The 131,493-nt window shown below is 36.1% G+C and overlaps 1 protein-coding gene across 1 annotated transcript; it reads left to right on the top strand.

Annotated features, from left to right (window-relative positions):
• The first annotated feature begins 35,648 nt into the window (after window positions 1-35,648).
• On the top strand, window positions 35,649-121,490 carry fam20ca (FAM20C golgi associated secretory pathway kinase a). Its single transcript, XM_059347515.1, has 10 exons — window positions 35,649-37,112; window positions 39,139-39,323; window positions 56,087-56,165; window positions 108,961-109,053; window positions 115,109-115,224; window positions 117,390-117,570; window positions 118,032-118,141; window positions 118,876-118,957; window positions 119,402-119,461; window positions 120,369-121,490. Exons 1-10 carry the CDS (start codon window positions 36,523-36,525, stop codon window positions 120,625-120,627), a joined length of 1,755 nt encoding a protein of 584 aa, XP_059203498.1. The 5' UTR covers window positions 35,649-36,522; the 3' UTR covers window positions 120,628-121,490.
• The last annotated feature ends 10,003 nt before the right edge of the window (window positions 121,491-131,493 follow it).

Here is a 131,493-nt window from a genome sequence, read left to right on the forward strand (position 1 = left end):
TGGTGCCGCGACGACCTGAGACTGAGGCCGTGAAATTGGAGTGCCAGGCAGGCATTAACCTGGCCGGGTATGTACATATTAATATGCTCATTATGTGCAGCGTGCAGGGACATGTGGTCTGTGACACACCAGTGACATTCAAGAGGACACTAAGCAAAGGCGCCTGTGTTTGCACTGGGAGATATGTGTATGCACAAGGGATGTGTGCCATTAGTAGACAAGTCAATTAAATGTTGCTTTTTTTGCTGGTCGGCAACAGAAATACTAGAGATTAACCCTTTGATGCACAACATATTAAAGCCGGGAAAGCAGAGACGTCGTTTTGTAGTATTTGTAGTTTTTTCCACCTATTTTCGGTCTCTTGGCCAATGAAATGCATCAGAATACATGTGGGAGTGTCGCAGTGCAACATGGGACTTTTCCAGAACTTTGAAATCATCACCAAAAAGACACAAACTGACCAAAAAAAGACACAAAAAGACACAAAATAACTAAAAAAAGACACAAAATGACCAAAAAAGACACAAAAAGACAAAACATGACTAAAAAAAGACACAAAAAGACAAAACATGACTAAAAAAAGACACAAAATGACCAAAAAAAAAACACAAATTGACTAAAAAAGACACAAAATGACCAAAAAAGACACAAAGTAACTAAAAAAAGATGCAAAATGACTAAAAAAAACACAAAATGACTAAAAACAAACATAAACACCTTTTTTTTTATTACAACAGATCATTATATCCATTTTCCTTTCATACTTTATGAAGAAAGATAGTTTTTGTTTTCTTTCTTTCTTCCTTCCTTCCTTCCTTCTTTCCTTCCTTCCCTCCTTCCTCCTTTCCTTCTTTCCTTCCTTCCTTCCTTCTTTCTTTCCTTCCTTCCTTCCTTCTTTCCTTCCTTCCCTCCTTCCTTCTTTCCTTCCTTCCTTCCCTCCTTCCTTCCTTCCTTTCTTTCACACCAGTCGACTAAAGTACAAACTTACGTATAAACATCAGGAAAACAAGTTGTCAGCAGCATCCCTAACACACACACACACACACACACACACAACCAACCCAGTCCACTCTCATACACTCATACGCTCATTTTCACCATTTCTCCGTTAATTCCCTTGACAGAAGGTGTAGGACGACATTATTAATCATGTGCAGCTTCCGACAGAAAGCAGCCAGCCGAACAACCTCAGGAAACAAACTGTAACTTGTTTACGCAGAAAATTAATTCTCTGTCGTGCACATCTTGTTTAAGAATTAAGGAAGTGGCCCGGGGTAAAGACATATCCGTGGTGCGTGTTCGACCTTGTTCCCCGGCTGGCTGTACAGCCTCCATATTAGCTCTATATTAGCTTTCTACACAATGAATGTGCAGCTTCACCAACAGTGGAGCTTTAATGGGCTCCGGCAGAATCAAACAATCCACTAAAGCCTTTTTATTTATCATCTTAAGTTTCTTAACAGTGTTTTTGTGTTGTTTGCCTTGAGGGGTATCAATAAAGATTTGTTTTTTAGAGTAGCATATCTTACATATAATTGCCTTTCTTTCTTTCTTTCTTTCTTTCTTTCTTTCTTTCTTTCTTTCTCTGTTTCTTTCTTTCTCTGTTTCTTTCTTTCTTCCTATCTTTCTTTCTTTCTCTGTTTCTTTCTTTCTTTCTTTCTTTCTTTCTCTGTTTCTTTCTTTCTTCCTATCTTTCTTTCTTTCTTTCTTCCTTCCTTCCATCCTCCCTCCCTCTCATTCTTTCTTTCTTTCTTTCTTTCTTTCATCCTCCCTCCCTCTCATCCTTTCTTTCTTGCTTCCTTTCTTCCTTTCTTTCTTCCTTCCTTCCTTCCTTTCTTCTTTCCTTCCTTTTTTTCTTCCTTCTTTCTTTCTTTCTTTCTTTCTTGCTTCCTTTCTTTCCTTTCTTTTTCTCCGTTTCTGTCTTTCTTTCTTTCTTTCTTTCTTCCTTCCTTCCTCCCTCCCTCCCTCCCTCCTCCCTTCCTTCCTCCCTTCCTTCCTTCCTTCCTTCCATCCTCCCTCCCTCCCTCCCTCCCTCCCTCCCATCTCACATCTCTTAGACTGTTTTTGTGCTGCTTGTGTTGTTGTGTGCCTTGAGGGATATCAATAAAGATTTGTTTTTTACAGTAGCATATCATACATATAATTGCAGCCTGTGGTAATGTATTAATCAATTAATCTTTTGGGGTTTTTGTTCTTTAACTTGTGTTATCAGCTGCTGCTTCATCTCAGTTAATGATTAGCTCCTGACTTCAGGCTGTGACCGTTGCTGCACTCTGTTGTTTTTCAGTCCCACCGGAAATATTTTTTTGTAGAGTTTTCTGGTTAAAGAGCTCTTAGTTCACTGGTGCTTTATTCCCCTATCATGGAACACCACTCATTGTGTGGCAGGGTTATATAAGTACACACTGAAGGCTCTCGGATTAGCATAATGACCAGCTGCAGACTTTAAAAGCTGTAATCAAGTTCCTCAATGAATCTATAAATGCTGATTAGACTCATCGAAGACTCTGTGTTCAAAAAAGAAAAACACATTTTAATGCTCCTAGCAGCACATTGTGAAGCGTCGAGTGGAGAGAATGAGTGTGAGACGCTGTGTTCCCTTCTTTATCAAGGAAGCATGAGCTGCAAAATGATATGGAACACTCCCCTGATTATTACAGTCCATTTAAATATCTTTCTTTCTCTTCTCTTCCTTCCTCCCTTCCTTCCTTCCTTTCTTTCTTGCTTCCTTCCTTCTTTTCTTGCTCCCTTTCTTTCTTTCTTTCTTTCTTTCTTTTTTCTTCCTTCCTTCCTTCCATCCTTCATTCATTCATTCATTCCTTCCTTTCTTTCTTTCTCGCTTCCTTTTTTCTATTCTTTCTTCCTTCATTCATTCCTTTCTTTTTTCCCTTCTTTCTTTCTTTCTTTCTTTCTTTCTTTCTTTCTTCTTCTTTCTTTCTTTCTTTCTTTCTTTCTTTCTTCCTTCCTTCCTTCTTTCCTTCCTTCCTTCTTTCCTTCCTTCCTTCCTTCCTTCATTCATTCCTTCCTTCCTTCCTTCCTTCCTTCCTTTCTTTCTTCCTTCATTCATTCCTTTCTTTCTTTCTTTCTTTCTTTCTTTCTTTCTTTCTTGCTTCCTTCCTTTTTTCCCTTCCTTCCTTCCTTCCTTTCTTTCTTCCTTCTTTCCTTCCATCCTTCCTCCGTCCCCCTCTTTCTTCCTTTCTTCTTCTTCCTTCCTCCCTTCCTTCCTTCTTTCCTTCCTTCCTTCCTTCCTCCCTCCCTCCTCCCTCCCTCCCTCCCTCCCTCCCTCTCTTCCTCCCTTCCTTCCTGTCTTAATTTAAACATCTCTGTTTCTATTCTCATAGTGAACATAAACACATGTTCCTATAGGCTGACTCATTGTCCGGTCCATCACATTTAGTCCCAGCAGAGCAGAGAAACATTAGTAGAGCTCCCTCAGCGTTGTGCCGGAGGGGACGGAGGGACGGAGGGATGGAGGGATGGAGGGATGGAGGGATGGAGGGATGGAGGGATGGCACTCGGAGCATAAGGACGGCCTCCAGTGCTGGTGGATGGAGGCAGTTGGGGCCACGTCCATGCAGGACAAACCCAGCGTGTCTGTGGGCGGAGGGCATTTCCCTTTTTGTCAGCAAGTTGCATGAAGCTAATTTGAGATGCATTACACTGCATTAGTGAACGCTGTACATGAAATATGTATGACACGCAGCAATGTATGAAATATTAAATATACACATTATGAATAGCCTATACATCATGTCAAAATAATACGGTTCAGCGGGTGATAACATAGTTTGCAGCACTGCTGGCATCATGTTTTGACCTTTACAGTTACACAAACAAACGGCTGTTATACATTCAGTCTGTTTATGGGACAAGAGATTTAGACGTATGAAGCAGGGACGCACAGCTGTCACCACATGATTTCAACTCATAAGTTATTTTTCCACTCCATGCCTTAACCACAATATGTTTTATTTAAACAATTTTATATGAACTGTAGTGTAAAGAACAACCAACATATTTACATAAATAAAAATTACATTACATGTCATTTAGCAGACGCTTTTGTCCAAAGCGACTTACAATAAGTGCATTCAACCTGATGGTACTAGACACAGACCATAGGAATCAAGTAAGTACATAACTTTAAGAGCTAACTGTCATTGCTACAGGAGTGCTATATGTTAAAGAAGAAAAGAATAGAAAAGAAGAAGAAGAAGAAGAGCAAATTTTTTTTTTTTTTTTTAAATAAGTTTGTACATGAAATTCCCAGTGCAGCCAAACAAATTTACTGACTTGAAGCTGACTCAATGAAGGACCCAAAAACATCTCTCCTCCCAGTGTTTCCCACAGGATTTTTTTTTTTTTCCAGAAATGTTTAAGGCATCGTATTTTGACAGTTTTCTTGTTAATTCTGTGGTGGATTCTGCTAACACTTCCATGTGCTCTTATTTTGAAAGCTACATGTGTTTGCTTTTATTTTGGAGGCGAGTCTAACACGTTCCTACCGTAATGCCTTATGATGTGTTATATTAACACTAAAAGTCGGAACTTGGAGCTCGGAACAACGTTGAAAATTCTGACATTCGTGTAGACCTTGAATGCACCATTAGCCGCCGGACTCTTTATGTGCTGCAATGAAAATAGTCTAACTAATGGAATATTCCATCTTATTTATTGCATATTTTTTATGAATTATTGTAAAGGACAATAAGGGTTCTGTTTTATTTATGGTGTCGTATTTTGACAGTTTTCTTGTAAATTCTGTGGTGGACTCTGCTAACACATCCATGTGCTCTTATTTTGAAAGCTACACGTGTTTACCATAACACCTTATGGTGTGTTTAATTTACACTGAAAGTCGAACTTGAATGAATCTGGACGGGACAAACCCGCTAGATAAATGATGGAACACTTCTAAATCTAAAGGTTTTTTTTAATCTTGGTAAGAAACAAGAAATGGGCCAGTTCATCGCTGCTTGCAGCTTTAATTCATCTTGTTTTAAGAGTTAATTTCTTATTTTAAGCGTACAACATGCTTATTTCTAGATTTAATAATCTGAATTTAAGAAATCTTTAATTATCTGTCCATGCAGCAAGATAATTTCCCTCAGATTTAGTGTTTTTATCTTGTTTTAGACACACCTTTTTTGCAGTGCAGCAAGTATTTATCTTCATTTTATTTCTCTGCAGTTTCTATTTTTCTTCCAAAATCCAAACAAAAGAAGCTTGACCAAAGAAGTTTTATATATTTTATATTTTATAACAGCAGAAACAAAAATGCTGTAAATGTAATTTTTTTTTATTTTTATTTTTATTGCAATATGAGTTTCAGAAAGCCCAATAACCTCTCAGTCAACAGTAGAAACCACACAGATCACTTAATATGTGTTGCGTAACAGCAGAAAATAAGCCGTTTGTTAGAAACTGAAAGCTTCGGATCATCACTTCCTGTCATATTGATGATACGTTATATTAGAAGTGTATCTTGGGGTGAAATTTCCCTTTAAAAGCGAGACACGTGTCATGATTTTCATCATGTTTTAACAAACAGATTGACATAATCTGAAGTGATTACATTTGTTTGAGGACACCCATTATGCAAATGAGCTGTCATACAGTAATTCCTTAAGTTGGCAGTGTCATACTTAAGCTGATTATATCAAAATCATTCTGTCTGGTTGAGTTGCATGTTAATTCGGTGATACCGAGCTCATTTTGCCCGTTGTCATTGTGATATACAAGCATGAATATGCATGAAGGACAGTTTAATACAGTAATTTCTTCTGACGGTACACTAATGCCTGTCAGTGGCAATGCTGGGGAATGATATTGATGAGATGTGTTTAAACAGCCTCCCACCCCCAGCACATGCAGGCCGCAAGAGCTCCAATAATGAATATTTCATCCCAACATTATTCGTCCCCAGCTGAGACATGAAGCAGTCAACATTTAGCAAGAATAATAATTTTGTGTCTTTTTTTTTTTTTTTTTTTAAGTAATTTTGTTTTTTTTTAATGTCATTTTGTGTCTTTTTTGGTCATTTTGTGTCTCTTTTAGTAATTTTGTATCTTTTTTAAATAATTTTGTGTCTTTTTTGGTAATTCTGTGTCTTTTTTTGCTCATTTTGTGTGTTTTTTGGGTCGTTTTGTGTGTCTTTTAGTAATTTTGTATCTTTTTTTGCTCATTTTGTGTCTTTTTTTGCTCATTTTGTTTCTTTTTTGCTCATTTTGTGTCTTTTTTGGGTCGTTTTGTGTCTTTTTTAAATAATTTAGTGTCTTTTTTTGGTCATTTTGTGTCTTTTTAAAATAATTTTGTGTCTTTTTTCGGTCGTTTTGTGTCTTTTTAAATAATTTTGTGTCTTTTTTTGGTTATTTTGTTTATTTTTTTTAAGTAATTTCATTTTTTTATGTCATTTTGTGTCTCTTTTAGTAATTTTGTATCTTTTTTTGCTCATTTTGTGTCTTTTTTAAATAATTTTGTGTCTTTTTTGGTAATTCTGTGTCTTTTTTTGCTCATTTTGTGTCTTTTTTGGGTCGTTTTGTGTGTCTTTTAGTAATTTTGTGTCTTTTTTTGCTCATTTTGTGTCTTTTTTGCTCATTTTGTGTCTTTTTTTGGGTCGTTTTGTGTCTTTTTTAAATAATTTTGTGTCTTTTTTGGGTCATTTTGTGTCTTTTTAAAATAATTTTGTGTCTTTTTTTGGTTATTTTGTTTATTTTTTTTAAGTAATTTAGTTTTTTTATGTAATTTTGTGTCTTTTATGGTCATTTTGTGTCTCTTTTAGTAATTTTGTATCTTTTTTTGGTCATTTTGTGTCTTTCTTGTGTCGTTTTGTGTCTTTTTAAAATAATTTTGTGTCTTTTTTTGGTCATTTTGTTTATTTTTTTAAGTAATTTATTTTTTTTCTGTCATTTTGTGTCTGTCTTGGTCCACATTCTGTAATATCCTCCAATATTCTCTAGGGTTGAAATTTGGAATATGCAAGTATTTCAATACTGAGTGCCCCAGTAAGGGTTAACACACACATTCGTCCCCAGCTGAGACATGAAGCAGTCAACATTTAGTAAGAAAAAAAAAAGAAGAAAAAAGCTCCAGGAGACAGCACGCAGTGAGCCTATCCAAACTTTTAAGACTACTTGGCACATGCACACACACACAAACATGCCAAACACGCCCTTGTTTCGGCTGCCCTGAGCTGCCCCGGACTGAAACCGCTTGTTTACTCAGTGATCCCATGTCGGCGTCCAGACCACACTGACCTTGGAGCAGGGTGACTTTCCACGGCCTTGCCTGCCCCGAAGCCACCGTCTCTGGCTGGAGATCAAGGATGTCTGGGTGCACAACCAGCGAGAAACGACAAACACACTACACTGAAAAAAAGAGATTTTTCTCTTTATAAAATACAGTAAATTATCTGGTTTTGAGCTGCTACTGATAAGAATACATGTTGTGATAAGACTGTTATTGTGGAGTAAATGAAATTTAGCCGTAAAAAGTAATAAATACTCCAATCACTATATCACTTTTCCATTTATTTTATTTTCACACAACTGTAAATGACCTTTATCAAGGTTCCTATTGGTGTTTTTCTATTATATAGCTTGTTTTTCATGTTTGTATATTTTCTAGGTGTTTTACAATGTTGTGATGCTTTTATTTTGAAAAGTTGCCGTCCAGCGTGAAACGGGTGCTTTAATTTTGAAAGGCAGTGACAAGAAATAACAGGTGGAACGGTAAAATGAAAAACAAACGTTAAATAATCACGAGTGCGTCATAATTCATATAAAGTTGATATAAAGTATGAAAAGGCTTCTATAGTGGCTGGCTGACAGGACACAAGGTTTGTTAAAGTTTATTTTCTTCTGTCATATATATTAGTGGCTATATTTGTTGTCTTAACTATAGTAAAAGTGCTTGTTAGCTCAAGTGCTAATGCTAATGTTTGTTAGCTCTTACGGTGGATTCACAAGGTGACCAAGGAATGTCTGATTTTTATTTTCATGGAGCTACGATTTTAAATAAATATTCAAGGTCAAATATATTTAGTATAAAATGATAGAACTCGATGTAACCCTCTTATATGTTATATGTGACACCTTTGTTCACATTTGCATCATTTACATTTTTTTATTGAGCATGATAGTGTTTTGAAAGTTAAAAAAGATTCAAAAATCACATTTTATGTTGGACTAAAGGACTAAAAAAGACACAAAATTACCAAAAAAGACACAAAATGACTAAAAAATTCACAAAATGACAAAAAAAAAACACAAAATGACCAGAAAAGACACAAAATGAGAAGACAGAATGATCAAAAAACCCCACAGAAGACACAAATTGACAAAAAAGACACAAAATGACCAAAACAAGACACAAAATAACTAAAAAAGACACAACAACAGACACAGCATTACCTAAAAAAGACACAAAATGACCAAAAAAAGACACAAAATAACCAAAATAGACATAAAATGACAAGACAGAATGACCAAAAAACCCCACAGAAGACACAAAATGACCAAAACAAGCACAAAATAACTAAAAAAGACACAACAACAGACACAAAATGACCAAAAAAAGACACAAATGACCAAAACAGACACAAAAAGACATGAAAATGATTCAAAAATGGACGAAATAGCCCAATAAGACTCCATGGAGTTAAGTAAACGTCACTCCAGTTTTTTCCAGTGTAGGAGGGAGAGGCTGAAACCGGCCGGGACACTAGATGTCGGTGACAACACAAATCATATACGAATAAAAAACCACATATGTAACTGCGGTCACCCCAAAAGGAGCCCGCTCTATTATTTCTAGTGAATTATACACAAATGTTATTTACTGTTGCAGTATAAAAATCATCTCTCAAGAGATGTTTTCTTGTTTCTCTGCTACTGTTTTTCTCTTTATTAAGCATGAGGTGAAGTGTGAGACTGATTAGGTGTGGGATGATAAATATTGGGAGTAAAAGCAGAGTCAGCAGAGTCACAGATATTGTAGGAGTAAGCATAAGGTTGTGTTGATATTTCTTGATAGGAAGGTGGAGGATCGATGGAGCGGTGGTGCAAGGTGAACTGCAGAGCAGCCTGACGTGGTAACCTCAAGAGGTCACCAGCAAATATATTCAATATGCTCAAACTTTGGCCTAATTGGATCGTATTGGAGAACTTGAAAGGATTTTAATGAGGATTGTGTTATAGACAGCTGTAAAATAAGCAGATGTTTATTTTTTTAATGATGTTTTTAATTTTTTTTTTAATTTTTATTATTCCACATTTATTTGAAGGGGCCTTTATTTTATTGTTTTTTATTATTCTAAGGGCATATATATTTATTTAATATGGCGTTCGATACACATGTTCCCATTTTCTTATGCAACTATTCATTTTTATTTAATTATTCCACATTTATTTAAAGGGACCTTTTTTATTGCTGTTTTTTATTCTAAGGGCATATGTTTTTATTTCATAGGCTTATTTATTTATTTATTTAATATGGCATTCAATAAACATGTTCCCATTTTCTTATGCAATTATTCATTTTTATTCAAATATTCCACATTTATTTGAAGGGGCCTTTTTTTATTGCTGTTTTTTATTCTAAGGGCATATGTATTTATTCCATAGGCATATTTAATTATTAATTTATTAATAAGGACCAAAACCAAAGGAGTTTTATATATTTTATATAACAGCAGAAAACAAAAATGCTGTAATTGTAATTATGTTTTGTTTTTTTGTTTTTTGCAATATGAGTTTCAAAACTTACTTTTCATATTATGTAAACATAGTGACATATCATTTAATCAAAAAAATCAATCAATCTGTAGATGCGTATCAGGAGACATCAGAAAATATTATGAAACCTTTTTATGTCCCCAGAACCTCCCAGAGGAATACTTTCTGTCATTTCTCACAAGTATGACAGCTTTTCATGACTTTGTCAATCAATTTGTTCCTAATAAGTTAATTTTACGGTTTTATGTTTCTGTTTTAATGAGTGTTTTTTTTTTTTAAAACTCCAATGTAATGGATTCCCAGAGGACCCCAGTCAAAAGCACCATTCTGTGTGTGTAGTTTTAACAGATGGGACTATTAATGGAGTTCATGTTTACTTGAAATTACTGTCAAAAGTCAAAAGACTGCAGAAGCTTTTAAGTACTAATGAGGATAGTGCAATTTGTCTTTAACCCTCTATGGTACGCATTATGATGCCAGATAGGAAAGGTTTTTTGTCTTAAAATAGATTAAATAAACATAATCTGAAGAAATTGTAAAAATTCTTTTTTCTTTGTTTTTGTTTTTGGGGTTTGTTGCTGTAGGTGCACAAGTGAAAAATAAAGTTTTTAAAATTATTTTTAACATCATTTATTTAATAAACATGTGTAAAAGATTCAGTAGCTTCAACAGGGAACAATACATAACATTTTAAATTTAAAAACATTATAAAAGGAACTTTTTTAACCGGTTTCTTGTCTGAATGTTGCCTGTAGGAAACACTGAACCATTGAACCAACGACCCATTGAAATGAATGTCTTCAACAGTCTAAGTGGATGAAACTATCAGAAATGAAGATTTACTCACCTATCAGTAGGAATGTATTTTTTCCAGATGGAAAAGGGCCAGGAAATTATGTTTTGAGTGATTTTTTGTGGCACAAAATGGCAAAACTGTTTCCTTTGGAAAAGTCTGTTCCCTATACTCTTCCCTCTTTTTTAAAATCAAATCGTATCAATCAAAAAACATGCATTGTAGAAATTTGACAGGCCGAAAATGGGAATGTTACCAGAGGTCAACAACATACCATAGAGGGTTAAAAAAAAAGTATTTTCTTTTGTTTTTACACTGTATGCAAATTCACTATCACTTTCTTAAAATTATAATCATCTGATGTTCTCAGATATCCCTGACACAAACAAAAAAATGATTAAGATATGATTAATCGTTTAACCCTCTGGGCTCTGAGCCTATTTTGGCCGTTTTTGAATACTTTTGATTTTGCCCTTCATGCAACACATAAAATATGTTTACTATACCCATATTTGGTATCCATTTTTTTCTTCACTATATGATCTGACAATTATTTTCTCACTTTAACCTATACTTTATCAACATATTGAGCCCAAAAATCATAAAAAATTATATTATTTACTACAATAAAAACCACAAATATGCTCAATGAACTGTTTTGGAACTTGAAAATGTAAACATAGGATACAAATATGAAGATATAAAAAGGTAAAATTTAAATATAATAAAACTATATACAAAAAAGTCCCATAAAAACATGATATATATAATTATATATATACAACACAAAAACAGTATATTTATAGGTGTTTTTTGTCCTTGTTAGCTGCAACTCTTCAAAACAAACTGTGTGAAATTACACACAGAGCTACACCAACGCTCAAATATTTATGTACTATCAAATTAAAACTATCATATCTTTGGTTTTACATGAGCTAGGAATGTCAAACAAAAACTAGGAGAAAGTTTCAAGTCTGTACTTTGGAGTGATGTTGATAGTAGCGCTCCATGTGACCTCGTTTTTTTGTTAAACGTCACATGAACGATCATAGACCCCAGAGGGTTAACCCCACAGAAATGTATTGGAGGTCTATTGCTTGATTTTGATCATATTTTTGCCCTGAAATCTGTTGTATACTTCAAAGCAATATGGTAAATGTGTATTTATAATAATAAAAAACTAGTCTGGAGGCTTTTAAATATAAAGCTTTCATAGGCAGAATGTTCACACAGACACCTTTCAAATAGAAAATGACTTGTACTAAAGGTAATGATGGTATTTTGGCACAGTTCAGGTTCAGAAACTTGAAGTTGAGAAACTTTGCATAAAAACGGTTAAAGTGGTTCAAGGAAGGAAACTGTGCAAGGTGAGGGATATAATGCATGTTTTCATGTAGCAAAGAAGAAGAAAAAATTAATTGCCTTTATACTTTTTGGAGATATTTCAAAAATAACATTTTAACACCATTAAACCATGTGAAGGTCAAGATTGCATAATGTGTTTCCTCTGACTTTGTTTACACCAGACACTACAAGCTCCACTATAAAAGTTTGTTACAGACTCTTGAAATAGCTTTTAGTTTTTAAGTTATTATTTCCATGTTAACTCTTCATTTATCCTCTGTGTGGTATGAAGGTAATGATATACCACAGCACATTACTGCTTCACTCTATAGTCTTTTAATTATTATGTTAGTTGTCGGACTGTAAAAAGTGGAGGGTCCCAAACTGTCCTCTGAGAAAGAGCACCCCCCAAATTACAGCCTTAGTCATATAATTTTACTCTATATTTTAGAGGGAATTTAAATATGTGGGTCTTCAAACAGGGGCGCAGATGGGATTTTTGAACTGGGGGGGACGAAGCTCACCAAATGACTATGATGGGGGGACCCAAACAAAGTCTGGGTGTCCGGGGTCGTGGTCCTGGAGAACATTTTTGCCCTAAAAGCCTAAATTTGGTGCCTCTCGCACTTTCTAATGCTGCTATTCCACCTTAATCATTGCATATTTTAATGAATTATTGTAAAGGATAATAAGGGTTCTTATTTGTTTTATTGAAGGCGTCTTATTTTAACAGTCTTTTGGCAAATTCTGTGGTGGACTCTGCTAACACATCCATGTGCTCTTATTTTGTCTTATGTGTTTTTTTTTTGTGTTTTTTTTTTATTCATTTAAACGCAAATCGCATAAAGTTACCTGTGTGTGTGTTTGAAGCATGTGTATGCATGTGTGAGGAGTGTGCGCGATTACGCACATGTGTGTGTGTGTATCTGTAACTGTAGTCACATCAAAGATCAAAGGCAATCAGATCAAAGCAATCAACAGAATTAACTGGCACCTGTCCTGGAACAGTGACAGCAGAGGTGGACAGACTGAAATTTCTGTCCTCGAACAGAAAGCATTTTTGGCAAAACCATAATACCTATCATTGATCCGACTTCACCTTGAGCGTCCTGAGTTCTTCCTGGACGTCTACATATGTTTGTTTTTTTAAGAAAAATGAAAAAATAGCTTTGTTAGAGCGATCTAAAAAAACTGTTACATCTCCCTTTCTCCGGAGAAGTAGACGTTTGAAAATCTCCAATTATTGTTCTTTTTCGCTCATTTTCTTTTGGCCGTCCCATTCATTTCAATGCAAAATTTTGGGCAGGTAATGCTTCTAGCATTGAACAGCTTAACCCTCTGGAGTCCATCTATTTATTGAAAATACACATGTTTTATTAACAGTCATAACTTTATTTATATATGATATGTAGACAAGCTGAGAAAGCCAGTTGAAAGTGCATCATAGGAGCATGTATGTTTATAGACCATTTTTAAAATGTGAATTTTCTTTCTACAATGAAAACTATTCCTATTTTTAATTAACATGCAAATAGACTGTTTTGTAGTTTTATTATTTATTATATTTTCTGCTGTTTTTGTGTGTATAAATGGTTAAAAAAAAAGGCACATTTCCAGAGAAACATGTGTCTTTTATTTGTATTTTCGGTTCCTGGCAGATTTATACTTTGTTAATTAAAATAAAATGAGAAATCTGACTGACAGCCAAGTTTGTGAGGAGAAAAAGGAGCCATGCATGTGATGTAAGGACAGACTGAAAGATGCTGAACAGAGACAGAAACGAATGCAGAACAAGTTGACACATTTGAACCAAAATCTCCTTCAGAGACTTCAGAGGTTTAAAGAGCACTGTGGCGTAAACAGCTTTCACACCTGACACACTGCGGCCTCATCGTCATCGAGGACAGGCCTCACCTCGGCCATCAATACTCAATTATTCTAATGCAATTAAACATGACTCTACTCCGCCCCTCGCAATCGATACCGATCATTTCCTCTAATCACAGGAAACGTGTCATCAGGGTCCAGCCGGGGGTGTCACTCCTGTAATTAAGCCTCAAACTCTCCTCATTGTGTTTGTGAAAACAGGCCGCCCGCTTCCACTCGTTAACCTCAGCCTTCCTCGGCAACATCCACTGCTGTCTAATTATGGGCTTCCAGGATGAAAAGTCATGGCCAAACAACATATCCCACAAGCAGGAGCCACACACACACACACATGCACTGTAATGAGAAGAGAAATGTCTGCCGGTTGCTCACTTGACAAGCTCAGCTCTGTGCGAGAGTGTTTTTTTTTTATATATTTGTGTGTCTGCCATGTCTTTTTATGTCTGAATGTTTGGAAGCAGAGCCAACGCCCTGCAATGACCTATGTGTCAACAAGCGAGTGGGAGCAGAGCGGTAACAGGATGTGGCCCATGAGGGACACATCAGCAGGACTAAAGCCATGCCAGACTCTTGTGTAACAAACAGCCTGTTAAATCAGCCGCAGCCAAGAGGAGGAAGTGAGGGCCAGTGACTGCCCTGTTGCAGACATCTGCACCTACGATGAAATCAGTGGGGAGGATTGCCACATCATCACACGGCCGGCTCTTAGTGTTCTGGTGACCCACAATATGTCATGCTAACCGGGCACAGAATAAACTATCTCTGGGTTATCTTAGACCAGGGATGGGCGACTTCAATGCTGCAGGGGGCCACAATTTTTCATGTTCACTACCACAGGGCCACATATAGGAGCGTGCACTTAGCCAGATATGATGAAACTGCAATTTTAAATATGTTTACAGTGCAGTAACTTAACATATTTCATGCTCAAATGCATGTTTAACAGTAGAAATAGGCATACAAAAAGTTTGAAGTAAATAAAAAACTGCAATTTCTTTTTTCAGTGCAAGAACAGCAGACCAACATTAATTGCAAGAAGTAATTTTGTGCATTTTTACACTGCACTTTAAGATTTCATGATTTTGTACGTTTTGTGTCTTTTTTTTGTCATTTTGTGTCTTTTTTTGTTCATCTTGTGTCTTTTTTGTTCATTTTGTGTCTTTTTGTTTTTGGTAATTTTGGTTCTTTTTTGGTCAGTCTGGGTCTATTTGTTCATTTTGTGTTTTTTTGTTCATTTTGAGTCTTTTTTGGTCATTTTGTGTCTATTTGTTTATTTTGTGTCTATTTGTTTACAGTGCAGTAACTTAACATATTTCATGCTCAAATGCATGTAGAACAGTATAAATAGGAATACAAAAGGTTTGAAGCAAATAAAAAATAACCACTTACTGTGATTTCTTCTTTTTGTAGTGCAAGAACAGCAGACCAACATTAATTGCAAGAAGTAATTTTGTGCATTTTTACACTGCACTTTTAAGATTTCATGCTCAAATGCATGTAGTTGTACTGAGGGCCACTTCAAGTGAGGGTGCGGGTTGTATTTGGCCCCCGGGCCTCCAGTTGCCCATCCCTATCTTAGCCCAACAGAGTTTAGAGTACATGTTTATTAGACGGTGTGTTACATACATTACAATATAAAGGTATGCATCTATTGTTTTTTACAATAGATGATGGTGTTTGTTGGTCTGTTGGTCACTCAGTTGAGTGATTCATGCACCTTTAACGCTCCAGGATAAGATATTTCCAAAACTATTACTGGTTGGATTGGGGTGCAGTTCAGCCAGGCGGCAACCTCCGGGTCTGAGCAGGAAGGCAAACCAGGAAGTGCAGGGTGTGATAAGTTTGGCTGCAAAAACATTTCTGTCCATTCAGACAGTTCTGTCCTCAGAAAAAGAGTCGAGTTAGCACGCTCACTATGATGGTTTACCACATGAGAGAAAATAAGTCATTTTTTAGGGGCCGGAAAAAAAGGAATATTCCCTTATAAAATGAAACTAGAGACTGGGGATGGAAAGATGTACATTTTTTTATTTCTGTGTCCAACAAAAAACATGACGAGTGCTATTTTCAACACGTGACAGGCGGCAACCTCCGGGTCTGAGCAGGGAGGCAAACCAGGAAGTGCCTAAAGCTGCATTCTGCCGAAAATTCCAGCAGGGGGCCGTAAGTTTGGCTGTAAAAACATTTCGGTTCATAAATTTCAATGCAAAATTAGAAAAATTCTCACTTGATTTATTACGTCAGAATTTTTTTAGGCCAACACTATGGTCTCAATCACTAGTAAAAAATCATCTTAAAGACAATTTCATGTTAATAGTTCTAATAATGGCCCCATTTTGAAGAAAATAAAAGATAAAGAATCTTATGATTTGGGGCGGGGCTACCTTTGATTGACAGGTCGCTAACACGGTGAGCCGTCATCAGGAGAGAAGCAGAACAATGCGTAACATGGTTTGAGTTAACATTACAGTCAGGTTAGTCTATGGTTCGGGGACCTTCATCGTTACAATAACAACCTATTGGTTAAGTTAGTGATCATGGTTGCAAAAAAACAGCGTTTACTGTTGGCTGGAAACAGTAAACAAACAGCAACAGCCATGTTAAAGCGTTTTGTTGTGTTTTGTTGGCTCTACCAGCCACCCTGACGTCCCTAGACAGACTTTGTTGCTCATTATTTGTGTCACCTGACTCCCTGTTTTACTCCCCATGGACTAGAGTCAAAACCACCAACTTATAAACATCATTTCGGTTGTTTTTCTTGGGAGGGCAGGCACCTGAGGCCAGATTCAAAGAAGTGTTTGATGTTTTTTTTTTTACAAATAAGACAAAAGACAAGGATAAAGAGGCAACAACAAAAGGAAGGTGCAAGGTAGCGGCAAGAAACCCAAAAGGGCTTCTACATAAGATAAAACTTAAGAGAAGAAACTTGTTCTTATTTTTTAAGAGCCAAGTTTAAAAAAAAGTGGCATTGTTTTCTTAAGAATGTTTTGTGAATCCGGCCCCTGGATTTTGAACTTCCTGCTTATGATGTGTAACACCTGGTAGAATACGCTGCAGTATTTTAATCCCTCAGGTTGTGTGCTTTGAAATTAACAAAGCTAGCATATGTATCTGACCCCATTGACTTTTGATCAGAACAGGCCCACAACCTCTAGAACTGCACACAGTATTGTATAGTGCACGGATCCATTAATTACCCGTATCCCAAATAGACATTGATTTGGCATCGATTTGCTTATTGGCCATAGGGAGCCATTCATCATTTTATTCCATGTGTTGGATTTTATTCCCTCAGCATTCAAAGCCCAGGCAAAACAAAAAAAAAACACTGTGACTCTAAGACTTCTGTATGGCGAGCTAAAGGCAATATCCAAAGCATGTATTATTGAAAGTGACACCTCGCTAACAATATCATCATTATTCACTCATGCGCATTACTTTTGTTTGGTTGAGCAGTATTCCAGCTCCAGCCCTGCTGGAGGAGATACAGCCCCTGATCTCCCTCTGAGGCATCACATTCTGACATCCAGATAGCTAATATGACAGCATATTACCACTGCAGCCAGCTTACCAATAACCTTGCTGCTATATAAGACTGTGTTGTGCTCCAGTGAGTGGTCACAGGCCTGTCCTCTCTGCCTGCTCAGCCTGTGTTGTCATAGCTTTGGACAAGGTGTTTATTTAACCTTCCGAGCCACTGAATGTGATCTTCAGCGGTTGTTATTTTCACGCTAACAATATGCATTGTGAATGAGGAGCTGGAGGTGCAGCAATAATAAATCATTTTCTCCCATGTCCTCAAGAGCAAAGCCATTAAAACGGGTCCCTTTGATAAGCGTAATGACCAGCAAGTCGAAGGGAAATTGAAAACATATTCTTTTCACCTCGTGTTTGTTGTTCATTTGCAAGCTGCTTAATTGAGGGCGCAGGTTGTTTGCTCCGGCTAAACTCACCGACCCATTGTTGGACAAGACCACTACCACACATGCATGGACCCACAAACACACACACACACACTTAAGCCCTTTAGAGCAGGGGGCTCAAACTCAAATTACCTGCGGGCCGCTGGAGGCAGTATCAAAATGACCAAAAAAAGGACACAAAATTACTAAAAAAAGACACAAAATGATCGAAAAAAGACACAAAATGACCAAAAAAATACACAAAATTACTAAAAAAAGACACAATATTGCTAAAAAAAGACACAATATTGCTAAAAAAAGACACAAAATGACTAAAAGAAAGACACAAAATGACAAAAAACACACACAATTACTTTAAAAAGGCACAAAATGACCACAGAAATACACAAAATTAGACACAAAATGACTGACAAACACTAAATTACTTTAAAAAAGACACAAAATGACAAAAAAGACACAACATTTCTAAAAAAAAAAGACACAAAATGACCAAAAAAGACAAAAAATGAGCAAAAAAGACACAAAATTACTTAAAAAAGACATAAAATGACCAAAAAAGACACAAAATTACTTAAAAAGACACAAAATAACTGAAAAAACACTAAATTACTTTTAAAAAGACACAAAATTACCAAAAAAGACACAAAATGACCCAAAAAAGACACTAAATTACTGAAAAAACACTAAATTACTTTAAAAAAGACACAAAATTACCAAAAAAGACACAAAATGACACAAAAAAAGACACAAAATTACCAAAAAAGACACAAAATGACCAAAAAAAGACACAAAATTACTTAAAAGAGACATAAAATGACCAAAGAAATACACAAAATTACAAAAAAAAAAAGACAAAAAAAATTGAAAAAACGTTACACTTGGTCATTGTGGTTTTCACTTTTGCTGAAAAAGAGTTGATGTGCTAAATGCTGCTTTGTTTTTAAGTCGTGACGTCATGAAGAAGTTGTGCTGTGGTGCGTTCGTGGACTCCAGAGGGTTAAACATGTTAATGTGAGGATTCATAGCAGATAAATCAGACCCCTGACACATCGCTGTAGACTGACGCAGGCGGAGATTCACTCCGTCATTATTCTGCTGCTCTTCAGCATCTGTCAATACAGGAGAGATGATGCTTTAGTTGGTAATTAGTGCAGGTATTAGGTGCAACAATTATGGTTCAAGATGTTCAGTCAAGTGACTCCACCATCGACAGATGGCATCAATAAGCTCTTGGGAGGCTGCTGGATGTTTGATTTCTAACAATTAGTAGATTCAGTTTGACAGAAAGCAGCGTAACTCAATCGTTTTATAGTTTTCTCCTACACAACTTCTCTTTGGTCGATATCTAATCCACATATGAAGGAACATGGAGACACAGATTCAACAGCTTTCAGTCTTGCAGACAATTTTCCTTTAGGGCAAGATCATTAACACCTCATACAATATGTTTCAGATTTCAAATCATTTACATCAGTGTAGACACATTTGCTCCAATGAGTACATTTCATTTTTTATTTATTTAATGTATTGTCATGAACAGGTTCTCACAAGAACTGCACTGCAAAAAAGGTGTGTCTAAAAACAAGATAAAACAGTAAATCTGAGGGAAATGATCTTGCTGCATGAACAGATAATTTACCTTGACAAGATTTCTTAAATTAAGATTATTAAATCTAGAAATAAGCATGTTGAACGCTTAAAATAAGAAATTAACTCTTAAAACAAGATACATTATCTAACACTTCTAAATCTAATCTTGTTAAAAACAAAGTTGCAGGTCACTCTGCTCAGGCCAGTTCATCGCTGCTTGCAGCTTTAATTTATCTTGTTGTAAGAGTTAATTTCTTATTTTAAGATTTATTTAAGATTTAGTGGTTTTTTTGCAGTGTGGGGAGGTCATTTTATGCCTATTTTTGGTCATTTTGTGTATTTTTCTGTAATTTTATACCTGTTTTTTGGTCATTTTTGGTCTGTTTTGCTAATCTTATGCCAGATTTTTGTCATTTTGTGTATTTTTCTTGCATTCTATGCCATTTTTTTGTCATTTTGTGTCTGTTTTGGTCATTTTATGCCAGATTTTTGTCATTTTGGGTTTAGATTTAGATGTGTTAGATAATTGATCTTGTTGTAAGAGTTGATTTCTTATTTTAAGCGTTCAACATGCTTATTTCTAGATTTAATAATCTTAATTTAAGAAATCTTGTCAAGTGAAATTATCTGTCCATGCAGCAAGATCATTTCTCTCAGATTTACTGTTTTTATCTGGTTTTTAGACCTTTTTTGCAGTCTACCTGGGTTGTGAAATCGCCCTGAGGCATGATGCCTGTTTAACAATGGTGAAGAGTCTATTCTTTAGATTTATCTTGTGTTTGCAAATAACATCATATTGTTGAGTGTGCTTTACGTGTAGCAGGAAATGTTGAATCAAGAGCAAAGTAAAAAAAGATGTCTGAGTGAGGAAGCACTCCGGAGAGTGAAAGGCGGACTCTAGATGTTTTCCCTTTGTTGCACTCCTGGTATCTCTTTGCTCTTAAGCAATCTCAGCAGGGTTAGTAAACATGAGTGCAGCTCACTTATGTCAAGTTACATCATTTCTACTTCACCACTATTTGGGGAGATATTGGAGCATATCCCAACATGCCCTTAGTGCAGGAAACACAGCACAAAGTCACAAGTCTGTAAAATGGCTGGCACACAGACATTAACAGGCTGGGGAATACTGGCACTGCCATGTGTTTGCATTGAGGTTGTTACGATAGCAGAATTTTAAACTTTGATACAATATTTGTATGAAGGAATGAATACAACCTCTTTTAATACCATGAAAAATAGGGGGAAGAGTTCTAGTGTACTATCTGTCTGATGCTCTAACAGCCACAGGTAGTAACTAGGGCTCGGCGATATATCGATATAAAAATATATTGATATATTTTTAAATGTGATATGAAATTAGACTAGCCTGGCTAACACCAGACTATATCACAAATGAGATCTAGTCTGGACACCAGCCATTCATTTCTCCGTAGAGGAGGTGTGGTTAACGATCCTCCAGAGCCGTTTATTGGGCGCTACGAATGTCTATCATAAGCGTCTGTAGGTATCTCTTAGCCAATTGTATCAGTTATACCAGATGACGTATGAAGAGCGACAGAAATTGATGTTTACATAGCCAGACTAGCCCATCTCTACTTTGAGACTAAAATGCTCAATTCTGCTTCTGCAACGTTTTTCTGCAGCATGTTCTGACTCTGGCTGCTCCGTAGTTTCAGCTCACAGTCTACTGGCAGTGTGTGTGTGTGTGTGTGTGTGTGTGTGTGAGTGTCTGTGAGAGAGTGTTGCTTGCTGCTTTGCTTCTCCAGTTCTCGCTTTCTGCAAGATTATTTATTTTTAAGCCTTATTCCGCCTCATGTCATTCAGCCACACACATCCACTGATTTTATGGCCAATAGACGAGCTGCTGGGGGTCTCTGGGCGGCTCCGCTGTCCCCCGGCTCGTAGAGAGATCACCGTGGTTACAGCAGTGAGTGGTAGCGGGGCTAGTTGGTAGATTAGGCTTTGGCCAAATCCTGTCGGAAGCAAGGCTAAAACATCCTTTTTGGTGGTGAAACAGGAGTGTAAAGTCAAACGTTGTTCTTCTTTTAAAATCAACTTTCGCTCTAAACTATTGAAAACGCCGTCAGCTAGATCGAAAAAGAGTTTCTCATCTGCTGCAGCCATGTTGGATCTGTAAGAAAACTACAAAACTACAAGCTTCCATTTGTCGAGTAGTATGCGTCATCGTCTTGCCGTCCCTCCCCGCTCTGTGATTGGATCCCTAAAACAGGGCTAAGAAACGGCCGTGGTTGCCAGACCCTTTCACAGTTCGAAATGAAATAGAGTGCGCAAGGCAGTATGGGTATACCCAGGCTAAATGCTCACTGCAATATTAGAAAAATCTCTGCAAAAAAAAGTGAAATCATGTTACTACACTTGGTCGACATGTTTTTTACCTTTGCTGAAAAAGGTTTGATGCATTAAATTGGACATGGAAACTTGTGGAAAAACCAAAACTTTAGAGAAAAGCTGACAGCAGAGCTCCATGCTGCTTCGTTTTTACGTCATGAAGAAGTTGTGCTCCGGTGCTTTTGTGGACTCCAGAGGGTTAAATAAACGGTTTGAATAAAACTACTTGTGACATGTCATATTTGACTTTGACTTTGACTGAACATTTTCTCTCACTTTGCAATAAAAATATCAAGATATTTAAATCGCATATAGATATTTAGCCTAAATATATCGGGATATGAACTTTGGTCCATATCGCCCAGCCCTAGTTGTAGCCCAGTTGTGCCCAAATGAGATTGTAAATCAGTTTGTTTTTTTTACTTTTTTATAAAGCTTTGGTCCTTTGGATACTATAAAATGACATTTTCACCATCCATCATCCCGGAAACTGAGCTCATTTGATATCAATAGTCACCTCAGTGTAAAAAGGAAAAGGCGGACATCTATCATGAGCCCTCTGATGGCGGTGGGCAGTGGGACCTTGGGTGACAACAAGGTGTCAACTACTCTGTCACACATGATGGACAGACGACGGTTCACCACCCGACCACTCTGATGATCGATGAGCCGCCAGCCGCTGTAGGACTGTCATGTCTCTTTTAGGAATAGTACATTTCATTCACAGCAAATCACACAGAACACATGCAACCATCCCCTCAGAGCCTTAACTTCCAAGGTCACACCCTGCCACCTCCTCGTTTAAACTCCCCGAGCTCATTTCTCCTCTTTGAGTCTGAGAGATAAAGAGATCATCACAGCGGGACGGCTGCACCGCGGCGCATGATGCAGCCAGTCTCATTATTCTAATTCTGTGTCGTGCTGTGATTGGCACAGGGTCCAAATGAAATACTAATACAGTTCATGTGTCACAATGATGCTTTATATTCAAATTCATATGGCACATTAAAAGAGTGTGGCCCGTAACATCAGTGTTCAGTGAAAGTATGTTATAGGCTTCTCCTGGAAATTGAAAACGTCAACTCTGAAGTGTTATTTGAGGATATTACAAGATTTTTTGCAAAATGTTTCATTTTTATATTGCAAATCGAGGTCAATTGAGTCATTATTATTAGTTCAGTCATTCAGTCATTTATTACTTTTGTTTTCGCAATCATTTTGGCTGTGATACTGCAAATGACATGATTTTTGGAAGAAGGATTTTTTTCTTGATATATTTTGAAATTGCATGAAAATCAATTTTGTTCTTAATCTTTGACATATCCAAGGCTGTGATAAAAACCAATGCCCCAGCTAAAAAATATTTATTATATGGACAGTAAAAAAAAACACAAAAATGTGTTTTTTCTTTGAAAAACAGTGACATCGTGCAATCAAACTGGCAATTAAAGGGTTAAAATCCTCAAAGTCTTTGAATGTTTGGTAGTCTTGAGCAGGGCAGAAGTTGTTTAAGAGGTTCATGCAGAAAAAAACTGAAAAAAAGTATTAATATGTAACGCTTTTATAGCATTTTTTCGAGCTGGACATTTTGAAAGGGTAGTAAGTTTTAAATCTGATACTACACAAAAACTAAAAATGCATCAAAATCAATTTTGTTCTTAATCTTTGACATATCCAAGGCTATGATAAAAACCAATGCCCTAGCTAAAAATAATTTATTATATGGAAAGTAAATAAAAAAATTGTGTTTTTTCTTTGAAAAACAGTGACATTGTGCAATCAAACTGACTTAAAGACTGACCTTAAAGGGTTGAAATCCTCAAAGTCTTTGAATGTTTGGTAGTTTTGAGCAGGGCAGAAGTTGTTTGAGGTGTATGCAGGAAAAAAAATAGAAAAAAGTATTAATCTGTAAAGTTTTTATAGCATTTTTTTGGAGGTGAACATTTTTATCCCGAAGGGTCTGAAAGGGTAATAAGTTTTAAATCTGACATTACACAAAAACTGAAAATGCATCAAAATCAATTTTGTAGTTAATCTTTGACATATCCAAGGCTATGATAAAAACCAATGCCCTAGCTAAAATTGATTTATTATATGGAAAATAACTTAAACATTTTTTGATTTTTCTTTGAAAAACAGTGAAATCGTGCAATCAAACTGGCATTTAAAGGGTTCAAATCCTCAAAGTCTTTGAATGTTGATAGTTTTGAGCAGGGCAGAAGTTGTTTAAGAGGTTTATGCAGAAAAAGTAAAAAAAAAATATTAATCTGTAACGTTGTCCTCGCATCAAAGGGTAGTAAGTTATAAATCTGACACTACACAAAAACTAAAAATGCATCAAAATCAATTTTGTAGTTAATCTTTGACATATCCAAGGCTGTGGTAAAAACCAATGCCCCAGACAAAAATGATATATTATATGAAAAATGTTGTGTTTTTTCTTTGAAAAACAGTGACATTGTGCAATCAAACTGGCATTTAAAGGGTTAAGTCTTCAAAATCTTTGAATGTTTGGTAGGTTTGAGCAGGGCAGAAGTTGTTTAAGAGGTTTATGCAGAAAAAAATAGAAAAAAATATTAATATGTAACGCTTCTACAGCATTTTTTGGAGGTGGACATTTTGAAAGGGTAGTAAGTTATAAATCTGATACTACACAAAGACTAAAAATGCATCAAAACGACGAGTGTAACTCTGAACTTGATGCTTCAAACGGGCCACAAACCAATGAGACGTCACAGTGACTACTTCTATTATTTATATCCAGTCTATGCACCCAATCAAACAGACCCACAAGGTAAAACCAAGGTGAAATGGAAAAAAAAGAAAAGAAAAATGGTACCAACCACATGCTGCGGCTGCTAATGACGCTAAGTTAGCAGCACTGTAGCACTGTAGGTGGAATAATTTTATCCTGAAGTAGATAGCTGGAGTCAGTGATGGAGCCTTTTCACACAGTGTCACTCACATGTCCCTAAAGAAGAGCATTTTCAGCCAGTCAAGTGAATAAATGTGCCATTACTCAACACCTTCCCACTGGTTTCTCCTCTCTCCTTCACTGTCACCAGTTCTGACTCGCTGGGCCACGCCCTCCTTTATTTTACCGTAGCGGCCCGGCTCCATGACAAGCCATTTGTCAAAACAACATTTTTATTGCTATTACTCGCTCACATTATTCTCCAATTATAACTTCTATACTTGTGACATTTGCGCAGCCATTTATGCCTCAGCTTGAAATTAGCTGTTAACAAATCATCAGGCTCATAAAACTGCCTAACAGGGCTTGATGTGACTGAGCTTATGGCCTTTTATGGGACACAGCTATAAAAATGGATATATATTTTTTTATTATTGCTCCCCGGAGAGATATTGTGAATGTTTGATTCAATGGATTCAGAAACATGTTTTCACCTTAACCCTTTGATGCACAACATGGTCTAAAGTGACCCGACTGAGTTTTTATTTTCTGTATCTTTGCAATAAATTTATTTCATCATTCAGTATTGCAGGTTTTCCTCAATCAACTTGTTTTTGATCATCATACATCCTAATTTTTTGTTTTTATTTCTTACTTTTTGAATAAAAACCCTTTTTGTATCACTACGCTTCTAATGCACAACATGGGTCAAACATTTCATTATGGGGTATTGTGTGTATAATTTTAAGGGAAAATGAATTCAATCAATTTTGGAATAAGGCTGTAACTTAGCAACATGTGGAAAAAGTGAAGCGCTGTGAAAACCTTCCAGATCCACTGTATTGTGTATGTATTTGTGTATGTATCTGTATGTATTGTGACAAAATGATACATAAACATGTTAAATATATTAAATATATGAGTGTTTGGCCCCTCTTTCTGCTAAAGTAACTATTTGAAACAAATTACTATTATTATAGTATTAGGTCATTTAATTTTAAATCAAATTTGGATGAATGAGTCATTTTTGACCCATGTGTGTAAAATTGATGTAATAATACAAAAACATTTTCTTCATAAAGTATGAAAGGAAAAATGTATATAATGATCGGTTGTTATAAAAAAAGATATTCAAAGAATACTTGGAATATATACTTATTTATTAATCGGAAACATACAATTATCAATTGGAAACAAAAGGCAGCCCCAACTTATTTAAATCTTATGAAAGATGTTATGAGACATTTAGAGCTGGAGAAAATCAGATTCTTACTGAAAAATCAAGAAACAAAGTTCAATAGAATTTGGCAACCATTTATTGATTATTCTTACCAGAACACACAGCCTGAGGGCGAGTTATAGAAGTGCTCTTAATAGAAGGAAATAACTTTTATTTTTTTTATTTTATTTTTTGCCTGTCTCTGTTTATTTTTTATTTTTTTACTTTTGAAGAATGTACACAGGTTTGGTTTTATATATATACAAGTATATATATATATATATATATATCTATATATATATATATATAGATATATATATTCAAATACATCTATCTACCTTTTTTATTTTGAGATATATAAGTTAAGACAACTTAAATCACCTTTTTAAGTAAATGTGTACATGTAAATGTGTATGGTGTCTGTACTGTTTGATATGTTTTATGTTCAAAATGAGGAAAATCAATAAAAAGAGTTGAAGAAATAAATAAAATTGATTTAAAAAGATAAAATAACATGGGAAATGAATGCTGGTCATATTTTGACCCATGTTGTGCATTAGAAGGGGGGTCCATATATAATCTTGATTCTTGCTGACTAGTTTGAGGTCTGGAAGCTCCAGCTGAACTTTGCAAAGTCTGCTTCCAACCCGAGTTACAGACGAGCCCCGGGGTCAAACATTCAGACACAAAAATATTCCTCGACGGATTCCAATGGGCCAGGCAATACCTGAATCCAGAGTAAGCATTGATTTTTTTTTCATCCTTAGTTTTAGTTTCTCCCTCTCCTCTCCTCTCCTCCTCTCCTCCTCCCATCCCATCTTATTTTAAAACACAAGGTGAATCACTCTCTAATACCCAAGACTAATCAAAATGGTATGAGACCGGCCTCAGCTCTGAAATGCAGAAAGACTTTTGGTCCCCTGTGGAGCTGAACTGCTCTGTCTTTAGTCGCCTTTCCTTCCTTGGGTCAAAGGTTACAAAAGGAAATAAATTTGATGCAAAGAAATCACCCTGGGAACAAAACTCTGGAAAATTCTGTATCTGTAACTTTAAAGCACTATTGTCATATAATGTACTTGAGTTGAGATTATAGATATGATATCACAAGATTAAAAATAGATTATATATTGTATTTCATTATTTTTTTTTTACCATAGAACAGATCATAATAAAAACTTAAAATGGGACATATTATGCTCAATGTTCCTGCATTTACTATAGTTGTGACATCACAGCGGCTCGCTTAAAGCCACAGTTTCTAAAAACGGACTGTGTGCATTTCTCCTTTGATTGATACTTTCACAGTATCTATATAACACCTAGAGATGCTTTATAATCAAAAGAGACATGGAAATCCTACATTTTTTACACTATTAGACCTTAAAACAATTTGTTGCTAGCTTTTATCAAAATATGTCACACTTTCAAACAATAGTTTTTCAGCATTATCACCATGGCAGCAGTGGCGTCCCCCAGGGCTCTGTGCTCGATCCTCTTCTGTTCATCCTCAGTGTAGTTCAACTGTGTCAGGGTTACAAAAGGAAATACATTTGATGCAAATAAATCACCCTGGGAACAAAACTCTGGAAAATATCGTATACAGTATGTAACTTTAAAGCACTATTGTCATATAATGTACTTGAGTTGAGATTATAGATATGATATCACAAGATTAAAAATAGATTATATATTGTATTTCATTATTTATTTTTTACCATAGAACAGATCATAATAAAAACTTAAAATGGGACATATTATGCTCAATGTTCCTGCATTTACTATAGTTGTGACATCACAGCGGCTCGCTTAAAGCCACAGTTTCTAAAAACGGACTGTGTGCATTTCTCCTTTGATTGATACTTTCACAGTATCTATATAACACCTAGAGATGCTTTATAATCAAAAGAGACATGGAAATCCTACATTTTTTACACTATTAGACCTTAAAACAATTTGTTGCTAGCTTTTATCAAAATATGTCACACTTTCAAACAATAGTTTTTCAGCATTATCACCATGGCAGCAGTGGCGTCCCCCAGGGCTCTGTGCTCGATCCTCTTCTGTTCATCCTCAGTGTAGTTCAACTGTGTCAGGGTTACAAAAGGAAATACATTTGATGCAAATAAATCACCCTGGGAACAAAACTCTGGAAAATATCGTATACAGTATGTAACTTTAAAGCACTATTGTCATATAATGTACTTGAGTTGAGATTATAGATATGATATCACAAGATTAAAAATAGATTATATATTGTATTTCATTATTTATTTTTTACCATAGAACAGATCATAATAAAAACTTAAAATGGGACATATTATGCTCAATGTTCCTGCATTTACTATAGTTGTGACATCACAGCGGCTCGCTTAAAGCCACAGTTTCTAAAAACGGACTGTGTGCATTTCTCCTTTGATTGATACTTTCACAGTATCTATATAACACCTAGAGATGCTTTATAATCAAAAGAGACATGGAAATCTTACATTTTTTACACTATTAGACCTTTAAACAATTTGTTGCGAGCCTTTTATCAAAATATGTCACACTTTCAAACAATAGATTTTCAGCATTATTACCATGGCAGCTGTGTCCCAAGGCGTCCTCCAGGGCTCTGTGCTCGATCCTTTTCTGTTCATCCTCAGTGTAGTTCAACTGTGTCAAGGTTACAAAATGCACACAGTCCGTTTTTAGAAACTGTGCCTTTAAGTGCTTATATATATATATATATATATATATATATATATATATATATTAAAAAATATACTCATAAGTTAGTGCATCTGGTGGTTCCCACCCCTAATGCTATATGTGAATATTGATCATTTTCGTACATTTATAAAATACACAAGACACATAAAAGATAAAAGCAGCGTGTGTTTATTCTTTTGCTGCAGTTTGTGACTTTATATGAGCCCAGACAGTGTCGTCTCACAGCCTGCTATTTTCATTTCTTCTCCTCAATTTTTTATAAAATGTCAAGATAGTTATAATTCATTCTGGAGCACCTTCTAAATGAATTTGGCTTCATGGCGCATATCCCAAATAAAAGAGATGTCATTGCTGTCTTCAGGCCCTGTGGAGAAATTGGATACATTTTTGTTACCCTCTTGACATTATAATTCCACATTAATTTAGATGAAAATGACGTGCTGTTTAAATCCCGTAATTTGCCTTCCCACAAATGCTCTTAATTGCTTTGTTGCCAAGAGCATGAATGATACAGCTTCTTCATAATCAACACAATTGGGTATTTTATCCCTTTTTTTTAAAATCACTGTGTGAAAGATAATTGGTGAGAGCAAAGCCTCTTTTCAGTTAAAGTATTTCTTAGACATTAAGTTCTGGGCAGTGGGGAATTTGAGTGGTTTGGAGAGGAGACAACTGCTGTTGCTTCTAGCAAACAATTGCACTGCAAAAAAAGAAAAGTTGGGTGAACTCAAAATTTCAAGGCAACAAACTCCGATAACATTTTAAGTTGGACAATTAAACTACATATTTTAAGTTTTGTTTTTGAGTTTGCTCAACTCTGAATTCAGATTTTTGTCAACTCAACTGTAAGTTGTACTAACTTATAATTTTACATTGTAATATCTTTTAATCCTTATTTCTGCTAACTTCTGCAATGTGCTGAATTGGCACGATTGTAACGCTGCTTTGAAACGTAAGCTAATGTTGCGAACACAATTTTGAGTTAGCATTGATACGCTAATGGCTACTCTTGTAGCTGTAACAAGCAGCGCCGCTAGCATCAATTAGCCGCTTGCGTCAGTTAGCCGCTAGCTTCAGTTAGCCGCTAGCTTTCGCTAATGACCAAATTTCATCGCTTTCCCGCATTTCACAACAAAGAAATAAGAGTTAGCAACTCACAAACTTGTTTTTGAGCAGACAACCGGCTTCATTTGTTGTGCTATCTTACATTATTGCTATAATGTATAACATTATTACTATATTTCCAAGTTTTACCAATCACTGTTTTAGGCCAAAAAACACAAGTTGGCTGTTTTGCAGTATGCAAATCTGCTTTATCAGCTGATATATGTTCAGTCTGTGCTTGCTGGCAATGCACGTTGATGTTGTGGAGTCCATGAAAGCGCCGGAGCACGACTTCTTCATGAGGTCACAACGTAAAAACGAAGCAGCATGGAGCCCTGCTGTCAGTTTTTCTCTAAAGTTTTGGCTTTTCCAGTTTTCATGTCCAATTTAATGCATCAACCCTTTTTTAGCAAAGGTTAAAAAAAAACATCTCAAAGTGTATTAGCATGATTTTACATTTTTTGCAGAGATTTTTCTAATTAAGCTTTGTGCATTTAGCATTTGTAATGCAATCTTTTTGTGTTTACTGATTTTTTGTTGTTGTTTTTGTAAATTCTGTGTTTTTTATGTGTGTTTTTTTTATTTTTGTATTTGTATTTGTATTTTTATTGTGTTTTTGGTGTGTTTTGAGTGTGTTTGTATGTGTTTTTTGTCATTTTGTGTGTTTTTGGTTTGTTTTTCATGTTTTATGTGTTTTACGTGTGTTTTTTGTCATTTTTTTGTGTGTTTTTTTGTGTTCAAAATGTTGATCCAGTGAGTCAAAATGAAAAAATAATCAGGTCATATAGGTGAAAACAATGATACCAACAAGTCATGGTAAATATTTTTAAGTGGTTTATACAGGCAGAATGAAAAGGAGTCAAAAACTGACAAAATAGCCCCAAACTCCAAAGGGGTTAAATAATGTGAATGCTTAGACTTCTAAGGATTAACCTTTTATATTTACTCTTTGAGCCGAGGCAAATTATATAATTCATAAAATACCTTTTTTAAGTATCAGTAGATTCCGACATGTCTGCGCGTGCCAATTTGCTTTGTTTGGAGCAGAAGTTGAATTGGGACAGCAGGCTTGCCTTCGGGAGAACAATTTGTTTGCTTGTTAGCTTTAAGATCCTGTTTTATTTAGATGCACAAATCTGGCAGTGGCATGAACTCCAACTCAGTGCCTCTGGGAGGAGGAGCAGAAGCCAAGTCAAGCTTTTCCAATCGGGCCCACTTGGTGAGCTTTGCAGAGCACACACACACAAGCCAAGAAAAAAAAGTATAATTTGTTCATTTTATTACTTTGTGATTCAACTGAGCTAAAATATCTCAAGCTTTCCTGTCTGCTTTGTGACAAAATGGCTCCGTAGATTATCTAAATGTGTTTGTATATTATTGTCTGGCAGTTAAAAGACCACTTGTGTGAACTTCGCACCACTTAAATTGTTATTTCATTTAATCCTGCAAAGTCTAGTCAAGCCCCGGCTATAAGTGCCGGCTGCAGTAATTGCCGTGAGTGTTTTGTTCCCCTGCAGTTTAAATGAAAGGTGTGTTTCACTCTTTCAGCAAACAGAAAAAAAATAGCCTCTGAGAAGGCTGGTAGGGGGGTTTTGACTGCAAAACATCCATAGAAGAGGATTAATTTGTGGATGATAAATAACCTGATTAGAGAGCCTTTGATTCAAATTTAATTGTTAAAAATCTAAAGTTTAAGTGGAGACAGCATGAGCCAAGATCCCACCACAAACACATTCAGATGTGTATCATGGAGTATATATAGTATAATTAGTGCCACATTATAGGACAAGCACAGACATGCCAGCTGTACTATATGTACCTGGTGAAGAAAGAAAAAGCATCTAAATCATGGGTGTCAAACTCGCGGCCCACGGGGCCAATTGCGGCCCTCGTGACGATATTTTGTGGCCCCCACCTTGATATGAAAGTTTTATATGAATGGCACGTTACCGTTTTGTGTGTGGAAGGTCCTTTTATTGCGCAAGCTGGAGCTTTGTTTCACTTGTTTCTATCATATGTAAACTTTATTTATATATGATATGTAGACAAGCTGAGAAAGCCAGTTGAAAGTGCATCATAGGAGCTTTCACAGTGTGCAATTTATGTTTCTAGACCTTTTTTAAATTGTGAATTTTCTTTCTACAATGAAAACTATTACTATTTTTAATTAACATCCAAATAGACATCCATAGACACCTGTGTCTTTTGTTTGTATTTTGGGTTCCTGGCAGCTTTATACTTTGTTAATTAAAATAAAATGAAAAATCTGACAAGTTTGTGTGGAGAAAAGGGAGCCATGCATGTGATGCAAGGACAGACTGAAAGATGCTAAACAGACAGAAATAAATGCATAGGAAGTTGACAAATTTGAACCAAAATCTCCTGGACTTCAGAGGTTTAATTCACGATCACTATGTTTATGATCAGCGGAGACGCTGTGCATAATTAGCCATGCTGGTTTGTTTATGATCAGCTGCTGACTGAGTCGGAGTCTCGTAAATCCCTCTGGGGGCTAACTTGTGTGGCCTGAAACTTTCCCCGTCGCTAATGGAAACACGGCTAATAAGAAGCTACACACCCAAATATTTTTCCAGGGAGCTGGTGGAGCCCAAACCCAAGCTAACGGCTTATATTTGACTTATGTTCAGGCAGCCAGAAAGCTCCAACTCCACGTTGCTGTGTCTCCTGAATACACAAGCAGAAATAAGGATGAAAAGTAGCTATTTCTGTGAGTTCTAAATACCAGCTAGCAGTTCAAATTTCAGAGTTGGTTTTGCTTTCATATTCCCAGCAGCCATGAAGCAGACACTTCTGAATGTTTCATTTATTTATGTATGTATCTAAGTGCTGTGTTAGGGAGACATGCGGTTGGTACAGATGGAAATAAGTGGCCTATTAATCTGTTCTCAAGATCCGTGGAAAATAAGTCGACATTGTATTGATTCATAATCTCTTGTTTTGTTATCAAGCAAAGCCTCATGGCTCTTCCTCACAGTGTTATCTTCTGACTAAAACCTTGCTTGTGTTGTTTCAGCTCTCAGATGAAATTGTAACATACAAAAATGTCAAATATTATCTGATTTCAGAACATTTCACACTTTTTTTGATACAGAAATTATTAGAAGTGCAGGACATATATTAGGCAGATAAATTATCAGCCAATAATCTGAAATGTATATTATTATGTATTATTCTGATGCTGAAATTATAGCCGATAAATAGAGCCGAAGCCATGCTGCTGTCATTGATTTGAAAAAGCACAGTATCTGTAGCCTGGGTATAGCCATACTGCCTTGCACGCTCGATATCATTTAGAACCTGCAGACAGTCTGGTTTCTACAGCCGTTTCTTAGTCCTTTTTTAGGGATCCAATCACAGAACGGGGAGGGACGGCAAGACGATGACGCGAACTACTCGACGGATGGAAGCTTGTAGTTTTGTAGTTTTCTTACAGATCCAACATGGCTGCAGTGGACGCCAAGCTCTCTTTGGATCTAGCTGTAGACAGTGTTCTAGATAGTTTAGAGCCAAGTTGATTTTAAAAGAAGAACGTTTGACTTTACACTCCTGTTTCACCACCAAAAAGGATGTTTTAGCCTTGCTTCCGACAGGATTTGGCCAAAGCCTAATCTACCAACTAGCCCCGCTACCGCTCGCTGCTGTAACCACGGTGATCTCGCTACGAGCCGAGGGACAGTGGAGCCCCCAGAGACCCCCAGCAGCTCGTCTATTGGCCATAAAATCAGTGGATGTGTGTGGCTGAATGACATGAGGGGGAATAAGGAGTTAAAATAAAGAATCTTGCAGAAACTCTCACAGACACAGACACACACACACACACTGTGAGCTGTAGACTGTGAGCTGAAACTACAGAGCAGCCAGAGTCAGAACATGCTGCAGAAAAACGTTGCAGAAACAGAATTGAGCATTTTAGTCTCAAAGTAGAGATGGGCTAGTCCGGCTATGTAAACATCAATTTCTGTTGCTCTACATACGTCATCTGGTATAACTGATACGACTGGCTAAGAGCTACGTACAGACGCTTATGATAGACATTCGTAGCGCCGAATAAACGGCTCTGGAGGATTGATTTGATAGTTTTGAGCAGGGGCGGAAGTTATTTAAGAAGTTAATGCAGAATAAAGTAGAAAAAATATCAATCTGTAAAGTTTTTATCATGTTTTTTTGGACATTTTCAGCCCGAAGGGTCTGAAAGGGGAGTAAATTAGAGTGATCCTAGAGGGTTAAAAGATGAAAGTGTGAAATGATCAGTTATCTTATCAGTATCGGTCAAGAGGAGAAGGTAACTATCTGTATCGGCTGAAAAAATCCAAATAGTGCAACTCTAGAAATAATGATCAAGCCTCTCGAACACTGAAGCAAACTTGTCTTAGTGTAAAATAAATCAGAATATGTAGGAGTGTGTGTGAGAAGGAGGTCAAAGTCACATCTGGTCCTTCCTTTGTACTTCTGCTTATGTGTGCGAGTTTATAAATCAGCTGCCTTTTCTCTTGGGAGCTTTATATAGATTCTATGTTTATCAAATGATGTGGGTGTGTCGATGTGGGAGTGTGTGTGGGGGGGTTTGGCCAGGATGTTTGATTTTGTTTCAGGAAACAGACTTTAGTGTCTGGCTCCAAAACAATAGTCTGCATGTGTCATTTGCACTTGTGTCAGAATCTTGTAAAAGTAATAGTGAATTTTTAATGATTTCTGGTTTTGCTTGGCTCATCCTCAAGGATCCATCAGGAAAAAACACACACAGTGGTTTATTATTGAATTTGCAAAAACACTGTCAAAATATGGCGTCTTAAATAAAACATTTAAGAACCCTTATTATCCTTTACAATAATTCATTAAAATATGCAATGATTAGGATTGAATGGATTGAGTGGCATTAGAATGTGCGAGAGGCACCAAATTTAGGCTTTTAGGGCAAAAATGTTCTCCGGGGGAGCATTGTCCGTCATAGTCTCAGAAAATCCTGACAGACAACAAATGTCCCAGCAGTATGTTCAGGGTAATAAAGGAGGAGAGATGTTTTTGGGTCCTTCATTGAGTCAGCTTCAAGTCAGTAAATTTGTTTGGCTACACTGAGAATTTCATGTACAAACTTCTTTTATGTGTTGTTGTTGTTTACAGCAGCTATTCTCAACCTTCCCGACCCTCATCCGGGTCGCAAGATGATTTCTGGGGGTCGCCAAATCATTTTGGAAGTCATCTCTGTCTCCACTGTGTTCGAGTGTTCATGTGTTATTATGTTTTAGTCTTTTTGGTCAGTTAATGTCTTTTTTTGCTCATTTTGTGTGTGTTTTTTTTAGTCATTTTGTGTCTTTTTTGGTCATTTTGTGTCTTTTTTGGGTCATTTTGTGTCTTTTTTAGTCATTGTGTGTCTTTTTGTGTTCATTTATTTTGGTCATTTTGTGGTCAATTTGAGTCCTTTTTTGCTTAATTTATGTAATCTTTTGGTCACTTTGTTAAAAGTAAAAATAAAATATAAAGAAATATATAAATGCACAGACAGAGAGATGTTTTAGTTGTTGTCTGCTTCATTATGTGTCCAAAATGCATCCTATCAACTGAGTTTGTCTGATCTGAACTGTGAGATTCTGTTCAGTGTCGCGGACAACATGCATGTTAAGTTGGGGGTCACGAACGACTGGTTTACACTACAGTTAATTTAAAAATGCTTCAATAAAACATATTTTGGTTAAGGCATGGAGTGGAAAAATAATTTATTGAGTTGAAATAATTTAATGAGCTTCGTCCTCCCAGTTCAAAAATCCCATCTGCGCCCCTGCTTTTCTTATCCTCAAGCATCCATGAGGAAAGAAACCCAGAGTGGTTTATGATTGAGCACTTTGAAGAACAGCTCCTGTAGGTATAAGTTCACATTGCCCTTCAGATCACACATTAAATAGCCAGCAGAGTGTTTCAGCTTGTGCCAACGCCCTCTGGCTGCACACTGGGGTGTTGCACCTCAAAAGGTTTCACTCCACAGCTTTTTTTTTTTTTTTTTTTTTTCCTCCCTGAAGCTCGCCTTTCATGTCACTACAGTACTTGTATGTGCAGACGCAGCCAACCTCTTCCTCATGACGCCACCGAGGCTGGGCTCAGAGGGCTCCGATCATAATATTTAACACACCCACCCTGGATGAACACTTGGAAGGAAGACAAGGCGGTGTAAAGAGAAAGAGGAGGGGGGACAAATGACAAGCAGGATCTCTGCACCTGCCAGCCAGTCTCTGATTTGACTTCAACGAGGCTTGCAGACAGCAGGAGCGGGACAGCATCCAAGCATCTCCGCGGATCACCTGTTATTTTATGGATTTTTCCCACTTTTTTAAAACAATCACTTCATCCTGAATAAAAAGGAAAGGCTGCGTTTTTCTTGGACTATATAAACCTGCTACTTTTTTTTTTTTTTTTTTACCCTAGTTATGACACATTTGACATCTCACTTCGTGCTGGCAGCATTTCAAGGAAGCAGATTTGAGGAAGAATATCGGTGCTTTTAACAGGACCCCCCTTCCTCCTTCCTCCTCCTCCTCCTCCTCCTCCTTCTTCTCTTCCTGTTACCTCTTCTTAACGATTTATTTAGTGCTCCGTCCTCCTGACACTGTATCCTGTTCAACAAGGCAATGAATGAAGAGCACTTGTGTTTGAGCCGCTGCCAGTGAAGTGTCCAGAGATCACAATGTGTCCACCTGTCCGCCCGGGAATGAAGAATTTTGGACTATTGTAAGACAAAAAAATAAAGCCAGAGCACATCATGGAGTTGTTAACATAGGCTGACACGCATTATGCATGCAATGATCACAGTAAATCTTCAAGCTGCTTTGTCATCGCATAACAGTGTTGGACATCAATGTCGGTGCCGTGAGGTGCGCTGCGCTTAAAGCTTTCTCTGCGTAAAGAAAAAGAGGAGAGAAAAAACAAAAGATTTAAAGATGATTTTGTTTCGCAAATTCAGAGTGTTGATACTCATGGTGTTTTTGGTAGCGTGCACCATGCACATTATGATTGACTTGTTACCGAAGCTGGAGAAGCGTGCAGCGGGAGCGGACAGCGGGGACGGCGGCTGTCAGTGCGCGCACCACCCGGGCGGGGAGGCGCAGGGCTGGGGGAAGCAGCGCGCCAGGTCGGCGGCTGAAGCGGGCTGGCCTAACAAGCACACGCTGAGAATCCTGCAGGATTTCAGCAACGAGCCGAGCTCTAACCTCACATCGCACTCTCTGGAGAAGATCACAGCAGCAGCAGCAGGAGCAGCAGGAGCAGGAGGAGCAGGAGGAGCAGGGGAGAGAGCGGAGTCCGGGAGGAGGATGAGACCGTCCGCGGGGAAGGCGGAGGACCATAAGTCGCTGATCGGGGACGCGAGCGGGGGTCGGATCGCCCCTGCACACACTGTGTCCCGGCTGTCTGCTCTCTTTGAGCATCCTTTATACAAGGTTGACCTTCCTCCTCTCACGGACGATGACACTTTGTTTAACGTCAACACTGACATCAGGTTTTATCCCAGAGCAACAGGGAACCAAGGATGGTAAGCTGCGTTCAACTTAAAGGGTTACAAGTGGGACAGAGTGCTTTAAAGCAGGAGTTCTCAACCTTTTTGAGTCGAGACCCGCAATTTAACATGCATGTTGTCCGCGACCCCCCCTCACTGAACACAAGCTCACATGCACAGTTCAGATCACCCAAAAAAAGACACAAAATGACTAAAAAAAGACACAAAATGACAAAAAAAAAGACACAAATGACAAAAAAACACACAAAATGACCAAAAAAGGCACAAATTGACCACAAAATGACACAAAAAAGACACAAAATGACCAAAAAAAGACACAAAATGACCAAAAAAGGCACAAAATGACCCAAAAAACACACAAAATTACCAAAAAAAAGGCACAAAATTACCCAAAAAACACACAAAATTACCAAAAAAGGCACAAAATGACCCAAAAAACACACAAAATTACCAAAAAGACTAAAACACATTAACACATGAACACTTTAACACAGTGGAGACAGAGCTGACTTCCAAAATGATTTGACGACCCCCAGAAATCATCTCTCGACCCCAATTGGGGTCGGGACCCCAAGGTTGAGAACAGCTGCTTTAAAGTAAAGATTTGACTGTTGATGAGCTGCAAGTAAGGGACCGAAAGTAGATTCTGCAAGTAATCTGATATCTGCAGTGAAGTAGTTGACTTCTCTTGTGCTTTCTGCTTGAATTTGCACCCAATTTGCATATTGTCCATGCAGGCCATGAGGCATCTTCCTGTGCACAAACTGTATCTGTGTTAGAGAAATGCATTGAGGAAACCTTTAAAATGAAATGATCGGACTCCAACAGTAAATCCTCTTACCAATTCTCTGCGCAGGTCGTTTGATGGGGAATGATGAGCAGCAGAAGTTCTTAGTTTTTACATTTTATTACAATACGTCAAGAAATGTGCAGTTACAGAGTTACTCTGGGTTTAATAGTGACCCCCATTCACAGAGACAGAATAACAGATTATTTCTAACATCTGTCCATCTGTCTGTCTGTTTAAATATCATCAAACCAACCAGCAGACAGGTTCTTCCATCCTTCCAGTCAGTTTTCTCTGCCTCTACTGTAATGTCCACTCATGCAGCTGCTGCACCCATCCACCCCTCCTATTGTCATGCCATTTTCAACTTATGAGTTACCATGCTTGTTTTTATATATATGAACATGTTATACCAGTCAGTGAAAGTGCATTTTAGCCCTGTAATAGTGACAAATATGTGTTATAGACTGAAATTCCTTGTGCCACTTCCTCATTCTCCTTACTGTATGCTTAATACTGTACCCATCAATTACACTGACTAAAAATATTCTGCATGCACCACACCTTCTTGTTAACCCTTAATAGGACACTCATTGAAATACTTGCAAATTCCAAATTTCAACCCTAGAGAATATTGGAGGATATTACATACTGCCAGAATGTGTAAAAACAAACATACAGACCCAGGGAGGGGGGTAATATTTTGAGAAAAATTTTAGTTAATTAGTTGACAAATCAGTCATTGGGCCTTACCCTTCTAAGATTTCTTTAGTTGATTAGTCATTTTTAATGCTTATTTTCATGCCAAATGATTTCAGAGGAACTTATAAGCACTTTTATGGCAAACACGTGATTTAAAGTGGTGCTTTTGCATGATTCTTTGTGGAGAGTAGGGTTGTCAAAAGTATCGATACTCAAAAATGTATCAATACTAAAACGTTGTAATCCAGATACGATATTCATTTTCAAAAGTATTGATACCACGAGAAAAAATGTGCAGATTTATGAGATTTAAAGTGGTGAATCTGGGAGAAAAAAGTTGCTTTTTCCCACTTTTTTTCTCGTAAATCTGCAACTTTTTTTGCCCAGATTTGCCACTTTAAATCTCTTAAATCTGCAACTTTTTTTCTTGTAGATTTGCCACTTTAAGCGAGTAAATTTGCAACTTTTTTCCCAAAATATTACCTGAAGTTACCAAATATAGTTCTTCGCCCGATAAATGGTTAAAGCTCCTCTCCTCTCCTTTTTTTTCAGGCACAACGAGGAGGGGAACGAAGAGGAGGAGGAGTTCTCTCCAACGGGAGAGGTGACGGCAGAGTCGTACCCCAACTGGTTACGTTTCCACATCGGCATCAACCGCTACGAGCTCTACTCCAGACACAGTCTGGTGCTGGACGCTCTGCTGAAGGACCTGGTCACTCAGAGGATCACCAGCGTGGGTGAGTCAGTCAGGAAGAGCTGAGGCTGTGATGGGCTGCCCTAAACACTGTTTGATTAATTGACAGATCTGTAAAAATGAGTCTCTCCACTAGGGTTGTCACGATACTAAAATTTAAAAAATTTCGATACCGATACTCAGGAAAATATTTGATACTCGATACCATTTTCGATACCACAAGGATAAAAACAAAGACCCCAAAGTTTAACAGAAATATTTTTATTAACAAGAAAAATGCAACATGTAAACATTAACAGAACCACAGGTTAAATATTTATTATAAAAAACAGTTGTGCAAAAAGAAACTGCAACTATGATAACAAGCTTCAGGTCTGAGGTAGTGCAAAAAATAAATGAATACAATAAACAATAACAATTAGAACAATATTTTCAGGTTGTACGCTGTGAATCTGCAACTTTTTTCTCCTAGATTTGCCACTTTTAATCTCTTAAATCTGCGACTTTTTCTCGTAAATTTGCCACTTTAATCTCATAAATCTGCAACTTTTTTCTCGTGAATTTGCCACTTTAATCTCGTAATTTTGCTACTTTTTTCTCCCAAATTTGCCACTTTAATCTCATTAATCTGCAACTGTTTTCTCCTAGATTTGCCACTTTTAATCTCGTTAGCAAAATTAGCAGAAGCACAGGTTAATATTTATAATAAAAAACAGTTGTGCAAAAAGAAACTGCAACTATGATAACAAGCTTCAGGTCTGAGGCAGTGCAAAAAATAAATAAATAAACAAACAATAACAATTAGAACAAGCTTGGCTAGGTATCGATACTTTTGAAAATGAGTATCGTATCCGGATACGTTTTAGTATTGATACATTTTTGAGTATCGATAGTTTTGACAACCCTACTCTCCACAAAGAATCATGCAAAAGCACCACTTTTATGCATGTGTTTGCCATAAATGTGCTTATAAGTTCCTCTGAAATCATTTAGCATGAACATAAGCAATAAAAAAGGACTAATCAGCTCAAGAAATCTTAGAAGAGTAAGGCCCACAGACAGATTTGTCAAGTAATCAACTAAGAGTGGGCAGCCCTACCAAGGTGTGTGTGTTGTATGTGTGTATTTGACAATAACTTTATAGGTTATAGACTGAAGTATTGGGCCAATATTGATCATTATGATCTATAGGCCTCATGGTGTCCAGATGGAGGTTTGGTCTAAATTTGAGAAGCATCTACCATTGAAATGTTATTTTTTTTACTGGTAATTTGTTAGTTTAATAACTGGTAGCCTACCCTAAAATATTTACATGACAGAATGTGTTTCAGTGGAGGCTTTTCTGTGATATATTGCAAGTTTGGAAGCTTTTCTACCCTGGCTAGAGTCACATTCTGTTGTGAAAATGGGATAAAAAGCACCTAAATAAAAAATAAACCTAGTCTTGGGGGCTGTATCAGTCATCAGAAACCCTAAATTCTGCCTGAACCCTAGTGTGTGGTGTTTGCACCTGACTTCCTGTGTGAACAGTGAATCACAATATGCTGGTTCCTGTGTGAACAGGAAAGAGAAGTGGAGAAAGAAACCGCAATCACACACATCTGGCCCTTTATCTGCATTCCTGCCTATGTTTGCAAGTTTATAAATCCGCTGCCTTTTCTCTTGGGAGCTTAATATAGATTCCCATCTATGTTTATCATATAATGTGGGAGTACCTGTGAGTGTGAGAGCATTTGTGCTTCGGCCAGCATGTTGGTTGAGATATGTGTTAAATCCCCTGAAGGTCCCACCTGCTCTTCATTTCACCTGACCAGCCGTTGAATGAGAACATGCTGGTGTTACCAAATAGAAAGTAAGGAAGGATCACACATGCTGAACAAAAGTCACAAAGCTAATAAACATAGATTTGCCACTTTTAATCTCGTAAATCTGCGACTTTTTTCTCGTAGATTTGCCACTTTAATCTCGTTATTTTGCAACTTTTTTATCCCAAATTTGCCACTTCAAATCTCATAAATCTGCAACTTTTTTCTCCTAGATTTGCCACTTTTAATCTCGTAAATCTGCAATTTTTTTCTCCTAGATTTGCCACTTTTAATCTCGTAAATCTGCAACTTTTTTCTCCTAGATTTGCCCCATTAATCTCGTAATGTTGCAAGTTTTTTTCTCTTAGATTTGCCACTTTAAATCTCATAAATCTGGGACTTTTTTCTTATAGATTTGCCAATTTAATCTCGTAATTTTGCTACTTTTTTTGTCCCAAATTTGCCACTTTAATCTCACAAATCTGCAATTTTTTTCTCCTAGACTTGCCACTTTTAACCTCGTAAATCTGCGACTTTTTTCTGCTAGATTTGCCCATTTAATCTTTAATTTTGCTAAATTTTTTCTCCCAATGTTGCCACTTTAAATCTCGTAAATCTGCTAAATTTTTCTCTCCCAAATTTGCCACTTTAAATCTCGTAAATGTGTGACTTTTTTTCTCAAATTTGCCACTTTTAATCTCATAACTCTGCAACTTTTTTCTCCTACATTTGCCACTTTAAATCTCATAAATCTGCGACTATTTTCTCGTAGATTTGCCACTTTAATCTCATAATTTTGCTACTTTTTTTCTCCCAATGTTGCCACTTTAAATCTCGTAAATCTGCTAAATTTTTCTCTCCCAAATTTGCCACTTTAAATCTCGTAAATCTGCAACTTTTTTCTTGCAGATTTGCTACTTTAAATCATGTAAATTTGTGACTTTTTTCTCTCAAATTTGCCACTTTTAATCTCGTAAATGTGCAACTTTTTTCTGAAAATTCTACCCCCCTCCCCAAGGTTTTTTTTTTCATACTTGGCCCTAATACGCCGTGGTAGTTCATTGAGTCGTAGAGTGTTGGAGATATCAGCCTGCTGCCGTTCACTTCTGCTGCTCAAACTGCGAAAGCATCTAAAAAACACAACAGAAACGTCTCTTTTCTTTTCAGAAATCATGACGCCGTTCGTCAAGATAATCCACAGAAATTACTGTGAGAAGTTTGATGTGCAAACTAGCAAACTTTAATGGAAGGAAATCTTCAATAAGAATTTCCCCCTACCAAGTCTGAATGTCTAAACATTGCTTTCATTCCTACATACCCATTACTGTCATTCACTTGGAGACACTTTGCTTCTTAAACTGGATGATTAATAAGTGCAAATTCAATGCAGGTCAACTTGAGTACCAAGACAAGCTTTGAGAAATACTGCCTCGAAAATAAAAAAATGAGAAAGTTAAAGCATGTCCAGGCGCAAAAGTGCCATTAAAAGTAAGTCTTTTTTGACAGGTCTGCTAAGACAGATTTTGCATTTCTTCGCTCTGTTTTTACTATAAACGACACACTTTGAATGAATTATTGTAGTTTTTAACTCCATATTATACTGAAGCCAGGAGAAGTAGGTCCTACACTGTAAAAACTGTTTAAAAATTACAGTAAAAGACTGTCAAATTGCATCAGATAAAAGGTGTAAAATCAAAAATTCAAAAGACACTTTAAATACTGTAAATCAAAGAATAGCACAAAACTTTTAAACTGCAGAAAACGTTTTTTTCATGTAAGGAAAATACCAAAATGTCACAAAATCACAATTACCCTAAAAAATAAAGGGACTACTCAGTCTAAATGACAGTTTTTGCTGATATTTACATTTAAATTTACAGTAGAAAACCCACTGACTGTGTTTTTTACAGTGAAGTTCTGGTGTGTTGTCAAGCACTGTACTTTTTTGGACAATTTTTTGTCTTTTTTTTCATGTCAATTTCTACTTCTGCTCCACTACATTTCAGATAAATATTCTTTTTACTGCACGTCAATTCTCTGACAGTTTTAGTTATTTTACAAATTAAGTTTTTTGCACAGAAAACCAACAAGATCTCCAGCCTAAATGACAAAATAGATCGTTTGTCAACACCACCCGAAACAACATCTCCATCTATAACAGTCCAACATACATCTCCTTTCTCTGTTAAAATACATTTTGCTGATCCTACTTACATAATATTACTTAAATTTTTAATGCAGGACTTTTGCTTGTAAAAGAGTATTTTCACAGTGTGGTATTAGTATATTTACTCTAGTAAAGTATCTGAGTACTTGTTTACATGATGACGGTCTGAACAGAAGACGCAAAAGTGGAGTTGCGTCTTTTTATCTTTGCCGTTATTCTGTGTTTAGATGAGCGTGACACAAAAGTGTGTGGAAAATGGACCTGCACTGATATAGTGCTTTTCGACCACTCAAAGCTTTTTACACTACAGACTGCGCTGATTGACCCATTCACACACACATTCATACTGGTGGCAGAGGCTTCCCTAAACAGTCCCACCTGCCACCAGTGGGAATTCATTCACAGCATCGGGAGCAATTTGGGGTTCAGTATCTTGCTCAAGGATACTTCGACATGTAGGCTGCTATGGTCAGGGATCGAACCACCAACCCTTCGGTTGGGGGGCAACCCGCTCTACCAACTGAGCCTCAGCCGCCCCATTAATCTACCTTCTACCGTGTGCAATCTACCTTCTTCAAGACTCCGACAGGTGCCCTCATGTTGGTGGTTTCACCCTCGATATAAGGTTGAAGTTCTTCACTTAAAGCGATAAGAGCATCTTTGGGCATGTGGAAGTTTTATTTTAACGTATTTTCATCAGCTACTCCTTCCACAAAGTTCTCCACCATCCACTAGATCTCCCAGGTCTCGTCCAAAGCCGTTTTTGGTCAGTTTGTGTCTTTGTGGCCATTTTGTGTCTTTTTTGGTTATTTTGCATCTTTTTGTGGTCAATTTGTGTCTTCTTTTGGACATTTTGTGGTCACTTTTTTGTCATTTTATGTCTTTCGGTTATTTTGTGTCTTTTTTTGGTTATTTTGCACTTTTTTTGGTCAATTTGTGTCTTTTTTTTTGTCAGTTTGTGTCTTTTTTCGTCATTTTGTGTCTTTTTTTTGGCCATTACTACTCCTTCCACAAAGTTCTCCACCATGCACTAGATCTCCCAGGTCTCGTCCAAAGCCGTCTGGCTCGCCTCCGATAAATTGCTGCATCCAAAATGTGATAGAGGTAATTCCAGATCCTTCTCTGTTCACTAATACTATCTCTACATATCCTGTACATTTGGTGGAAAGACTCCTGTAAGTTTATTAGAGCTGCCAGAGAAGCTTGAAGGTCCCACGCATGGAAATAATCCCACGTTTCTTTATTTTCCTGTACTGGAGCATGTATGTGACGTAAATGCGTATGTGACGTGAGCAGATCTGAGCAGAGTTTTGCTTCTTGGCAGTGTAGACGGACACGCTACAGCCCCAAAAATGCAGTCACCGTCTAAATGAAAGGCACTTCTGATCAAATATTGTGTTGTTTTTACCCGCAAGCATCCTCGTGTAAACGGGGCCTCAGTGTAAAAACACTTTATGTTTTTGCTGTAGTAGCTTCATACATACTGGACAGTGAATAGAGAAATATCCTCCTCTGGTGCATGTTGTTATCTCTTTGTGCATCAGTGTGTGTTTAAAAAAAGTCACTGTATTTCATATTGACGTCCCTCACAGGCAGCTACCACACATCATTCATCATTCATGCTACACATCTCAGCCTTCACTTGTGTGTTTTTGGTCCGTCTGTTCACAATATATAAACCATCAATCTGCGTCCAGACACACCTATAAAAACACCGTCTGTCTCCTGAAAAAGAAACCCAGTGCAGGGTGTGTGTGTGTGTGTGTGTGTGTGTGTGTTCTTGTACTTCCTACATAGTGGGGACCAGAATAAGTTTTTAACCAACAGAGTGAGGACATTTTTGCAAAGTGAGGACATTTCGGCCGGTCCTCACTTCTTTAAAGGCTTTTTTTAGATTTCAGACTTTGTTTTAAGGGTTAAAGGTTACATGATAATGATAATTAACTGAAACTGTATTGTGTGGTTACAAAACTAACTAAAATCATAGTGAAAATGTCCTTCGTTTTCGTCTTTGTCAACTTTTTTCATATGTAATGAAGATGGATAAGACAAAGGAAATAAAGGCAAAATTTACTGTGACATCTTTTAATCTCACACCCAACAAATACCCCATTACAAAAAACTACAACTAATAAAAAATGAACTAAAACTAAAGCATTCCACTCTAAAAACGAATTAAAACTAACAAAATTTAAAAACAAAAATTCTCAACAAAATTGAAACTAAAACTAATGAAAAATCCAAAACTATTATAACCTTGCAAGGGAATTCACTGTTCCAATGAGGGTCCTTATAAAGATAGAAGCACAAGAATGTGTGTGTGTGTGTGTGTTCTTGTACTTCATACATAGTGGGGACCAGAATGTTTTTAACCAACAGAGTGAGGACATTTTGTGTGTGTGTGTGTGTGTGTGTGTGTGTGTGTGTGTGTCAGGAAGCATGCATTAAAGCTTTTGTGCCCCATAATTGGTGCACACACTTACCACCTATGTGTCTCACTACAATTACAGAAGAGAGACAGCATTAGAAAGTTCCCGTGCTCAGCGTTTTTCTGTAGCGCCTCCCTCCTCCTGCGTCTGTCTCTCTGTGGCCTTTTGTTCCGTCTTCAGCTGGACTCATAAATCATAGGCACGGGGCACAGGTGAGAGCAGGCTGGATTTATCATCCCGGCATGGGATTAAGGGGAATCTGATTGTGGTGGGCGAGGCCTGGAGCTCAGCTGAAAGACCAGAGAACACGAAAAGGTTTAGAAAAGACATCGATTCATTTGTGGACGCTCGGAGAAACAGAAGGAGAGATGGACGGCTAGATCAACAGAGACACATACATTCATGCACAGATACTAAGACAGATGGCCTTTAGGAGAATCAGAGGAATTTCTTCTTTTTTTTTTTTTAAACTTTATTTATTGAGTTTTTTTTCCAAAAAGAAATACACAATGAACACAACAACGGACATGCAGTCATAAAACCCCATCCCTCCCTCTCATAACCAACAGTCATCTCGGAGGAAAACAAATACCTGAGTTGATAAAAAATAAATAAAATAAATGTATTAATCAATAAATAAATAATAATAATAATAATAATAAATATAATAATATTAATAAATAAATAAATAAATAAAATAAATATAATTGTTATTATTGTATCACAATAATAATGAAAGTATACATGATTAAATAATAATAATAATAATAATAATAATAGTAAATAAATAAATAATATGAATAAATAAATACATTTTCAAAAATAAAAAAGTGGGGGGGGATAAATAAATTATAATAAAAGAATAATACACAATAATCACAATAATAATGAAAGTATACATAATTAAATCAATAAATAATAATAATAATAATAATAAATAATAATAATAGTAAATAAATTAAAATTTTAAAAGTGGGGGGGAAATAAATAAATAATAATAAAACAATAATACACAATAATAATGAAAGTATACATAATTAAAATGTATTAAATAATTAATTAAATAACAATAATAACAACAACAACAACAATAATAATAATAAGGAAATTAAATTAAATGGACACTTTAAGGCAGAGTAATAAAACTTGGTCACCATCTTATTTCTCTCCCCCGATTCATTCATAACCATCTAGCTGTGGTGCAAGATTCAAGCCATTCTGCAGGCGTATTGGTAACAATGCCAGTGCTTAATTGTTCCCAGGCATTTGTATATTAATGTCATTCATAAAAATAAGGAAAGGCTTCCATATCTATCAGAAGAATGTCTTGTTGAAGTTCTGTTTGATTGCATGTCAGCACAGATACAATCCAGAGAAACAATCAGCTGGGCTTTGCTTGGGTTTTCCACAGGGGATTACCTTTCCTCGTTTCCAATTAGAAACAAAATTTTCTAAACGTCCGGCACCGAGCAGAGAAATGAGGTCAGCTCCTCAAGGATTGTGGCTTACGGGTTCAAGGTCACAGCATTAAACATAGTCTAGTTGTAGGCAATCTCTCAAAGGTTTTAGGCTCGTTGTATAGCTGCACCAAGTTTAAAGATTACACAGGGCCACTACCCACTTGACCTGGCTGCAGCAAAGCTGGCACATGCAGGACTAATGCTCTCAGTGCATTCTTTGGCTTTTAATTTCACTCAATATCCCTCTTCTGTCATGGAGAAGAGGCTCTGACCTGTAGCTTGTACTTTGTGCAACACTGGATGTGAAATAGAAAAGCTTTTTGGGAATGAATCAACTTGTTTTTGATCATCATACATCCTCATTTTTTACTTTTATTTCTTACTTTTTTTTAAACCCTTAATAGGGCACTCATTGAAATCCTTGCAAATTTCAACCATAGAGAATATTGGAGGATATTACATACAGAATGTGTAAAAAACAACAACATAACATACAGGTGTTTCCATAAATGATACATTTTTTATGTATTTGTTTATTTGATCTATTTTTTTATTTCTTTAATTTTTTTTGTAAATATATATTATGTAAATATTAGAGCCGGGACTCGATTAAAAATTGTTGCAAATTTACTAGATTTAAGTGGCAAATCTACACGAAAAAAAGTTGCAGATTTAAGAGATTTAAAGTTGCAAATCTACAAGAAAAAAAGTCACAGATTTACGAGAAAAAAGTGGGGGAAAAAGCGACTTTTTCCCCGCAGATTCACCACTTTAAATCTCATAAATCTGCACATTTTTTCTCGTGAATTTATTTCTCAAATATTTATATGCGATTAAAATGCGATTAATTTCGATTAATTAATTACAAAGCCTCTAATTAATTAGATTAATTTTGTTTAATCAAGTCCCGGCCCTAATATTTAAATAATATATATTTACAAAAAAAATTAAAATAGATTAAATAAACAAATACATGAATAATATATCATTTATGAAAACACCCAATTGTTAAAAAAAATGGATATAATGATCAATTGTTATAAAATAAAATAAAAGATATTCAAAGAATACTATTTCTATTGTACAAAAGCTTTTTGGAAATGAGTCATGGTAAATAAATAAATAAATAGAGTAATTAAACAAATACATAAATAATTTATAAATTATGAAAACACCCGATTGTTTAAAATATGGATATAATGATCGATTGTAATAAAAAAAAAAAAGATATTAAAAGAATACTATTTCTATTGTAGAAAAGCTTTTTTGAAATGAGTCATGGTAAATGTGGAGGCTTGCCAGCGGTGAGTAAAGCAAAAGTCAGACAGCACAACAGAGAAGATAGAAATAATACAAAAAAAGATGATATTCAAACAAGAAAGGAAGGAAAAAACCAAGAGAGGCAATAAACACAAAAGACAGTTGTGTGTGGAGGGCATCCAGCTACTCAGCAGCGAGGGTCCACTACAGGGGGCTTATGTTGATATTGGGGTTAGGCAGAAGCTGTGTTGTGTAATATGCTCAGTGAGTTAATGCGCTGTAATAAATGGACAAATCCCCCGAAAGCCTGTCCATTATGACAGAAACACAAGGCATTTAGACAGGCCCGGCGGTCCCTTTGTTCCAGTCGGAGACAGACAGGAAGCTCACAGCGAGTCTCTGGGAGACGCCGTGGACACGACGGATAGTCGGAGACATGTGAACTCGCTCCTCCTCCGGGACGCAGGAGGTCAGAGGAGGGGGGGGCGAGAGGAGGAGACCAAATTATTTCAACTCAATGAGTTATTTTTAGGGCCGGGACTCGATTAAAAAAATTAATCGAATTAATTAGAGGCTTTGTAATTAATGAATCGAAATTAATCGCATTTTAATCGCATAAAAATATTTGACCTGAGTGATTTTCCAATGTAATCTGGTGGTTCTAACAACTCTTTTAAAGTTAAACCTTCAAAATAAGACAAACATAGTTACACATATACTCAAATTGTCAATTTAGTGAATCACTTTTTGTATCACTACGCTTCTAATGCACAAGGTCATTTTTGACCCATGTGTGTAAACATGATGTAATAATTAGGGCCGGGACTTTAATGCGTTAATTAAGATTAATTAATTACACAAAAATTAACACGTAAAGAAAAAATTACGCATTTTAATTGCACTTATTTTTGCACCGTGGAACGTTTCTCACTGGATGAGTTTCAGGAGGACCGATTATACTGGAGCACCAACTAGCGTTGATGAGTTCAGACAACAACAAACCACAGTGAACATGAAGGAAGAAGCTGATGAGACGCTTTGGTTGGCCCCGTGGATGATGGGACATTTAGTTACTAAAAACCAACGGATGGAAGCGTCGATAAGAGCATGGTTGTGTTGTTATGCATTATTTTGAAGGCGGGTCTAACTGTAATGAATTATTGTAAAGGAGAATAAGGGTTCTTATATGTTTTATTTAAGTCTTAAGTCTTTTTGCAAATTCTGTGGTGGACTCTGCTAACACATCCATGTGCTCTTATTTTGAAAGCTACTTTTGTTGTGCTTTTATTTTGAAGGCGGGTCTAACACGTTCTTACCGTAACGCCTTATGGTGTGTTATATTAACACTGAAAGATGGAACTTGGAGCTCAGAACAACGTCTAAAATTCTGACATTCGTGTAGACCTTGAAAGCACCATTAGCCTCTGGACTCTCTATGTGCTGCAATGTAAATAGTCTAACTCAGTGGTTCTCAACCTTGGGGTCCCGACCCCAATTGGGGTCGCGAGATTAATTCTGGGGGTCGCCAAATCATTTTGGAAGTCAGCTCTGTCTCCACTGTGTTAAAGTGTTCATGTGTTTTAGTCTTTTTGGTCATTTTGTGTCTTTTTTTAGTCATTTTGTGTCTTTTTTTTGGTCATTTTGTTTCTTTTTTGGGTCATTTTGTGTCTTTTTGGTCATTTTGTGTCTTTTCTTGTCATTTTGTGTCTTTTTTTAGTCATTTTGTGTCTTTTTTTTAGTCATTTTGTGTCTTTGTGGTCATTTTGTGTCTTTTTTTGGCAATTTGTGTCTTTTTGGTCATTTTGTGTCTTTTTTTAGTCATTTTGTGTCTTTGTGGTCATTTGTTTCTTTTTTGGGTCATTTTGTGTCTTTTTGGTAATTTTGTGTCTTTTCTGGTCATTTTGTGTCTTTTTTTGGCAATTTGTGTCTTTTTTTGGTAATTTGTGTCTTTTTGGTCATTTTGTGTATTTTTTGATCATTTTGTGTCTTTTTTTAGTCATTTTGTGTCTTTTTGTGGTCATTTTGTTTCTTTTTTGGGTCATTTTGTTTCTTTTTGGTCATTTTGTGTCTTTTCTGGTCATTTTGTGTCTTTTTTTTGTCATTTTGTGTCTTTTTTTTGTCATTTTGTGTCTTTTTTTTGTCCTTTTGTGTCTTTTTGTGGTCATTTTGTTTCTTTTTTGGGTGATCTGAACTGTGCGTGTGAGATTGTGTTCAGTGAGTGGGGGTCGCGGACAACATGCATGTTAAATTGGGGGTGTCGACTCAAAAAGGTTGAGAACTACTGGTCTAACTAACGAACATTAATCCTCTGTTTTACCGCTGATGTTTGTGGCTGAAAGTGTCCCCAGTGCCATGTGCGCACATGGGAGAGTCTGACGTGCAGAAACAAAGTCCTGACGGTGTGTTCAGGAACATCTGGTCAGAATCAGGCCTGTTATGTGCACATATACACACATGGATGGAGACATGCAGTTCATTTTTTATTTGATTCAGAAAAAGTAGGATTCCTACAAGCTTTGATACAAGAAGATTTTCAGAATAGAGGTGGGCCAAAAATCTTCAATCCCTATATAAGTAATTTCATATTTCCATCACAATATACAGTCATGAAAAAAATATTAGACCACCCTTTTTCTTCAATTTCTTGTTCATTTTTAATGCCTGGTACCACTAAATGTTCATTTGTTTGGACAAATATAATGATAACAACACAAATAGCTGATAAAAGTTTAATTTTAGAGCTGACATTTAACATGATTCATATTTATAGTGAATCATTATCAAGAAAACCATGGAAAATACTAGATATATTCTCTTATATTAAACTCTTATCAGCTGTTTGTGTTGTTATCATTATATTTGTCCAAACAAATGTACCTTTAGTTGTACCATTAAAATGAACAAGAAATTGAAGAAAACAATGGTCTAATATTTTTTTTTTGTTCATTTTATAGCTTTTTTCATCTTTTTGGTAATTTCACTTCTTTTTTGGGCAATTTTGTGTATTTTTTCTGGTCATTTTACATCTTATTTTGGTTGTCTTGTGTCTTATTTTGGTCCTTTCTGGTCATTTTATATCTTTTCTTGATCATTTGGCTTTTAATTTAAGAGATGATATTGAGACATTATCCATGGATTTCTTGATAATAACCAAAATCATTATTTAAAAAAAAAACATGTTAAATGTCTAGATATCAGCTCTTAAATTAAACTCATATCAGCTAGTTTTGTTATCATTATATTTATCCAAACAAATGTACTTTTAGTTGTACGAGGCATTAAAATGGACAAGAAATAGAAGAAAACGAGGGTGGTCTAAAAAAATTTCCATGACTGTATATCATGATATAGCAGGTTTTCTGATAATACAGTAAACAAATAGCCTATATGATATAATAACAGCATAAAGCCTATTTTTGTATGCTTTATGTTAGGAGAACAGGCCCCCTAAGGTCTGCTGCAGCTTGCCTCCTACATGCATGGATCAGAACATAAAGTGCTGTCCAAAAGACATAAATATCCACCTAATGCAGTTCAGAAGCTGTTTTTTTTTACATTGCAATAGAAATAATATACGATGGATATAAAACGTCTATATATCAGTGTCAGTATACATCATTTTGAGGCTGTAAATCATCATATAAGCCCTATTTCAAATAGTAATTGCACTATAATTATATGCTGCTGAATTGTAGTTCTGGTGGACTAAAAGGCAGCAGAATTCTCTCACTGTGTTTTTCTTTTTTTTTTGTCTTTTCCTCAAAGCGTCACATGTTGTTCTGCAACTGATAGACAAAGATAGAACCGAGGTTTTAATTATCGGAGCAAAGGTCCAGAAAGAGATACTGTGCAATGGTTTAAAATCCTTGGCAGAAACACACCGAGCCCCCAGCAAGAAAGTCTTGGCATGCTTCTGGAGGCTGATTTGAATATTGAATATCTCACTAAAGCTGCCTTTTATCACCTTGGAGATATTGTGAAAGTGCAGCTGTTTCTCTTCCAGGCAGACACAGGGAGACTTTGGCATGTTTTTCCACTAGCAGGTTTGATTATTGCAATGCTCTTCTTTCTGGTCTACCTGAAGAAAAAACTATAAATAAGCTGCAGATCATTCAGAATGCAGCATCAAGACACATCTCACCTGCCGTAAAGTCCTTTGATTGGTCCGTTTTTGAATAGATTTTAACCCTATAAAGCCTGAACCGTGAAATAATTGCCAGAATATTCAAATTTTGAAAACTGGAGTGTTTGTTGAACTGGCTTACATTTTTTTTAATTCAATATCAATTTTCATATATGAATTTAATTTGGATCAGTCTTTTTGTGCAATTTGTTGCTCACAATTTGCTTTTCTTGAACTCACATAATCACATAAAACCTAATATTTTTAACCAAATAAAACTTTGACTTTCCTTTTAACATTTTCCTCAAACATACAAAATATTTTTTTCCATATAAAACAACATCATACATCTGCTGATATGAAGTTTTCACGCAGCAATGACTGATCCACCAGTGGAACCAGCAAATCATTTTTGTTACATCTGGTATTTTTGTGAAATTTGTTGCTCAGTTTTTTTAATCATCAATTCATGTATTCATCAGGTTTTTCAGGAAAAAAATATCACACTGATGATGTAGAGGTCTCAAAAACGTATGTATCAAACATGATACACTTGGCTTTATAGGGTTAAGATGCTTTTTTAACCCTTTGATGCACAACATGGTCTAAAGTGACCCGACTGAGATTTTATTTTCTATATCTTTTTTAATAAATGAATTGCATCATTCAGTATTCCAGGTTTTCCTCAATCAACTTGTTTTTGATCATCAAGGCTAATTTTTTGTTTTTATGTCTTACTTTTTGAATAAAAACTCTTTTTTTATCACTACGCTTCAAAATTTATGGGGTATTGTGTGTATAATTTTAAGTAAGGCTGTAACATAAACAAATGTGGAAAAAGTGAAGCGCTGTGTAAACCTTCCAGATACACTGTAAAGTGTAAAGAAAAAAATGATACAGAAACATAAATAAACATAAATATATTAAATAATTGAGTGTTTGGCCCCTCTTACTGCTAAAGTAACTATTTGAAACAAATTAGTATTATAATAGTATTAGGTTGTTTAATTTTAAATCAAATTTGGATGAATGATGAACAATTTTTCTTCTTAAAGTATGAAAGGAAAAATGGATATAATGATCGGTTGTAATAAAAAAAAAAAGATATTCAAAGAATATTTGGATTATTCAATCATAAAATAAACGGAAAAGCCTGCCAGAAGAGCTGAGGGCATCATAATCGACAAAAAAGAAACCTTAGTTAAGACTTAGTTTTTTTTTAGCTTAGTATTCTCTTTATCCATTTTATTTGAATTATTTTGAAATATATCCTAATCTTTCCTATGTTATCATTTCCTATATCACGTTTATTTTTATAGTTTTGCTGTATTTTCATGTAATGCTAAGAAACTTAGATTGCAATTTTGCACGAAAGACGCAATAGAAATAAAGTTAAAGTTTGTGCTTTTTTTGATAATGACATTTTTTATATTTTTCTCATATTAATTGTAACATGATCAATTTGTCACTAGCTCGGTCTTGATAAAATAACAAACAAATAAGTATTTCTAAATTATAATAATATTTTTAAAAAGAAAGAAAAAACCCCACATGAATATAAGAGAGGAATAAATAAATTAAATTAAAAATGAAGAGGCCTGCAGTGATGTAGAACAGAATTGCAGAGATTCCTCAGGAGATTTCCTGTCCATTGTGCCTCTACCTCCTAGAATAAAATCAGTTAAATCCTTCTGCGAGTGATTTCTGGCTGCACATATTTCTTTTTATTTTGGCATTGAGTCTATTCATGGGCAGTACTCTGAAGATTCTTCATACCATTTCATTACAGATAGGGTCTTTTTTTAATGGATCCAATGAAATAGTTTAAGATTAGATAAGATAAATCGATATTGTCCATTCATACGGACATTTTTCTTGCAGCATATGCTCTAAGCAACCAGCAGAACAACACAACCAGCATCATTTTCTTTCTAGGAAAATATGTTTATTTCATAACTTATGTTAACTTGCATTTTATGTCCGTTTCAATAAAAGTTATTACAATTAATGTTATAAAATTATTATTTTTAAGAGCAAACTTAAGACTTCTAAAATCTTTTTAATTTGGCCATTTTTAGAGATTTTTCTGCTCATGCATCTTAGTGTTATACCATCTTGTCTTTTATTTATTTATTTGCTACTATATATTAGTCTATATATATCATGCTCTATTTCTTAATTATTAATTTATTGTTTTATCTTTTTTTTTTTTAACTTTCTATTGTTATTATTGACTTTTACTTTTTAATTTATTTATTTTATATATATATATATATATATATATTCTTTATTTTATTTTATCTTATCTTATCTTACTTTATTTTTTATCTAATTAATTTCTAACCTGCCTCCAGTGTTGAGATGAAGCTTCCTCAGTTTGTGCTTTGTTTTTAATAGGATGGGTGGGATGAAGGTGGGTGGGGTGGAGGGTGTTTGCCTGTTTCGTTATTTTTTTTTAATTATTATTATTATTATTATCTCCTTTTTTTTATGTACAGCGCTTTGTGTTGCATCTCCCTTGTATGAAAAGTTCTCTACAAATAAAGTCTGATTGACTGATTGAAAAGCTGCCCAGAGTATTTACAGATATTACATCTCATAATTCTCAATGCTGAACTTTTTTTCTGCTAAACATGAACAGAACTTAACTACACTGTAAAACTTTTTACTGTAAAATTACAGTAAATTACTGGCAGTAGTTTCGCCAGTAATTTACTGTAAAATTTACAGTCTCTACTGTATTATAGAAATACAGGTCTGTTTACTGACAAACTGTCTCGTAACGAAGAAAAAAAAATAGCGTGACGTTTAAATGTTTAAATCTAAATTATAACTAATCCATTTAAACTCTATATTAGGATTACTGGGAAAAAAAAAACACATTGTGATTATTTCAGCCCAGACAAAAAAGAAATAAAATAAATCTTTTCTTCTTTTCGAAAATAACGGCTTTATTTTCCCGACATGCTCAGCTGAAAAAAGTTAATTCCTGAAAAAAAATATATAATTTTGATCGTTGAATGCCTGAGCAATCATGATAACACCCACAATGCATTGTTTTTACAGCAATATACTGTACAATCATAATACAGCAAGTTACTGTTAGAATTTGACTGTAAATTTACAGCAAAGTCTTAGAGTGTATTTTAGTCCCGACACTTCACCCAGCACACAGCGGGGATGTGCTGAGGTATTTCAGTTTGTTCCTCAGACACATGCATGCTGCAACAACACCCACACAAACGGTCCGTTTCCAGCTCCATCCCTCCATCAAACCCAGAACTAGTCGGAGTTGTCAGCAGATGCTTTTGGCACCACTTCCATCTCTCAGTCACTCCAGCTCCTAAGTGCCACAATTGCACTTTGATTGTACAGAGTCTGGCAAATCGGTCAGCAGATGTGATAGCTCTGTTATGCAGTCATGCAAAATTGCGTCCTCCAAATTGGCAAATAATGAAACAGCTGTGCATATGCGCGGGTATATTTCTGTGTGTTTGTGTTTACACGCGTGTGTGTTTGTGCTTCAAATACTCATCTAACGTCTCGATTGTTTCTCTCTCAGCCATGAAATCCGGAGGCACCCAGCTGAAGTTGATCATGACTTTCCAGAACTATGGACAAGCTCTGTTCAAGCCAATGAAGTAAGTAGCAAAAGATACACCACATCGTCCGGGCAACATGGTCTCACAGGAATCCGTGAAATAGCCACGGAATCACTCAAATTTCTGTGAAACTGACATGGATTTCGCTACAATGCAAGTTAATGACAGTCATATCCCGTGGCTATTCCATGGATATTTTTTCCTATTGGTTTGTTCCAAGTCACGTGACTTTCAAGGTTCTGACGGTCAGAACAAAAAACATGGCGGACAGTTCTCTCATTTTTAGGGGAAAATATCAATATTTTGACTTAGTTTCTGCATAAAAATGGATTTTGATCACATTTCTAGCGAGAAATATATGTTTTATTTTCTAAATATTCACTCAGTGAATGTACATAATCACTTTGTGGCGAAGATCTCGCCAGAAAAAGACGATCCGCTGTGTTTTATTTTGAAATCTCCCTGATCCTCTGTGTATTTAACGGATCAAACCTCCGCCGCCCATTACATGCCTTGTGTCTGAGGTTGATTTGCTGATCAACACATTATTCTGTTGCAGCGGGAGACACTAATGTTGATAAAGTGACGACTTACGATCAGATTTGTCAGCTGTTTTATTTTGTAATCTACCGGATGTGTGGTGCGATCTCATTGAATCACGCTTCACTGTAAATGCCTCGGGCTCCATTCCATTTCGTGAGCCGAGCAGTCTGCGCTGCTCTCCTGTTTTAGTTAAAATATCTTCATTAAACAAACATTGTTGGTTTTTTTTAGCATAGATAATATACATGCAGTAGAATTATTTATTAGACAGTGTGTGATATTCGATATATTGGGTAGAAATAGGTTTTCACAACCCTAATACGGAAGAACTACAACTACGGTGCTGATGTCGACATAAGTACTGAAGAGAGGTCTAGGGAGTTGTAGTTTTTTTAATAAAACAGGGTTTCCCCTAAGATTGGAAGTTGGAAATACTTAATTAGTGGCTTTCCAGGGGTTTGAGGGGATATCAATCACATTTTTGGCATCAGACTTTAAATTTTGTCTTGTTTAATGGGGGATTTTTTATTTTTTTCAGCATATCCTAAAGCCCCCCCAACCCCACCCCTTATTATTAGCCTTCAAATATGCCCCAAGGTTAAGGTTCAAGGGTCAATATCTCAAAGCAAGAATATTATAGAACCTTCAAATTGATATATTTTACTCTCCAGGCCAAGACCTTTCTGGTGGTGTATTGGGTTTAGCTCTATGACAAAGTTTTATTGTTTTCAAATTTTGGACATGTGCTAAGGTTCAGACAGGACTTTGAGCTCTGAGTGCAAGATGTGAAAACAATTAAACTTTGTCATTGAGCTAAATCAAATACATCACCGGAAAGGTTTGAGTTTGAGACCTCTGGTCTGGGCCAAGGTTATAATAGTTTGGGATTTTTCATTAGTTTTAGTTTTAATTTCGTTGTCAATTTTTGTTTTCAAATTCAGTCAGTTTGAATTAGTTTTTAGAGTGGGTTTGCTAGTTTTGATTACATTGTAATTTTAGTGTTAGTTTTAGTTTTTTTGTAATGGGGTATTTGTTGGGTGCCAGATTCAATAAGTCACAATAAATGTTTCCTTTATTTCCTTTGTCTGATCCATCTCAGCCCCAGTAAGTTTATTAAGTCATAAAACCAGATAGATGAAATAGATTTCATATCAACCAAAAAGGTTTACGTATGAAAAAAGTTGTCAAAGACGAAAACGAAGGACATTTTCACTATAATTTTAGTTAGTTTTAGTTAGTTTTGTAACCACACAATACAGTTTCAGTTAGTTATCGTTTTTTAAAAAACTCCCGTTTTTATTTTTATTTCAGTTAACGAAAATGTTTTTTCAATTCTAGTTTTCGTTATTTCGTTACACTGTAAAAAACCTTTGTAGAAATTACAGTAAAACACTGTCAAATTGCATCAGAAATAGGTTGTCAAATTAAACATTGTACATCACCGTAGTGAATACTTTTAATTACTGTAAATCAAAGAATATCATAAAACTTTAAATTCAACTGCCATAAACTGCAGAAAACACACAGTTTTAGTGTAAAAATGTAAAATTTTGATGCAAAATGAATGGAGAAATACCATGATGGCACAATGATCCTAAAAGTAATGGGATTATTCAGTATAAATTACAGTTTTTGCTGATATTTACATTTACATACGCTCACTGTATTTTTTACAGTGAAGTTCTGGCAACCAAAGCTGCCGGTATTTTACCGTAAATTAAACAGATTTTTTTTTAACAGTGTAGTTTCCGTTAACTATAATAACCTCGGTCTGGGCAGATGTTATCATTGTTAGAGAGCCCGTCTTATAGCACTTTCTCTGATTTAAACATATTCCTCAGATTCCAGCAAAGCACATCCTCCCCTAAAATAACTAACATCAGAAATCTGTTTGATTCCCTGGGTTTGATGCGCCCACTTGTAATGCATATGTTTCGAGAGGACTACAGGAAATCTCATCTGAATATGAGCCAAGCGCTCCCGCTGCATCTCTCGGTGCGTTTGGATACACAGCTCTCCCCTCCGTGTGATCTTTTTCTGTCTGCTTTTTAATTAACATCAACAGGCTTATGTGTTAATTAAAATGAGCACTGAGCCATCGTCAAGACGTCTTTGGGGAGGCATACATGCTAGCAAAGGCGCGTGGCACATGAAAAAAAAAAAGAAATAACCTCCTTCTCAGCTGTCTGAGTTTTGCCCGATGAATTCCCATGCTGACGCAGATAAACAGTGTCCAGGCCAACTGGGCTGCGATCAGAAGTAATTGCTCAGGAGCCTGGTTTGATTGCTATGAAATGCAGAATGGGTTTCTACATGAGTGCCTCGGTGGAAAGTATTAGATTCAGGAGGAGAGAGACACGCAGAGAGGGTGTTTGTGTGTGTTTCTTCTTGCTGAAATGCTGATTGATACTTGTGAAAGCTCGCTTGTGAAACCCACACAGGTATAGTTTGTGATTATTGTTTATTTCAAGCCCATTACAGTCCCAGCCGAAGACACATTACACTGCAAAAACTAGAATCTAAGTCAGATGAAATATCTTTGATGAAGGGGATATATGCTTATTTTTTGTCTGATAAGTCAAGAAGAGAATATCAAAAGTTACAAAGCTGTTTCATCAACACTTACAAGACTTACAAGATACAAAATGATTAAAAAAAAGACACAAAAGACCAAAAAAAGACACAAAATAACTAAAAAAGGCACAAAATGACCAAAAAAGACACAAAATGTTCGACCGTTTCACTTGTTTTGGTCCATAATTATGCAAATTAGATACAGATACAGTTGCAAAGCTGTTTCATCAACACTACAAGTATAAAACTGCTATTTCAAAGTAATAATTTCTTATTTCAAGCATAACTAAAAAATAATAACTTTGATATAATTTTACCTCTTTACATACTTAAAACAGGCAGCCAGATGGAAATATTTGTAGCTGTATGTAGCTGTGTAAAAGTACACTAGTTTTTGATCTGACTTTGCTGGTTCCAAGAAATAATATGTCAAGATGATGGCTCTAGCATTTACTTATTATTAATTCAAGAATATTTTTCAATATATTGAGAAAATAGGTCACATGTATTTCATTAGAATCAAGAAAAATGCACTTGATATTAGTTAGAATACATTAATTCTAAGGTATTTGTGGGTTCATTGAGATTAGATATTTTTACTTGTTTTGGAAAGTCGTGACAAGACAAATTTTCTTGTTTCATTGGCAGATAATTTTGCTATTTTTAAGCAAAATAAACCTAAAGTTTTTTTCTTGTTTTTTAAGAGCTGGCTTTTCCTGGCCTGTGGGTTCAACATCAGATTGAAAATGATGAAATGTTGCTTCTGAATAGCTTTTCACTGTCAAAGGCTAGTGGGAAGGCAGTGAAAGTGTTTTGATACCCCGACCAGAGATAGTACAATCTGTTTCATATTCTCTTAGGTCTCCAACATATCAAACAGATTCTTGTATAACAATATTTCAGAGCAAAAGTGGTGGGATTCCTCTACATGTGTGAACAAACAAAGTGAATATAGTGATGCATTGAGGAAATGGAGAACAAACACATAACTACAATAAGTGAGAGATCAGAAATGGGAAATTTTGCTCCACTGTAAAAAATAATCTGCTTAATTTACGGTTAAATACTGGCAGTGAGAGAGTTTTCTTTTCTAAATTTGAATGTAAATATCAGCAAAAACTGTAATTTAGACTGAATAATCCCGTTATTTTTAGGGTAATTGTGTCATTCGTTCACACATCAAGGTATTTCTCCATTAACTTTACATCAAAATGTTTCCTACAGTTTATGACAGAAAAAAGTAAAAGTTTTGTGCTATTCTTTGATTTACGGTAATTTGAAAAGTGTCTACGACTGTGATATACGATTTTTAATTCTATGCCCTATTTCTGATGTAATTTGACAGTGCTTTACTGTAAATCATTATTTTAGTTTGGATACTTTTTATTTTGATGCACATACTTTTGTAGCAAAGTTTAAAAAAACAATAATAATGCAGGACTAACGCAAAGTATTTCAATGTGGCATCACAAAATCCCTAATTTTATTTAGTAAAAAATTGGAGTAGTTACGCCACTGCTGCTGGCTGATTCATAGTGCCAAACATAGAGTTGTGCTACCAGCGTGGTGAAAAACACAGATTCTTTAACATAGGAACTTTTTTCACACGTAAACCTTTTTGGTTGATATGAAATCCATTTCATCTATCTGGTTTTATGACTTAATAAACTTATTGGGGCTGAGATGGATCAGACAAAGGAAATAAAGGAAACATTTATTGGGACTTTTTTTAATCTGGCACCCAACAAATACCCCATTACAAAAAAAAAACTAAAACTAATAAAAACTAAACTAAAACCAAGCATTTTCCCAAAACTAAAAACCAATTAAAACTAGCAAACTCACTCTAAAAACTCATTAAAACTAACTGGATTTGAAAGAAAAAAAAAATCACAACGTAATTAAAACTAAAACTAATGAAAAATCCCAAACTATTATAACCTTGATAGACACAAACACGGCAGCAGTGAAAGTTTGGAGTTGCGTTTGAGTCATTTTTAGCGTCCTAACTTGGCATTTCATTTCAAGGTCAATCAGCTGTTGAATGATAAAGAACATGAGGCATTGTTTACAGAATTACCCGCAGAGAATACGGTCCAAACAATGACAATCTGCACATCTATTGTAGCTTTCATACACGCAAACCTTTGAAGTCAACAACAGCAGCCAGCAGGCATCAATAGCAGAGTCATATCTGACAAGAACCGAGTTACCCCGTGTGTGTGTGTGTGTGTGTGTGTGTGTGTGTGTGTGTGTGTGTGTCTGTGTGTGTGTGTGTGTGTGTGTGTGTGTGTGTGTGTGTCTGTGTTTGTGTGTGTGTGTGTGTGTGTGTGTGTGTGTCTGTGTGTGTGTGTTTGTGTGTGTGTGTGTGTGTGTGTGTGTGTGTGTGTGTGTGTGTGTGTGTCTGTGTGTGTGTGTGTGTTTGTGTGTGTGTCTGTGTGTGTGTGTGTGTGTGTGTGTGTGTGTGTGTCTGTGTGTGTGTGTCTGTGTCTGTGTCTGTGTGTGTGTGTGTGTTTGTGTGTATGTCTGTGTGTGTGTGTGTGTGTGTGTGTGTGTGTGTCTGTGTTTGTGTGTGTGTGTGTGTGTGTGTGTGTCTGTGTTGTGTGTGTGTGTGTGTGTGTGTGTGTGTGTGTGTGTGTGTGTGTGTGTGTGTGTGTGTGTGTGTGTGTGTGTGTGTGTGTGTGTGTGTGTTGAATAGATATTTGACTGGACGATGCATTCAGGGGCTGCTTCTAGGCAACGTGGACAATATGGGCTCATCATGCACGAGTCCTGTGTGATAGATAGAAGGATGGGTCAAAGAGGGAGGAGATGTTATGTCATGTGTCATATGTCATATGTCATATGAAACATACATGAATGAAAGATTGAAGCCTCAGGTTCAGAGTTATGAGAATCTTAAAGTAAACGATTGAGATGTACGTGCTCTCAGTTTCATTTTAAAACTTCTATGGTAACTTAGAAGCAGGGTTGGATATATAACAGTCTCTCTGATAAAAATTGTGTGTTTTGTTTTTTTATTACAGTCCCAAAAAGACCATAAAAAGGCACAAAATTACTAAAAAAAAGACACAAATGACTGAAAAAACACTAAATTACTTAAAAAAGACACAAAATGACAAAAAAAAGACACAAAATGACCAAAAAAAGACACAAAATGACTGAAAAAAACACTAAATTACTTAAAAAAGACACAAAATGACAAAAAAAGACACAAAATGACCAAAAAAAGACACAGAATTACCAAAAAAGAGAGAAAATTATTTAAAAAAGGCACAAAATTACCCCAAAAAAAGACACAAAATTAGTAAAAAGACACAAAATTACCAAAAAAGACACCAATTTTTTTTAAAAAGACTCAAAATTATTTAAAAAAGTAATTAAAGGCACCTTCCACACACAACACAGTAAAGTACCATTCATATAAAACTCACATTAAACTTTCATATCAAGGTGGGGGCCACAAAATATCGTCACGATGGCCACAATTGGCCCGCACACAAGTTTGAGACCCATGCTTTAGGGCATAGCTACCATGGTGGGCTTTTATTTTGGAATATTGACCGTTTTACAGTGTGTTTTGACTTCATGAAAGTAACATTTTGGCCACATAAAATTGTCTTGTTCAGCATTTAGTTGTACTAAAGGACACTCCAAGGAGTGGGCTGTTTATTTGGAAGCACAGATGCATCTTATGAGTAATATGCATGAGAATATCTATTGTTTGACTGTGAATTTAACTTTTATATCTGAGTACTAGAATAGTACGCTGTTGCCACATTTTTCAATTTCCGCTAGATTAATGAAAGATTGAAGCCTCAGGTTCAGAGTTATGAGAATCTAAAAGTAAACGATTGAATTGTTTCATTTTAAAACTTCTATGATAACGTAGAAGCAGGGTTGGATATATAACACTCTCTCTAATAAAAAAGAAAAAAAAGAAAATGCTCATTTCCTACAGTAGATATAAGTAAAACAGACCTTCTCAGTTGCTGTCAGGAAGTCTTTTGACAGTAATTACATGTCAAGTTCTGAATTATACGCTACAGATTCCCGCAGCTCTTTATTTAGCCTGTCATATTTTATTCAAGCTCCTCGCTTTGACTGTCACAATCATCCGTCTCCAGTGTTTACAGATATTATACAAAAGTCCTCAGAGCGGAAATACAAAAATATCAGAGTTGTATGAGAACGTAGAAAGATAACCTTTGTTCTACTTTCGTTAACACACATCATAAAGTTTTGTTGTTTCTATCATGGCATTGATGTGTCCCACTTTTATTTTAAGGCTCTGTGGTGCATTCTGGGTACAGTAGTTCAGAGCATTGCTGTGTTGCATTGTTTTTTCCTTCACCTGTCCTATTGTGCAGCATCAAGTGGTGCTTCAAAGAGGCTTTGATGTTTTCAGGCCTCCTTTGAGCCGAATGCAAATCTGTACACTGGCATGGGCCAGGAGACTGCACAAGCTGACAGCTTGCCAGACACCTCCACACGATGTTTTCTCCGCACAGCTCTGGGAAAAAAGTTTGCAGCGCCGTTTTATCTGTCTGACAAACTCTATGATTGTGTTTGGTGATTTAAAGCGGGTGCCCACAACGGGGTAGAAAGATGCTCGTTTAGTTTTTCAAACTGCAATTTGGTTAAGTGTTTTAGGTCACGACGGCTTGTTTTCCCTCCACAAGAAAGGATCTCCTCAGATTTTTTTGTGCCAGCCAAATGCTTGTGATCCTCCCAAGAATTTAAATTTGACAAACAAATGTACAAACATAGCTCTTCAGATGTGCATATTGCAAGTATGGTAAATTGATGCAAAACTGCAAGCGGCAACCTCAGCAAGCGGCAACCTCGGGGCCTGAAAAGCAAGCGGCAACCTCAGGGCCTGAAAAATTAATCTCTTAAACCTGCATTCTTTCTATTGGCCAACATAAGTCAAAATTAGTCTATGAAAAAATGATCCTACTTCCCACTTGATTTATTACCTCGGTAAACATTTTTCTAATTAGTTTATGGTCTCAATCAGTAGTTTAAAGTCTTCTTAATTACAGTGTTGTATTCATTTTGTAAATAACAGTCCCATTTAGAGTAAAATAGACAATAAATCAGGGAAGGCTTTAGGGCATAGCTACCATGGTGGGCTTTTATTTTGGAATGTTGACCGTTTTACAGTGTGTTTTAACTTCATTAAAGTAACATTTTGGCCACATAAAATTGTCTTGTTCAGCATTTAGTTGTACTAAAAGACCCTCCAAGGAGTGGGCTGTTTATTTGGAAGCACAGATGCATCTTGTTTACCTAGCTAGCTAGTTAGTGCTAGTGATAGCTAATAACCTCTTGTCCAAATATGGTCACTTCTGGCTCCAAAAAAAACAAGATGGCGACGGCCAAAAAGTCAAACTCAAGGCATCAAAACCAGTCTGCAAACCATTGGGTGATATATACTTCTTTTTTACAGTCTATGATCTACACTGCAAAAAAGGTGTGTCTAAAAACAAGATAAAAACACTAAATCTGAGGGAAATTATCTTGTTGCATGGACAGATAATTTCACTTAAAGCTGCAAGCAGCGATGAACTGGCCTGAACAGAGTGCACTGTAAACAATTTGTGTCTTTTTTCTGTGTTTTTATGTCTTTTTGTGTCTTTTTTTTGTGGTAATTTTACGTCTTTTGTGTCTTTTTTTTGTGGTAATTTTACGTCTTTTGTGTCTTTTTTTGTGTTTTTTTCATCTATTTATGTCTTTTTTGTGATATTACATCTTTTGTTTCTTTTTTGGTTATTTTATGTCTTTTTCTGTCTTTTTTGTGTCTTTTTAGATTTAGAAGTGTTACATAATTTATCTTGTTTTAAGAGTTAATTTACATTTAACAATCTTAATTTAAGAAATCTTGTCAAGTGAAATTATCTTTCCATGCAGCGAGATAATTTCCCTCAGATTTAGTGTTTTTATCTTGTTTTTAGACACCCCTTTTTTGCAGTGCACACTCATGAGAAAGTCTTGACTTAGAAGTAAAAAGTAGATGAATCACAGCAGTTAAACCATGAAAAAGTCTTTTCTTTAGCCAACAAACATGAATACAAATAGATAGAAGATGGGGAGTAAAAGGGTTGAAGGCTGCCGAGGATGGAGAGGAATGAAGTGGCATGTGAAAAGAGAGAAGGTTGGTGTTGGAAGACAGATGAGAGGCAGGGATAGAGAACCAGAGGGTAGGGGAGCAGCTCGTACTGCCAACCTGTCAAGAAACTGGGTCTTCCAACTGGAGCCAGGTTACAGGCTGAGCAGAGACCCTCCATCGCCAGGCCTCCCTGTCTGTCTGGCTCCAGTCCCCAGTGCCCCAGTCCAACCAATCCCCTGCCAAGATCCTGGTTGTGGTGCATACACAGAACCACAATGTCCATGTCATGCTAATTGGATTTGTCAGATGGAGGGTGGAGGGATTGAAGGAGGAGGTGTAAGCCTCAGATATGTTAGTGTTAGTTGGTACGTTTAGCTAACAAATATAACAGTTTATCCGTTACTTTTAGCCTATTATTTGAAGTGGAAATGAGAACCCTTAGCTAACTATTTTAAACGTTTATCAGTTACTTTTAGCTAATTATTTGAAGTGTTAGCCAGTACTTTTAGCTAACAAATATAACAGTTTATCCGTTACTTTTAGCCTATTATTTGAAGTATTAATGAGAACCCTTAGCTAACTATTTTAACCGTCTATCAGTTACTTTTAGCTAATTATTTGAAGTGTTAGCCTTTAGCTAACTATTTTAACCGTTTATCAGTTACTTTTAGCTTATTATTTGAAGTGTTAGCCTTTAGCTAACTATTTTAACCGTTTATCAGTTACTTTTAGCCTATTATTTGAAGTGTTAGCCAGTACTTTTAGCTAACTATTTTAACCGGTTATCCGTTACTTTTAGCTTATTATTTGAAGTGTTAGCCAGTACTTTTAGCTAACTATTTTAACCGTTTATCCGTTACTTTTAGCTTATTTGAAGTGTTAATCTGTTCTTTTAGCTAACTTTTTCCACCTACTTTTAGCTTGTTTCAACAGTTTATTCATTAATTTTAATCATGTATTTGAAGTCTTCGTCAGTACTTTTAGCTAATAATTCAAAGTGTTACTTTTAGTTAACTAATTCAAACTTTTATCCATTACTTTAAGCTCATCATTTAAACTGTTCAGTCAGTACATTCAGCTAACCTTTGCAGCAGCCAAATGCAATAGCTTACTTTAGTTTCTTACTAATAGTTACAACAGTTTATCCACTTTAGCTAACTGATTAAACTGTTTATCCATTACTTTTAATCATTTGATCTCCTGCCAAGATCCTGGTTGTGGTGCATATACAGAACCACAATGTCCATGTCATGCTAATTGGATTTGTCAGATGGAGGGTGGAGGGGTTGAAGGAGGAGGTGTAAGCCTCAGATATGCAAAGAAAGAATTAATTTCTCCATCACACACTGCTTGACAAGCCTGTTTCCACCCCCTTCACTTTGATTTTCTTGATAATCTCATGGTTCAGAATGGTTTATGCATCATAAGAATAGCAGAGATGACTTTGATCGCCCCTGTTTGTTGTGTACTGCGAGCTGTTATATCAATGCAAACGGTTCATTGCATGTAAACACATGTGCTGGAACATATATAGGGCACACATGCCCGTCCTTTAGCACCGTGGGGAATCGGGAGACATTCTCATCTGCATGAACCAGATCAGTTTTGACAAGCTTGGGCTCTTAGCGCCAGTAAAGCCAGTAGGGTTGGCTGTGAAGCCTCTTTGCTGCAACACCCAAGAGGCTGCTTCGTTTTTATCATCTGCAGGCTGTTTCTTAACCACAAGTCCATTCGAGGGCCTCATCATATCTGCTGTGCCCCAGTTGGTTTATGACTGACATTCCTTCATGGATCCTCGCTCTGTAGATGAGGCTGAAGCCATGTAATGTCCTCTGGAGAGAGCCTCTCTGTGCTCTTCATTATTGATCTGATGATGAAAGATTGATGCTTTTATTATTGATTTACGTACATTTATGTAAAGTGCATGAGGAAACGGAGCTGTGTTTTTGATGGCTTGTGGTTTTTACAGCAAGCTTGATGCTTAAAAGTTCACCTGCTGCTAACAATTATTTCCCTATACAATAAGTTCCAGGGAATCTGCAAAAAAGGCGCGTTTAAAACAAGAAAAAACACTAAATCTGTGGGAATGAGATGAGATGAGATTCAGATTCGATGAACTGGCCCGAGCAGAGTGTACTGCAAATTATTTGTTTCTTACCAAGATTAAAAAAAACCTTTAGATTTAGAAGTGTTACTTAATTTATCTTGTTTTAAGAGTTAATTTCTTATTTGAAGCGTTCAACATGCTTATTTCAAGATTTAACAATTTTTAATTTAAGAAATCTTTCCAAGTTAAATTATCTGTCCATGTAGCAAGATCATTTCCCTCAGATTTAGTGTTTTTATCTTGTTTTTAGATATCCTTTTTTTGCAGTGTGGGGAGGTCATTTTATGCCTATTTTTGGTAGTTTTGTGTATTTTTCTGTCATTTTATACCTGTTTTTTTTGGTGGTTTTTTTGTAATTTTGTGTCTGTTTTGGTCATTTTATACCAGATTTTTGTCATTTTGTGTATTTTCTGTGATTTTATGCCTGTTGTTTTGCATTTTGTGTCTGTATTGGTCATTTTATGCCAGATTTTGACATTATCTGTCCATGCAGCAAGATCATTTCCCTCAGATTTAGTGTTTTTATCTGGTTTTTACACACCTTTTTTGCAGTGAACTCTCTATGATTTTTGACCCATATGCAAAGAACCCGTGACTAGATAACAAGCATATGTGGACCACATGATGGTTAAAGCTGGTACACAGATTGAGACGTCCTTGTCTTTCACACCAGCAGTCACAATCATGAATAGAACCCCAATGAGAGGATTACATGATGGGAAAAAAGGCTTTGCATTGAGCTCCATAAGATCCATCCTGATCCAAAGAAGTCCCATTGTTAGTAAACCTGAACATCTCCTTTCATCAATGAATACAGCATAATTACATACACATCCATGCACATACAGTAAATTTACATTTAAATGTATGCATGCAAGGCACGCACTGCAGGAACACACGCAAATCCCCTTCTGACTTAATCATCATGACATTTCATTATCTTAAATTTAAAAGAAAACATATGCATTTTATTTTGGTAGTCAATCGTATAATAGTGTTTCCTTAAAGAGCCGTAGTAAAGCCGCTGGCTCTCATATGTTCAACACACTTCTGAGAGCCTGAGCTCATCTGTGGGTGTGTGCACAGATGAAGCATGTTACTACATACAGCTGTTCGCACAGCTGCACCTCACACACACACACACACACACACACGGACTTACATATGCACACAAGCTGCAAAGGGAAGGACGCAGTGGGGGTTACGGAGTTCGTGCACCCTCTATCACCCAGGGCTGGTGCTGGAAAATCTGCAAGCAGCGAGCCAAGTCACAGCTGTAGCGGCTCACTTGGAGCTGTGGGTATATTACGCAGAAGGTGATGACTGCTAGTCTGAACACACACAATAGAAAACTAGCTCATTCACTCCCGACCGCTCAACATTTAACACTTCCCTAATGATTTCCACCGTGACAAGTCAAAAAAGCCTCCGAGCACATAAAGAGACTGTAAATGTGATGAAATGTCAAATCTTTTCACATTAACATCCTCATCCTGTACTCCACGATGAAGTTTTCTGGGATGATTCTGACCTCAGTCTTGCATTTTGTAAAAAGCTGACTTGTCACATCTATCTTTTAACGTGCTGACGGGTTATGTAAACCAGTGTTTGGACTGGAGTAACCCCACAGCTCTGTCAGAGCAACTCACACACCCCTTTATATAATGTAAACATGCTGTAAAACTAAGGTTTCAAGCTAAGTGTTAGCCAGTACTTTTAGCTAACTATTTTAAGTTTTTATCAGTTACTTTTAGCTTATTATTTAAGTGTTAATTAGTACCTTTAGCTAACTATTTTAACTGTTATCCATTACTTTAGCTTATTATTTGAAGTGTTAGTTGGTACTTTTAGCTAACTAATATAACAGATTGTCAGTTACTTTTAGCTTATTATTTGATATGATAGCCAGTACTTTTAGCTAACTATTTAACCGTTACTTTTTAGCTTTTATTTGAAGTGTTAGTCGGTTCTTGCAGCTAACTAATATAACAGTTTATCAGTTACTTTTAGCTTATTATTTGAAGTGTTAGCCAGTACTTTTAGCTAACTATTTTAACTGTTTGAATGTTAGTCGGTACTTTTAGCTAACAAATATAGCATATTATCCGTCACTTTTAGTTTATTTGAAGTGTTAATCTGTACTGTTAGCTAACCTTTTCCACCTACTTTAAGCTGCTTCAACAGTTTATACATAAACATGTTAAATATATTAAATATATGAGTGTTTGGCCCCTCTTACTGCTAAAGTAACTATTTGAAACAAATTACTATTATTATAGTATTCGGTCATTTAATTTTAAATCAAATTCGGATGAATGAGTCATTTTTGACCCATGTGTGTAAAATTGATGTAATAATACAAAAACAAATTTTCTTCATGAAGTTTGAAAGGAAAAATGGATATAATGATCGGTTGTAATAAAAAAAAAAGATATTCAAAGAATACTTGGACTATTCAATCATAAAATAAATTGATTTAAAAAGATAGAGCAAAGAAACACACAGCAGCATTAAATAACATGGGGAATGAATGCGGGTCATTTTTGACCCATGTTGCGCATTAGAAGGGTTAAACTTCTGAGCTCGCTCGTTTTCACTTACATAACTGCTACATAGTGTTTATATTGGTGAAGTCAAATCCTGATTTCTATTTTTTCAGATTAGTTAAGTACCCCCCGGGGTGCTAGTCCCCCTGGTGGGGAATCACTGATGTAAACTGTGTCTTCATCAGCCTTTCTGGTTGAGCAGTGCTTGGCAGACAGAGACTCCTCAGGTTCTCAGCGGCCCCCGCTGTGCTGTTCTGGCATCAGATTGGCCTCACAGTCTTCAGCAACGAGTCGCACAAGTACACAAGACCAATCAGCCGGCAGGGGACAGAGCCGCTCAGGATGCCAAGCAATTTGTCTGACCTGCACGGCTTTAGAAATCAGTGACATTCTGTGGAGAGCAGGTGTGGTTTGTTCACAGACGGAGGAGGCTGTAGGGTCCAGGATGCATTTTCCTTCGTACAAGTGTTGGGTGATTTTTCATTCTCTTTGTGTATCCCCACTTCAGGGTTCATATCTCCAATTTTTGTGTGTGAAGTCTGTGATAGACTGTTGCTTTTAAAAGGTAAAAGAGAATAGAAGAAGAGACAAAATAGGGTAATGAAAGATGTAGGAAGAAGCTGTTTGACAGACACAGTTGCCTCACTGTTGTACAAAGTTTCCCAACAAAACCATAACAAACCTTTACTTTTTTTTCTTTACTTTTTCATGGTGATGTTATGAAACAAGTTATTTAATAAGATAAAATAAGAATGAGATAAAAGTTATGACCCTCATTATTTTTGGTTGACAGTGGCGACTAGGACTAGCTTTGAATCTGATTTTTTTTTTCCAAACTTAATCATTGCATATCTTAATGAATTGTTGTAAAGGTGAAAACAGGTTCTGTTTTATTCAAGGCGTCGTATTTTGACAGTCTTCTTGTAAATTCTGTGGTGGACTCTGCTAACACATCCATGTGCTCTTATTTTGAAAGCTACATGTTTGCTTTTATTTTGAAGGCTGGTCTAACACGTTCTTACCGTAACGCCTTATGGTGTGTTTAATTTACACCGAAAGTCGGAAGTTGAAAGTCCGAAATTGGAGCTCGGAACAACATCGAAAATTCTGACATTTGTGTAGACCTTGAACGCACCATTAGCCACCGGAAGCACTGTTTGACAGAAACAGTTGCCTCAGTGTTGTACAAAGTTTCCCAACAATACCGTAAGGAACCAGTTTGAGTGTGTTGACATCCGTGTTGGCCTTAGTCTTTACTTTTTCATGGTGATGTTATGAAACAAGTTATTTAATAAGATAAAATAAGAATAAGATAAAAGTTATGACCCTCATTATTTTGGTTTACAGTGAAGGACTAGGACTAGCTTTGAATGTCTTTTTTTTTTAAGAAAGGGATGATTTTTCTTTTGTTTTTTTCATCAGACATAATTTCTCAGGTTTTATCTACTTTTATTTTATTTTTAAATTAGCAAGATGCTTTTTCGTGTATATTTGAGTGATACAAGTGCCAATTAATGCATGCTTCACTTCCATTTTAAGGCCAAATCTTTGATCTTGTCAGTTTTTGGTATAGCAGCTCAGTATACTTTTGAATTACATCTACATTGGAAGATTTATCTCCCCATGATTTGTGATTTCAGTGTAACCTTTATATTATGAGGCAGAACATAAGGATGTGCCTTTCCTAAAAATGGCAACAACTTTCCCTAATTAACCAAAAGGCCTAAATACTTGACTATTTCTTATATGGTACAATCTTTCCCTCGGTTTAACCACACTATAGTTGGATTTAGATTATTTAAATTATAGATATTATAACACCAGCCGTGTTTTCTTGAAGTAACAATTTGTTGCAGCAGTAATAGAAGCTGTAATTTGTTCTTTTCAGAAATAACTTTTGTTGTTGGGTAATAAGGGAAATCAGACAGAAGACAATCAGTGAAAAATAATGTCTGTCATCATTATCTTCTGCATGCATTTATTGTCTCCATCTCTCACACATACAGGTACATCTCAACAAATTAGAATATCATGAAAAAGTTCAATATTTTTTGTCAGTATTTTTGTGTTACTGGGCTGGACTGGCCAGCAAACTGGGCTGACCTCAACCCCATAGGACTCTATGGGCTGTTGTCAAGAGGAAGGTGAGACACCAGATGAGCTGAAGGCTGCTATAAAAGCAACATGGTGCTGTAGGCTGATCTCCTCCATGCCACCAAGTATTAATGCACTAATTCATGATTCAAAAGGAGCCCAACCAAGTATTGATGGCAACCTGGTCTTACAGGAATCCGTGAAATAGCCACAGATTCGCTTAACTCAAAATCTGTGGAATAGCCACGGAATCACTCAAATTTCTGTGAAACTGACACGGATTTCGCTACAATGCAAGTTAATGACAGTCATATCCCGTAGCTATTCCATGGATATTTTTTCCTATTGGTTTGTTCCAAGTCACGTGACTTTCAAGGTCCCGGCGATCAGAACAAAAAACATGGCGGACAGTTCTCTCATTTTTAGTGAAAAAATCAATATTTTGACTTAGTTTCTGCATAAAAATGGATTTTGATCACATTTCTAGCGAGAAATATATGTTTTATTTTCTAAATATTCACTCAGTGAATGTACATAATCACTTTGTATGTTGGAATAGCCACGGGATATGACTGTCATTAACTTGCATTGTAGCGAAATCCGTGTCAGTTTCACGGAAATTTGAGTGATTCCGTGATTATTCCACGGATTTTGAGTTAAGCGAATCCGTGGCTATTTCACGAATTCCTGTGAGACCAGGTTCATTGATGGACAGAAATGAACAGACTTTTCAGAAGCCTGACATTTGTGTTTGAAATACCCTTTTTTTTATTGATCTTATGTAATATTCTAATTCTGAGACACTGAGTTTTGTGTTTTCATTATCTCTAAGCCAGAATCATCAAAGTTACAAGAAAAACAGGCTTGAAATATTTCACTCTATGTGTAATGAATCTAAATTACATACAAGATTACGTTTCTGAAATAACTGACAAAAAAATTGTGAACTTTTTAACAATATTCTAATTTTTTGAGATGTACACTACTGGTCAAAAGTTTTAGAACACACCAACTTTTCCAGAATTTAATTGAAAATTATGCAGTTTAATGTCTCAGTGTACTCTGAAATTAATGCACATTTGCAACATTTAAAATTCTTGATTGAGCATGATAGTGTTTTGAAGTAAAAAAAAGATTCAAAATCACATTTTATGTTGGACTAAAGGACTAAAAAAAGACACAAAATGACAAAAAAAAAGACACCAATAGACACAAAATTACTATAAAAAGACACAAAATGACTTACAAAGACATGAAAATAATTAAAAAATGGACAAAATAGCCCAAGACTCCATAGAGTTAAGTTGTTAACCCACTTCTTGTTCCCTGAAAAAGGCCTACTTGTATAATCCTGAAATGTACATTATTTTTCAGTTTTGGTTAAGCTTACCTTTTTTTATTTACCTCTGGCAGTTCACCACTTACCTTTGTACCCTTTCAAGCTGTTCATTGGACTTGAACTGCTTGAATTTCAATAAAAAACTGGAAAAATTGCGGTGTTCTAAAACTTTTGACCGGTAGTGTACATGTACAACATCACATGTGTTCCTCCTGAGAGGGCCCGGCCCAGCGGCTCCTCTTCAGGCCTTTAACATTAACTTGGTGTTTAAGCTCGTCTAATGTGGCTCAGGATTGCTCATCTTACACTCTCTCTTTTCTCTTCTAGCCCTTCCATGCTCCTGTTTCATTCCCATCCTGACCTTTTTGCCTCCTTTTATGCACTTTATCAAAGAGTTTTGTGTGGTTCAGCTCCAGGCTGATACTGATACTGTACAATAGTCTCAGCAGGGCTTTCTACCATGAATCATGTCTCGCTGTTTTTCTTTTGCCCTCATTTACACTCTAATTTATATTTTTCCTATTTCAGGCGTCTGTAAACAACCCCCACGTAATGAAATTCTGGATCCCTCGTTTTCATGCTGTGATGTTGCAAATGATGTGGGTTGTTTGCATGTGTTTGAACTGGAAGTGTTAATAACTGGTTGACTGTGGATATACATGCCTGTGTGTGTGTGTGTGTGTGTGATGATGATGATGTGAAAATCCTTCTTTCCTTTTTTTTTCACAACTACTAACTTGGTACCAGTTCCTGGTTTTAACAGCATTATCAATAAGTATTTGTGTTCAATTAATCCATTACTAGTGCAGTGCCCATAGGAAGTATGTATTCGTATAGTGGGAGATTAAGTAGATTTTTCAACATTTTTACCCTAAAAAGCCTAAATTTGGAGCCTCTCGCACATTCTAATGCCACTATTCAATCTTAATCATTGCATATTTTAATGAATTATTGTAAAGGAGAATAAGGGTTCTGTTTCATTCAAGGCATCGTATTTTGACAGTCTTCTTGTACATTCTGTGGTGGACTCTGCTAACACATCCATGTGCTTTTATTTTGAAAGCTACATATGTTTGCTTTTATTTTGAAGGCAGGTCTAACACGTTCTTACTGTAACTTATGCCTTAAGTAATTTAACTGCCTTATGGTGGGTTTAATTTACACCGGAAGTTGAAAGCCCGAACTTGGAGCTGGGAACAACGACGAAAATTCTGACATTCGTGTAGACCTTGAACGCACCATTAGCCGCCGGAAGCACTGTTTGACAGAAACAGTTGCCTCAGTGTTGTACAAAGTTTCCCAACAAAACAGAAACGAACCAGTTTGAGTGTGTTGACATCCGTGTTGGCCTTAGTCTTTACTTTTTCATGGTGATGTTATGAAACAGATAAAATAAGAATAAGATAAAAGTTATGACCCTCATTATTTTGGTTTACAGTGGCGACTAGGACTAGCTGTGAATATGATTTTTTTTTTTCAAACTTAATCATTGCATATATTTTAATAGGAGAATAAGAGTTCTGTTTTATTCAAGGCGTCGTATTTTGACAGTCTTCTTGTAAATTTTGTGGTGGATTCTGCTAACACATCCATGTGCTCTTATTTTGAAAGCTACATGTGTTTGCTTTTATTTTGAAGGCGGGTCTAACACGTTCTTACCGTAACGTCTTATGGTGTGTTTAATTTACACCGAAAGTCGGAACTTGGAGCTCGGAACAACGTAGAATATATATAATATTGTGTATTATTCAAGGTGTGTGTGTGTGTGTGTGTGTGTGTGTGTGTGTGTGTGTGTGTGTGCCATGATGCATTGACCTCTTGTAGGCTGTGAGATGAGCCGGTTAATTAGTGCCTCTTGTAACCAGCTGCATCCAGTGGTTTGTCACATCTGCCCAATCAGCACACACACACACACACACACACACACACACACACACTACTATTTCAGTGTAGAATTAGACCTTGTGAAGTTTAAATAGAGCTTAGTGAAGTCTTTATAAAGCCCACTGCAGTGTGTAATGTTTTAATTGAAGTGTCAATCACTTACGTGCGTTCCTATTATCTCTAATATGTCGTCATTAAAGTGTGCGTTTAGGTCTTCTGCAGTCATTTTGTTTCATTCACATCTGTCATAATCACAGCTGACTCATCCGTTTGCTGGATGCTCTCAAAAGAATTTGCATCTTTTCATGTTTCTCCTTTCTTCTGCGTCTCTCTCGGCTCTGTGTCTATTCTTGATTTTGAGAGGTCGGCGGTGCGGCATCTGGCGCCGAACGTGCCTCCATATCATCTCAAATCTCAAATCACTTCTTTTTTTTTTATGACACACACACACACACACACACACACTGAAATACAGTCTTATTTTAGACTCCCGAGCCTTAAACTCCCCTCACACCCTCCCCCCCCCTCTCGCACACTTCACATAAAGACATCTCTCATGAATGTTTTACTAGGTCAGCTCCTGAGGAAGTGGCATTTTTTTCGTCACCGTTCCTCCTCTTCCTCTTCCCTCCCTCCGTTCTCTCCGTCCATCCCTCTCTCTCTCTCTGTCTCCACCTCCCGTTCATGCTTCTTGTTGGACTTTGTTTGTGTGATTCGCTGAGGCAGTGCTAATCCTCGGCTTGTCCCTCGCCTCTCTGCTCTGTATTTTTAGAATCTCTCCGTTTTTTCCCTCTCTGTCTAACAAGTGTTTATGCACTCACAGAGTAATGTGGCAGAGCTGTGAGTGCCCTAATCGTAATGTGATTACAGGCCAACCCAGTTGCTGGAGATGATACTATGAGTGATGTGTGTGTGTGTGTGTGTGTGTGTGTGTGTGGTTCTGGATTATGTGCACTGACCCCAATCATTTGCAGTCATACCTCAGTGTTGCATCTTATTGCAAAATATAGTGCCACGTTATGTCATTGTGTTAAATCGGACCACCAAATAATGACAAGCATGCTTAAAGGAAAATTGTTCTTTCTTTTTTCTTTCTTCTACTAAATTGGTACCAATTCCTGGTTTGAACAGCATTATCAATAAGCTCCTAGACAAACAGTGCTGCTGTCGGTATTTGTGTTCAATTAATCCATTACTAGTGCAGTGCCCATAGCAAGTATGTATTCGTATAGTGGGAGATTTAGTAGATTTTTCAATTAAAAAAGAAGTTTGTACATGAAATTCCAAGTGCAGCCAAACAAATTTTCTGACTTGAAGCTGACTCAATGAAGGACCCAGAAACATCTCTCCTCCTTTATCACCCTGAACATACTGCTGGGAAACTTCTTGACTGTCAGGGTTTTTTAAGACTATGAAGGGACTGACCCAAACAAAGTAGGAGGGTCTAGTTGCATGCTCCCCGAAGAACATTTTTGCCCTAAAAAGCCTAAATTTGGTGCCTCTCGCACATTCTAATGCCACTATTCCATCTTAATCATTGCATATGTGTTGTGACTGTATTGACGGTTGTTGTTGTTTTTGTTTTGTTGATGATCTTGGAGAATGGACAATTTGATTTAAAGTTTGGACTGCAGGAAGAATAAATAAATAAATATTTTAATGAATTATTGTAAATAAAAGGAGAAAAAGGGTTCTGTTTTATTCAAGGCATCATATTTTGACGGTCTTCTTGTAAATTCTGTGTTGGATTCTGCTAACACATCCATGTGCTCTTATTTTGAAAAGCTCCATGTGTTTGCTTTTATTTTAAAGGCAGGTCTAACACTTTCTTACCGTAATGCCTTATGGTGTGTTTAATTTACACCAAAAGTCGGAAGTTGAAAGTCGGAACTTGGAGCTCGGAACAACATTGAAAATTCTGACATTCGTGTAGACCTTGAACGCACCATTAGCCACCAGAATCTCTATGTGCGATGCAATGAAATTTGTAACTTTGTGATGAAAACCGGGTGGTTTGGAGTTGTCAAAATAGGTTTCCTACAGTCAATCAGACACATACAGTAGGCTGGAAAAAACGGATCTGTTAATTCTTCCAGCAAAAGTTTTTATCCTGCTCTGTGAATCCCAGACTGCTGTGTGTGTCTGTGTGTTGTGTGTCCTTCCCTGTGGACGTGTGGTCGGGACCAGAGTGTGTCTGCAACTTTGTTTTACACCACATGCAAGTGAATCACATTCCTGCAGTTATGCAAGCTTGTTGTGGTAGCTGGCCTTGTTTTTGCCACTGCTTTGTGTGGTTATGTTGCTCAGCCAGCCTAACATATCATTATAACCTAAAATAAGGTATGGGGGAATTCCTGAGCTTCCCGCTAGGAATGTCGCTGCCGCATTCGTCTGGAATGCTGAAAATTCATTTCCCTCCAGGAGATGAATTCTAGACATCTCAAACAAGTATCTTTTTTTTATGAGGCGAGGAAAGCAATGCATTCCTGGACTTATTGCGGGGATATTGTGTACCTTCAGCAGCAGTATGTGCTGAAATTACACAAATGGTCCCGGGTCGGTTATCTTAAATGAGCACTCAGGAACGCTGCATTTAATTGAGGTGAATTTTCTGGATAATTATCGTCTAAGTACCTCGGTGAATCCACTACCTGTGATTAAGACCTTGCATTTTAGCAATTTACCCTGACAAGTTAGACAACAACTTGCAGTGTGACATAAAAGCGTGTTAATGGCCCTGATGTTTTTAATTCCAAGTCTTTTTTAGACGCCATAATGAGGATAATCGCTCAGGCTTAGACAGACTGAGAGAAGATGATTCTTCTTCTTCTTTTTTTTTCTTGCAGGAGTCTGAAAATGACAGAGCACACATGCTCCATTGTGACTCTGTCACTAAATCAACTGTTACGCCTCAACAATGGGACCACACGCACTGCACCACCCCTTACAACTGAGCTCAGTCATTAGATAAGGAGCTTTCCCAGGTAGATCTATCACAGTCCACCTGAATGTCTCCAAACCCAATGAATGAAACAACAGTTCTTGGAGAGGGAGAGCATTGTGGCTGTGAAACTTGGGCCTTTTGTGATAGCATGCTCAGAGGTTAATACAGCCATTGTAGACCAGACCCGTGCTTGTCTAAGCCTGTCCCATGCAAGGTGACAATTAGGCTGTGTGTGACTCCCCGATCCCCCTGATGGGGAGCAGAATGCAATCATTGTCTACCAATTAAACCAGAGGAGGGTTCTGCCTGGCTCTGCTCATTGTCTGGGCAGGATGTGGGAGGGGCCAGGTGGCCAGGTCTGGTATCACCGGGGCCACCTGATCCCCGGACATGTCTGGGTCACCCCTCCCTCCCTCCCTCCCTCCCCTCCCACAGCTCCGGGCAGCGGTGATGCAAACAGAAGAGCCTCTGTGCTGGAGCAGACCTGGGCATTGGGCGGCCCGCGGGCCACATCCGGCCCGTTGGCTGTCATGGTTACCAAGAAATTAGAAATCAATATAACCGCAGTGCTTTTATTTTGAAAAAAATAGCAAACATTAGCACCAGCTAACAACACTTTTACTATAGTTAAGACAACAAATATAGCCACTAATATATATGACAAAAGAAGATAAACGTTAACAAACCTTGTGTCCTGTCAGTCACTATAGAAGCATTTTTCATACTTTATATCAACTTTATATGAATTACTACGCACTCCTTATTATTTACCATTCGTTTTTTCATTTAACCGTTCTACCGGTTATTTCCTGTCACTACCTTTCAAAATGAAAGCACCCGTTTCACACTGGACGGCACTTTTTCAAAATAAAAGCACCTCAACATTGTTAAACACCTAGAAAATGTACAAACATGAAAAACAAGCTAAATAATACAAAAACACAAATAGGAAGCTTACTAAAGGACATTTACAGATGTGTTTAAAATAAATGTTAAAGTGATATAGTGATTGGAGTATTTACTACTTTTTACTGCTATGTTTGATTTACTCCACATTAACAGTCTTATCATAACATGTATTCTTATCAGTAGCAGCTCAAAACCAGATCATTTACTGTATTTTATAAAGCGATTAAATTAATATTGAGCAGAATTTAGTTCAGAGTTTTGGTCCGGCCCCCGCAACCTTCATGGTATTGGTCATGTGGCCCCTTGGGAAAATTAATTGCCCACCCCTGTGCTAGTGGAATCTTTGCTATTCTCAAATAAAACACAAATGGAAGTGAGTGTGCTGTCCACATGGGTGCCCTTCTATTATTGTAATTGTAACAGAGTGGACTTTTATTTCCAGTTCCCAGATGTATGATATTACTAATTTTTACTTCTGAGAAAAGTTTTTCCTCACAACTTCTACATGCCGTTAGGGTCATGACACAGCAGCATTAGTAGATACTAGGGTTGTCAAAAGTAAAACGTTGTATCCGGACACTCATTTTCAAAAGTATCGGGAATCTGAAGCTTGTTATCATAGTTGCAGTTTCTGTTTTTTATTGTAAATATTTAACCTGTGGTTGGTTATTTAACCTGTTGCATTTTTCTTGTTAATAAAAATATTTCTGTTAAATTTTGCGGTCTTTGTTTTTATCCTTGTGGGAAAAAAATGGTATCCAGTATCGAATATTTTCCTGAGTATCGGTATTGAGTTGAAAATTTTAGTATTGCGACAACCCAAACTGATTTTTTATTAATAAAAGCCCCGGCTACTATTTGAGGAAATACGGTAGTTATCTCTTTTTTTTCGTTTTTATTTTTATTTCAGTTAAAAAAAAAGTTTTTTCTATCCTAGCTGTCATTATTTTGCTAGTTTTTGTTAACTATAATAACCTTGCTTCTAGCTGGTATCAGAATCATTTATAACACAAATGTTCAGTACTATACGTTTGTATAAAATTAGAAAATACTCTTGTAGGCTTTTGCAATTCTGGTGTTTCAAGTCACCTGGTGTCCCTGTTAACTAAAGAGTGCAGGCACTGTGACATAGGATTACCGGACTGTCGGTAGTTAAATCTGATATATTTGTGGATTCGGGTACATTTTATCAGCCTAAAAATATGAGGTTGTTTACTGGCGGTCCACTGGGACCTCCGTGCCACCGTCAGCTCCGCCTTTTCCAGGCAACAGGCGGCACACGGAGCGTCAGAGAGCCGGGATGAGAGCAGGTGGGCGGACAGGCGAGTGTCATATCTGTGCAGATCAGCACAGCAAAAACACCAACACAGGCCTGATGTCAGTGTGTTCAAGTAGAATACAGACTTTGCTATCCTGTGCAAAACACAGAAATCTGAATCACATGAGGTCATCTGGTAATACTAGTCCTGTGCAAATAGGGCTTACACTTAGAAAGATCAAGTTAATTATACTTGCTATTTTTAAGTTTAATAACTTAACAAAAAAAGTAAACACAACTGTTCAGTTAAATCAGACTAACTTGGCTTACTTAAGTTGGTAACAATTAGAAATATCAAGTTTATAATACTTGCTGTTTTTAAGTTTAATTAACTTAAAAAAAATTAAGTAAACACTTAGATTTAAAGTAAACCTAACAAGTAGATATCAAGTAAACCTAATTTAAGACTATCAGTTATATTTACTTAATTTTTTAGTGCAATCTGTTTCCTAGATTCTTTTTTCACATTTTAGAGTTAACTTCCATAACTGTGTCACGTTTTTCACCACAGAAGTTGTCATTTTAATGATTGTTTTTGTCATCTAAGTAGTTCCTTCACACAATGTTACACAAACAGTGTTTAAAACTGCGACCACTTCACATCTCCCACATTTAATCCCAGATTACAAAATCATTATATATTTTTATCAAGTCAACCCCAGAAATGAACAAAAACAAAGAGTCTTCGGCCATGCTAGCTGCTCTGTGAGGCATCTCAAAAAATTAGAATATCGTGAAAAAGTCCAATATTTTTTGTCAATTATTTCAGAAAGTGAAACTCGTATATTATATAGATTCAATACACATAGAGTGAAATATTTCAAGCCTGTTTTTCTTGTAATTTTTGATGATTCTGGCTTAGAGATAATGAAAACACAAAACTCAGTGTCTCAGAAAATTAGAATATTACATAAGATCAACAAAAAAAAAATCAATACTTGATAGGGCTCCTTTTGCATGAATTAGTGCATTAATACTTGGTGGCATGGAGGAGATCAGCCTACAGCACCATGTATCATTCTGTTCTTTCGTGTTGATTTCAAGCATAAATGAACATGTAACTTCTTTATTTTTGTATGTGAACAAAAGAAAAAAAACAATAAAGAGAAGTTTAAAAAGCAAAAAAACAAATATGCCAACTGGCTGGTGGTGCTGGAGAAGAAGTCAGGGGATCACTAAAGTCAGTAGGTTTTATGCTCTGGGATGCACACATGCCTGTACAAAACCTCACAGCAATCCATTTAATAGTTGTTAAGAAATTTTAGTGTGGAACAAAGTGGTGGAGCCAGCGACCTGCAGCCTGACTTTACTCTCCTTAGAGCCACGCTGCTGCTGAGTGCATGCAAAAAAATAGTATTTGTTAGTTCTTAGTGTGGTTTATTGGATTACATTGTATTGTAGGAGTTTCATGTTATTGTGCCCCTCTCCTTGTGAGGTACTGTATTTCCACAATGAGGAGCAATGCACTGATAACACATCATCACTACAAGATGATGAATCGGGGCGAAGGCTGCAGCGACATTAAAGGTCACGTTACAGAATGCAGCCGTCACATGATGATGCATGGACATCGCTTTATGATCGCTGTATGATCAGTGATAGTGAGGAGAATATCTCACAGTCTCTTTATATTGTAGGATCACTAGAAAATGTGCAGTAATGTTTCTTTAAACCAGAAATTAGAAATCAATACAACCGCAGTGCTTTTATTTTGAAGGCGGTTTACGTATATCTGCCTGCATGCATACCCACCTGCACTGAAAAAAACTGGAGTGACATTTACTTAGAAAAAGCTAGGCAAGTTTTTCCACACAGAAAGTGTTTGTAATATTTACTCAGGCTGTTTCTAAGTAATATTTATTTAATAGAACCACTTATTTTTTTTAATGAAAATACACGAGAAAATTGCAGATTCACTGATGTCCCTCAATTACATTTTACTTGTTACTTACTAATGAAGCCAATGAACTGGTTTACTGAATATTACTCGGAACGAATGATTAAATTTACATTAAAACTGAGGACACATAATAACAAACAATCACTAAGTAATGCACTACATGAAAAACTGATATTTTTAAAGTAAAAGCACTGAATTTGTACTTCTTTGTAGAATTTATATAGATGATTGAAATAATAATTACAGGGCCAAAAAATATTTTTTTTCAGTGTGCAAAGAAACTCGTTCCACTAAATACACTGAGTTATCTTGGTACCTTGTCAAAAACACTTTTTGCTTTTAGCATAATGTTAATTAATTACTGGTTTACTATAACATACATGCTCTATATTGTTTTTGTGGTTTGAATGTATGTTTAGTAGCATTCCTGGCTGAATCACAGTCGACTCTTTTTATTTGGCCCGTGAGGCAATACCAAATTATTATCTTATTATTATACGGCGCATTTACCGCTAATACTACAAATCCCACAATGCCCTGCTGTTGTTTTGGTGCGTCAATCAGGACAGGACCCAGAAACGCTCCTCTGTGACAGTCGTCATAGCAACATCAAGCTAGAGCTGTCTCCCAGCTACCCCTTCCCAAAAATGGAGAAAAGAAAGGCAGAATTTATTAACCTGTTGAAAAAGTTTATTTTGATATTTAAATCAGAAGGATGCAAATAGAAAAGAGGCATACGATTTTTATTTAATTTTTATTTAATAAATGAATGACATTGATGTGTTTTTTATTTGAATTTTGATTTTGCATGTCTGCACTATTTAGTTATATATTGTATGTTTATAAGCGTTGCTGGTTCCATATTTAATGTTAAAGCAAAACATGTTTGGTATATATTAAAAGGTTTATTTGTTCAATGTTGGCCCGCGATTTTATTCAAGTTTTAAATTTTGACCCATTGTGTATTTGAGTTTGACACCCCTGCTTTAACTGATAGTTCACTAGATTTATTTAAAATCAACGCTCCATGAAAATAAAACTAAGACATTCCTTGGTCACCTTGTGAATCCACCGTAAGAGCTACGAGGAGGAAAACAATAACAAACATTAGCATTAGCACTTGAGCACGTGGCCCCTTGAGAAAATGAATCGCCCACTCCTGCTTTAGAGTCTCTTTGATATATACTGAATGAAGAGGAATTTGTCAGAAATGTGGTTCTAGTGTAAAGACATCCTAAGTCTACTCATTATTCCTTTCACATATAAATTAACTCTATTTATCCTGAAGTGCACTGGAATCATTCCACACCACTTAGCTCTTACACAAGGATAAATGCAAGCCTCGGAGCTGTTTTTCCAGCGGTTTCACCACTTCCTCCTTCACCGCCATCACCCACTCATGACCACAATGACATCTCTCAGCCACCACTTAGCCCCTGATAGATGGTTTCTATTTAGGAAACGGCATCTGACCGCAAACCGCCGAGCACAACAAGACTGTTGACAGGTCTAAATAGAAAAGTTCAGCTGTGGGAGAAGCGGAGCACAAACATCCAATGCCTCGATTTGGGGGCCTCGTCCGCAAAATAGCTTTCTGGAAAAGACTCTTTTTGATTGCTTTCTTTGGTGGAGGTATCGAAGGTTTTTTTTTTTTGAGTTTTATAGTTAGGTTTCACCCGGTGCTGTGCAATCCATTTTGGGACGGTGAGGAAAAGCGGTGCTGAAAATAACTGACAGCCCGCTAAAATTGAGCTGTTCCTGCTCTCGGAGCTGAACGTAGTGATGGATGAACTGCAGGAGCTTTTAGCGCCGAGCAGAACGGGTTGTTACGACTACCGCAAAGCTCCTCAGGTAATTAATAAACACATTCATTAGGGAGCTAAAAACAAAAGGTAGAGCTGCTTAATCAAATGTGTTCTGTCATCAGTCATGCGCTGCTGGAATATGGCATTTTAACAAGCCGCACATCGGACTAATTAGGGGAAAAGTCTTCAGAGATAATCACAAATATATGACAGCCTCTGTCGATCTGCCACTGTGTGTGTGTGTGTGTGTGTGTGTGTGTGTGTGTGTGTGTGTGTGCGCATCTTTGCATCTGACAGTCTTTATCTGCTTTTGCGGTGTGTGTCCATATTTAGTTTAAGTAAACACAGATGGAGAAAGGAGTGACTGGCCAGCAGCCACTCTGTCCTTCAGGGAAAGAAAGAAAATCAGAAGGAGGGAGGTGAGAGGAGGGAAAAGAGAGAGAGAGAGAGAGAGAGAGAGAGAGAGAGAGAGAGAGAAAGTGATGGAGATGTGTTTGTGGATTCATGGCTGACTGGTTTATAGCCAGGACACTTTATGGTGGCACACACTGTTGCAGAAAGAGAAGTGGAAAATCAGTTTTGGAGGAAGGAAAGATCCCGAACAGCTGCAGCAGGTGATATTAAACATGGTTTTATATCATGGGTTTCAAATTTGCGGCCTGCGGGCCAATTGCGGCCCTCATGACGGTAATTTTGTGTCTTTTTTTGGTAATTTTGTTTCTTTTTTAATAATTTTGTGTCTTTTTTTAGTTTTTTAGAAGTGGGTATTTTCAGCGAAGGGTCTGAAAGGGTAATAAATTATAGTGGGCCCAGAGGGGTAAAGTAAATTTAGAGACCATTTATAACAGCAACGCTCACACATTGAGTTATAGTGTTTTTAAAGACAATGTATCTTTTGCATCTTTTTGAAAATATCGTTTTTCAGCTTACCAGCTATTGGCAAAAAGACCACAAAGTTAATTATGGACCCTGTGTGTGGGAGACACACAGAGAGAGAGAGAGAGAGAGAGAGAGAGAGAGAGAGGGAGAGAGAGGGAGAGAGAGTGAGGGAGCGAGAGACAGAGAGATCGAGAGACAGAGGAAGAGAAAGAGAGAGAGGAAGAGAGAGCGAGAGAGAGGGAGAGGGAGAGAGAGAGAGTGAGAGAGAGAGCAAGATAGAGAGCGAGAGAGAGGGGGGAGAGAGAAAGGGAGAGAGAGAGAGAGAGAGAGGGAGACAGAGCGAGAGAGATAGAGAGAGAGCGCGAGAGAGAGAGGGTTAGGGTTAGGGAAAGTGAGAGAGAGAGAGAGAGAGAGAGAGAGATTGAGCGAGACAGAGACAGAGAGAGACATAGCGAGGGCGAGAGAGAGAGGGAGAGCGAGAGAGAGAGAGGGAGAGAGGGAGAGAGAGAGGGAGTGAGAGAAAGAGAGAGAGCGAGATAGAGAGCTAGAGAGAGAGCAAGAGAGAGGGGGAGAGAGAGAGGGAGACAGAGCGAGAGAGAGCGAGAGAGATAGAGAGAGAGCGAGAGAGAGAGAGGGTTAGGGTTAGGGAAAGTGAGAGAGAGAGGGGGAGAGAGAGTGTTAGGGTTAGAGTATGAGTTAGGGTTAGGAGGGAGAGAGAGGGAGATAGAGAGGGTTAGGGTTAGGGAAAGCGAGAGAGAGAGCGAGAGAGGGAGAGAAGGAGAGAAGGAGAGAGAGCGAGAGAGGGAGAGAGTGTCTGTGTGTTTTCTTATCTTTGGGTCAACATAATAGGATTGTTTTGGATGAGACACCTCCAGATATTCCCTCCCACAGATGGGCAAAGATAATAGATGTCCACAACGCTTACTCACAATCCAATTAACTCCTCTTGGCTCCGACCACACAGAAATCCTCCAGGTCCTAGCTGAGGATGGTGTGTGTGTGTGTGTGTGTGTGTGTTTGGTTGTGTGTGTGTGTGTGTGTGTGCATGTGTTGGGGCGGTGGGTCTGGGAAATTAATGCTTTCCAGGATTTTACATAATTTGCTCTAATTGGTGTTTGCTGTTCAGCAACTACTTAGCGATAATCAAATAAATCTTAATGGGCTGTACCGCGGGCTAGCAGGGAGGACGGACTTTAGAGCAGAGCCTCTCACTGCAGATTCTCACTTTAGAGATGATTTATATGGTTTTGGCAGGTGTTCCCGGCTCCTCTTCCTCAGCGCTCATTCTGGCCCACTCATCTGCCAATTTCCATTCTGGGAGTCTGCTTTGAATTTTATCCCAAGAGGAGAACACGATTTCACCCTGGTCACAGATTTCTTGTAGCCTTTTATAACCTCAAATTTATTTCATGGCTAAATGAAAAACATGCAGCCGTCCTGAAAAGACTGCAGTGTTGTTTGCTTTTAAGACCTTGTACACTGTAAAAAAAAAAGAAAGAAAAAAAAGGTGTGTCTAAAAACCAGATAAAAACAGTAAATCTGAGGGAAATGATCTTGCTGCATGGACAGATAATTTCACCTGACAAGATTTCTTAAATTAAGATTATTAAATCTAGAAATAAGCATGTTGAATGCTTAAAATAAGTAATTAACTCTTAAAACAAGATAAATTATGTAACACTTTCACAAGTCTTTTTTTTAATCTTGGTTAGAAACAATTAATTGTCAATTAATTTTTTCTCTTTCGTACATTTTTTTGGTCATTTTGTGACCAAAAGAAGATGTAACAAGACAAAAAAAACGCAGAAAAAAAGAAACAAAAGACATAAAAGACATAAAATCACAAAAAAGACATAAAAAGACAAAAAAACACACAAAAAAGACACACAAGACGTGAAATCAAAAGTTTTTTTATCTTGGTAAGAAACAAATAATCATCAGGTCACTCTGCTCAGGCCAGTTCATCACTGCTTGCAGCTTTAATTCATCTTGTTTTAAGAGTTAATTTCTTATTTTAATCGTACATGCTTATTTCTAGATTTAATAATCTTAATTTAAGAAATTAAGATACAGTGTGCATACTGAAAGAATGGTGTTTCTCTCCTGCAGCATATTTTCCTGCATAAATGCTCATGTTGTATCTTGATCAGTAGTTAAGGAAAACCACCTGTTTCAAAACGTCTCCAAAGTTTTGACATACTGGACATCCTCACCATGCAACCCACCATAAAAACGAGGAATGTCGAGATTTACTGGGAATGTAAGAACGCTGTGGATTGTTATTCCCACAAATATTACACCCAAGCAGCCTAAAGGGTCACAAAGAGCACTGATGATGTACAAGAAGGCTCTGTGAACAGAGGAGCACAGTTCCTCTATATACCAGATATTCCAGCAGGAAATTCCTCCAGAAAGCCTCTGCCAGTTGTTTCTATCCCTCACAGCTCCAGAAGTGGTGAAAGAAGGAGGGAAGAGCAGATGGGGGGTGTTTAAAAAAATGCCAGATTCAAATTACATAACCCTATAAAGCCTGAACCATGAAATAATTGCCAGAAAATTCAATTTTTTTTAAAACCGAGTGCTTATTAACTTGCTGACGAATTTAAAAAAATAAATAAATTGCATATATGAATTCTAATTTGTATCATATTTGATACATCAGGTCTTTTTGTGCAATTTGTTGCTCACAGTTTGTTTTTCTTGAACTAACAAAAACATCAACATTTTTAACTTTTCCTTTTTCCTCAAACATGCAAAATACATATTTTCTCCATATAACACAACGTCATACATCTGCTGATATGAAGTTTTTTAATGCAGCAATGACTGATCCACTCGTGGAACCTGCATATCATTTTTGCTACATCTGGTATTTTTGTGCAATTTGTTGCTCAGTTTGTTTATCTTCAACACATGTATACATCAGGTTTTTGATGATGTAGAGGTCTCAAAAATTACTGTATCTAATATGATACACTTGGCTTTATAGGGATAATGTAGGGAAAAGAGAAAAAAGACTGCATCCAAGTTGTGTTCTCACAGAGGCAACAAAAGATCAACAAAGTTCACAAAGGCCCGCATCACTTCTGTAATGAAAACAAACTGGATGGCGCTCCGTCTGTTGGGATCAATGGGGATTTTAACAGCTTTCCTACTATATATATGTGTGTGTGTGTGTGTGTGTTTTTGTTTCTGCCTGCACACAAAATCAATGGGCATTACCATGAGTCTTCATCTCACAGGGACTGAGTAACAAGCCCCGGTATTCAGCATGACATGTAAGCTGAGGTTGATGAGAGGAGGAGGAGGAGGAGGAGGAGGAGGAGGAGGAGGAGGAGAAAAAAAAATCCCAGTCTGAGCGTGTCAGTAAACTGCAGAAACTGCAGGGCGAGCGAAAAGTCCTCTCCACTCAGACGGAGGAGGATTTGGGGGGAAAAGATACAAGCAAGCCGCTCCACTTTCTCCTCTTAGCCTGAATTCTCTCTGTTTGTTTCACTTGTCAACTGAAACATATCAGAGTGAATAAAAGGCTGGATGCTGCCGTACTCACACACTGTAAAAAATAATCTGTTTAATTTACTGTGAAATTGATTTTGATGCATTTTTAGTCAGATTTGAAAACAGTAGTTACCAAGGTTATAATAGTTTTGGATTTCTCATTAGTTTTAGTTTTACTTTCGTTGTGAATTTTTGTTTTTAAATTCAGTTAGTTTTAATTCGTTTTTAGAGTGAGTTTGCTAGTTTTAGTTGATTCCATTTTTCTAATTTTTCAGTTTTAATGTTGCTTCTTTACATAATATAATTGATTTATGTGTACACTGTAAAAACAAAAAAATCTGTTTAATTTACAATAAAAAATACCAGCAGCTGTGGTTGCCAGAAAAAATACAGTGAGTGGGTGTTTCCTACGCATGTTGAACGCTTAAAATAGGAAATGAACTCTTAAAACAAGATAAATTATGTAACACTTTTAAATCTAAAGTCTTTTTTTCTATCTTGGTAAGAAACAAATAATCATCAGGTCACTCTGCTCGGGCCAGTTCATCGCTGCTGGCAGCTTTAATTTATCTTGTTTTAAGAGTTAATTCCTTTTTTTAAGTGTTCAACATGATTATTTCTAGATTAAATAATCTTAATTCAAGAAATTTTGTCATGTGAAATTATCTGTCCATGCAGCAAGATAATTCCCCTCAGGTTTAGTGGTTTTATCTGGTTTTTAGACCTTCCATTTTTGCAGTGTACACTGTAAAAAATGTTTGTAGAAATTACAGTAAAACTCCGTCAAATGACATCAGAAATAGGGCATAAAATTAAAAAATGTTATATCCCTGTAGTACACTTTTAATTACCGTAAATCAAAGAATAGCACAAAACCTTTACTTGTACTGTCATAAACTGTAGAAAACACACAGTTCTGCTGTAAAAAAATATAGCATTTTCATGTAAAGTTAATGTAGAAATACCATGATGTCATAATGACACAATTACCCTAAAAATAAAACTCTTAAAAAATAAGTCTTGTCAAGGTAAATTATCTGTCCATGCAGCAAGAAAATTCCCCTCAGATTTAGTGTTTTTATCTGGTTTTTAGACACACCTTTTTTGCAGTGTACACTGTAAAAAAAAGTTTGTAGAAATTACAGTAAAACTCAAATTACATCAGAAATAGGGCATGAAATTAAAAAATTGTATATCACCAAAGTAGACACTTTAAATTACCGTAAATCAAAGAATAGCACAAAACTTTTACTTTTACTGTCATAAACTGTAGAAAACACACAGTTCTGCTGTAAAAAAAAAATAAAATAAAAAATAAAAAACATTTTCATGTAAAGTTAATGGAGAAATACTATGATGACATAATGACACAATTACCCTAAAAATTAATGAATTGTTATTCTTAAAAAATAAATCTTGTCATGTGAAATTATCTGTCCATGGAGCAAGATAATTCCCCAGATTTACTGTTTTATCTTGTTTTTAGACACACCTTTTTTGCAGTGCAGTATGTCAAAACTTTGGAAACTTTTTGAAACAGGTGTTTTTCCTTAAATAAATAAATAAATAAACTACCGATCAAGATACAACATGGGCATGTATGCATGAAAAATATGCAACGGAAAGCTGCAGGAGAGAAACACATTCTTTCGGTATGCAGTGTCAACACTCTGCCACATTTTGAAGCTTATTGTTCTAAACATCTCCAAGCTTGCACATTTTGACGTCTAATCGCTGTTGACCTGAGAATACCCTTGATGTTTGTGTATGTTCTGCATAATTCATAGTTCATATTCTGTGCAAAGCCTGTCATGAAATGCACACCCGGTGAAGGATTGCCTCAGACTTGTGCTATTGAAAGCAGTTAATCCTCCGTGGATGGATATGTAAATATGACCAAGTGTGGCTCTATGTTGCTGCTGATTGCTGAGGATAAATCGATGTGTGTATTGTTTGTTGTGTGTGACTGTGTAGGAGAGAGACAAACCATAAGCATAAAGACCTGTACTATCGTTCAAGAATATAATCCCCTTAGTGAACACACACTCACTGCACATACATGCACACAGCAGGATTATTCCAGCACATGAACCTACAGTAGATGGGTGATTCTCATGACATGGTGTAGATCATAGCAAAAATACAAGAGCATTGAATACATATTTTCTTTGACCCGTTATAACATATACAATCTAAATTGACAAAAAAATACAGGTATAAAATGACAGAAAAATACACAAAATTAACAAAAATAGGCATAAAATTACCTCCCCATACTGCAAAAAAAGGATGTCTAAAAAAACACTAAATCTGAGGGATATTATCTTGCTGCATGGACAGATAATTTGCCTTGACAAGATTTCTTATATTAAGATTATTAAATCTAGAAATAAGCATGTTGAACACTTAAAATAAGACATTAACTCTTAAAACAAGATAAAGTATCTAACACTTGTAAATCTAAATCTAAATTACACAAAATGACAAAAATCTGGCATAAAATGACCAAAATTATTTTCATCATTCAGTATTCCAGGTTTTCCTCAATTAGTTTGTTTTTGATCATCATACATCCTAATTTTATGTTTTCCTTTATTCATTTCTTAATAAAATCCCTTTTTGTGTCACTACTCCTCTAATGCACAACATGGGTCAAAACTGACCCATATCCATTTTTAGCAAAGTAGATTGCTAAGCTAACTACTTAGCTAACTTCGTGGCTAAGTAGATTGCTAAGCTAACTACTGAGCTAACTTATTGGCTAAGTATTTAGCTAAGTAGCTTGCTAAGCAAACTTAGCTAACTTCTTGGCTAACTAGTTAGCTTGGCAAGCTACTTAGCCAAGTAGTTAGCTTTGTAATAGTACAAAAACGTTTTTTCTTCATAAAGTATGAGAGACAAAATGGAAATAATGATCTTTTGTTATCAAAAACAAGATATTTAGAGAATCCTTGGAATATTCAATCATAAAATAAGTTGATATCAAAAGATAGAGCACAGAAACACACAGCAGCATTAAATAAAATGGGGAATGAATGAGGGTCATTTTTGACCATATGTTGTGCATCAAAGGGTAAATAAAGTATGTCCTTATAATCTTCACAGACATAACTTAGATGTCATAGTATTTGTAATACATGTCTTTTTTTACTTCAGCAAAAGCAGATCCATGCAGTTCTTAGCTTGGTGAAAGTATTTTCTGGTTATTTTATGCCTCTTCTCATCAAAACATGAGGTCACGCTCCCTGGGGAGACGTTTCCCCCCATTTACAGCAGCTTTATGCACTATTTTTCAAGCCATTCGATAATAGAATGTCTAAATATCTGCACATTATTTAGGAAAAACATGACACTTGCCAAGAGAAAATAATCATCCTGTAGAGCGTACATCCTATTTTGTATCTAACTGTTCTCCAACTGTTTTATCATGCTGAAAGCATTACAGAACAAACGTTGAGGGTGATTAATTTCCACTCCTTTCACTTAAAAACAGGCAAAAAAATTGTCTGTTCTTACTATTTTTTTCAAGCAATATAAAACAGGCAGGGTTGTAATTTGGCGTAAACAGCATTACTAATCTGGAAACCTATTTTTGTTTTACTATGCTGGAGTGGAGTTCACAGAATGAATGTTTAGCTGCTACATTTGAATACATCCCATAATTATCCGGGCAGCTCTAATTGCGAATCAAACGTTCCCAACAATGCCAAGTAAATGTGTTTTCAATATGCTGAGTTAAATATGAGGCCAACAAAGAAACAGTCTCAATTATATTAGATTTCTTTAGATAATTGTGCAGCAGTAGTAGTAGAAATAGCATAACCCCCAGTATGCGGGATGGTTGCTCCGTTGATTTGTCTATCGCACTTATATATATATATATATATATAGATAGATAGATAGATAGATAGATAGATAGATAGATAGATAGATAGATAACTTTATTGACACGTTGCCATGGGTACGGTCTGCTTCTCTCCTGGTGACGGCTCGCCTTGTTAGTGACCTGTCAATCAAAGGTAGCCACGCCCCAAATCATACGATTCTTTATCTCCTATTTTCTTCTAAATTGGGCCATTATTTACACTATTAATATATAAAAAATACACAGAATTACCAAAAAAAGACACAAAATTATTTTTTTTAAAAGACACAAAATGACCCAAAAAAATGACAGAAAAAAGAATTACCAAAAATGACACAAAATGACTAAAAAAAGACACAATTATTAACAAAAGACACACAATTACCAAAAAAGACACAAAATTACCAAAAGAGACACAAAATTACTAAAAAAAAAAGACACAATTATTTAAAAAGACAGACAATTATTTAAAAAGACACAAAATTACCAAAAAAAAAGACACAAAATTACCAAAAGAAAGTAATTAAAGGGACCTTCCACACACAACACGGTAAAGTGGCATTCATATAAAACTCACATTAAACTTTCATATCAAGGTGGGGGCCACAAAATATCGTCACGAGGGCCACAATTGGCCCACGGGCCGTGAGTTTGAGACCCCTGCCTTAAGGTCTGATGAATGTCCCCCAATGCTAATTATTCTCTTCAGATGTGAACCGGTCGTTACTGACAAGTACTGATTTAATCTCTTTATAATTGAGGCCAATATAAAACTAGCATTAAGCTTCATTGTTGTCGCCCATCAGTTTATTGACCTCAGTGAAATAATTCTGCAAGATTCACTTTTTTTCCCCCTCTCCCATTGGAAATAAACTCCTCCATGTCCTTTTTTTATCACAAAAAAATCGACTGCTTTCAACAAAAGTCCACCAGCCTGAAGGCATTACACTCAGAGAAATTATAAACCCAGCTACGGCAAAGAGAGGACAGAAATAAATGACATGTTTTAATATATTTAATTCACTAGACACCAAGGAAATAAAATCCGTCTGGTGTTTAAGCTGTTGTAATGTCACAGAAACTGTACTGAGGTCTATTTTCTGATTATTCTGAGTGAATGAAATGCAATTGGAAAGCGGTTGAGTCATCAAACATTTAGTCTATTGATATCAGAAAGCTGCCGTTTGGTAGCACTTCTTACTGAAAGCCATATATATTTATATATTTATATATTTATACCAGTGAATACGCTTATCAAATAACAAGCACAACACTTATTTTGACATGGGAAAACGCTAATGCATTCACTAAAATGCGGCTTTGTGAATAATGGAAAATATGCACTGATACTAATAAGATTTCCGGTTGTTTTGGGTTTTTTTTTTTGTTCATTCATATTCTAAAGTATGCTCCCGGCTCCGGGGAGCCCGTTAAGGTTATTGTAGTTGAAGGGATCCCAGAAGCCCAGATATAATTCTGCAGCTTTGCATCAGGTCCTTGCAGTGATTTCAGGCTTTAAACACTGCGCTCCATGGAGTGATATGCTCAGGGGAGCACGACTGAATATGTCACAGCAGTCAATTAAGGCCAGCAGGGGAAAAAAGTTTTAAAAAATCACAGAAATAGCTCTAAAAGTAATGTGGAGCAGAGGAGGAGACACTGTGGAGGAAGTGATATTCATAGCTGTTACAAGGGGAACACAGCCTCCAAATACCAAGAACCGTAGCTTGTAACTTCAGGGGATATCCAAAATTAAAAAAAATTAAAAAGCTGCAAATTTACTAGATTAAAGTGGCAAATCTACAAGAAAAAAAGTCGCAGATTTAAGAGATTTAAAGTGGCAAATCTGCATGAAAAAAATCACAGATTCACCACTTTAAATCTCATAAATCTGCACATTTTTTCTCGTAGATTTGTCACTTTAATCTCGGAAATTTATTTCTCAAAATATTTCCCCCCTCCCCCGGGTCCGTATGTTTTTTTTTTACACATTCTGGCAGTATGTAATATCCTCCAATATTCTCTAGGGTTGGAATTTGGAATTTGCAAGTATTTCTGACTTTCTACAAACTCTGACTTTACTGCACACTTATCAGCCTATGGATGAGCTTTCCACCTGCACTGTTACCTCAGACTACATCAGGCTCGGTTCACACAACTATATGTAAACTGATATTTAACTTTCACTCTGCACTTTAGTCTAATCTGAGACAAATTGGACCAATCAGGGAGTGGAGACGATAGCACAACTTGCTGCATCTTGCAAAATCTGGAACTTTTAAACAAGCAAATAAAACATGAGCATGGCAAATCTGACTTGTTTCCAGGCTAAATAATGTTTGCACATTCACAGATTCTGAATTTTTCAATGAGGGAGAAGGAGTGGATGTATTTTTTTATTATTATTATTATATGATTTTTTTTTATATATAAATAGAGCTTTTCCTCACTGTGCCCTTGTCATGTGAGATTTGTTTTTTAGTTTATACATTTAAAAAACATTTCAAAAAATTTTAAAAATATATATTTTTGTTGTTTGTTTTTTTTGTAAAAAAAAAAAAAAAAAAAGAAATGCTGAGATATAGGCTCATGTGAAGCGTTGGGTTGACTTTCCTTAATTTCAATACAAAATAAAACGATTCACTTAATGCGATTCAAAACATTTGGTTTTCTAAGTGTGTATTCTAGTGCGTTAGTGCAGTTGGAAAACTGTTTACACTCCGCCTCCTAACCCTCTAAAAACATAATTCACAGAAATTAAATAGCCACCTGCCATCCAAATACAAATAAAATAAGTGTCTTTAAATTCCTTTAGTTTTAAACTATAAGTTGGCTCCATATGTTGTTTCTTTTCCTTATTAATAATACTTTCTTTTATAAATAAAAATACGATAATTAACTTTTAACAAGTTTACATACACTGAAAAAAAAGATTGTTTTGGCCCTGTAATTATTATTTCAATCATCTACATACATTCTACAAAGAAATACGAATTCAGTGCTTTTACTTTGAAATATCAGTTTTTCATGTAGTGCATTACTTAGTGATTGTTTGTTATTATGTGTCCTCAGTTTTGTATGTAAATTGAATCATTCGTTCCAAGTAATATTTCAGTGAATCTGCAATTTACTTGTGTATTTTCATAAAAAATAAGTGGTTATATTAAATAAACATTACTTAGAAACAGCCTGAGTAAAGATTACAAACACTGTGTAATTTCTAATTATATTTAAGTGTTCAATATGGCTCCAACACCTCCAGATTGGCAACAAGTGACATGAAGAACTGTCAGTCATCCGTCAGAAATAAACTCTCTCCCATGCAAAGAGCTTTCTAAACCTTTCCAGACTAAAACAAGACAGAAATAAACAGTGGGTGGAGATTGTGATAAAGCTCGTGTTGTATTTATGACGTTCTGTTAATGTGTCTTTTATTGTGCGTGCACTAATCCGCCTGCAGGCATTAAAGGGTTTTCAATCACTGACAATCACACTTTGATCAGAGCTTTAAATGTTCCTATTTGTATTCTGAAGCTCCTGTGTGACTCCCTGATCCCCAACCTGTCAGTCCTGGTTTTTATTTTGTGTGTTTTATTCTGCGTAGCCTGCAAACCCAGAGGGAAGTTAGAGAGCAGCAGGGCTTTGCAGACCCATAAGCCTCGGTCTGATCCCTGACATATACAGACACAGACTCCCAGCCATCTGGCCAGATGAGACACATTCTCTCTGTTTGACTCTGGATCGTGACTCAACATGACTCCACACACACACAGCTTCCTCTAGCTCTGAGGGTTTTGTCATCTATCTCAAGGGTTTGCAGAGAGCACTGCTGGTCACAGATAGTGACCTAGCCTGCAGCTACGCAGCCTCTCTCAAAGCTACAGACTCCAAACTCAAGGCCTCGGTTTCCGCCCGCAGGTTTTTCATCACGGACAGAAGGTCAGAGAGCCGAGAGAAAGAGCGAAGAGACTCGAGATAATTGGGAGAGAAGGAATACGTTAGATTAAACTGGATGAGATAATTGGAAGATAGAGAGCAGAAAACACTGTGTGACTTTTGAAAGAGTGTTAGGCTCTTTTATAGGGCTTTTATAGTTGTTTTGTAAAGGAGGTTTTGAACAAACTGTAACTACACATCTACACACAAGGACCGACTTTTTAATGTGGCGTTACAGGATCATCTAAAAAAATTATTTCAATTATTTCAAAAAAGTGAAACTTGTATATTATATAAATTCATTACACGTAGAGTGAAATATTTCAAGCCTTTTTTTTCTGATTTTGACTTTTTTTTCGTGACTTCGACTTTTTTTCTGATTTTGACTTTTTTTCGTGACTTTTTTTCATTGTAACCCTTTATTGGGCAAAGAACCGTATTTGGTAACTTCAGCGGATATCCAAAATAAAAAATAAAAATATTTCGAGAAAAAAATTGCAAATTTACTAGATTAAAGTGGCAAATCTACAAGAAAAAAAAGTTGCAGATTTAAGAGATTTAAAGTGGCAAATATGCGCGAAAAAAGTCACAGATTTACGAGAAAAAAAGATTTTTTTCTCGCAGATTCACCACTTTAATCTAGTAAATTTGCAACTTTTTTCTCAAAATATTACCACTTCCCCGGGTACGTATGTTTTTTTTTTACACATTCTGGCAGTATGAAATATCCTCCAATATTCTCTAGAGTTTAAATTTGGAATTTGCAAGTATTTCAATGAGCAATTAGCGGATATCCAAAATAAAAAAATAAAAATATTTCGAGAAACAAGTTGCAACTTTACTAGATTAAAGTGGCAAATCTACAAGAAAAAAAGTTGCAGATTTAAGAGATTTAAAGTCGCAGATCTGTGTGAAAAAAGTCACAGATTTACGAGAAAAAAACGTTTTTTTCTCGCAGATTCACCACTTTAAATCTCATAAATCTTTTGCAGAGAGCACTGCTGGTCACAGATAGTGACCTAGCCTGCAGCTACGCAGCCTCTCTCAAAGCTACAGACTCCAAACTCAAGGCCTCGGTTTCCGCCCGCAGGTTTTTCATCGCGGACAGAAGGTCAGAGAGCCGAGAGAAAGAGTGAAGAGACTCGAGATAATTGGGAGAGAAGGAATACGTTAGATTAAACTGGATGAGATAATTGGAAGATAGAGAGCAGAAAACACTGTGTGACTTTTGAAAGAGTGTTAGGCTCTTTTATAGGGCTTTTATAGTCGTTTATAAAGGAGCTTTTGAACAAACTGTAACTACACATCTACACACAAGGACCTGCTTTTTAATGTGGCGTTACAGGATCATCTAAAAAAATTATTTCAATTATTTCAAAAAAGTGAAACTTGTATATTATATAGATTCATTACACGTAGAGTGAAATATTTCAAGCCTTTTTTTTCTCATTTTGACTTTTTTTTCGTGACTTCGACTTTTTTTCCTGACATCTAATTTTTTTTCTCATTTTTACTTTTTTCCGTGATTTCTACTTTTTTTCTGATTTTGACTTTTTTTCGTGACTTTTTTTCATTGTAACCCTTTATTGGGCAAAGAACCGTATTTGGTAACTTCAGCGGATATCTAAAATAAAAAATAAAAATATTTCGAGAAAAAAATTGCAAATTTACTAGATTAAAGTGGCAAATCTACAAGAAAAAAAGTTGTAGATTTAAGAGATGTAAAGTGGCAAATATGCGCGAAAAAAGTCACAGATTTACGAGAAAAAAAGCTTTTTTTCTCGCAGATTCACCACTTTAATCTAGTAAATTTGCAACTTTTTTCTCAAAATATTACCCCTTCCCCGGGTCCGTATGTTTTTTTTTTACACATTCTGGCTGTATGAAATATCCTCCAATATTCTCTAGAGTTTAAATTTGGAATTTGCAAGTATTTCAATGAGCAATTAGCGGATATCCAAAATAAAAAATAAAAATATTTCGAGAAACAAGTTGCAACTTTACTAGATTAAAGTGGCAAATCTACAAGAAAAAAAGTTGCAGATTTAAGAGATTTAAAGTCGCAGATCTGTGTGAAAAAAGTCACAGATTTACGAGAAAAAAAGATTTTTTTCTCGCAGATTCACCACTTTAAATCTCATAAATCTTTTGCAGAGAGCACTGCTGGTCACAGATAGTGACCTAGCCTGCAGCTACGCAGCCTCTCTCAAAGCTACAGACTCCAAACTCAAGGCCTCGGTTTCCGCCCGCAGGTTTTTCATCACGGACTGAAGGTCAGAGAGCCGAGAGAAAGAGTGAAGAGACTCGAGATAATTGGGAGAGAAGGAATAAGTTAGATTAAACTGAATGAGATAATTGGGAGATAGAGAGCAGAAAACACTGTGTGACTTTTGAAATAGTGTTAGGCTCTTTTATAGGGCTTTTATAGTCGTTTATAAAGGAGCTTTTGAACAAACTGTAACTACAAATCTACACACAAGGACCGACTTTTTAATGTGGTGTTACAGGATCATCTAAAAAAATGAGAATGTCGTGAAAAAGTTCAATATTTTTTGTCGATTATTTTTTAAAAGTGAAACTTGTGTATTATATAGATTCATTACACAAAGAGTGAAATATTTCAAGCCTGTTATTCTCATTTTTAATTTTTTTTGCGTGACTTCTACTTTTTTTTCTCATTTTGACTTTTTTTCGTGACTTCTTATTTTCCCATTTTGATTTTTTTTTGTGATTTCTACTTTTTTTTCTCATTTTGACTTTTTTCGTGACTTCGACTTTTTTTCGTGACTTCGACTTTTTTTTCGTGACTTCGACTTTTTTTCATGACTACGACTTTTTTTTCATGACTTCAACTTTTTTTTCATGACCTCGACTCTTTTTTTTCTCATTTTGCCTTGTTTTGTGACTTCGACTTTTTTTATCGTGACTTAAACTTAAAATCTTGGTCCTAGTTCTTTCTATACGGACGCAATAAAAAACGGGACCTTTGAACTAAAAATATGTTCCTCAGGGCCGAAAACACCATCTCAGGACTCAAAGAACCGCGGGCCGAGCCAACCAGCCCTTTCTGAACAGGGCTGGTTTCTGTTTTTAACGGCCACTGCACGAGTCTGCTGTAATGTTAATGATTCATATCTTTAATGCGATCATTAATGAAACTACACGACTCCCCAGGGCACCATCTCATGATAAAACATGAATCGATAGATATTTGCACCTCTGCACTTCCACTTTCTGAATTCTTTATGCAGCAGGAACCAGATAATCTCACTCAGTCTTCATATCAATTCCTCCCTCATCTCGCAGCTCATGAGTATCTAATAACTTCAAAATTGAAGCACCGACTCTGGCCGTCATCCATCTTCTTCAAGTCGAGTCTTTTTCCCAGCATTCTTATGATAATAACGCCCATACTGCTTCCCACACATGCAGATAACTTGCCTTTCCCTCCTGGCAGCCGCCTCACCCTGTGCGTTGAAAATAGCTGAGGCTAGAACACAACTTGTGTAACATTGATTTGAAATTCAATCTAGACAGCTACCTCGGGGCCCTGGGCCGATTCTTAGATCCCTCTCCGATATACCACTGCTGGAGGAAGCGAAGAAGCGTGGAGGAGAAAAAAAAATAGGAATCAGCACACACACAGTCAGGAATACACACACAAAATATAAATATATATATACACACTCGTAGTACGTTGCTGTTTGCTGATATCAACACAAGCACGTACACGCAGCCTTGACAATCTTCTCTTCTCTCTGATACTTGTGCATGTAGAGCTGCTGACAGACAAGCACCCTCTGACACAAATCACCAAGCTGAAGAGGTTTTATTGCACAATCTTTCATGCGGTGCTCCATCCTTCCACCTGTCTGTCACCTTGAGAGCTGTTGTGAGTACTCTACAAGGTGCCATTTACCCAAGAGTGTCCTGAATATATCACACTAATCACTTGCTTTTCTCCAAAACCCTCAAATGCAAAAAAAAGAAAAAAGAAAAGGACTCTCAGCAGACTATTCCAAAGTAGAAAAGGCTTACTGTAGTGTAGTGCAGGGGTCTCAAACTCAAATTACCTGGAGGCCGCTGGAGGCAGTATCAAAATGATTAAAAAAGACACAAAATTACTTTAAAAAAAGACACAAAATGACAAAAAAGACACAAAATGACCAGAAAATACACAGAATTACCAAAAAAGACTCAAAATTATTTTTAAAAAAGACACAAAATGACACAAAAAGACACAAAATGACCAAAAAAAGACGCAAATTGACAGAAAAAAACCTAAATTACTTAAAAAAGAAACAAAATGACCAAAAAAAGACACATAAATACCAAAAAATACACATAATTATTTAAAAAAGACACAAAATTATTTTAAAAAGACACCAAATTATTTAAAAAAGACACCAAATTATTAAAAAATTACACAAAATTACTAAAAAACACATAATTATTAAAAAAAAAGACACAAAATTATTTAAAAAGACACAAAATTACCAAAAAAGACACAAAATTACTAAAAAAAAAAGACACAAAATTATTTTAAAAAATACACAAAATTACCAAAAAAGTAATTAAAGGGACCTTCCACACACAACACGGTAAACTGCCATTCATATAAAACTCACATTAAACTTTCATATCAAGGTGGGGGCCACAAAATATCGTCAAGAGGGCCACAGTTGGCCCGCGGGCCGCAAGTTTGAGACCCATGCTGTAGTGCATCTCCTTTCACAGTGTCAATAAAGAGATGATATATACTTTGGTTCAATCTGTTTTGTAAACATGAATGGTGAGTGAGAGGGACACAGTGAAGGACTGAGAGGAAGGAAAAGGAGCAGCAGAGAATCTGCTGGATGCTGCAGATGTAATTGGTGTTAAGTCGGGTCAGGGTGGCGAGAGGGAATTTCATTCAGCTGCACGGTGACCAAACCAGATTGGAAAATCAAAGCAGGTTAGAAAAAACTAAGCAGGGTTTAATATTATTGAATCTCCTCTTGTGTTTCTTTTTTTCCTATGTGGGAAACTAGATTTATTGGAACCATAAGCTGCATGCAGATGTGTTCTTATTAATGTGTTTGTGGGAAAGACAGAGAAAAAAGTCAATGCATGTTCTAAATTTAATTTAAAAAAATACTGATTAGAGCTCAAAAGGTTTAGAAATACATTAGTCAGGAATCGGAGCTAAATAAAGGGGACACGCCGGACAAAAGCATACATTTTTTTCCACATGCTCTCTATCACTATAGGTTTCAGTTTTTGGTAGGAGCCACTTCATCAAGATTGCGGATCGGAGATGGCACCCATATAAAATCAATGAGAACTAATACATCTTCCAAGCCACTCAGAAGGTCAATCTGGGTGTCAAAATCTACATTTTCTGGGTCCAGGAATCATTTAAAGCTATTGATAATATCACTAGATGATTATTTGATCAAATAGATATGTTCATTTTCACCCAGACTGGTAGGTCTTCAAGTGCTGCAGCAGGGAATCTTGAGTTGAAAATGTTTTGAATCTCTGTTCATGGGAGAGTATGGATTAGCTGCCATGTACACTGCTCAAAAAAAATCAATGGAACGCTTTAATCTCATGTCAGATCTTGTATATACATTTTCCCAACAGAAAATGTGGATTTTGATACCAAGATTGACCTTCTAAGTGTCTTTGAAGATATATTGTTTCTCATAGGCTTTATATGGCTAATAAAGTTATTGGTAGCTCTGGTGACTTTGGGTTGTGCCCAAAAATGTCCTGGTTTATTTTTGCAAAAGGCTAAAAATACAGGTACATCTCAAAAAATTAGAATATTGTGAAAAAGTTCAATATTTTTTGTCACTTACAGTATTTCAGAAAGTGAAGTTTGTATATTATATAGATTTATTACACATAGAGTGAAATATTTCAAGCCTGTTTTTCTTTTAATTTTGATGATTCTGGCTCAGAGATAATGAAAACACAAAACTCAGTGTCTCAGAAAATTAGAATATTACATAAGATCAATTTAAAAAGGATATTTTAAACACAAATGTCAGGCTTCTGAAAAGTCTGTTCATTTCTCTCCATCAATACTTGGTTGGGCTCCTTTTGAATCATGAATTAGTGCATTAATACTTGGTGGCATGGAGGAGATCAGCCTACAGCACCATGTTGCTTTTATAGCAGCCTTCAGCTAATCTGGTGTCTCTCAGCTTCCTCTCATAGACTCCTATGGGGTCCAGGTCAGCCTGCATTGTTTGTCTTCAACATTTAAAGGTTCAAGCTCTTTTCATTTGTGCAACATGTACAACTGTTGCAGGTGCTTTTACACAATTTTAACAGCAAAGAACTCCCCATGTTGTCTTAGCCACCCACCCACACACACACACACACACACACACACACACACACACACACACACACACACACACACACACACACACACACACACACAGGACAGAGGCCAGACAGAGACAAAGAGGCTGTCAGTGGGGGGCTGAAATCTGCTGTGGATTACCAATAGATGACAGATCTCCCATGCTCCCTCTTTGTCCTCTCTGCCTCAGTCGTTCTCTATGTTGGACCAGTAGCAGGATGCCGTTACAGCAGTGGCTCAGTGGGAGTGTGTGTGTGCTGTGTGTGCTGTGTGTGTGTGTGTGTGTGTGTGTGTGTGTGTGCTGTGTGTTTGTTTACACACCTTAAGTCAGCATGAATATTTCATCCCAAAATGTTTCGGGGAAGAAGCTCTAACACGTTGATTTTCTCTTACTGGGTTTGTCTCTGCTGCCCTCTCTCTGTCACCAGCATGTATCATCATAGGTGTGTGTGTGTGTGTGTGTGTGTGTGTGTGTTCTTGTACTTCCTACATAGTGGGGACCAGGACACGTTTTTAAGCAACAAAGTGAGGACATTTTTGCAAAGTGAGGATATTACGGCCCGTCCTCACTTCTTTAAAGGCTTTTTTGAGATTTCAGACTTTGTTTTAAGGGTTAAAGGTTACAATTAGGTTGATGTTTAAAAAAAGATAATTAATTGACTAACTGAAACTGTATTGTGTGGTTACAAAACTGACTAAAACCAACTAAAATTATAGTGAAAATGTCCTTCGTTTTCATCTTTGCCAACTTTTTTCATACATAATGAAGGTGGATCAGACAAAGGAAATAAAGGCAAAATTTACTGTGAGCTCTTTTAATCTCCCACCCAACAAATACCCCATTACAAAAAACTAAAACTAATAAAAACTAAACTAAAACTAAAGCATCGCAAAAAAATAAATACTAAACTAAAACTAGCAAACTCAAAAACTGGTTGAATCCAAAACTATTATAACCTTGCAAGGGAATTCACTGTTCCAATGAGGGTCCTCACAAAGATAGATGTACAAGAATGTGTGTGTGTGTGTGAGAGAGAGAGACAGAGAAAGAGAGAGGGACAGACTGAAAGAAAGAGAGAAATAAAAGTGTGTATGTAGAGTCTGGGCCACAGCTGCTGTTGTCCTCCTCCCTCTCCCATCCCTCTAATATAACCCTCCACTGTGCAGGTCTAAGCTCATGAAAGAGCATTAAAACTGCCGAGTCAGCACCAACTGAGTCCACATAGGCAAGCAGTTCAGCTTCATCACTTCACACACACACACACACACACACACACACACACACACACGCTCCTGAAGATTCTGCTGAACTGCGTACAGCACGTTTGTTGGAGCCTAATCACACTCTACTTCAGATAAATGGCCTTTTATTATCAAGGACACCCACTCATAACAGGTGTGTGTGTGTGTGTGTGTGTGTGTGTGTGTGTGTGTGTGTGTGTGTGTGTGCTTGTGCAAAACCGAGGGGGGGAAATTATGTGTTTGGGATTTTTTTTTTCATTTTGAGTGTACATATGTATGTGTGTGAATGTGTGTGTGTGTGTGTGTGTGTGTGTGTGTGTGTGTGTGTGTGTGTGTGTGTGTGCATAACTGAGAGGTGAAATTATTTGTTTGGGATCTTTTTTTTCATATTGAGTGTGCATGTGAGTGTGTGTGTGTGTGTGTGTGTGTGTGTGTGTGTGTGTGTGTGTTCCTGTTCTTCCTACATAGTGAGGACCGGAACACAATTTTAACCAACAGAGTGAGGACATTTTTGTGAAGTGGGGTGAAGTGTAGGGTAAGGGGCTAGGGAATTCACTATTCCAATGAGGGTCCTCACAAAGATAGAAGTACAAGAATGTGTGTGTGTGTGCATTATTATGTCTTTTCACATCACAAACCTGCTACTGCCTTACATTGAAGATTCTAAGCTTCCTCCCTGACAGGAAATTGCATTTTACATCTTGGTCACCATGGCAACCAAAGCCTATAATGCCTGTCAGTCAGGTTTACGTTACACATAGTCCAAAGTGGGGTAAAAAAAAAAAAAAAAAAAAGTCAAAGCAGGGAGAGGAAAGAAATCATATATGATGGAATAACTTGAACATAAAGACATTATTATAGCGACTGACTGAAGATCCTCAAGAGAGAAAAACAACCTTCAACTTTCACTCTTTCTTCCAAAGCCGTCATCTCTTATAATGTCAGCGTTCAAACTTTGCATCTCTGTGTGCCGTTGAGGCTGCACTGATTACCTGCCTGTGATAAGGTGCTTTGATAAAGGCATATTTGAGTGATAACAGAGTGCTGCACAGGCTTGTAAGGTCACCTTTTAAATCCAAGGGCCTCGCTCCCTTTTATTCCTCCCCCTCTTCATCTACAAAGTATCCTCTATCCTCTGGCCTGCACCTTGGAAATAAGAGCACCATTAGTCCCCTCGTCGCTCTCTGGGTGAGAAAGAAGGGATCACACAATAGCAACAATTGATTTATGGGTGAATGGCGGCTTCCTTGACATGTGGAAGAATAGCAGGAGAGGTTAGTTTCTGTTGTCAGTAGAAAGTGGGAGAGAAGAAGAGAAGGGGGAGGGAAAATAATGCACCCTGAAGTCCAAATCCAGACTAATGGAGAGGAGGAGGGGAGGAAAGATAACGCAGGGAGGAGTAGGAGGAGGTACAGTATGTATGAGTGTGTGTGTGTGTGTGCATGTACTGCAAAAAAGGTGTGTCTAAAAACCAGATAAAACACTAAATGTGAGGGAAATGATCTTGCTGCATGGACAGATAATTTACCTTGACAAGATTTCTTAAATTAAGATTATTAAATCTAGAAATAAGCATGTTGAACGCTTAAAATAAGGAATTAACTCTTAAAACAAGATCAGTTATCTAACACTTGAAAATCTAAATCTAAATTTCACAAAATGACAAAAATCTGGCAAAAAATGACCAAAACGGACACAAATTTTCCACAAAAAAACCCAGGTATAAAATGACAGAAAAATACACAAAATGACCAAAAATATAGGCATGAAATGACCTCCCCACACTGCAGAAAAAGGATGTCTAAAAATGAGATAAAAACAGTAAATCTGAGGGAAATGATCTTGCTGCATGGACAGATAATTTACCTTGACAAAATTTCTTAAATTAAGATTGTTAAATCTAGAAATAAGCATGTTGAACACTTAAAATAAGAAATTAACTCTTAAATCTTAACCTAAATTACACATAATGACAAAAATCTGGCATAAAATGACCAAAACGGACACAAATTTTCCACAAAAAAACCCAGGTATAAAATGACAGAAAAATACACAAAATGACCAAAAATATAGGCATAAAATGACCTCCCCACACTGCAAAAAAAGTATGTCTAAAAATGAGATAAAAACACTAAATCTGAGGGAAATGATCTTGCTGCATGGACCAATTATTTCACTTGACAAGTTTTCTTACATTAAGATTATAAAATCTAGAAATAAGCATGTTGAACACTTAAAATAAGAAATTAACTCTTAAAACAAGATAAATTATGTAACACTTTTAAATCTAAAGTCTTTTTTTTTATCTTGGCAAGAAACAAATAATCATCAGGTCACTCTGCTCGGGCCAGTTCATCACTGCTGGCAGCTTTAATTCATCTTGTTTTAAGAGTTAATTTCTTATTTTAAGCGTACATTTCTAGATTTTATAATCTTAATTTCAGAAATCACACAGAAATGTGTGTTTGCATCAAGGTTATTATAGTGAACGAAAACTAGAATTGAAAAAACATTTTTCGTTAACTGAAATAAAAACAAAAAAACAATAGTTTAAAAAAAAAAAAACAATAACTAACTGAAACTGTATTTTGTGGTTTCAAAACAAATTAAAACAAACTAAAATTATCATGAAAATGTCCTTCGTTTTTCTCTTTGGCAACTTTTTTCACACGTAAACCTTTTTGGTTGATATGAAATCTATTTCATCTATTTGGTTTTATGACTTAATAAACTTATTGGGGCTGAGATGGATCAGACAAAGGAAATAAAGGAAACATTTATTGGGACTTTTTTTTATCTGGAACCCAACAAATACCCCATTACAAAAAATAAAATAAATAAATACATTTTTAAAAAAAGAAAACAAAGCATTTTCCCAAAAAAAAAAAAAAAAACTAATAAAAACTAGCAAATTCACCTTAAAAACTCATTAAAACTAACTGAGCCTGGAATGCCCCTGCTTAGCCCGTTGCCCCCGCGACCCGGCCCCGGATAAGAGGACGAGAATGGATGGATGGATGGATGAATTTGAAAACAAAAAATCACAAGAAAATTAAAACTAAAACTACTGAAAAATCCAAAACTATTATAACCTTGATTTGCATGTGTGAGACAGAGAAAGTGTGAATGTGGAGTTTTCAGCAAGCAGACGGACAGGAAGACACAAAAAAAAGCTTCTAGCAGTTCCTGACTCAGATTCATGGCTTGTTTGGCTGGGATTCACATCTTCTGGGTGTGTGTGTGTGTGTGTGTGTGTGTGTGTGTGTGTGTGTGAGCAAGGATCCCGTCCAGCTTCCCTTCAGCAGCTTTGTCCATGTTGGCTTCGGTGTCCTCTGTCAGCTTCTGTCCCAGAAAGGGATGCAGACGCTCAGATGGCTCTCATCCAAAATCACATGGACCAAAAATATCTCAATTCAAAAGATGACATACTTAAAATTGAAAGAAAAAGATTATATATCTTGTCTGGCCTGGGAACATCTTAAAAAAATGTTGCTGGGGAGAATGGTATCTGTAATAGATCCAGACCCATAAATCAGTCGGCCAATATTAGCCTGTCTGAGATAAAACAATGCTGTATCTGTATCAGTCAAGTGGAAACAAATGGCTGAAAATTGAATGCAATTCCTCAATTGGCCACTTGAGGCGCACTCCAAAAGCGAGTCAGTCCCGTAGATGCATCATTTATAGTCTGTTGGTACATATTAGAGCATAATAGGGCCAGAAATGACATTTTTTGATGTCCAAAAAATGACTCGTTTTAAAAAAAGTCATACTATAGCAAGTCGATTTTTGTCAAAAATCTTCAAATTTAAAAATTCCTAAAAATGCTTGAAATGGGCCAATTATAGTCTGTTGATACATGTGGTAATATAGTTTGTCCAAAAATAACAACAACAATAAAACGTATTATGGGATGTCCAAAAATGACCCCATCAAAAAAAAGTCATACTAGCATGTTGATTTTTGTCAAAAATTGTCACATTTTTTAATTCCTAAAAATGCTTAAAATGGGCCAATTATAGTATGTTGATACATGTGGTAATATATTTTTCCCAAGAATAACAAAAAAATATATATATATATTATGTGATGTCCAAAAGTGACCCCCTCAAAAATGTCACATATGTTGATTTTTGTAAAAAATAGTCAAATTTTAAAATTTCTAAAAATGCTAGAAATGGCCCAATTATACTCTGTTGATACATGTGGTAATATAGTTTGTCCGAAAATAGCGGAGGAAAACAACATATTGTGGGATGTCCAAAAATGTCCCCATCAAAAAAAAAAGTCATACTATAGCAAGTCGATTTTCGTCAAAAATTATCAAATTTAAAAATTCCTAAAAATGCGCCAATTATAGTCTGTTGATTGATGCGGTAGTATAGTTTGTCCAAAAATAGCACAAAAAAACCCCACCATATTATGGGATGTCCAAAAATGACCCCTACTATGTCACATATTATATTATGTCGACTTTTGTCAGAAATTATCAAATCATAAAAATGCCTAGAAATGCTTAAACTGATCAATTATAGTTTAAATGTCCAACTTTACAGCAGATGCAGCGAATGCACCAATATGAAAACATTTTAAACATAAAACAGCGTCTCTACAGAATAATATGCATATCAGTCGATACATTGATATCCGTTTTTTTTGTTGTTTTTACTGGATATAATCCGCTATCATCCAGGCTCCAGTCACTCACTCCTGGCCTCAAATAAAGTATAGAATTATCTTACTGATATCTTTGTTACAATATAGTTTATAACATCCTTCCTGATGATTCAGATGTATGAATTCACATCATTCAGCCCTCAATTCCAACAGATCTATTTCAGTGCGGGGTGGATATAAATATAGAAATGTAAGGGCTTGTTATCCTGAAGTTTATTCATGTAACAAAGAAGAAGCGATCACATGGCCGTGAGTCAAAGGATCCTGCTGACGTGATCTTTAATGTTCCTTATCTGCTATCTTGCAGGCAGACCCGGGAGCAGGAAACCCCTCCAGACTTCTTCTACTTCTCAGACTTTGAGAGGCACAACGCTGAGATTGCAGCTTTCCACTTGGACAGGTGAGATCTTTTTTTTTTTGTTGTGCTGAGATTCCTTTATGTTTCAAATCATCCTCCACTGTCTGTTCCAGAGAGAACGACAGGTTGCACAACACTTCAACCTGTCTATAAACCGCTATAAGGTGCACCTTAATAGACTTAAACTGTGAAAATCTGAATGGGATTTAGTACACGAGGGATTAGATAACACAGTGAGCGCTGGGATCATCTGCTTTAACTTGCTGCTGAGTTTATTGATTTCCACGTGATCCTTTTACACCACAGACTTCAGCTGACAACGTAAAAAATAAAATAAAACCAGTGAGAAGAGTGATAGTTTGGGGTTGTGGGGGAGGATGATTAATGATTGCTCACAGCACACTTTCTGTCTCTGTTTGATGAGGTCAGCTACATGTGTCCATGTGGGCAAACCACTATATGTATCAACATTCTATAATGGGGCAGATTTTTTGCATTTTTTGGGCATACTAAAGTTTTTTTTAATTTTTGGATGTATTATACTATTATACTGGATTTTTCGAAAAATAAATTAAAACATTTTTGTCATACTATAGTATTTCTTTTTTTAATATTTTGAACAAACTATACTATTACAATGATCAAAGTACTATTCGAAAGCGTTTTTAGGCATTTTGGTCAAACTACTGTCTGACCGTTTTTTGACAGTTTTTTTGACATTTTTGACATTTTTTTCCACTTTTGGACATCCTATAATATGGTTTATATATATATATATATATATATTGTTGGACATGCTACACTATTATAATGGTCAACATGATATTCTAATGAGTTTTTAGGCATTTTGGGAAATTTTTCAACATATTATAGTATGTTGTTTTTCGGCATATTTGGACAAAGTATACTATTATATGTATCAACTTACTGTTCTAAAGCTTATATATATATATATATATATATATATATATATATATGTATATATATATATATGTATATATATATATATATATATATATATGTATATATATATATATACATACATATATATGTACACATATATTGCTTGACATTATATATATATATATATATATATACACATATATTATTGGACACACTACACTATTATAGTATCAACTTGCTTTCTTAGGCATTTTTTGGACAAACTACACTATGACAGTTTTTGGACCATTTTCAACATACCATACTATGGATTTTTTGCCTCAACTGACAACGTAAAAAAAAAAAAAACTTACAGTAAGAAGAGTGATAGTTTGGGGTTGTGGGGAGGATGATGAATGGCGTCCAGGTCGTCATGAGTCTGTTGAGGGCGTGGTAATTACTTCACACATGCTCACAGCACACTTTCTCTCTCTGTCTGTGCGATGAGGTCAGCTACATGTGTCTGCGTGGGCAGAAAGAGCCAAACAGGAAATCAGGGCCACGCCATTACCACTGGAACAAGGTTTTAGAGGCAGCGGGGGGGCTCTGGTACCCCCTGAAGAGCAGTTTGTTGTTGGGATAGCGTGCACCATGCAGCACTGCTGATGAATTATAGACGAGCTGTCTGACCACAGCAGCCTCTGGACTCCAGGGACAGATACTGCTGCTACTGTCTCACTTCATACTAAACAAGAATGCAGAGTAGGAGGATAAAACTTTCTTTAATATGCTTTTTTAACCCTCCTGTGGTCTTCGGGGCCTTTTTGACCCCAAATCATTTCAACATATGATCAATATAAGTTAACTTTCATAGAATTGCTTGAAATTCAGCATATTTGCCCCTCTGCATCCTTTATAGATAATATCAATTTCAACTTTTTACAAAAATGGGCTTAGACTGCTGCCCCCGCGACCCGGCCCCGGATAAGCGGACGAGAATGACATTAAACTGGTTTGAGGACATGTAGAAAAAAATATTACCAACTTATTTTGTACATTTGAATTGACCGATAATAATGAAAAAAATATGAAAAATGTATTTATACATGACATCCAAAAATGAACAATGCTTTCAAAATAAGTTTCACTAAAAATTGACCGAACCTATTCTGTGCATTAACATCAAGACATTATTTCACTATAACTATTGAAAAAAATATTCAGGTTTTATTACCTTTTTTTCCTCTTTAAATGAGGCCTAATTTTGCATGTTTGACTAAAATTGTATATCAATGTGTTGGTCATGAGTTAAAAGGTGAAAAAAAAAAAAGTTGGTAATACGTTTTTTCTACATGTCCTAAAACCAGTCTAATGTCTGGGGTCCTTTTTGACCCCAAATCATTTTCAACATATGATTAATAAAGGTTAACTTTCAAAGAATTGAAATTCTCAGCATATTTGCCCCTTTGTATCCTTTATATATAATATAAATTTCAACTTTCTTCATACATTTTAACGTGTTAGAAAAGACACAAAAAGACACAAAATGACCAAAAAAGACACAAAAAGACACAAAATGACCAAAAAAGACACAAAAAAGACACAAATAACCAAAAAAGACACAAAATAACTAAAAAAAGACACAACAGACACAAAATGACCTAAAAAGACAAAAAAGACACAAAATGACCAAAATAAGACACAAAATAACTATAAAAGACAACAACAGACACAAAATGACCAAAAAAGACACAAAAAAGACACAACTGACCAAAAAAAGACACAAAATGACAAAAAAGACACTAAATGACCAAAATAAGACACAAAATAATGAAAAAAAGACACAACAACAGACACAAAATGACCAAAAAACACAAAAAAGACACAAATAACCAAAAAAGACACAAAATAACTAAAATAGACACAACAGACACAAAATGACCAAAAAACACAAAAAATGACACAAAATGACCAAAATAAGACACAAAATAACTATAAAAGACAACAGACACAAAATGACAAAAAAAGACACAAATGACCAAAAAAAGACACAAAATGACAAAAAAAAACACTAAATGACCAAAATAAGACACAAAATGACGAAAAAAAGACACAACAACAGACACAAAATGACCAAAAAACACAAAAAAGACACAAATAACCAAAAAAGACACAAAATAACTAAAATAGACACAACAACAGACACAAAATGACCAAAAAAGACACAAAAAAGACACAAATGACCAAAAAAAGACACAAAATGACAAAAAAAGACACTAAATGACCAGAATAAGACACTAAATGACCAGAATAAGACACAAAATAACTAAAATGACACAACAATAGACACAAAATGACTTAAAAGACATGAAAAGACATGAAAAGGATTAAAAAATAGACAAAATAGCCCTATCAGACTCCATAGATTTAAGGGAAAACGCCGCGTCACTGCCTCCAGTAATGACTTCTGTACCTTACAGTCTTTTGTTCTACAGTATATCACGTCTGTTGTGAACTCCCTGTGACTCGGGGCTGTGTAACAGGCAGCGTGCACACAAATAGATGCTTGAGTGTGTTCTCTAATGCACACACACACATGCACACACACACACAGGTGCTCCTTTGTGATCAGCGGGCGGCGTGACGCTGCAGTCTGCAGCTCTGAATGATGTCCTCTGTCGGATAAAGTTTCTCCAACTCTGCTCCACTCAAGCGCTGCGTCTGTGTGTGCGACGGCTCCCAGGAGGCTTAGCTTCAGTCTCTAGCGGGTCAGGGTCATTCGGACAGAAAATGTACAGCGAGGCGCGGGATAAATAGAGGCTGAATAGGTTTAGTGTTCTGACATAAGAGCACAAGAAAAGAATGAGAAACAGGGGACAGGTGGAGAGTGAAATGAGACAAGAGTTTGAGACCGTTGAGTGTATAGAATTAACATATAGATATATAATCTACAAATATAGATGGGTGCACTTATACTTATTTCTAATTCTAGACACTTGCTGACATGTGCTAAAATCCTGAAGATTTAACCCCTCTGGAGTCTCCAAAAGCGCAAAAGCATGGCTTCATCACATCCAGGCGTAAAAACAAAGCAGACCAAAAAAAGACACAAAATGACCAAAAAAAGACACAAAATGACCAAAAAGACACAACATGAGAAGACAGAATAACCACAAAAAAAAACCCACAGAAGACACAAAATGACCAAAAAAAGACACAAAATGACCAAAATAAGACACAAAATAACTAAAAAAGACACAACAGACACAAAATGACCAAAAAAAGACCCACAAAAGACACAAAATGACAAAAAAAGACAAAACAACAGACACAAAATGACAAAAAAGACACAGAAAAGACACAAATTACCAAAAAAGACACAAAATAACTAAAAAAGACACAACAACAGACACAAAATGACAAAAAAGACACAGAAAAGACACAAATTACCAAAAAAGACACAAAATGACAAAAAAAGACAAAACAACAGACACAAAATGACAAAAAAGACACAACTAAAAATAACTCAAAATATAGAGAGTTTGTGTGTTTATTTGTGTTGGTGGGACCGGTAGATAAACACACACACACACACACACACACCGTCTACTTTCTTGTTTAGTGTGGAAGCGGATGTTGGATGTCAATAAATGTTGCTTTTCATGACAATCATGAAGCCGGCAGACAGCAACGTACACATGATTTAAACATCGTGTTGTGCTGAACTGACAAGATTGATCAGAAATCACAAAGCTTTATTCTTCCAGAAAGAAAACGTCTCCTGACGTCTCACTTTTTTCTCTTGGCTGCTTTTATTTAGACAATAATGGAAATATGTTGAGCTCAAGTACATGCTGTTGGTATTGTCATGAACCTGATTGTCAGACTTCTTTTTTTTTTCTAGATTTGCTTGACTTGCAAAAATGGAAAGGGGGGAATAAAATTAAATAAGGTTGTCACAGTATGTAGACCTGCAGCTGATTATTAGACTTTGGCTCAGAGAAGCTATAATAATATAATTTTAGTTAGTTTTGTAACCTCACAATACAGTATAAGTTAGTTATGTTTTTATTTTTATTTTTAAAAACTCTTGTTTTTGTTTTTATTTCAGTTAAGGAAGATGTTTTTTCAATTCTAGTTTTCGTTTTTTCGTTATTTTTCGTCAACTATAATAACGTTGCCTGGGACACGATGGGAGAACGAGCTGGAGGCTGAAGATGTTTTGCAGCAGCATTTTCTCAGAGCACTTTAAGCTGAAAACATTGTGTTTAACAGATTAAAATTATTTTAAGAATCTAATTTTTTTTTTTTATGTTCATCAGTGTTCTTCATGGAGACAAAGCCTGTGTTCCCCTTGAAATTTGGGGGGCGGGAGGGCGATTGTCTACCTATTTTTGATTATTATTATTATTATTGTTATAAATTTTCTTTATTATTTCTTATTGATTTTCTTTAGTATTTTTTATTTATTTTCTCTATTATTTTTTTCTTTATTATTTTATTTTTCTTTATTATTTTTTTTAATTTATTTTCTTATTTTTTTATTCATAATTTTTTTATTTATTTTCTTTATTATTTTATTTTATTCCTTTTTCTTATTTTTCAACACTCAATATTGGTGATATGTTTGGTTGGTAGTATTGCCATTGTTATTTATTTATTTTTATATTTTGTTTGTTATGCTACACTAGCATTTTATCTTCTTTGTTGCTGTTGCTATTGTTGCCCAATTGATGCTTACCACAGCTCCTTGTTTGTTTGTTTTAAACTAAATGGAAAAACTACGGAAGCCCTGAGCCGCAAGTGAAGAAATTTTTTTTTGAGATGTTATCTTGTTATTTCGAGATCATATCTCGTGATTTCAAGATAATATCTCATTATTTCGAGATAATACACATATGTAAAAAAAAAAAAAATAAGAATTAAAAAAAAAAAATCTTCCAAAATTTTTTTTTTCTTCAGATATTATCTCATTATTTCGAGATAATATCCCGTAATTTTTTTTTTTTTTTTTTTTAATTATTTTTTTTTTTTACATAGGTGTGTTATCTCGAAATAACGAGATATGATCTCGAAATAACAAGATAACATCTCAAAAAAAAATGTATTCACTTGCGGTTCAGGGCTTCCGTAAAAAAACAATAAAAAAATGATCACAAAAAAAAAAATCTAATTTTTAACTGTTTTTTCTACATGTCCCTGTCTTTTCTTTTAGGATCCTTGACTTCCGGAGAGTTCCCCCGGTGGCTGGGCGACTCGTCAACATGACCAGAGAGATCAGAGACGTGACTCGAGATAAGAAGCTGTGGAGGACCTTCTTCATCTCACCAGGTAGAGAAACGCTCTGCCAGACTCGCTGCTTGGCTCAGATAGAGATAGAGATATTTGGCTGCAGCACTTGTATTATTTGGACGGAGCACAGAACAACACTGGCTTCACATGTGAGACACTATTAAAGCCCTTATTAAAGTGGGTTATGTGTCTCTGTAGTCTGAGTTTGTTTGTCCTCATCTGATCTTCAAGCAAGTACAGATGGAAAGAAACATGCAGGAAAAATGTTATAAATGATAAATGAAGCAATAGCCACAAGTCACCAAAGGGTGGCACTGTGAGTCAACTCAGCCTCAAGAGCTCGACAATAGAAGAGGTTTAATATGAAATAATACACATTAATACACAACCTTCTTTCTTTAATGGGTTTTTTATGTTGCAAGATTGAAAATGACAGAAAAAAACTAAATTACTTTAAAAAGACACAAATGGCCAAAATTATTTTTAAAAAGTCACTGAATTATTTAAAAAAACACAGAATTATTAAAAAAGACACAAAATGACCAAAAAGACACCAAATTACTAAAAAAAGAAACAAAATTACCAAAAAAAGACAAAGAATTACCAAAAAAGACACAATTTTTTTTTTTTAAAGAAACAAAATTACCAAAAAAAGACACAAAATTATTTAAAAAGGATAAAAAATTACCAAAAAAGACACAAAATTATTTTTTTTTAAAGACACAAAATTACCCAAAACAGTAATTAAAGGGACCAAATTACCAAAAAAATTACCAAAATTACCAAAAAAATACCTAAATTACCAAAAAAAGTAATTAAAGGGACCTTCCACACACAACACGGTAAAGTGCCATTCATATAAAACTCACATTAAACTTTCATATCAAGGTGAGGGCCACAAAATATCATCACGGGGGCCACAATTGGCCCACGGGCCGCGAGTTTGAGACCCATGGTTTAGAGGAAGGTAAAGTGTCATAGTCAGTGTCATGTCAGAGCATAGGAGATTTCAAATTGTGTCAAAATAAAAGCAGCTCATTTGTCACGAGTAGTTGTCAGGATGCCTCAAAGAATATTATAAACATATAATTGGAGATCATTAAAGCAACAAATGAAGCAGCTGTTTCACTAGAACGTTTAGCTCCAAGATGATAATAATTGGTGTGAATGTCAGTCCAACTGTGTTTTTTAATTAACTGGTGATATACGAGTGTGTGAGGCAGTGTGTTTTTTAATAGATGATTATGGATTGCAAAACAGGTGATTATAAGCAGTTATGAACCTTTGTCTGAGTTTATTTATGTCAGGGTCATTATGGTTCATTGATTACTTGAGCTTATCTGAAATTTGTGAATGAGAAAACAGTTTTGCAGCTGCAGAAATACTTTGACTTTGCACTCAAAATGTTCATGTGTAAAAAAGTTTGCTTCGTTTTTGTGAATGTGAGAAAGCATTTCATGTACAGACTTATAATTTGCATGTGTTTAAAGGGTTTTTTGGAGCTGAGGAAATATTTTGTATGTAGAACAAAAATGTATGCAGGAATATTTTCAGCAATGAGTTTTCACAATGTCTAAAAGATAGACATTTAAATGTCTTATCACTGAATTTACAGGGGGAAAAAATAACAGAAAAACACTATATTATAGGATGTCCAAAAACTTTACAAAAAAAAACGGCATGCTATAGAATTTATACTTTTTTTTTTAGAAAAAGGTCTTAAAATTTTAAAATGCCCCTATTTCATAAAATTCCCCTATTAGAGTCTGTTGATGCATATTGCATATTGCATATATATAGTATAATCTGACAAAAAGTAACAGAAAAAGTAAAAATTGAAAAGAATACGCTGTACTATAGTATGACTTTTTTTCTTTTTTCTTTTTTTTAAGTATTAAAATTTTCAAAAGCCCCAAATTCATAAAAATGACAGAAAAACAACATATTACAGGATGTCTAAAAATGTAAAAAAGGAACACCATACTATTGACTCTTTTCAGATTTTTTTTTTGTTTTTGTTGCTGTGTTTCAATATTTCTGCATCCTGGAGTTCCTAAATAGTCTTGGATTCGTATTAATTAGATATCAGTGGAAAGCTGAGACTCCTGTGGATCCAATGATCTATCTAATTTATATTCAGCCACTTTAAGTGGCTCCTCTTTGACACCATTTCTCAGTCAGTGTGTTTTATTTCCTCTCCTCAGCCAATAACGTGTGTTTCTACGGGGAGTGCTCCTACTACTGCTCCACTGAGCACGCTCTGTGCGGTAAACCGGACCAGATCGAAGGCTCGCTGGCGGCCTTCCTGCCCGACCTGAACCTCGCCAAGCGCAAGACGTGGAGGAACCCCTGGAGACGCTCCTACCACAAACGCAAGAAAGCAGAGTAAGATTAGATTTAACTCGTCTTTGTGGTCAATGCAGATGCCGATCTTGTCAGATTCATATTGCTTTTCTATATATGTTTTTAATTTACACCAATTACAAACGATACTCAATTGTAAATAGATTAGCATTTTCTTTAACAGGAGGAGCGAACCTGTTCAGAGTGTGATGTTTTCTTTGTTTTTATTTTGTGTCTTTAAGTAAATGCAGCTATCTTAAAATATGGAATTGAATGAAGATACACTAATTTAAAAGCTGTGTGTCAAAGTGTTAAAAACTGAAAATAAAATAAAAATATTGTGGAGAAAAGAAAAAAAAATCACTGATTGTGATCAGTTCAGACAGTTTTAAGTCCTTAAGGGGACGACACGTTACTTTACGTCTCCTGAATCAACTCTGCCGACGACTCTGACTAAATATAGATATAATCATTTTTATACATGTAGTTCTCTGTGTTGTCAGGTGGGAGGTGGATCCAGATTACTGTGACGAGGTGAAGCAGACTCCTCCGTATGACCGAGGCACTCGGCTGCTGGACGTCATGGATATGACCATCTTTGACTTCTTAATGGGTAAAAAACTGCATCAAGCTGTAGATGACGTCACTATAAATATATATATATATATACTACAGGCCAAAAGTTTGGAAGCAAGATCAAATTTGTACAAAAAAATCATAGTTTCATTGCTATACTTTGCAACAAAATAAACATGATTAATATATAAAGAGTCACTTATTAGATAACATTTTGACTATAATTATCAGGTCTTTGGGTTTTTATTGCTTAGACTTTGTGTATCCTTCTTTCCTTAATGTATAAATCTGAACTCTTGTTTCTTTTGTCAGAGATATGAACACAGTTGAGATTTATTGGGATTTTTGTATCCAAACTCTCAAAAGCGAGAGTTAAAGCGATTAATGCAAACTGTGATTTGTTTTTTTACTTTTGCTCTGAAGTTGTGACTCTTCTAAAGCTTTTCAACCCTAAAACTAAGCCCTTCTTTTATTTTGTTAGCATTTATTCAGCAATGGTCTGCTAAAATCAATGTATAGCTAATGGTAAATTGAGGAAAATGGTTCAATTCAATAAAGGTAAAGTCTGATCATGCAGTAAAAACATCCAAAAATCCAAAGAATCCAGGTTCTTAATAAGAAAGCCATGTGAACAGAAAATTTAAGTTGCTTCCAAACTTTTGGCCTGTAGTGTATATCACATGAAGAAATGGCATATTTATACATATTAACATGTAAATCTACTGTCTCAGAGTGTCACATGTTCTCACCACTTTGCTCTCTCTTGTCCAGGTAACATGGACCGACATCATTATGAAACTTTTGAGAAGTTTGGAAATGAAACCTTCATTATTCACCTCGACAACGGAAGAGGGTAAAGACACTTTATCAACACAGTTTATGGGTGGATAAATTATCTAACACTTCTAAATCTAACGGGTTTTTTTTATCTTGGTAAGAAACAAATATTTGTCAGGTCACTCTGCTCAGGCCAGTTCATCGCTGCTTGCAGCTTTAATTTATCTTGTTTTAAGAGTTAATTTCTTATTTTAAGTGTTCAACATGCTTATTTCTAGATTTAATAATCTTAGTTTAATAAATCTTGTCAAGGTAAATTATCTGTCCATGCAGCAAGATCATTTCCCTCAGATTTACTGTTTTTATCTGGTTTTTAGACTAAACACCTTTTTTTCAGTGTGCTTACTTTAAATATTTCTCATAAAACTCAAGAAGCTTCATCCAAATAAAGCATCAGTCAGCTAAACAGAAACACATTGTGATCATTCCTGCCTTCATCCTCTGATCTTTATCCTCACAGGTTTGGAAAACACTCCCATGATGAGCTGTCCATCCTGGTGCCTCTCAGCCAGTGCTGCAGGTATGTTAAAAGTCTAACTGTCACCATAGTCAATATATCCACTTATCGTTCGATATATTGAAAATTTCTGCATATTAAAGGCTAAACAGCATGTATTTGAGGATAAAAGGAGCCCTTTCATGAACTACATTAAAGACTTAGATTTAACGGATGAAGAAGTGGATAACTCGTCTTTGTGGGCAATGCATATTTCGATCGTCAGATTCATATTGCTTTTCTATATTTGTTTTTAATTTACACCAATTAAAACGAAACTCAATTGTATATATATTACCATTTTCTTTAACAGGAGTGTTATGTTTTGTTTGTTTTTATTTTGTGTCTTTAAGTAAATGCAGCTATCTTAAAATATGGAATTGAATGAAGATACATGCATTTAAAAGCTGTATGTCAAAGTGTTAAAAACTGAAAATAAAATAAAAAATATTGTGGAGAAAAGAAAAAAAATTCACAGATTGTGATCAGTTCAGACAGTTTCAAGTCCTTTTGCAGATTGTTCCATGATAAAGGTGCGTAACTAAAAGCTTTCTGACCTAACTCAGTTCTCACTCTTGGCTCCGGCATCTGTACAATACTTATTTCATATTTACAGCAATATAAGAGAGTAGGGCTGAATTTAAACAACCTGGTCTCACAGGAATCCGTGAAATAGCCACGGATTTGCTTAACTCAAAACCCGTGGAATAGCCACGGAATCACTCAAATTTCCGTGAAACTGACACGGATTTCGCTACAATGCAAGTTAATGACAGTCATATCCCGTGGCATATCCGTGTCAGTTTCACAGAAATTTGAGTGATTCCGTGGCTATTCCACGGATTTTGAGTTAAGCAAATCCGTGCCTATTTCACGGATTCCTGTGAGTCCAGGTTTAATTTAAACTAACCTATTAAATGATCCTTTCCAGAGTGAGGAAGTCGACCTACCTGCGTCTCCAGCTGCTGGCCAAAGACGAGTACCAGCTGAGCTCCCTGATGGAGGAGTCTCTGCTCCGCGACCGGCTCTCCCCGATCCTCATCCAGCGCCACCTCCACGCCCTGGACCGCAGGCTCCGGCTGGTGCTGCAGGTCCTGGCCGGCTGCATAGAGAAAGAAGGCCACGTTAACGTGGTGGAGGAAGATCTGGCCAGGGAGACGGCCACCCAGAGGGGCCCCGGCCACAGGTAGTGAGGGCCAGAAAACACACGAACAATGGACCACGCCCACCTGTGGCTGCCGACCAATGGGATTACAGCGAAAGTCCCACACTTCTGATACCAAGCTGAATTCAGTGAATTCCAAGACTTGCCATCATTGCCTCTCTGGAAACTGCTTTTAAGTGTAAAGAAGAAAGGAAAAGGAAAGACTGTGCTCACACAGAGGCTTTGTATTTGTTAGATACAGATGTATTTTTGTTGTATAAGACATAAAGGAACCGCTGCTGTGTTCTGATTCTGTCCTGTTTGTTTTCAATATGGAGGGTACCAGTTTGTTTTACGTGTTTTATTATATTAGTACATAACCAAAAGAGAACGTACACTGACTGGGGCAGCATTTAGGTCAGACAATAAGCTTTATCACAATGTATGAAAAGGGGGAGGAAGTGTGCAGGTTTTTTTTTTTCACAACCAGGAGAAGAAGAACAGTGTGATCTCTGGTAAACAAACCAGCATGCTAACTGTACACAAAGTTTCCATCGCTGATTGTAAATTAAACAGCGTTGCTAACTTTGCACAGAGTGTCTGGTGCTTGTTGTAAACAAACAGATATATATATATATATATATATATATATATATATTTAACCAGGTAAAAAGTCTCATTGAGATTTAAAAAATCTCGTTTCCAAGAGAGACCTGGCCAAGAAAGCAGCATAAAAAGTAACATTTAAACACAGTTATCATAAACAATTAAATATTTTAATTGTTTTTTTACATTTTTTTTCACAACCAGGAGAAGAAGAACAGTGTGATTTCTGGTAAACAAACCAGCATGCGAACTGTACACAAAGTTTCCATCGCTGATCGTAAATTAAACAGAGGTATATATGTATATATATATATGTATATGTATATATATATATATATATATATATATATATATATCCTTTATTTAACCAGGTAAAAAGTCTCATTGAGATTTAAAAAATCTCATTTCAAAGAGAGACCTGACCAAGAAAACACAGTTATCATAAACAATTAAATATTTTAATTGTTTTTTTATATCTTTCACAACCAGGAGAAGAAGAACAGTGTGATCTCTTTATCAAGTATCTTTATAAGCTTTTTGTCTCGGCACAGACTGGTTGGAAATGTTATCACATACATCTGAACCGTGTTAAATCTGAGTGTAAGTATATTTGACACCGTGGTTCAAACAGTACGTTGACTTTGCCTTATTCTGACTTTGTATCTCTTTCTTTCCTCCCTTTCATCTGTCCTTCAAGTCCAGCTTGCACAACATGCAGTACAACAGCACAACACTAAGATATATTGTATTTTCCAAACCAAAAATAATGCAAAGAGACCAGTGTGCTGGTTCATTAAATGGTCATTTCAATAGTCAAGATCCTTCAATGCAAACCTGAAACATTTAGAGTTGTCCGTTATAATATAATTTTATAATCAATGCAATGCAAAATGTTACAGTTTGTATGTTGTGTCATTTTTATGAGATTTCATGTCCAAATGACTATTTATTGGTGTGTCACAAAGAATGAAAGTGGTTTAATAATAATAAATTTGAGGTTATGTTGCTTTATACGTTGGAAAATATTTACCTTTTAGCTACGTTAGCGTTTGGAAGCTATTTAAATTTCTTTTTGAGTACTATTTTTATGATCACATGATAGGAACACAAGAAAGCTATTTGATTTTTTTTCGACATTAAGTCGTTGGAGTGGTTTCCTGTCCTGTGCACTGGCTGACCCGGTACCTGTGCAATGACAGAAATACAGTACTTGAATGTTTTTGGGTTGGCGGTATGGACAGGATTCATAGAGCTACATAGCGGTGTGTGACTCGAGTCTGAGAAGTGCTTCGGGGGTGATGAAGGGGTTAAAACGCCTCGTCCCACTACAGGGATCACCTCGGGCACTGGTCTTTGATTTTCATATTCTCAGTGTAAATACCTATAAATACTTTGAAGACCTATCAAGCTGCACCGCACAGTGATTTGCTTCTGTTTTCTGCTATTGCATTGTTACTGTGAAGATCTGTTTACTAAATGATTAAAGTGTGCAATAAAAACAAAAGTGAGGACTGATCTCTCATTGTGTACGTGGCTGTGGACATGTGGTTTGATGTGTGGATGGACAATAGTTTTTCTTACTGAAATAAGTTAAAAATACTTCCTGAAATACTTGCAAATTTCAAATTTCAACCCTAGAGAATATTGGAGGATATTACATACAGCCAGAATGTGTAAAAAAAAAAAAAACATACGGACCCGGGGGAGGGGGGTAATATTTTGAGAAATAAGTTTACGAGATTAAAGTGGCAAATCTAGGAGAAAAAAAAGTGCAGATTTAGGAGATTTAAAGTGGTGAATCTGCAAGAAGAAAGTTGCTTTTTTCACTTTTTTCTCACAGATTTGCCACTTTAAATCTCTTAAATCTGCTACTTTTTTTCTTTTAGATTTGCCACTTTAACCTCTCAGTGATTCTTCACCTTATCAGGGGCTCTGTGAAAGATGAAATATAATATTTTGTAGTTCATTTAATAAGATTAACATTTTTCAATCTATATTAAAAGATAAGATAAGACATGTCTTTATTTATATAAGACATGACTTTATTTATCTCGCAGTGGGTAAATTTAGTTTTCACAGCAGTTCAAGATACAGACACATAGATATGAGAACAGAATAAGAAAATAACAAAATAAAACTTATACATATGTTTTATACACATTCTATACATACATTTTATGAAATAAAAAAAAACTATATATTATGGCATGCCGTTCAGGAAATTATTATAAATATATATATATAGGCTGAGATGGATCAGACAAAGGAAATAAAGGCAATATTTATTGTGACTTTTTTTAATCTGGCACGCAACAAATACCCCATTAAAAAAAAAAAACTAAAACTAATGAAAACTAAAAAAGACTAAGCATTTCCAAAAAATAAAAACAAATTAAAACTAGCAAACCCACTCTAAAAACTCATTAAAACTAACTGAATTTGAAAACAAAAAATCACAACGAAATTAAAACTAAAACTAATGAAAAATCCAAAACTATTATAACCTTGTTCTGCATTAGAACTAGTGGCCAAATAACATAAGGCAGAGTTGACTGTTGTATAGGATAGTTACAGATATACACTGGAAAAAAATATTTTTTTGTCCCTGTAATTATTATTTCAATCATCTATAAAAATTCTACAAAGAAATATGAATTCAGTGCTTTTACTTTAAAACAGCAGTTATTCATGTAGTGCATTACTTAGTGATTGTTTGTTATTATGTCTCCTCAGTTTTAATGTAAATTTAATCATTCGTTCCAAGTAATATTCACTAAACCAGTTCATTGGCTTCATTAGTTGATATTTCCAAGTAAAATGTAATTGAGGGACATCAGTGAATCTGCAATTTACTTGTGTATATTCATAAAAAAAAAAATAAGTGGTTCTATTAAATAAATATTACTTAGAAACAGCCTGAGTAAAGATTACAAACACTTTCTGTGTGGAAAAACTTGCTTAGCTTTTTTTTTAGTAAATGTCACTCCAATTTGTTTCAGTGTAGAAGAAAAGGAAGTTTTGTTTTCCATTACTCCAGTTACTTAAGGCAGTAGTTCTCAACCTTTTTGAGTCGCGACCCCCCATTTAACATGCATGTTGTCCGTGACCCCCGCTCACTTAACACAATCTCACAGTTCAGATCACCCAAAAAAGAAACAAAATGACCAAAAAAAGTAAACAATATGACCAAAAAAGACACAAATTGACCACAAAATGATCAAAAAAGACACAAAATGACCAAGAAAGACACAAAATGACCCAAAAAAGAAACAAAATGACTAAAAAAGACACAAAATGACCATAAAAGAAACAAAATGACCCAAAAAAGAAACAAAATGACTAAAAAAAGACACAAAATGACCAAAAAAGACACAAAATGACCCAAAAAAGAAACAAAATGACCAAAAAAAGTAAACAAAATGACAAAAAAAAGACACAAAATGACCCAAAATAAGACATTAAATGACCAAAAAAGACACAAAATGACCCAAAAAAGAAACAAATTGACCAAAAAAGACACAAAATGACCCAAAAAAGAAACAAAATGACCAAAAAGACTAAAACACATGAACACTTTAACACAGTGGAGACAGAGCTGACTTCCAAAATGATTTGGCGACCCCCAGAAATAATCTCGGGACCCCAATTGGGGTCGGGACCCCAAGGTTGAGAATAGCTGACTTAAGGTACATTTTACACTTTGAATTAATTTGTGCAAAAACGGCAAACACATAAAGCCAGTGACAAAGTGTGCTCAGAGAAATATGTGTGTGTGCTGAAGTGAAGAGTGGAGAACATCCAGGAGCTGTCCCTGGTGCTGAAAGGACACAGAGGAGCTGTTCAGCACCATGGACAGTCCCAGGGGACGCTGCAGGACGTGGAGACGCATCATTCTGGCTGCAGAGACGTTACTTTGTGTGATTTCATTTGCTTAATTGAATTAGCATTTGCGTAACACTTTATATTAGGGAACACATATTCAACATTAATAAGTTGCTTATTAGCATGCAAATAAGGGTAACACTTTACTTGAAGGTATCGTCATAATAGTGACATGATACTGTCATAACTGTGACATGACACAGTCATGAACGTGTCATAAACATTATGTCAATGTCATAAATGTTTATGACTGCTGTCATTAAGTGTCATTCGGTTTTTGTCATGACAAGTTGTCATAAACACAAAAATATTTTGTTTATGTCAAGTTGCCATGACAAAGACATTTTCTGGTAATGTCACTTTGATTAATGCCAAGTTGTAACCAAGACAACCCAAAGAATGTCAACTTGACTGTGTCATGTCACAGTTATGACAGTATCATGTCACTATTATGACGATACCGTCAAGTAAAGTGTTACCCAAATAAGTCACATATTGGCTCTTAATTAGTCATTAAGTAGTTATCAACCCATAAGAACCCATGGTGACACCCATGTAACAAACACTCTAAATCTTCTATAATCTCCCATATTCAGCTTTATGCTTCACATTAACTCATTAAATCCCTAAGAGACGTATTCTCAACACCCTGGTGTGGTGGTCATGTGACTTTGACAAGAATGTGGCTGTGACTGGAAACAGAAATGTGAAAAAGTAGCTAATTTTAAAAAGCTTATTTTTTGTGACGAGGCTAAGTTTAAACCCATTTAACATTTCTAATCTGTTAATAGTTTGTCCTGTATTGCATTTAACTTGTTCTGACCATATTTCTTGCACAAATTAAAGTCACAATTTTGATAAATGTTATGGTAAAAAGGTAAATTTCTTAAATTTAAGTCTCTGTAAGCAGAAAATGTGTCTAGTTTTTTTTCTATTTTAAAATAAGAAATATCATAAACATAAAGACCATAAACGCCCATTGTAATGTTTATGTCTCATCACAGATCTTTGACATTTAGGGGTAGAATTTTTTTTTATAACATCAGAAATGTGTTCTATGTGATCCACTTATAGCACACATCCTTTAAGGATAACTGGCTCTGGGTTCTTATGGGTTAATGCCTTATTCTGCATGGCCTTATTATACAACCAGTAAGACATTAACTTAAGAGTTTTCCATCAATAACCTCAGAATTATTGATTATTAGTAGTAAGTAAGGAAGTTGTTGTATATGAGTTACGATCTCAATATGCTTTACTTTGTATGGACTTTATAATCTCTACATAGCGGTAAAGGAAACCATGGAAACAACAAATATCCACCTTCTCCAGACCTTTGACGTGACTGGTGGCTCCTTCTGGATGAGGATTGGTGGATCACTGGTAGACTAACATTGGCGCAAAGTGACTCGAAGTGATCACTTTTGAAAACAAAATTATTCAAACTCTATGGGAAACAGTGTATAATGGTATTAGATGGCACTCTGCTTTTGGCGGTTAAAGAACCAAAAAATACATTCAACTCACCAGCCATGTCTCTTTCCAGAAATCACGACCTCAAGATAAGCCCCAAACAATGAAGATTGATACATAGCAGTACAGGTAAGAGAAAAATATCTAATATGTGTTTTTTGATTTTGGTGTGAACTCTCCCTTAACATTTTTGATGAGGTCACGAGTCCCCTTCAGATCTTTATCTCTGTCCCTTTAAGCTTTTTTCTGTGAGACATCCAAAAGGAGCCACCAGTCACGTCAAAGGTCTGGAGAAGGTGTTTGCTATTTTCCGTTTCCATGGTTTCGTTCACCGCTATGTAGAGACTTATAAAGTCCATACAAAGTAAAACATATTAAGATCATAACTCATATACAACAACTTCCTTACTTACTTCTAATAAGCAATAATTCTGAGGTTATTGTGGGAAAACTTTTAGTTAATGTCTTACTGGTTGTATAATAAGGCCATGCAGAATAAGGCATTAATAACTACTTAATAATGACTAATTAAGAGCCAATATGTTACTAATTTCCATGCTAATAAGCAACTAATTAATGTTGAATATGTGTTCCATAATATAAAGTGTTACCTGTATTTGTCTATTTTACTGTGTGGAGTGTGGAAATATAACAGCATGGCACAAGGGGGAGCACTTTCTCTTAGCAGAAAGTCAAAGGAAACTGTTAGATATTGCTTTGCACAGACACTCTGTGCAAAGTTAGCAACGCCGTTTAATTTACGATCAGCGATGGAAACTTTGTGTACAGTCAGCATGCTGGTTTGTTTACCAGAGATCACACTGTTCTTCTTCTTCTGGTTGTGAAAAAAAAAACCTGCACAATAGTGTTTTGCCGGTGCAAGCTTTCCCTCACTTGAAAGGGAAGAGCCTCTCTATCTTTAAAAACCAGACGCTATTTCTGGAGGGGGTTCACTCTGTAATCCAGGAGGTCACTGGTAAACAGTTTTTGTTGACTCCTTCTTTCTATCTATTGAATCATGCTCCAGACAGTTTCTCGGGCACGGAAACACCAAATCTCTGTTGATAAATCTTTTGATTTTGGATCAAAAATGTGTCAACTCCCCAGATCCCTACAGTCGACATGTTTTACGGAGCGTTTTGTAGATTCTTTATTTTTCCCCATCAGGTTTGGTTCTTCCCTTTTGGAGCGCCTTTTGTTTGTTAGAGATTTGTTTTGTTAGTTTTTCCATTCTCAGACTAGATAGAACTCCCTGTTTTCATAGATTAGGATTTGTAAGTTTATTGATTAGTGTAGATAGAGTTCAAGTGCCTTTCCTCCTTTTGGAGCAACTTTTATTTCATAAGACATCTCAGCTCAGCTTCAGGAGTTTTTGTAGCTCTTTGGTTTTTCACTCTGTTGAGGATTTCTCTTGTTGCTTCCTTTACTCTATGGAGTTTTGGGCTATATTGTCCATTTTTGAATCCTTTTCATCCTGCCTGTATACACCACTTAAAAAATGTTTAAATGCCATGTTGGGGGTTTTTTTTCAGCACAACCTCACCTATATGACCTGATAATAATTGATTTTTTATTCTGACTTACTGGATCAATATTTTGAACCAAAAAGAAACAAAGAAAAACCAACATAAATGTGATCTTGTGATTGTGTGTGATCCTGTCATCAACTCTGGTTTTTATTCTAGTGGGACTCTATTTTATTTGTTTTTATTTGTATTAGTCATTTTGTGTATTTTTTGGTCATTTTGTGTCTTTTTTTGGTCATTTTGTGTCTTTTTTTAGTCCTTTAGTCCAACATAAAATGTGATTCTGAATCTTTTTCTTTTACTTTCAAAACACTATCATGCTCAACAAAGAATGTTAAATGTTGCAAATGTGAACAAAGGTGTCAAATCTAACATATAAGAGGGTTCCATCCAGTTCTATCATTTTATACTAAATATATTTGAGCTTGTCTCCAGTTTTACTTGGTATATCATCATCAAACTGAAACTGGCCTCATGGAGTTTACAGCCAGAACTTTAGAGGTAAATTTACAGTAGGGCTCCACGCTGCTTTGTTTTCTAGTCTGGATGGAGGCAACAAGTCTGGATTATTTGGTGCTTTTGGAGACTCCAGAGGGTTAATAAAGAGACTTTGAGTCCACCTGCTCTGTGTCTGAGTCCTGCCTTGAGCCTGACAACAGTAAAAGAAGGTAAAGCGATTATTCCCCAGCAGAGGGCGTGAGTGTACTGCAGCTCTGAGTGTGGAGCTCAGCAACAAGAAGCTGTTACAGGCTGAAACCTCTGGGTGGCGCTCAAGTCTCACGGTCACGTTAGAGAGGTTTGCATCTCTGTCATAGAGATGACGCCATTTGTTTGTTATTGTTTTTATGTTGCGGTATATTCATGAATCAACACATCCACAAAATGCCCAGTATTTTTTTTTACGTCTTTGTCTATTGTTGTCCTTGTTTATATACCTGTTGATACAAACAATATATATATATATATATATATATATATATTTCGTAGACATTCATGGTGCATATATATGTATGTATGATATACATTTATATACATTTATGCATGCATCCAGATTTACATGCATTCATGTTAACTAAAAGGGATGTTAATTATACTAATCAAAGATAATAAGACAAATCAGACAAAAAAAAGGGGGGGGGGGGGGTATACAGTATACAGAGAGCATCATGATTTGCTGATGTGAATTAAGGTTATGAGCATATTGAGGCAATATAATAATATCTGGAGTGTTTTCATCATAACCCTTCACTTGAGCTGAAGGACACGGAGGCTGCACACACACACACACACACACACACACACAGGACCTTAATGTGACGCTCTATAATATCACACACTGCACTTTAAAACAATGACCACTGGGTTGTGCACTGGGATTGTGCAACGCTAAATAGTTGTTGTTGATTTGTAAAACTAAAGTAACCATAACACAAATCATGCCATCAAGGTTTTGGGTTCTAAAAAAAATAAGTCAGACTTGACTGTTGATTTTGAAGCACATTTGTTGATCTTTAACCGAATGTTAATTATTTTATTAGAGAAAATAAGTCAAGCAGGAACAGGCGTACGTTAATAATAATGTTAATAATAATGTTATTTACCCTCCACAGCAGCAGCAGACCACCCCACATCCTCTCACCTGATTCCGAGGCAGCCTCTCCTGCCTAGTAACAGTATCCAACACCACTGTCCTCCCGTCTCTATGGCAACAGAGAGCAACCCCCTTCCTGCCTCCCATTGATCCAAGGTGTGTGTGGTTGAGTCCTAGACGACCCTGACCCTAACACACCTCCCCCACTCCCCTATCACTGAACTTGGCATTTGCTGAAAATGAAACCGCTGCAGAAAATCTAATAAACTTTTTTTTTTTATCCTAGCAAGAGGGATAAATATAAAATATTATAAAGCCACTTAAATCCACTTGTGAAAGCGCCAAAGCACGACTTCTTCATCACATCCAGATGTAAAATCAAAGCAGAAAAGACACAAAATGACTAAAAAAAGACGTAAAAAGACACAAAATGACCAAAAAAAGACACAGAATGACAAAAAAGACACAAAATGACAAAAAAAAAGACACAAAATGACTTAAAAAAGAAACAAAATGACCAAAAAAGACACAAAATTACTAAAAAAAAAAAAAAAGACACAAAATGACAAAAAAAAAAGACACAAAATGAAAAAAAAAGACACAAAATGACAAAAAAAAGACACAAAATGACAACAAAAGACACAAAATGACTTAAAAAAAATAGAGTCCCACTAGAATAAAAACCAGAGTTGGATGACAGGATCACACACAATCACAAAATCACATTTATTTTTTGTTTCTTTTAGGTTCAAAATGTTGATCCAGTGAGTCAGAATAAAAAATAAATTATTATTAGGTCATATAGGTGAAAAAACAATACACCAATTAATCATTTAATCATTTTTAAGTGGTGTATACAGGCAGGATGAAAAGGATTAAAAAATGGACAAAAAAGCCCAAAACTCCATAGAGTTAATCATTAAAACACTGTAATAATACAACACTAACATCAAAACATTTCAGAATTCTTGATAAGAAATGAAACAGTTAATTTGTTATTGTTTGAGAAGGCCTTGCCGCACAGAAAACAGCTCTCCTGCTCATATATCAGAGTGGAAAACACACATGAAAACATGCAACATGCATGCACACCCCCACCCACAACACACACACACACACACACACACACACGCCTGTGCGTCAGAGCGTATGGCGAGCTGAGATGAGAGGAGCTTTTCAAACGCTTCTTCAGAGGCAGTCGTTTTTAACCCCTGTCCATCTCGATTGATGTCGGCGCTGTAGGCAAAATCACGCTTCACTCAGATCAGCATTGATCAAAACAAATGCATCCCTGGGAGGACAGCTCACCGAACTGGTTCGGGCACGTATATGCATAACATGGTTTCATGCATCGGGGGGTGCTGGTCTCCAAACTGACGAATGCTCATCAACAGATCTTTAAAAAAAAAAAAAAATGACTGATGTGTTTTCATGGTTTTAGGCCAAGAAATCAGCACGATGTGTCTGTCAGAGTAACGTCTTCATGCCCTGCTGACTGAGGAGTCTTATAAAAACAATGCAGTGTCCCTCTGTGGAAGCACAGGCCCTATATGCCTATATATCCGCCTTGTTTTTCAGCCGGCTGAGCAACACCCCGGCGATAAGCGTGCCAGTAAGGAGCAGGCTCTGTGTCTGAACTCATGAATTATTAAAAGGCGACTATTTCATGGCTGCAGCTAAAATTAGGAATAGCCTTATGTTGGCTATAATTAGAAAGCAGATGGAAAGCGTTCATTTATAATAGTACATGGAAGGTTTTGACGTTTCCAGGTGAAGATGCAATCCGTGTGTGTGTGTGTGTGTGTGTGTGTGTGTTCTTGTATTTCCTACATAG

This window comes from Centropristis striata, chromosome 13 (genome assembly GCF_030273125.1).
Source record: "Centropristis striata isolate RG_2023a ecotype Rhode Island chromosome 13, C.striata_1.0, whole genome shotgun sequence".
Lineage (NCBI taxonomy): Eukaryota > Metazoa > Chordata > Actinopteri > Perciformes > Serranidae > Centropristis > Centropristis striata.

Excerpts from the sequence above, each read along its gene's own strand:
- fam20ca (XM_059347515.1), top strand. The coding sequence starts at position 36,523 with ATGATTTTGTTTCGCAAATTCAGAGTGTTGATACTCATGGTGTTTTTG. Across the intron at positions 56,166-108,960 it reads GCTCTGTTCAAGCCAATGAA|GCAGACCCGGGAGCAGGAAA; the intron begins GTAAGTAGCAAA and ends GCTATCTTGCAG. Across the intron at positions 118,958-119,401 it reads CACCTCGACAACGGAAGAGG|GTTTGGAAAACACTCCCATG; the intron begins GTAAAGACACTT and ends TTATCCTCACAG.